Source organism: Rhinoraja longicauda, chromosome 25, assembly GCF_053455715.1.
Source record: "Rhinoraja longicauda isolate Sanriku21f chromosome 25, sRhiLon1.1, whole genome shotgun sequence".
Taxonomy (NCBI): domain Eukaryota; kingdom Metazoa; phylum Chordata; class Chondrichthyes; order Rajiformes; family Arhynchobatidae; genus Rhinoraja; species Rhinoraja longicauda.
The window spans coordinates 8,234,599-8,356,494 of record NC_135977.1 but is presented as its reverse complement, the minus strand read 5'-3'; the positions used below and the strand labels follow the sequence as shown (position 1 = coordinate 8,356,494).

Genomic DNA, 121,896 nt, shown 5'->3' with positions numbered 1-121,896 from the left:
ACTGGAAGGGTAACACCTCGCATTCCACCTGCTCAGTCTGCAACCTATTGGCCAGAACATTGAGTTTTCCAATTCCGGGTCACCCACACTCCGTTGTCCTTCCTCCCACTCCGCACCCTCACCCAGCTTCATGCCCCCTCCCACGAGATTCCCTTTGTCTTGTCACCCACTCTCTATCTCCTCCCCACACTTCCATCTGCCCACCATCACTCCTTATCTAATTCCACATACCACCTTCCTTGCCTATTATATTCCCACATCCTCACCCTCTTGCGTCTCCACGTCTCCTTTTCAGCCTCTGCCTCATCCTTCTCTTCCCCTCACCCTACGCGGCTCTCAACTCTACCTATCACCCACCGGCCGCCCGCTCCCAACTCCACCTTCACCCCTCTCTCCCACCTGACTCCATCTGTCCATCGTATACCTCCACACCTGGTTCCGCCAATTGCCTACCTGCCCCGACCCAACTTATGACCCTGCAAATGGGTGGAGTGACAAAAGCACAAGTGTTCATACAAATATATATTTATTAATATGAAATTCTTTAGTTGCACAGTAGATTGAATATTACATCAACAGTACATTGCAAGGCATTTAGAACATGAAGACTTTAATTTTGAAGCAATGATTTGCAGAGTGTGTGGAAGCATTTCTCAGCATGGTGACGGTTGTTATATGTTTTATAGGTGATTTTGTTCCTGCGTGCTGAAATATTTCACATTATAGATTGGTGGATAGATCAGCTATCCTTTGGCCTCTGAGTGAGAAGCCAATTTGGTTCGTGATCTCGTAGGAATCAGATTCTATCTGGACCACAACGGTTTACAGAACAGACCTATGAACCAAAGTCAGAAGAATGGTCTTGACTCGAAACGTCACCCATTCTTTCTCTCCAGAGATGCTGCCTGTCCCGCTGAGTTACTCCAGCATTTTGTGTTTATAAAAAGGCACAAAGTTGGATATGAAAGAATGTGTCAGATTTAAACAGATTGCAATTTTTCCAAGCTGAGAAGGCAGGAAAGTGGCCAACTGATCCAACTTTTTTGGCTTTATTAATCCGAGATGATCACTCAACTGCGGCTATTAAGAGCGGCACAGCGGTGCAGCAGTAGAGTTGCTGCCTTACAGCACCAGAGACCCGGGTTTGTTCCGGACTGCGGGTGCTGTCTGTATGGGTTTTCCCATGGTGCTCCGGTTTCCTCCCACATTACAAAGACATACAGGTTTGTGGGTTAATTAATTGGCTTCAGTAAAATTGTAAATTGTCCCTAGTGTGTGTAGGATAGCATTAGCATGCAGGGATTGTTGGTCAGCGCACTCAGTAGGCTGAAGGGCCTATTTCCGCGCTGTAACTCTAGACAAAACCTAATGATAGGCAGCATGAAGAAGCAAAGTGAACAATATCAAACATTGAACAAATCGACCCATCTCATTTAAATCAAGCATTAGAAAATAGGAATGCAATGAAAATATAATTAAGTTTTAATTTAGTTCAGTCGAGCGCGAATTAACCACCGCGTAGACGGAACGTGAGGTGGATTTTGGAGTGAGTCTTGATGTTGTAATCGGAGAGCAACCGGCCATCTTGCAGTTCCATGCTCCCAAATACCAGGCGCTGTTGTTCGGGCGTGGCCCCTTCCTGCCGTTGTACTTTATTTCTAAACTCCCGCACGGACTCAGAAGGCAGCACGTCGTAGGTCGTGGTTTTCCCCTTTTCGTTGACGAGGAATATCTGCATGCATTCCTCCTTCCTGATCAGCAGCATGATTGTGGGGTCAGGGGGGAGGTTGTAGTCACACAGCCGGCTGTCGTCCCGAAGCTCCACCTGCTGCCCGTTTTGCACCATCAGGCGCTGTTGGAATCTAGGCACCTGAGTTGCTTGGTGTATTTTCTCCTTGAGAACCGACACCTGGATGGAAGGGTCGACATCCAGTTGCAAAGAGTCGCCAGTCAAAAACTTCAACTGGAGTCTCATCTTGCCAAATCACTGTGGAGAAATGAGAAGAGTTTAGAATCCTTTATATCACTTGGAACCAACAACTCTGCATTAATGCAATCACTTGTTAAATCCACACAGTAACTTAGTTTCGTTTATTGTCCCGTGTACTGGATATTTCACATTACTGGAGTACACGTGATAATAAACTACTTATTACAACGTCCTTTTTACTTTGAGGTGGGAGGAATTATTTCTCCTGTTGAACCTCGGTTAACTTCTTACTAAATCCTTCACAAACGTTTTGGGCCCAAAGGCATTGATGCAATCTTAAAGAAAGCACATCAATGCCTTTACTGCATAGTGACACAGCGGTAGAGTTGCTGCCTTCATGTCAGAGACCCAGGTTCGATCCCGACTACGGGTGATGTTTGTACAGAGTTTGTACATTCTCCCAGTGACCTGCATGGGTTTTCTCCAGGTGCTCCGGTTTCCCGCCATAATACAAAGACATACTGGGTTGTAGGTTAATTGTGAATTGTCCCTGGTGTGTTGGGTAAGATAGTGTGCAGGGATCGCTGGTCGCCGCAGACTCGGTGCGCTGAAGGGCCTGTTCCTGCAGTGTATCTTTAAACTGAAACTAAGATTGGAGAGACTCAGTATGTTGATGAATACCTTCTTGCACGTCTGGAAGTAGGGGTGTGGGGTAGGGAAGAGCTGAAGGTGAGAAAAGACCAGGAGAAATCAGGACCGGCAACAAATGGCCTCAGACAGGATGGTAGGCCCGTTGTTGGCTAGGGAAGATGTGATCTCAAGACGGATACATGGTGGTGAACTGTGAACAGGTTAAACAACTAGGGTGGATGAAAGGGGGAGGGGAATGTGTAGGTCACTTGAAATTTAGAGAATTCCACATTCATACAAAACACTATGCACTATTGACTCTAATTTGATATTTTTGCACAGAAGTTTAATTCAGTCTTTCAATTCCACGATATTAGAAACATCAGCACCCCGTTCTGGCTTTTTCCCCATATCCCTTGATTCCCTTAGTCCCACGAGCTAAATCTAACTCTCTCTTGAACACATCCAGTGAATTGGCCTCCACTGCCTTCGGTGGCAGAGAATTCCCCAGATTCACAACTGTCTGGGTGAGACACCAAGGGCGGCTGAGCTGCAATACTGGGCTTCTGACAGACGAGGTCCCCCGTGAGCTAGGTTTCGTTTAACGCTGCGATTTCGCTGCTTCTCGGGAAACGAGAGCAGGCTTTCATAAGAGTCAAGAATGTTTTATTGTCAAATGTCCCAGATCAAACAATGACATTTTTTCTTGCAGCAGCACAACAGGACTCTGTGAACAATGTAATAAACAAGAACAAGTTAATTGTGTGTGTGTGTTTATATATATATATATATACACACACACACATAAAAACAAAAACCAATAATAGTAAATCCATGGCAATAAAAAAACAAACTGCTGGAGGAACTCGGCTGGTCAGGCAGCATCTGTGAAGGCAGAAGGATGGTCCCAAGCCCGAGAAGTCAACTTCCACAGATGCTGCCCCGCCCGCTGAGTTACTCCAGCACTTTGTGTCTATCTGCGATGTAAACCAGCGTCTGTAGAGCTTTGTTTCTACATTCGAGCCCCTCCAGCAGTCTGCTCTTTGCTCTGGTCTGCGGTCTAGGTGGACAATTTTATATCTCCGCGCCAATCCTCCGCACGTCCGCGGAGAAAGTGTAAATCAGCGGGTCGGGCAGCATCTCTCGAGAAAAGGAATAAATAGGTGAGGTTTCGGGTCGAGACCCTTCTTCAGGCTGGTAATGATTATTCAATGCGCTATTCCAGGGAGATAACGGTCTCCATTGAAGTGGCGCAAACAGGTGTCACAAAACCCATGAACAGAAGAATGTGGGAAGACAAGCAGAGGGAGGCCATTCGGGCCGCTTCACTATCGGGGATATCACGGCTGATGATTTATTTAACCCGCAGATGGACTCAACATGCTGGAGTATCTCAGCGGTACACGCAGCATCTCTCTCTGGAGAGAGGGGATGGGTGAGATTTCGGGTCGAGACCCACCCTTCTTCCTCCACCGCCCTACACTAACCCAGTATCACTTGATCCCAATATTTACCTGCTAAATCTTCACCTCAGCTGGTAACGACATTCCCCACCCGATTCGCAGAATGGTAGTCATTTACTTTTAAATTGCGAATTTGCCAGTGTTCAAAACTTTGAACTTACCAATTGAAGCCGCACAATCCCAGTCGGGAGCGCAAGAAGTCGATGAGAATCTGAGTGCAGAATATTCTGTCTCTTTTCCTGAGCGAATTTGCTCCGCGCCGTCTCTCAGCTCCGCTCTGGGCAAACTCCTCAACCCACTTTGCTCCGCTGGGACACAGGCTTCGATGCACACACCTCTCTCAGCGTCTAGCAAATCCTCTCCGCCCCCTCTGGCCGCTTCCCCTTGGCTTTATCTTCTCTTCCAGTTTCTAAACGTCAGCGCCACTGCCCCTCCCTCCGTGCTCACTGGTTGTGTTGTTCAACAAGCGTCATCTCAGCTGCAGTTTCGTTTCTGGAAAGTTAGCCAGTCTCGGTGATATCTCCTATTTCACTTTCGGATTCGTTTCTGATGCCTGAATCCGAAATACAATAACAACAGCACAGAGAATTGAAGATGACACGTCAGCTATTGACCCACCATGCTGCATGCATTTCTTTGATTCCCTTTGTTGCAATGTAACTGATTAAAAATAACATGAAAATTACCGCTCTTTGGATCTGTGGGAAGGCACTGCAGATGCTGGTTTCAACCGAAGATAGCCACAAAAAGCTAGGATGACTCAGCAGGTCTCACGACATCTTTGGAGATAGGTGACGTTTCGGGTCGATACCCTTCTTCAGACACTGTATTAAGGTTTCAACTGATTGAGAAGCTTTAAGGGTCAGAACTTCCAAGGGTCCCGGGGGATTTGGAGTGAAAATGACACCCATCATGTATCAGGCTTTGTCCTGCCCCTCCACCTATTTTCGTATCATCTGCAAACTTAGCCACAAACACTGATAATTAACGACCCTTAACGTCACCTATCTCCTATTGAAGACTTCACCTATCTCCTATTGAAGACTTCAATCCCCTCGTCCAAATCATTAAAATACAACGTGAAGGGTAGCGGCCCCAGCACCGACCCCTGCGGAACTCCGCTAGTCACTGGCAGACACCAGAAAAAGCCCCCTTTATTGCCACTCATTGTCTTCTGCCATCCAGCCAACATGCTGTCCATGCTAGTATCTGCCCTTTGATACCGTGGGCTCTCATTTTCCTTTTCGCAGCTTAATCTGTGGCACCTTATCAAAGGCTTTCTGAAAATCTTAAGTAAACAACATCTACTGACTCTCCTTTGACTGTCCTGCTATTTACTCCTTCAAAGAATTCCAGCAAATTTGTCAAGCAAGACCTCCCCTTCACAAAGCTATGCTGACTTTGGCCTATTTTATTGTGAACTTCTAAGTACTCCGTATCTGCATCCTTTATAATGGACTCTAGAATCTTACCCACCACTGAAGTCAGACGAACCAGCCTATGGTTCCCACTATTCTGGCTTGCTTCCCTTCTTGTGCAGTGGGGTAATACTGGCAATTTCCCAACCATTTGGGACCACTCCTGACTAGTGATTCTTGAAATGTCGCTGTCAATGCCTCCACAATCTCTCCAGCCACCTCTTTCAGAACCCTAGGATGCATTCCATCTGGTCCAGGTGACTTATCCACCTTCAGCCCTTTCAGCTTCCCAAGCACCTTCTACCTAGTAGTAGCCACTCCACTACCTTCCCACCCCCTGACTCTCTTGAATTTCAGGCACCTTGCTGGTGTCTTCCACTGCGAAGACTGATGCAAAAAAGTTATTCAACTCCTCTGCCATTTCTTTATTCCCCATTATCACTTCTCCTGCATCATTCTCCAGCGGTCCAAATGTCCACTCTTGCCTCTTTCTTGCTCTTTATATAACTGAAGAAACTCTTGCTATCCTTTTTATATTATGTTCCAACTTTTTTTCCACCCTACAACAATCAGTCTGAAAAAGGGCCCAGCCCCGAAATGTCGTCTGTCCGTTCTCTCCGCTGGTGCTGCCCGACCCGCTGAGTCCCACCAGCATCCTTGTGTTTTGAACACTTTCCCACAGCTGCCCAAACTCCTTGCCCCTCACCCCCAGCCAGAGTAACTCAGCAGGACGGGCAACATCTCTGCAGAGAAGAAATGGGTGACGTTTTGGGTCGGGACCCATCTTCAGATTGAGTGTCAGGGGAGAGGGAGTCTAGAGATATGGAAGGGTAGGTGTGAAAACGACAGATCAAAGCAGAGGCAAGTAAGGAAATGTTGAATGGTTCATTGTTAGCTGAGGGGAAGGGGGCAATGTGACGTACAATCATTAATATTTAATCAGCAGGACAGTGGAACTAGTCGGAGAACCACGATGGGAGAGGGACGGAGAGAGAGGGATAGCAAGGGTTACTTGAAGTTAGAGAAATCAATATTCATACCGCTGGGTTGGAAGATGCCCAAGCGAAATATGAGGTGCTTTAGTTTAGTTTAGTTTAGAGATTCAGCACGGAAACAGGGCCTTCGGCCCACCGGATCCGCGCCGACCAGCGATCCCCACATATTAACACTACCCTACACACACTAGGGACAATTTTATTTTACATTTACCAAGCCAATTTACCTACATACCTTTACGTCTTTGGAGTGTTGGAGGAAACCGAAGATCTTGGAGAAAACCCACGCAGTCATGGGAAAAACGTACAAACTCCGTACAGACAGCACCCGTAGTCGGGATCAAACGCGGGTCTCTGGTGCTGCAAGCGCTGTAAGGCAGCAACTCTACCACTGCACCACTGTGCTGCCCTCCTCCAGTGCTGTTCCTCCAATTTACATTGGGCCTCACTCTGACAGTGGAGGAGGCCCAGGACAGAAAGGCCCAGGACTGAAATGCTGCCTGGATTAGCGGAGTATTAGCTAGAAGAAGAGGTTGAATAAGCATGGATTGTTTTCTGTGGAATTTTGGTCAGTGTGGGCAAGTTGGGCCAAAGAGCCTGTATCCATGCTGTAAGACCCTATGACTCTATGTACGTGCTAGGTACAGGACAGATAGTCCAAGATGTTTAGGAAGGAACTGCCTAGTGTAAGAAAATAACTGCAGATGCTGGTACAAATCGAAGGTATTTATTCACAAAATGCTGGAGTAACTCAGCAGGTCAGGCAGAATCTCAGGAGAGAAGGAATGGGTGACGTTTCGGGTCGAGAACCTTCTTCAAACTGAAGAAGGGTCTCGACCCGAAAGGTCACCCATTCCTTCTCTCCTGAGATGCTGCCTGACCTGCTGAGTTTCTCCAGCATTTTGTGAATAATAAGCTGAAATAATAAAGTATATGAGAAGTGTTTAAGTTACTCGAGTGTTAACAAAGATTAAATTGTACCAAACCTTGGTTTAGAGTCTTTTGTTCGACACGTCAGACGATACCCTATTGAATAGGGTCAACATCCCTTACTTGGGAGTGAGAAAGTTGGCAACCCTACTGGTCAGTGCGGAATCAGTGGGCCTTAGGGCCTGCTTCCGTGCTGTATCTCCAATCTAAACTAAACAAAACAATCCCCAGCTTGGCTTTTCTCCTTTCTGATTCTACCTGCAGGTTCCCATTCCCCTGCCAAGCCAGTTAATACTCCCCCAGTAATACGGCCCCAAGCCTCCCACCTCTTTGGCATGCCTAGTGCGGAGCAAAGTACAGGTTTTGTGGCTTACAAACAATGACTAGCACTTGATCAGAGCTGGCTAGCTTTGCCTAAGACCATTGATCAGTCCCCTAGTGTCCCAAATGCACCCCTTCAACCTCACTATCTCCAAATGTTAGAAGATGACCTTCCTCATCCCCCAGCAGCAGATGGTGAGGTTGTAATGATAGAATCAATAGTTAGAAGTTTCTGTAGTGTAGAGGTTATCACGTTTGCCTAACACACAAAAAGGTTCCTAGTTCGAAACCAGGCAGAGACATTCTCGGGGGCAGGGTGCACGGTGGCGCAGCGGTACAGTTGCTGCCAAAGACCCAGGTTCGATTCTGACTACGGGTGCTGTCTGCATGGTATTTGTACATTCTCGCTGTGACCACATGGGTTTTCTCCGGGTGCTCAGTTTTCTTCCCATACTCCAAAGACGTGCAGGTTTTCTTGGTTAATTGGCTTCTGTAAATTGTCCCCAGTGTGTTGGATAGTGGTCAACAAGGTGACCAGTGGTCAGCTCAGACTCTGTGGGCCGAAGGGCCTGCTTCCACACTGCATCGTTTCAGTCTAAAGCAAAACATTTAAAGGAATGCCATAAACAATGAACTGCATTAAATGAAAAACGAACAGGAATATTATTCATGTCACTGCACTGTGTTTAACTGTTAGTTTCTGAATGAACTGTTGCGATTATTTCTAAATCGGGTTTGACATTGTTTCACTAAAAGACAAAAATTGTTACCTATCCATGTTCTCCATGTATCTCTAAAGTCTAAAAGGCTTCCATGTCTGCAATGTGATCTCTCAGGACACTGCACTCACAACAGTAGAGCTGTATTATTGTGCAGCGGTGAATCCCTGATGCTAGCATCGCACCAAGACAGTGTCAATGGGAGCGTTGGGGACTTTGGTGCCACACTTGCAGAGTGAGCAGGGTCTTCAGCTGCCCTTTCTTGTTCCCGTACCAGCACAGTGGCGCAGCGGTAGAGTTGCTGCCTTACAGCGCCAGAGACCCGGGTTTGATCCTGACTATGGGAATTGTCTGTACGGAGTTTGTACGTTCTTCGAGAGACCTGCGTGGGTTTCTCCAGGATCTCCGGTTTCCTCCCACACTTGGAAGACATACAGGTTTGTAGGTTGATTGGCTTGGTATAATTGTAAATTGTCCCTGGTATGTGTAGGGTAGTGTGAGTGTGCGGTGATCGCTGGTCGGCGCGGACTCAGTGGGCCGATGGGCCGGTTTCTGTGCTATATCTCTCAACTAAAAATAAACTAAAGATGAATAAGAAAGGTTGGATATGGACCAAAATGCGGGCAAATGGGACTATCTTAAATGGGGCATTTTGTTGGCATAGACGAGTAGGGTGGGAGGGCCTGTTTCCATGCTGTTTGTATTTATGATACTCTAGTGATGAGAATGGTACAAAGTGGACACCAAATCAGAGTGGTAAGATGGAGCAGGTAAGCAGTGGGTTTCAAGTTTAGACGTCTGTGGGAAGCCACGTATGTCTTTTTATTTAGTTTAGTTTAGTTTAATTTAGTTTAGTATGGTTTTAGTTTAGAGATATAGCGTGGAAGCAGGCCCTTCGGCCCAACGACTCCATGCCGACCAGCACTCACCCAAACACTAATTCTATCCTACACACTAGGGACGATTGAGCCACTGAGTTACTCCGGCACTTTTTTGCTCCAGCATCTGCAGTTTCTTATATCTGCACGTTACTGAAGATCCCGGAAGGGGTGTAAATGAAAGGGAAACGCTATAATTACAGATAGAATTGACCAGCATCAGTGGGTCATGAGTTACTAGAATCAAGAGACACAAGGAACTGCAGATGCTGGAATCTTGAGCAAAATACAAAGTGCTGGGGGAACTAAGCACCTGTCAGGCAGCATCTGTGGAGGGAATGGAAGGACAATGTTTAGGGTCAGGTGATCGCCTGTCCTATTCCCACAGCAGATGATGCCTGACCCGCTGAGTTCCCCCAGCACTCTGTTCAGATACCTGGAGATAGACACAAAATGTTGGAGTAACCCAGCGGGTCAGACAGCATCTCTGAAGAAAAGGAATACGTGACGTTTTCGGTCAAGACCCTTCTGCAGACCAAGAGTCAGGGGAGGGGGAAACGAGAGATACAGAAGGCACGTAGAACAAATGAATGAAAGATATGCAAAAACCTACGATGGTCCATTATTGGCTGCGGGGAAGGGGAACCTGGAGACCCCGTCTGAACAAAGATCCCCGCCCGAAACGCCAGCTATTCATGATCTCCAGATTCTACCTTGGAGTCATAGAGTGATACAGCGTGGAAACAGACCCTTTAGCCCAACTCCCCCACACCAGCCAACATGTCCCTTTGCCTTTTGCCCTTTGGCTGCACTTTCCACCCACAATCCTCATCTTTGGACACCCTGTGCGTAGGGGAGAGGGGAGGGCCGAGGATGTCCTGGTTGGGTTGCTCCTGGGCCTGGCCAAGCTGGCCATCCGCGACTCACGGTGCCAGGCGGAAGAGGGCTCTGCCCGAGCCGGCTGCCTACCCCTTTTCTGGGGTTGCATCCGCGTCCGGGTGGTGTTGGAGAGGGACTACGCGCTGTCCACAGGCACCCTGGAGGAGATCCGGGACCGCTGGGCACCGTGGGGGGTTGAATGCATCCTTGACAAGGAGTGTAACATAGTTGTATAGTAGTTTATTTCGTATATTTTTTTGTCTTGTATTATGGTGGTGGGTTCTGTTTTGTTTTCAGGTATTGTAAATATTATTTTTAATAATTGAATTAATTTTTTTATATTAAAAAAACCATGTCCCAGCTACACTTGTCACCTCACTTAGCCTGAGCTTTATTCCAGTACTTTGTGGTGTTTTTTATTTGTTTAAGGTCAGTACCATTCTTCAGTCTGATTATGGAAAGGGGAAGGAGGGGGGGGGGGGGGGGGTGGAGAAATCGAAATTCACAGCAACGAGTAAATGAAACCGAAAGTCTGTGGTTTTCCACAAACACGGGAAGATGACGTGCTGCAGTTTGCAGTGGTGGACCATTAGCTGAAACTGAACGCCCAGATCAGGGGCGCGTCTAACACTGTGATGCACTGAGATATGTTTATCTTTACGTGTATATTTTTGGAGTCTTTTGAAGGAGGGGCCAGCGACTGCAATATAAGGAGGTCGGTGCCGGAGAGATACTTGACATCTTATCGAGAGTTCATTTTTGGAGCATCAGCGACTTCAGAACCCACGGCGCCCGAGTTGAAGCCAGAAGCTGCTGCCTGCGAGAAACAACCATGGACAACGGCGAAACCCTGTACCGCACAGATGCGAGGAACCTGGACGACTTCACTAAAAGAAACTTGGAGCCGAGCGGGTTTACTGTCGGCATGAAGGAAGCCGTGCACAGAATCTGCCAGTTTTTAAAGAACCAATGTTTCATGAATCAACCCAACATTAATGTGATCAGAGCCGTGAAGGTGAGTCGCTTAGATTTTAACCGCTGCTGACCAACAATTAATTGATTATTTTCAAATGATTATTAATTTGTGAATAGGGGTGTTTTATTGACGCCGGTTGGTACATCCTTACAAAAATGTGGAGGATTTGGTAGAGACTGCTCTGGTGGTATTTTGTGGGCATGGGGAACTGCAGATGCTGGTTTACAAAACAAAAAGACACAAAGTGCTGGAGTAACTCTGATCCGTTTCCTAGCGAAAGAGTCACAAGATTCAGGAGTAGAATTAGGCCATTCGGCCCATCGAGTCCACTCCGCCATTCAATCATGGCTGATCTATCTTTCCCTCTCAACCCCATTGTCCCGACTTCTCCCTGTAACCTCTGACACCCTTCAATGTCGGGAGAATTGATGAAGTTAGATAAAATAGTTTAGAAAATTAGCAAAGTAGATACAATTGGAATCTTCCCGTCCTCTGACATAACTGTTTAAATAGCTAAACCAGCTCCGACCTTTACAAACAAACAAAGTGGTGGAATAACTCATCGGGTCAGGCAGCATCTCTGGAGGACACGGATAGGCGATGTTTCAGGTCGGGACCCATCTTGAGACTGGAGATAAGGTTCTAACTGTACCTGCCCTATCTACGTCTCTCGTAATTGTATATTATAATTATGAGATCAGATCTCCCCCTCAATCTCCAACAGTGCAGAGAAAACAATCCACGTGTACCTCCCACAAACAGACACAGAGTGCTGGGGTAACTCAGTGGGTCAGTCAGTGTCTAAAGAAGGGTCTCGACCCGAAACGTCACCTATTCCTTTTCTCCAGAAGTGCCGCCTGACCTGCTGAGTGACTCCAGCATTTTGTGTCTAACCTGAGTCAAGTTTCAGCCTGGAGCCTGTCCGTTTAAACATCCTACCCACCGTGTGGATCAACCCAGCGGTATGAACGTTGCATTCTCCAATTTTAAGTGACTGTTACTAACACGCCCTTCCCTCCACCCTTGCCCCCTTCCTCCCTTCACAACAGTTCCATAGTTCACCCCATGGTATTCTTGAGATCACACCCTCTCTCGCTAACACTGTGCCTGCCAGGGCCACACTGCTTAAGGTCACAATTTTTATAATATTTAATTGTCAGATGGTGCAGTGAAATGCTTGATTTGCATACAACCCAGTGAAAGCGTGCAGCAGACCACAGCCAGGCAGTACACAAGTATCGCCTCGCCCCTGGCAAAATTACAAAAGACTGGCGGACGTTCCTATATCTACTGCCCCCACCACCTGGCCGCCCCTTCGTTCTCGGCACCTCACCAGCATGTTAAAATGGACTGCAATCATCTAGACAGGGTGCAGCTTTCTGCAAAGGGTTCCCGCTCCTCTTCACGTCCTGGAAAGTCTGCATTTGTGGGCGGCACAGTGATGCAGCTGGCAGAGCTGCTGCCTCATAGGAATCTGCAACTCCATGCATGAGGGACTGCACGTTTATAGCCCAACAGCGGTGGTTGGTGCAGTATCAACAAGACAAGACATAGCGCCAGAGACCCATGTTCGATCTTGACCTTGGGTGCTGTCCGTGCGGAGTTTGCAAGTTCTTCCTGCAACCACCCGAGTTTCCTCCGATTGCACCGGTTTCATCCCACATCCCAAAGATGTGCGGGTTTTGTAGGTTAATCATCCTCTTTAAATTGCCATTAGTGTGTTGGAAGTGGAGGGAGCAAGTGGGATAACATAGAACTAGTATGAACGATGGTCGACATGGAATCGGTGGGCCGAAGGGCCTGTTTTCCATGCGTTATCTTTAAACTAAACTGAAATAAGAAGGCATATGTGTACCTCCTGTGAGCACCAGGCTGGATGGTGATGCCAATCATCGCCTTTGATGCAAAGTATTTCCACTTGGGGAATTTTTGAGGAGTGATTGTTGAACTGCTCTCAAGATTTTCTGGAAAAGAACAAAATTCATAGGGAAAGTGGGAGAGAAAAATTCCACCGTTGATAATTCTGTTCCCAAAGCATCCTTTTGCATACTATTCATTGATTTATTCTATGTACCTTTCCATATCTCTTGATTCCCTCTCCCCTGACTCTCAGTCCGAAGAAGGGTCTCGACCCGAAACGTCACCTGTCCATTTTCTGCACAGATGCTAAGTTACCCGCTAAGTTACTCCAGCTTTTTGTGTCTTGTCTTTGGTGTAAACCAGCATCTGCAGTTCCTTCCTACAGAACGATAAAACAATTCTGAATTATGATGAAGATTGAAAGGAATCACATTTTTTGTATCATCTACCCAGAATGTGTAAGTTTGCAAATATTTTTTAAAATATGATTTATTTTCCTTTCTTTTTTTGTCAGGGTGGATCGTCAGGGAAAGGAACAGCTTTAAGAAATAGTTCAGATGCAGATCTTGTCATTTTCCTCAGTTGCTTCAAAAGTTTCAAGAATCAGAGAGACAACAGGCATAACGTTCTGGACGAAATTCAGAAAATGCTGGAAAAGTGCTCCAAAAGTCTTGCATATGAGATTCATGATATCAAAATCACGATAAGTCAAAGCGAGATCCCACCCAAATCTTTGAGCTTCATATTGCAATCGACAAAGAGTTCAGCGAGGGTGGAATTTGATGTTCTGCCAACCTATGACGCATTAAGTAAGAATTTATAGCAATCTCATGTGACATAGAATTAAAAGTATTATTACACAGAGTCATGCAGCATGGAAACAGGCCCTTCAGCCCAACTGGCTCACACTGACCAAGATGGCCCTCGTCCCGCCAACCTGCATTTGGCCCATATCCCTCTAAACTTTTGCTATCCATGTACTTGTCCAAATATCTTTCAACTAATGTGATAGTGCCTGCCTCAATGATCCCCTCTGGCAGCTCTTGCATCTTAAATGTAAATTTAAATCTTCTGTCAGCCTTCATTGTTCATCTTGAAAGATGGGAAGAGTGAAGCTGGCTTGATTTGGTCCAACCAATGACCCATTGTTAGTTAAGCTGTTGCTGGTGTTCAGTTCCTTGGCATCTGGAATTAACTTTTGATTGGAAGACTTTACAAAATGATATATTTTTTCTTTCCAGGCAGAATGATTTGCACAGCTGGTAGAGCTGCTGCCTCATAGTGCCAGAGACCCGGGTGCAATCCTGACCTCGGGTGCTATCGGTATGGAGTTTGCACGTTCTCCCTGGACCACGTGCGGTTTTCCCGGGTGTTCTGCTTTCCTCCCGCATCTCAAAAATGTGCATGTTTATAGGTTAATTGGCCTCTGTAGTTGCTCCTAGTTTGTAGGGAGTGACTGAGAAAGTGGGATAACATAGAACCATTGTGAACGGCATAGACTCGGTGGGCCGAAGGTCCTTGTTCCATGCAGTATCTTTAAACTAAACTAGGTGACAATTAGGAGGTATTCTCCTTGCATCTAATGACCACAGAAGGTTCATCTTCCAGAGGAAATCTCAGGCTGCAAGCAGAAGTCAATTATCTCCGATATGCCATCGCTCTCCACTGAGACACTGAGCTGATGCTATGGCTGAATCCACACTGACAGAAATCTGCCACCCCCTTCCTCCGCTTTGCTCATAATTCTCATAATTTGATAGTTCTCATAGTTCTCATAATTTGATGCATCAACATGAACTGATTCATGTTTAACATGAATTAGATTATCCTATCATTCACCATAAAAAGCCTACTGATTGGTTGCACCACAGCTTGGTTTGGGAACAGCTCTGCCCAAGACCGCAATAAACTGCAGGGAGTTGTAGATGTAGCCTATTCCACCACGTAGGCCAGAGACACCACCATTGACTTCATCTACACCTCATACTGTCTCAGAAGAACAGCTGACATCATCGAAGACTGGAACCACCCCGGTCATTCCAACTCCCTGTTCCTGTCGGGCAAATAGGTGCCGAAGCTTGAAAGCGTGCAGCGCCAGACTCCACAACGGCTTCATCCCTCTCTGTTATCAGGCTTCCAAACGGCTCTTCCGTAAGCTGGGGTGGTGTCCGATTCACCTCTACCCCTTTATGGACTTTGGAGAACTAATGGGCCACAATGTGGAAAACTGGAATACTGAGAGTGGGAGCAGCACTAGAGTTGCTGCCTTACAACGCCAGAGACCCAGGTTCGATCCTGACCACGGGTGCTGTCTGTATGGAGTTTGTACGTTCTCCCACGTGGGTTTTCCACGGGAGCTCCGGTTTCCTCTCATATTCCAAAGACGGACAGGTTTGTAGGCCATTTGGCTTGGTAAAATTGTAAATTGTCCTTAGTGTTAATAGGATAGTGTTAGTGTGCAGGGATTGTTGGTCGGTGTGGACTCGGTGGGCCGAAAGGCCTGTTTCTGTACTGTATCTCAAAACTAAACTATGTTCTGAACTCTATCTTCCTCTTTGCTCCATCTATTTTACATGAGTTTGACTTGATTGTACTTTTATATATTACTGATTAAACCTAAATCTAGATCATTGCTAACTGGCAGTGAACAAATACCCTTCAAAACCATGGATGGAGAAGTTAGAGGGCAGCTGGTTTTACCATCAGAACCTTTGTGTGACACCCATGTGTAAAACCGACTTAGTCAGCAACTTGGGTTCAATTTACAGATAACCTCTTGGAACGTTGCTTGGCAACTTTCCAAAGGCAAAATACTACCCTGAGTCTGATTAAAATGCAACACAGTAGGGGTTATAGGGAGAAGGCAGGAGAATGGGTTAGGAGTGAGAGATAGATCAGCCATGATTAAATGACGGAATAGACTTGATGGGCCAAATGGCCTAATTCTGCTCCTATTACTTACGATCTTTTAAAAAAAAAAAAATTATTTAAATTTTAACAAAACAAATACATGTATGAACTCATAGTACGCGATGGTACCTACATTATAAATTCAATTATACATTTTAAATTCGATTATACCTGTATTGTTCTGTATTATCTCCCCACCCACAACCCCCCTCCCCCCCACCCCCCAGTTAGAAAAAAGAGGAAAAAGGAGAAGAAAAAGATAAAGAAAAATAATAAAATAAAAAATAAAAAAAGGAAAGAAAGAAAGAAAGAAGAAAGAAGGAAACCTGGAGACAAGAAGGAAACACTTCCGGCTAATTTATTATTAAATTCTTTTTAGGGGTATCAAAACAATCCTAAAATTAAATATTTCCAATTCTTAATCCTAGTTTTAAAGTGAATGGGTTCCCTTACGATCTTATGATTAAATGACGGAGTAGACTTGATGGGCCAAATGGCCTACTTCTGCTCCTATTACTTACGATCTTATGACTGTACATGGCCTGCTTCGTCTTGGATGAGTTCATTGGACAGTTTTTGTTAAAGAATTGTCTTTTGACCATCTCCCGTTAATCATTGAATTTCTTCCAGCACCACAGCACAACTACAGTGCAGCGCATCTCGAATTAATCAATTTTGTAAATGGAAATGCGATCAAGGATGGAGAATTCTCCCCCTGCTTCACTGAACTTCAGAGAGAATTTGTGAAACGGCAACCGCCAAAAGTTAAAGACTTGATTCGCCTGCTGAAATATTGGTACAAGGAGGTGAGTGACGTGAGAACAGGATCATTGTTAATCACTGACACCACGGGAGGATAGAGTCACAGAGTGATACAGCGTGGAAACAGACCTTCGGCCTAACTTTCCCACACTGGCCAACATGTCCCAGCTACAGTCCCACCTGCCTGCGCTTGGTCCACATCCCTCCAAACCTATCCTATCCATGTACCTGTCTAACTGTTTCTTAAACGCTGGGATAGTCCCATTGTCAACTACCTCCTCTGGCAGCTTCTTCCATACACCCAACCACTCTTTGTGTGAAAATGTTACCCCACAGATGCCTATTAAATCTTTTCCCCTTCACCTTGAACCTATGTCCTCTGGTCATCGATTCCCCTAGTCTGGGCAAGAGATTCTGTGCATCTATTCCTCTCATGATTTTATAAACCTCTATAAAATCACCCCTCATCCTCCTGCACTCCAAGGAATAGAGACCCAGCCTACTCAACCTCTGCAGTAGATGTTGGTCCAAAACTAAAATGAGCGCTTGCTTCAATGTCTCAGTTTCCACCTTCTTAGGCACTTGCATTTTGGTGAGAGGGGCATTGTTTGAAGGACATTTGCGCGGCATTTTTTTTTACACTGCCGGGGGTGGTGGTGGAGCCAAATACAATTGACCGATTCTTTATCAGTAAGTGTGTGAGGGGTTATGGGGCGAAGGCAGGAGAATGGGGTTGAGAGGGAAAAATAGATCAGCCATAATTGAATGGCAGAGTAGACCTGATGGGTCGAATGGCCTAATTCTGCCCCGAGAGGGGGTAGTTGAGGCAGGGACTATTACACCATTTAAGAAACATTTAGATAGGTAGATGGGTATGACAGGTGTAGAGGGATATGAATCAAACGCAGGCAGGTGGGACTGGGGCAGATGGGACATATTGGCCAGTATGGACAAATTGGGTCGAAGGGCCTAGAGTAAGACTGACTCTAGAACTTATGAACCATGGTGGCATTTAAGAGACATGGATACGCAGGGAATGGAGGGATAGGATTATGTGCAGTCAGATAAGAATTAGTCTTATCATTATAGCACAGACATTCCAGTGCTGTGCAGTTCCATATTCCATAATATTTGCTTATTAAGATTTGTCACTAATTTTCTCCAGCATGTCAAGCCACGGAAATCAGAGTTGAGAGGTGGAACGCGACTCCCTGCAAAATATGCGGTGGAGCTAATGACCATCTATGCCTGGGAACAAGGTAATCATCAGGAGAGATTTGATACTGCCCAAGGGTTCCGTACGGTCCTGGACTTGATCTGCCGCCATCAGGATGTCTGCATCTACTGGACAGATTACTATGATTGCACAAATCCAACCTTGGCCGGCTTTTTAACCAAGAAGCTCCATGGCAATCGGTAAGACACTGTGGACTATTCCAATTACAGGTGCTCCTCGACTTACCCGCTCCTCCCCCTTCCCCCTCCCCTCAATCGCCCTCAAGCCCCCTTATCCTCCCTCTCCCCCCCCCCCCCCATCTCTCCCTCTCCTTCCCTAGGAGATAGATTTAAACTTTATAATGTGAATAACTTTAAAAATATAACAATTTCAATTAAACTTCTTCCATTACCACCAAAGGGATGACGGTGAGTAAGGTAGGCCTAAAATTGTCGCGCTATCGTGTACCGTTTTGGCTGTAGTTCCGGAAGAAACAAAGGAGAGTTTTAGTATAAAGATGTCTAGAGATACAGCATGGAAACAGGCCCTTAGGCCACCTGGTCGACACTGACCATCAATTCCCTTTTTCACACTAGTTCTATTATCCCACTTTCACATCCACTCCCTGCACATTTGCGGCAATATTTTATAGAGGCCAATTAACCGACAAATCCGCATGACTTAGGAAAGTGGGTCGAAACCAGAGCACCCGGAGGAAACCCACGTGGTCACAGAGAGAGTGTGCAAAGTCCCCTCAGGCAGCGTCCGAGGTCAGGATGGAACCCGGGTCACTGGCGCTGTGAGGCAGCAGCACTACCAGCTGCGCCACCCTGCCGTCCTTAATTGAAATACAAATTTCTGCACAGAATCACGAGATAATCCTATGTAATTGCAGAATTGATATGCAATAACAAATACCATGGCATTCACTGTCATTTTGTCAGCAAACGCCGGCTCAAAGTTAAGTGTTGTTATTTAATTTATTTTTCAGAGCATTAATTCTTGACCCAGCCGATCCAACTGGAAACGTGGCTTCATCAGATGGTTGGAATGTGATGGAGGATGAAGCCAGGAAATGTCTAAGCATGCCTTGTGTCAGTAACGTCCAAGCTTGGGATGTCCAGGTAAAATGGTTTAAAGGAATGATGGTGTTTTGCTGAGGGGGTGACGAGATACCTTTATACTTCACCACTGCCACACTGTAAGGACCAGACCTCCCACCATTGACTCCACCTGCACTTTGCCCTTCTTCGGAAAAGCAGTTGTAAGGGGTTTCTGCGCCGAGCTTTCGCCCGACCTAAGGTCCCCGTGCCTTGCTCTGATCCCTTGACCAGGCCGCGCACACTGGTTCCCCGTGAATGGTTCGACCCACTCACCCCTTACGGTTCTAGACACTGGACTTAGATGCAGGAGCTCTGATAGTGCAGAAAAATTCAACCAGACCAGATTTGAAAACCAGGGTTTAAATGAAAAGGCTTTTATTCAGCACTTGGGACTATTGTCCATGAATACTTATACAGTTCTATAATACATGTCTATAAAACACATATCGAATCACACGAATACTTATAACTATGAATCATAAAACACACAGTTCTATAAGACATATACACGACTGTAAGATGGGGAACGTACGACACATCGCAAAATTGACCAACACACACTCTTTTACACACCCACGTTTATTCAAACCACCCTCCCCTCTACACTAAACTATGTCCAGGATATGTAGGATTTGGAGTACATGCTCACCATGGGGCTATTACTGGGGTTACTGGCTGTTCGTTTTGCAGTATTTCTTCTCGAGTTGCGTGCCTGTTCCTCTTGCATCCGTTCTTCTTGCCTGTCGTTTCTTCCTCCTGCATTCGTTGACTTCCTTCTGACTCTCTTCTTGACTTCAGTTGACTTAACTTTTTCACCCAAAAGTAGTGGCCAGTTATACTATTTCTGACCCGTCCTATCTCCCGCCAGATCTTGGAATCTCTTTGTTCAAAAAGATATGTATGAGTTTTTCTTCTGATCTGCGCTTATGTTCGGGGATACCGGGGATGGCCAGACGGTGTTAATTGGGATTTCGTTGTGAGGTGATGGGTGTTAACTGGTTTCCCATCACCTACCAGGTAGTTTTCTATGGGCTATTGTGCCCCCTCACTGAGATGAACTGTTTAGGTCGGCTTGGGGCATTGTGAGTATGCTGATGTCAGCGCCCCAGTGTCTGGACTCCGACCTGGTTTCGTAGGTTTCTGCATGGCCAATACCCATCCTTTGTTCTGGCCGTGGCTTTGCAGAAACCCTAGAGACTGGGATGTAAGGTTTTTACTTTTTGTGGCTGGTCACGAGGTCCTACGGCCATCTTAGGACCCACGGATTGTGACATCCTTTGTTAATCTGACCGCAGCCTTTCTCCGCTATCAGCCCCAGTCTCTCGTTTAAAATGTCCAAACTGCAGCTCTTTGGTATGGTGTTGCTTTCCAAATGAGGGAAAACTTCTCAAATCTTACACAGTCAACGTAATGAAAGACTTGTCCCACCCCGGTCATTCCATCTTCTCCCTGTTCCCCTCAGGCAGAAGATACAGAAGGTTGAAAGCGCGCACCACCACACTCACGAGCAGATTCTTCCCCTCTGTTATCAGGCTTGTGGACAGTCCTCCCATAAGCTAGAGTACTCTCCCCACCTCCACCCCATTGTAGACTGTCTATGGACTTTGCCAGAGGAGGAGTTGAGGCAGGTACGATCACAACATTTAAAAGACATTTGAAGAATTGAATGGATAGGAAAGGTTTAGAGGAATATGGGCCAAACGCAGGCTGGTGGGACTAGCGTAGATGGGGCATTTTGGTCGGCATGGACAAGTTGGGCTGAAGGGCCTATTTCCATTCTGTATGACTCTATGACTATATTGAATCCTCTGGGCTTTTAATGAATGGTGAATTGAGGCCACATCCATTACCATTGCTCCCTGATCAATCCAGGCGGAAAGGTGCCGTTTACTTTGGCTCCTATTCTGTGCATCTACCCAATCTATTCCTCTCATGATTTTGTGCACGTCTGCAAGATCTCCCCTCATCCTCCTAGCGCTCCAAAGAATGAATCTCGTGTTCCAAGTGCACCCGATGACCCCTAAAAGAATGGGTGTCCACCATCTCACTCTCTTGTTATGTGTCTTGTGCAAAATAACAAGGAACTACATTTTATTTATTGCCATGTTTGCTTGTGATCCACAGCCAGTGAAGACATTTGAAATCAGTGTGACCAGCCTGGATGGTAAATCGTTACGACTAAAGGCCAACATTTATGGCAAGGTCTCTGAAGTCAAACGCAACATTCAGCAAAAATGGACCATTCCAGTCTCCCAGCAACGCCTGATGTTCAATGGCACCATTTTGGATGATGGCAAAACCTTGTTGGATTCCAGCATCTTCTTTGATGCAACGATCCAGCTGCTCACGCTAAACACAATGGATATATTGGTCAATTACAATGGGCGTAATCTGACAATTCAGGTTTCACCAAACGACAAGGTTTCAAGTTTAAAAAATAAAATTGAATCTCTGGAGCGCCTCCAACCAAGTCAGTACTACTTGACCTTTCAATCTCAGCCACTTGAAGATAAACGTACGCTGCAACATTACGGCATTAAGCAGCATTCTACCATCCATGTCAACCTGCGACTGCGTGGTGGCAATGAACTCCAATGTTCCAGCGCAGAGGGTCACAGTCACACAGTCTGAAAATCAATAGCAATGCGAAAGACTTTTAATTAAGTTATCATTGAGAGCAATTATCTGGGTTGAATCGGAATTAACAATCACTGGCGACAGATAAGCGCCAGGCGCTGCTTTTGACAGGCACATGTTCTGTACTGTGTTCTTTCTACTGGAACATTTTCCCACCGCCTGTTCATCCAGGCGATCTTATGTGACCAATATCCGCAAATGGAACTGGGGTGCTTCAGCATGTTCATCCCACATGAGGGGCAGCAGATAAGGTTGTTTGGGCTTTGCAAATTTGTTGGCGACAGATAAGTAGGGACACTCGTGTACTGCCTAGGTTGTGTGCAAAACAAAGCATTTCACTGTACCTGGGTACCCTGCCCTAGATAGGTACTTGTGGCTATCAAGTATCTTTCAACTTGTGGCCATCAAGTATCACTGGGCTTGTACTCGCTGGAATTTAGAAGACTGAGGGGGGATCTTATAGAAACATATAAAATTCTTAAGGGGTTGGAGAGGCTAGATGCGGGAAGATTGTTCCCGATGTTGGGGGAGTCCAGAACCAGGGGTCACAGCTTAAGGATAAGGGGGAAGTCTTTTAGGACCGAGATGAGAAAACATTTCTTCACACAGAGAGTGGTGAGTCTGTGGAATTCTCTGCCACAGAAGGTAGTTGAGGCCAGTTCATTGGCTATATTTAAGAGGGAGTTAGATGTGGCCCTTTTTGCTAAAGGGATCAGGGGGTATGGAGAGAAGGCAGGTACAGGCTACTGAGCTGAATGATCAGCCATGATCATATTGAATGGCGGTGCAGGCTAGAAGGGCCGAATGGCCTACTCCTGCACCTATTTTCTATGTTTCATCTATTCATTCATGCAGTCCCCATGCACATTCCCCACATCCCTCAGACCTAAACAAACATGCTCAATAGTCAGCTCTCTATCTGGACAGTTTAAACTCTATTTACAACCCTCACCTTGTGCACACACTTACAATGTTCAAATGACAACGTGGACGCCCACAGCTACTGAATTTCAAACTCTTTGATAATTAATGCCGATTTTTCGGTGGGCTGCACTCTAAGGATCGTAACAGAATTCACTTGATTGGACTAATTTATTTTTCTGGATACGTTGGAAATCCTCATGAGTACAATGTAGAAGGTGGCAGTAACAAAGAACTGCAGTTGCCGGTTTACCAAACAAAGACACCAAATGCTGGTGCAACTCAGCAGGACAGGCAGCATTTCTGAAGAACATGGATAGGTGACGTTTCGCGTCTTGTCCCTTCTTCAGCCTCTTTATACTGCGTATTTTTACGTTGATTTTATACTTTAGAAGACATTAGCCTTGCCCAGCTGCCAGGAAAGTAGCTCTACTTTAATTCAATTAAATGTCAATCTTTGTGAAATTCTACATGGATAAATAAAAGCTGTAACAATGAAAGATTACTTGGTTCCTTTCTTCAATCAGACTTCTTATATTCATTTGTGTACTTTTATCTGTTATGAGTTACTAGGTGCCGATTACTTGCCCATTGGGATCTGCACTTCCCCTGCAGTAAACATGTAAGGGGGATTCATACATTATGGGAGTTGTGTCAGCTGATCACGTTGGTGGAAGAAGCAGCAAGAGAAGTTGAGAAAAGGGAAACCACTGAGATCACATGTATTGAACTGATAATCACCCAACAATCCCTGTGTACGGTCCACAGGGCTGCATTCTGAACATTGCTCCCAGTTGCTTCCAGGCACAATATAGTTGGGACTGCATGGTGGCGCAGCGGTAGAGTCGCTGCCTGAGACCTGAATTTGATCCTGACTATGGGTGCTGTACGGAGTTTGTACGTTCTCCCCGTGACCGCGTGGGTTTTCTATGGGTGCTCCGGTTTCCTCCCACATTCCAAAGACAGGTGCAGGTTAGTAGGTTCATTGGCTTCTGCAAATTGCCCCTAGTGTGTAAGATGCAAAGGTGGGATAACAGAGCTAGTATACGGGTGATCGTTGGTCGGCACGGATGCAGTGGGCCGAAGGGCCTGTTTCAACACTGTGTTGCTAGAACTAAACCAAAACCTATAAGGAAGGTGGTAACAGCTGTGACTTGCTTGTATGTATTTCGTATCGAGGTAAATGATGTTTTACCTTTTGTCACTATCTGAAAATCAGTCCATTTATTGACATTTTGGCAACGTCTATAAGAGCCAACACAGTTATTTTTACAACTTTTCCACATCACAGTCAAACCATGTAAAACCATCCATTGCACATTCACACAAGCACAGCCAGGTATCCAGGTGAACAGCTACTTAGAGACCATGAGAGGTCATGGGATCTGGAATCCCAAAATCTCTTGGATTAGCTCCCTCCACTGGAGTGGAAAAGGATAACCTCCTCCCCCTTTCCTCCCACGGACAGCTTCTGTCCTGCAAAATTGGTGCTGTGGGCCCCAACTATATTTATTCCCATAAGGACACAAAGCACTGGAATAACTCAGCAGGTCAGGCACCATCTCTGGAGAACATGGATAGGAGATGTTTCGAGTCGAGACTCTTCTGGTCTCATTATTCCCATGGTTTGGGTGTGAACGACCAGATCAACATTGAAGGAATATTCAAGATTGCTCTTGTACTGAGGGGTTTGTAGAACCATCACAGTGGACAGCTGGAAGTCAAAACTATAACATTATTTGAGGCATAGATAGGGTAGACAGTCAAAACTTTTTTTTCCAGGATGAAAATAGGGAAAGATGGAAATCCAGGATGCATTGGTCCTTCTCAGGGTTCATCCTGAGCAACTGTGTAACTAAATAGTCAGAGGCTGAGACATTCAGGACTGTCAGATCAGTGGACGATTCAGAGACAAACATTTTGAGCCACAGCCTCAGAATAAAAGGATGTATCTTTACAAAGGAGATGAGGAGGAATCTCTTTGGTCAGAGGGTGGGGAATCTGGAATTCATTGCCAAAGACGGCAGTGGAGGCCATGTCAATGGATATTTTTATGGTGGAGATTGTCAGATTCTTGAGTCGTAAGGGTGTCAGGGGTTATGGGGAAAAGGCAGGAAAATGGGTTTGAGAGGGAAAGACAGATCAACCTTGATTCAATGGCGAAGTATACTCGATGTGTCAGACTTTAACTTGATGACAGACACAAAATGCTGGAGTAACTCAGCGGGACCAGGCAGCTTCTCAGGAGAGAAGGAATGGATGATGTTTTGGGTCGAGACCCTTCTTCAGACTGACAAACGATTTAACTTGATGACTATGTCTTTGTCCTGCCCCCACCTTTCCTCCAGTTTCTTTTACCCCCCTCCCACCCCACCACAATCAGTTTGAAGAAAGCTCCCGACCTAAAACATCTACCCATGATCTCCAGAGACCCTGACATCCTGAGTTACTCCAGGACTTTGCGATTTTTGAAATCTGCAGGTCATTGTGTCTCCATTTGTGGAGGGAATGTGCAGGAGATGTTTCAGGTCAGGACAGTTCTCTAGGCCGGTAGTAGTAGGGGAGAGAAAACTGGAGGTGGGGGTGGGGGACAAAGTGTGGTAAGTGACAGGTGGATACAGATGAGGGGGGTTTATGAGTGGCATACGGCAGGAGAAAGGCTAGAGAGGAACAGGAGATAGAGGGTGTCAGATAAGGAGAGAAGGTAGAGGGAGGGGTATCGATGGGATGGGACTGGTGGGTGGGGGGAAGGGGACGGGATCATGGGGGAAATAGGTGAACATTGGGAGAAGGGGGCAGTGGAAAAAGAGGGGAGTATCTAAAATTGGAGAATTTAATGTTCATACTGTGTAGGAAGGAACTGCAGAAGCCGCTTTAATAACAAAGATAGATACAAAGTGCTGGAGTAATTCAGCGTCCCAGGCAGCATATCTGGCGAAAACTGATGGGTGAAGTTTCGGGTCGGGACTCTTCTTCAGCCTGGAAGTAGAGGGGTGGGGAGACTGGACGTCGAAAAAGGCCAGAATAAATCAGGGCTGTTAATAGATGACCAAGGACAGGTAAAGTCATGATGGCCCAGACCACCACGTGAATTAACCTCCCATCGATTGACTCCATTTACACTTTACCCTGCCTCGGCAAGGCCAGCTGAATAATCAAGGACTAGTCTCACCCCGGTCACTCCCTCTTCTCCCCTCTCCCATCAGGCAAGTGGTACAGAAGTGTCAAAACGCACACCTCCAGATTCAGGGACAGTTTCTCCACAGCTGTTATCAGACACCAGAAGCATCCTATCACCAACTGTAGGTCCTGACATACCATCTATCTCATTGGAGACCCTATCTTTAATTGGACTTTACTGGACTTTATCTTGCACTAAACATTATTCCCTTTATCCTGTATCTGTATACTGTGGCCAGCTTGATTGTGATCATCGCTAGTGTTTCTGCTGACTGGATAGTATACAACAACAAAGATGTTCCCTGTACCTCGGTAAACATGACAATAAACGAACTAACTAACTGGATGTGGAGGCTGGTGACGACCAGGGGAACTCCATCTTGATCCATCTCGGGGGAGGGGGGAGCAAGAGCAGACAATGGGAGTCAGAGGAGACACGGGTGAGAGATCAGTGTAGGAAACAACTGCAGATGCTGGTTTAAACCGAAGATAGACACAAAGTGCTGGAGTAACTCAGCGGGCCAGGCAGCATCTCTGGGTAGAAGGAATTGGTGGTGTTTAGGGTTGAGACCCTTCTTCGGACAGAGGGATCGATCTACAACAGCTGGGGTGAAGCCACAGTTGCTAAAGAACAGGGTTGCCAAATGTTCCCTATTTGCCAGGACATCCGTATTTTGGGCTAAATTGGTTTGTCCCGTACGAGACCGCCCTTGTCCCGTATTAGGCCCGGGGGGCGCTGTAGGCCAGGACGTTGTGGGCCAGGGCGCTGTAGGCCCGGACGCTGTAGGCCCGGATGCTGTAGACCCTGATACTGTACGCCCGGACAGTGTAGGCCCGGACAGTGTAGGCCCTGACACTGCCGACCTGGACAATGTCGTTCCAGACAGTGTAGGCCCGGACAGTGTAGGCCCGGACAGTGTAGGCCCTGACACTGTTTGCCCGGACAGTGTAGGCCCGGACAGTGTAGGCCCGGACAGTGTTGGCCCGGACAGTGTAGGCCCGGACAGTGTAGGCCCGGACAGTGTAGGTCCGGGCGCTGCCTAACGGAGGTTGCTTAGCAACCCGCCTCCCGGCCTGGGCAGCCGCCATTGGTGGAGTGGGAGCACATGGCCGCTGGCTGGGTGAGGTCGCATGGGGCGTGGGGCAGTGACGTCCCCTTTTCCCTTATATGGGGGTGAGATAGTTGGCAACCCTACTGAAGAAAGAAGACATAGAGCGTGTACATGTACCTGTCCAAATGTTTCTTAAACATTGCGATAGAATCTGTCTCTACTACCTCCTCCGGCAGCTTGTTCTATATGCCCACCATCCTCTGTGTGAAAACATTGCCCCCTCAGGTTCCTATTAAATCTTTCCCCTCTCCATCTTAAACCTATATCCTCTGGTTCTTGATTCCCCTACTCTGGGTAAACGACTCTACAACTACTATATCTATTTATGGTCTCTCCACCTCCATAAGATCCTCATCCTCCTGTGGCGGACCTGTTGGCAAGGATACACGACAGGGGAGACCGAAGTCTGGAAGAGCCGTAGTGGTCGGTGACTCCATAGTCCGAGGGACGGATAGAAGATTCTGTGGCAGCAGGAGGGACTTGAGGATGGTCTGTTGCCTCCCTGGTGCCAGGGTTCAACACATCACAGACCGGCTTCAGAAAATCCTAGCGAGGGAAGGCGATCAACCTGAAGTCGTTGTGCACGTGGGCACGAATGACGTCGGGCGGAAGAGGAAGGAGGTGCTACAGCGGGAGTTTAGAGAGTTGGGAAAAACGCTGAGAAGTAGGACGTCGAAGGTAGTTATCTCTGGACTGCTACCGGTACCTCGTGCTGGTGAGGCCAGGAACAGAGAGATAGAGGGTATGAATTTATGGCTGAGGGACTGGTGCAGAGAGCAGGGATTTAGATTTCTGGACCACTGGGATCTCTTCTGGGCTAGGGGTGACTTGTACAAAAGGGACGGGTTGCATCTTAACAGCAGGGGGACAAACATTCTGGCAGGCAGGTTTGCTAGTGTGACACCTGTGGCTTTAAACTAAGTAGTGGGGGGGAGGGGTTAACAAATTGTGAATATGAAGATGAGGTAAAAGGGAATACAGGAGATATTGCAAAAGACTCTCGGAAGAATGGGAACAGAAGTTCTAGAGCGGAAAAGAAATTAAGGGCAGGGCCAATTGTGAACGATGTGAGAGGGGAGGTAAATACAGAAGTTAAAGTGTTGTACTTAAATGCGCGTAGTATAAAAAATAAAGTGGATGAGCTTGAGGCTCAGTTAGTCATGGGCAAGTATGATGTTGTAGGGATCACTGAGACATGGCTACAAGAGGACCAGGGCTGGGAACTGAATATTCAGGGGTACACAACGTATAGAAAAGACAGACAGGTGGGCAGAGGGGGTGGGGTTGCTCTGATGGTAAGGAATGATATTCATTCCCTTGCAAGGGGTGACATAGAATCAGGAGATGTTGAATCAGTATGGATAGAAATGAGAAATTGTAAGGGTAAAAAGACCCTAATGGGATTTATCTATAGGCCCCCAAACAGTAGCCTCAACTTAGGGTGCAAGTTAAATCAGGAGATAAAATTGGCGTGTCAAAAATGTAATGCTACGGTGGTTATGGGAGATTTCAACATGCAGGTAGACTGGGAAAATCAGGTTGGAAATGGACCCCAGGAAAGAGAGTTTGTAGAGTGCCTTCGAGATGGATTCTTAGAACAGCTTGTACTGGAGCCTACCAGGGAGAAGGCAATTCTGGATTTAGTGTTGTGTAATGATCCTGATCTGATAAGGGGACTAGAGGTAAAAGAGCCATTAGGAGGCAGTGATCACAACATGATAAGTTTTACTCTGCAAATGGAAAGGCAGAAGGGAAAATCGGAAGTGTCGGTATTACAGTATAGCAAAGGGGATTACAGAGGCATGAGGCGGGAGCTGGCCAAAATTGATTGGAAGGAGGCCCTAGCAGGGAAGACGGTAGAACAGCAATGGCAGGTATTCCTGGGAATAATGCAGAGGTTGCAGGATCAATTTATTCCAAAGAGGTGGAAAGACTCTAAGGGGAGTAAGAGACACCTGTGGCTGACAAGGGAAGTCAGGGACAGCATAAAAATTAAGGAGAGGAAGTATAACATAGCAAAGAAGAGTGGGAAGACAGAGGATTGGGACTCTTTTAAAGAGCAACAAAAGTTAACTAAAAAGGCAATACGAGGAGAAAAGATGAGGTACGAGGGTAAACTAGCCAATAATATAAAGGAGGATAGCAAAAGTTTTTTTAGGTACGTGAAGAGGAAAAAAATAGTCAAGGCAAATGTGGGTCCCTTGAAGACAGAAACAGGGGAATTTATTATGGGGAACAAAGAAATGGCAGACGAGTTAAACCGTTACTTTGGATCTGTCTTCACTGAGGAAGATACACACAATCTCCCAAATGTTCTAGGGGCTGGAGAACCTAGGGTGATGGAGGAACTGAAGGAAATCCACATTAGGCAGGAAATGGTTTTGGGTAGACTGATGGGACTGAAGGCTGATAAATCCCCAGGGCCTGATGGTCTGCATCCCAGAGTACTTAAGGAGGTGGCTCTAGAAATAGTGGAAGCATTGGAGATCATTTTTCAATGTTCTATAGATTCAGGATCAGTTCCTGTGGATTGGAGAATAGCAAATGTTATCCCACTTTTTAAGAAAGGAGGGAGAGAGAAAACGGGTAATTATAGACCAGTTAGTCTGACATCAGTGGTGGGGAAAATGCTGGAGTCAATTATAAAAGACGAAATTGCTGAGCATTTGGATAGCAGTAACGGGATCGTTCCGAGTCAGCATGGATTTACGAAGGGGAAATCATGCTTGACAAATCTACTGGAATTTTTTGAGGATGTAACTAGGAAAATTGACAAGGGAGAGTCAGTGGATGTGGTGTACCTCGACTTTCAGAAAGCCTTCGACTAGGTCCCACATAGGAGATTAGTGGGCAAAATTAGGGCACATGGTATTGGGGGTAGGGTACTGACATGGATAGAAAATTGGTTAACAGACAGAAAGCAAAGAGTGGGGATAAATGGGTCCCTTTCGGAATGGCAGGCAGTGACCAGTGGGGTACCGCAAGGTTCGGTGCTGGGACCCCAGCTATTTACGATATACATTAATGACTTAGACGAAGGGATTAAAAGTACCATTAGCAAATTTGCAGATGATACTAAGTTGGGGGGTAGTGTGAATTGTGAGGAAGATGCAATAAGGCTGCAGGGTGACCTGGACAGGTTGTGTGAGTGGGCGGATACATGGCAGATGCAGTTTAATGTAGATAAGTGTGAGGTTATTCACTTTGGAAGTAAGAATAGAAAGGCAGATTATTATCTGAATGGTGTCAAGTTAGGAGGAGGGGGAGTTCAACGAGATCTGGGTGTCCTAGTGCATCAGTCAATGAAAGGAAGCATGCAGGTTCAGCAGGCAGTGAAGAAAGCCAATGGAATGTTGGCCTTCGTAACAAGAGGAGTTGAGTATAGGAGCAAAGAGGTCCTTCTACAGTTGTACCGGGCCCTGGTGAGACCGCACCTGGAGTACTGTGTGCAGTTTTGGTCTCCAAATTTGAGGAAGGATATTCTTGCTATGGAGGGCGTGCAGCGTAGGTTCACTAGATTAATTCCCGGAATGGCGGGACTGTCGTATGTTGAAAGGCTGGAGCGATTGGGCTTGTATACACTGGAATTTAGAAGGATGAGGGGGGATCTTATTGAAACATATAAGATAATTAGGGGATTGGACACATTAGAGGCAGATAACATGTTCCCAATGTTGGGGGAGTCCAGAACAAGGGGCCACAGTTTGAGAATAAGGGGTAGGCCATTTAGAACGGAGATGAGGAAGAACTTTTTCAGTCAGAGGGTGGTGAAGGTGTGGAATTCTCTGCCTCAGAAGGCAGTGGAGGCCAGTTCGTTGGATGCTTTCAAGAGAGAGCTGGATAGAGCTCTTAAGGATAGCGGAGTGAGGGGGTATGGGGAGAAGGCAGGAACGGGGTACTGATTGATAGTGATCAGCCATGATCGCATTGAATGGCGGTGCTGGCTCGAAGGGCTAAATGGCCTACTCCTGCACCTATTGTCTATTGTCTATTGTCTATTGAATACAGTCCTCACCTGCCCAACCTCTCCCTGGAGCTCAGGCCCACAAGCCCTGACAACATCCTCGTAAATCTTCTCTGCACCCTTTCCAGCTTCCAGTCTGCTACTTAAAACTTACTTGTCTTCACTGAAACAGGGCGCCTGTCCAGAGGTGCTGCCTGACCCGCTGCGTTACTCCAGCCCTTTTGCATCTGTTTCTGTAAACAGACAGCACCTGCAGTTCCTTGTGTCCTCACATAAAACCTATTTTCACCATCGGCCAGTTTTGACAAAAACCCCTCTGAATTGTCATCGCTGTTTCTCTTGTTGCAGTTGCCGCCTGGCCTGTCGATTGTTGTCGCTATCTTTTGAGTTCCTGATGTTGATGTTGACTTCGTTATTTTGCATCGTCAGACCAGGAAATAGAAACTCGACACTTAACCCGATAACGGGGAAATGGAAACCAAGCGCTTTCAAACGCTGGCAGGTCAGGCAGGGATAATGTTGACTTTATCTCAAAAGCAGGGAGACTGTTGACTTTATCTGAGAAAACACGTTTGTCCTCCACTCGTCCGAACCTTAGTTAATTTATAGATTAACCACGGGTTCTTAATTTATAATGAATAATGAAAGGATTGTTTTATCTTGTCTGTTTTGTGTTGTTTGACTGTGAACAGGGGGACCTCCGCACTCTGGTCGAAGTTGCACCCTGGGCTTTGAAAGTGATTTTTTTAAAAATGTTTCTTTTCACCATTAATATCAAACAGAACACGGGGGTTCCTGTTTCAGAGACCACCTGGAACCATTCCCTCAGGAGGGACGTGCAGGGAGGAACTACAGATGCTGGTTTACACCGAAGATAGACACGAAATGCTGGAGGAACTCAGCGGGTCAGGCAGCATTTCTGGAGAGAAGGAATGGGTCGGGTCGAGACTGTCTGAAGAAGGGTCTCGACCAGAGACGCCACCCGTTCCTTCGCTCCAGAGATGCTGCCTGACCCGCTGAGTTACTCCAGCTTTTTGTGTCTATCTTCTGTATCACTTATTGATCGGTGGAGGAAACGGTGAGCTGTGAAGACAGACATACATGTTGATCCGTGGGGAGAGAGAGAGAGAGTGGGCTGGATGTTTGGGACAACAAAACACAAAGTGCTGGAGTAACTCAGCAGGTCAAGGAGCATCTCTGGTGAAAAAGGACAGGTGATGTTTCGGGTGGGGTCGGGAGGGTCAAGACCTGAAACGTCACCTATTCCCTTTTCTCTAGAGATGCTGCGTGGTCAGCTGAGTTACTCCAGCACTTTGTGTCTACCTTTGGTATAAAGCAGCACCTGTGGTACTTTGTTTCTACATCATTCTGAAGGAGTCCTGCTGCAAATGGACGCCAGCCTTACAAAGTGGTAACTAGGGCATGTGATTTTGTAAGAAAAGAAGCGGGGCAATTAGTTTTATGTTGAAACAAGGAACTGCAGATGCTGGTTTACATGGAGGGACACAAAGTGCAAGAGTTACTCAGTGGGTCAGGCAGCATCTCTGGAGAACGTGGATAGGTGACGTTTCGGCTCAGCTTCTCTATCCCCCCCCCCCCCCCCTCCTCTTACCCACTCCAACCTCGCCCTCTCTGAACACACACAGCCCTCCACTCACTTCGCGACAATCCCAACACTGTCATTAAACCCTCTGACAAGAGAGGTGCCGTTGTAGTCTGGCAGGCTGACCTCTACTGTGCTGTCATCTGACCGGCACCTTATAAAGCCTTAGCATTACATCCTTGATTTTATATTCTAGCCCTCTCGCAATGAATGTTCCGGTTTCCTCCCACACTCCAAAGACGTACCGGTTTGTAGGTTAATTGGCTTGGTATGATTGTAAATTGTCCCTCGTGTGTGTAGGGCAGTGTAAGTGTACGGGGGTCGCCCTTGGACTCAGTGGGCCGCAGGGCCTGGATCCGCGCTGCATCTCTAAACTAAACTAAACGAAACTAAACTATGACTGTGCTTCCACAGGTGCTGCCCGACCCACTGAGCTCTACCAGTAGCTTGCTTTTGTTTTGTTTACGTCAAAGCCATTCTCTGCCCTTCCACGTTTGTCAGTCGCTGCTGGGCTGCAACTTCTTCTGACTGATGTCAGAGTCCGGAATCGAAACTTAACCAGAAGGAGAAGTGAATAGAAACCAACGACAATTAAAAATAAACTTCCCTGTTGGACTAATTTGCACCAGGAATCCAACCCTGTGCACAGTGGAGGTGAGTTGTCTTTAGTTTGTGGGATTATTTTTCACAAATCTGATGCATAATTTTACAGATAAACACACAATGAACTGCATGAAATGACAAATGAAGAGGAATATTATTTATGTCATTACACCGTGTTTAATGAGCTGTTGCGGTTTGACATTGTTTCACTGAAAGAGGGAACATGTTACCATGTATCCATGTTAAATTAATCTATCTAATATGTTACCATGTATCCATGTTAAATTAACTATCTAATATGTTACCATGTATCCGTGTTCTCCACAGATGCTGCCTGACCTGCTTAATTACTCCAGCACTTTGTGTCTTTTTTTTCTTTAGTAAACCAGCATCTGCAGTTCCTTGCGTTAAAAAAAAAAGGTATATATATATATATTTAGTTCATTGGCGTTGCCTGAATTTGCACCGAGGTGCCGCCTCTCCGGGTCTCTCGCCAGTTCGCTACGTCCGTTCTCAGACCGAGAGAAGGACGAGACGAGGCGAGAGAAGCCGGAGAGAACATCGGCAGAGTGGCCGAGAGTCGCTGCCGACCCCGCCGCCAAAACAACCCCGCAGCGGCTCAAAGTCATTGTTGTTTACTTGTACTAACAGCCCGGTTATTGATAGCGAACTTATCACACGGTTCAAGGGTAGGGTGAAGGGTCTCCACCCGAATCGTCACCCATTCTTTCTCTCCAGAGATGCTGCCTGTCCCGCTGAGTTGCTCCAGCATTTTGTGTCTGCCTGGAACAAATACGGAGATGCATTTATTCGAGGCAACAACGTGTTGAATGCACATCAGCGCACAGAAGCGAAGACTTTAGGTGATGCTGCAGACTGAAGATTGGTTTTTGATTGAAAGGCATAATTTTTAAAATGTAAAAAAACTAACTCTTTTGAAAATGTAGTTTTCTACTCTAAATAACGGGTGGTTTCTCGATAAAGAATGGTTTATTCCATATCTTAGTTTGGTTTAGCAGATAATGGATGTGATGTGTCAAACGTGATGTCTTATTCTGACTGGTGCTGTTCTATTTAGAAAGTGCTAATGCTTTACTGTTTAATTAAAATTGTTTTCCTGTGGTATATTTAGATTTATACCTGCTCTGTTGAGCAGACGCACTCGCTCACCTGGGCTGGCTTGTTAGTTTCTAACGCTACCCTGTGCACTTTCTCTCCTATTTATCTTCATGAGAGGTCGATTGAGTCAGCTGTTTTGTATACGGGGTATCTGAGCTGAGGCTGAGAGAGAGAGAGAGAGAGAGAGAGAGAGACACAGAGACACACACGGAGACGAGCTTCAGGAATCAGCCAAATCACTGGATGGATTTAAGAGAGAGTTAGATAGAACTCTTCTAGAGGCTAGTGGGTGCGCGCTTGAGAGACATCTAAGAGATTTAATGATTAAAACGTGGAAATTAAAAACACTCCCAAGGGAGAGGAGAGAGAGGGAGGGAGGGGAGGGGATTAACCCGGAGAATGAAAATCCACAAGCGCCTGGCGGTCCAACCCTGAACCGCCCTCAAATACGGGACAACCCAATTTAGCCCAAAATACGGGATGTCCCGGCTAATACAGGACAGTTGGCAACCCTATCAGAGAGTGATACAGCGTGGAAACAGGCCCTTCGGCCCAACTTGCGCACACCGGCCAACATGTCCCATCTGCACTAGTCCCACCTGCCCTCATTTGATCCATATCCCTCCAAACCTGTCCTATCCATGTACTTGTATAACTTTGTTAATCGTTGGGATAGTCTCAGCCTAAACTACCTCTTCTGGCAGCTTGTTCCATCCACATACCACCCTCTGTGTGAAAAAGTTACCCCTCAGATTCCACATGAATCTTTTCCCCTATGGCTATGGCCTCTGGTACTTCCTACAGTCCCTTGTCCAGCGCCCACTCCTGCTAGATGAAAGACTTAATAGCAATCTAAGGGGTAACTTTGTCACACAGTGTGACAGTGGTGACAGTGTGACAGTGGTGACAGTGGTGACAGTGGTGACAATGGTGACAGTGGTGACAGTGGTGACAGTGGTGGTGGGTGTATGGAACAAACTGCCGGAGGAGGTAGTGGAGGCAGGGGCTATCACAACATTTAAGAAACATTTAGACAGGTACATGGATAGGACAGGTTTAGAGGGATGTGCTGGCAGGTGGGATTAGTGTAGGTGGGTCATGCTGGTCGGTGTGGACAAATTGGGCTGAGGGGCCTGTTTCCACACTGTATCACTCTGTGACTGGAAACATCGGCAATCCTTTCTCTCCGCAGATGCTGCCTGACCTGTTGAGTTCTTCCAGCACTTTGTGACTCTCACCAGGGCCCTGTACAACTGCAGAAGGACCTCTTTGCTCCTATACTCAACCCCTCTTGTTATGAAGGCCAACATTGCATTGGCTTTCTTTATTGCCTGCAGTACCTGCATGCTTCCTTTCAGTGACTGATGCACTAGGACACCCAGATCTCATTGTATGTCCCCTTTTCCTAACTTGACACCATTCAGATAATACTCTGCCTTCCTATTCTTACCACCAAAGTGGATAACCTCACACTTATCCACATTAAACTGCATCTGCCATGCATCCGCCCACTCACACAACCTGTCCAAGTCACCCTGCAACCTCATAGCATCTTCCTCACAGTTCACACTACCACCCAGCTTGTATCATCTGCAAATTTGCTAATGGTACTTTTAATCCCTTCATCCAAGTCATTAATGTATATTGTAAATAGCTGCGGTCCCAGCACCGAGCCTTGCGGTACCCCACTAGTCACTGCCTGCCATTCTGAAAGGGACCCATTTATCCCCACTCTTTGCTTTCTGTCTGTCAACCAATTTTCTATCCATGTCAGTACCCTACCTCCAATACCATGTGCTCTAATTTTGCCCACTAATCTCCTATGTGTCTTTTATTACAGAAAATAGTTATGGATTCGTTTCAAATACAACCCCATGAACTGGACAAATTTATTTGCTCACATCTCCAACCTGATGAAAGATTTTTGAAACTAGTGGCTGAGACCATTGACAGGATTTGTACGTTCTTAAAGGACCAATGTCCCTATAAAATCAGTAAAGCTGTGAAGGTGAGATGACAGAATTATACACTGAATGGAAATAGGCAGTGGTACAGAAAATAGACACAGAGTGCTGCAGTAACAGGGACAAGCTGCATCACCGGAGAGAAGGAATGCGTGACGTTTTGGGTTGAGACCCTTCTTCAGACTGAGATTCAGGGAAGAGGGAGACATAAATAAGGACGGGTAAGGTGGTAAGTGTAAGGGTGAAAATGAGACATCAAAAGAGATGCAGCTTAAGGAAAATGTAGAATAGCTTTGTCAGTAAGGAGATGGTGACAACAAAGCAAACAGAGATCAAATGTAATCAGGGGGACGGTCGGACTGGTCGGAGAACTGGGAAGGGGGACGGATGGAGAGAGACAGAAAACAATGGTTACTTGAAGTTAGAGAAGACAATACTCATACCGCTGGGGTGTAAGCTGCCCAAGCGAAATATGAGGTGCTGTTCCTCCAATTTGTGCTGGGCCTCACTGACAATGGGGGAGGCCCAGGACAGAAAGGTCAGTGTGGGTATGGGAGGGGGAGTTAAAGTGTTTAGCTACCAGGAGATCAGACGGGGTTTAGGCAGACTGAGTGGGGGTGTTCAGCGAAACGAACGCTTGGTCTCGCCGATATATAGTCCACACCTGGAACAGCAGATACAGCAGATTATGGTACGGAGTGGAACACAAAGAAGGTCTCAAGATCACTGGTGCATGTGTGAGTTCTACAATCTTAACTGAAGACCAGAACTGCTTAAAATGTGTCTTTCTCCCGATTGTGTGGTGGGGGTGAGGAGGGATGAGAGATGAGAGAGAGATCATTGTGATCATTTCACAGTGGCGCAGCTGGTCGAGGTGCTGCCCTGTGGCCACAGGGACCCGGGTTTGATCCTGACCTCGGGTGATGTCTGTGTGTGGAGTTTGCACCTTCACACTGTGACTGCATGGGTTTCCCACGTGTCCCGATTTCCTCCCACGATCCAATGACCTGTGGGTTTGTAGGTTAATTGGCCTCTGTGAATTGCCCCGGATGTGTAGGGAGTGGAACTGGTGTGAACGGGTGATCGATGGTCGGCATGGACTCAGTGGGCAGAAGGGCTGTATCTTTAAACTAAAATTTCATACTCCTGATTTCTCATGCCCAAGAGATGAGGAGGATTTTCTTTAGCCAGAGGGTGGTAAATCTGCGGAATTTATTGTCACAGACAGTTGTGGAGGCCAAATCTTTGAGCATTTTTAAAGCGGAGATTGACAGGTTCGTGATTTGGGTGTCAAGGGTTACAGGGAGAAGGCAGGAGAATTGGGTTGAGAGAAAAAGATATGAGCAGAATTAGGCCATTTGGCCCATCAAGTCTACTCCGTCATTTAATCATGGCTGATCTATCTCTCACTCCTAACCCATTCTCCTGCCTTCTCCCTATAACCCCTACTGTGTTGCATTTTAATCAGACTCAGGGTAGTATTTTGCTTTTGGAAAGTTGCCAAGCAACGTTCCAAAGGGTTATCTGTAAATTTAACCCAAGTTGCTGACTAAGGCGGTTTTACACATGGATGACACACAAAGGTCCTGATTTTTTTTTTCTTTGTTTTTGTTTTCAGGGTGGATCGTTAGGGAAAGGGACAGCTTTAATAAATAGTTCGGACGCAGATCTTGTCATCTTCCTAAGTTGCTTCAAAAGTTTCCAGGATCAGAGAGACAACAGGCATGAAGTTCTGGATGAAATTCAGAAAATGCTGGAAAAGTGCTCCAGAAGTCTTGCATATGACATTCATGATATTGAAATCAAGATAAGACAAAGCAAGATCCCACCCAAATCTATGAGGTTCATATTGCAATCGACAAAGAGTTCCGCGAAGGTGAAATTTGATGTTCTGCCATCCTATGATGCATTAAGTAAGAATTCATAACAATCTCATGTGACATAGAATTAAAAGTATTATTACACAGAGTCATGCAGCATGGAAACAGGCCCTTCAGCCCAACTGGCTCACACTGACCAAGATGGCCCTCATCCCGCCAACCTGCATTTGGCCCATATCCCTCTAAACGTTTGCTATCCATGTACTTGTCCAAATATCTTTCAACTAATGTGATAGTGCCTGCCTCAATTATCCCCTCTGGCAGCTCTTGCATCTTAAATGTAAATTGAAATCTTCTGTCAGCCTCCACTGTTCATCGTGAAAGATGGGAAGAGTGAAGCTGGCTTGATTTGGTCCAACCAATGACCCATTGTTAGTTAAGCTGTTGCTGGTGTTCAGTTCCTTGGTATCTGGAATTAACTTTTGATTGGAAGACTTTACAAAATGATATATTTTTTCTTTCCATGCAGAATGATTTGCACAGCTGGTAGAGCTGCTGCCTCATAGTGCCAGAGACCCGGGTGCAATCCTGACCTCGGGTGCTATCGATATGGAGTTTGCACGTTCTCCCTGGACCGCGTGCGGTTTTCCCAGGTGTTCTGCTTTCCTCCCGCATCTCAAAAATGTGCATGTTTATAGGTTAATTGGCCTCTGTCAGTTGCTCCTAGTTTGTAGGGAGTGACTGAGAAAGTGGGATAACATAGAACCATTGTGAACGGCACAGACTCGGTGGGCCGAAGGTCCTTGTTCCATGCAATATCTTTAAACTAAACTAGGTGACAATTAGGAGGTATTCTCCTTGCATCTAATGACCACAGAAGGTTCATCTTCCAGAGGAAATCTCAGGCTGCAATCAGAAGTCAATTATCTCCGATATGCCATCCCTCTCCACTGAGCTGATGCTATGGCTGAATCCACACTGACCCTCAGCTCCGAAATCTGCCACCCTCTTCCTCTGCTTTGCTCATATTTCTCATAATTTGATAGTTCTCATAATTTGATGCATCAACATGAACTGATTCATGTTTAACATGAATTAGATTATCCTATCATTCACCATAAAAAGCCTACTGATTGGTTGCACCACAGCTTGGTTTGGGAACAGCTCTGCCCAAGACCACAATAAATTGCAGGGAGTTGTAGATGTAGCCTATTCCACCAGAGACCCCACCATTGACTTCATCTACACCTCATGCTGTCTCAGAAGAACAGCTGACATCATCAAAGACTGGAACCACTCCGGTCATTCCAACTCCCTGCTCCTGTCGGGCAAATAGGTGCCGAAGCTTGAAAGCGTGCAGCGCCAGACTCCACAACGGCTTCATCCCTCTGTTATCAGGCTTCCAAACGGCTCTTCCGTAAGCTGGGGTTGTGTCCGATTCACCTCTACCCCGTTATGGACTTTGGAGAACTAATGGGCCACAACGTGGAAAACTGGAATACTGAGAGTGGGCGCAGCACTAGAGTTGCTGCTTTACAACGCCAGAGACCCAGGTTCGATCCTGACCACGGGTGCTGTCTGTATGGAGTTTGTACGTTCTCCCGCGTGGGTTTTCCCCGGCAGCTCCGGTTTCCTCCCATATTCCAAAGACGTACAGGTTTGTAGCCCAATTGGCTTGGTAAAATTGTAAATTGTTCCTAGTGTTAATAGGGTAGTGTTAGTGTGCAGGGATTGTTGGTCGGTGTGGACTCGTTGGGCCGAAAGGCCTGTTTCTGTACTGTGTCTCAAAACTAAACAATGTTCTGAACTCTATCTTCCTCTTTGCTCCATCTATTTTACATGAGTTTGACTTGATTGTACTTTTATATGGTACTGATTAAACCTAAATCTATATCATTGCTATCTGGCAGTGAACAAATACCCTTCAAAACCGTGGATGGAGAAGTTAGAGGGCAGCTGGATCTTATGACTGTACATGGCCTGCTTCGTCTTGGGGCGGGGCAGCTCTGTTGGTAAGGAGTGATATTCACTCCCTTGCAAGGAGTGACATAGAATCAGGAGATGTAGAATCAGTGTGGATAGAGATGAGGAATTGTAAGGGTAAAAAGACCCTAATGGGAGTCATCTACAGGCCCCCAAACAGTAGCATCGACATCGGGTGCAAGTTGAATCAGGAGCTAAAATTGGCATGTCACAAATGTAATGCTACGGTGGTCATGGGAGATTTCAACATGCAGGTAGACTGGGAAAATCAGGTTGGTAATGGACCCCAGGAAAGAGAGTTTGTGGAGTGCCTCCGAGATGGATTCTTAGAACAGCTTGTACTGGAGCCTACCAGGGAGAAGGCAATTCTGGATTTAGTGTTATGTAATGAACCTGACCTGATAAGGGGACTCGAGGTAAATGAGCCATTAGTAGGCAGTGACCACAATATGATAAGTTTTACTCTACAAATTGAGAGGGAGAAGGGAAAATCGGAGGTGTCAGTATTACAGTATAGCAAAGGGGATTACAGAGGCATGAGGCAGGAGCTGGCCAAAATTGACTGGAAGGAGGCCCTAGCAGGGAAGACTGTGGAACAGCAATGGCAGGTATTCCTGGGAATAATGCAGAAGTTGCAGGATCAATTTATCCCAAAGAGGAGGAAAGATTCTAAGGGGAGTAAGAGGCACCCATGGCTGACAAGGGAAGTCAAGGACATCATAAAAATAAAAGGGAAGAAGTATAACATAGCAAAGAATAGTGGGAACCCAGAGGATTGGGACTCTTTTAAAGAGCAACAGAAGATAACTAAAAAGGCAATACGGGGAGAAAAGATGAGGTACGAGGGTAAACTAGCCAATAATATAAAGGAGGATAGTAAAAGCTTTTTTAGGTATGTGAAGAGGAAAAAAATAGTCAAGGCAAATGTGGGTCCCTTGAAGACAGAAGCAGGGGAATTTATTATGGGGAACAAGGAAATGGCAGACGCGTTGAACCGGTACTTTGGATCTGTCTTCACTATGGAGGATACAAACAATCTCCCAGATGTTCTAGTGGCCAGAGATCCTAGGGTGACAGAGGAACTGGAGGAAATCCACATTAGGCAGGAAAAAGTTTTGGGTAGACTGATGGGACTCAAGGCTGATAAATCCCCAGGGCCTGATAGTCTGCATCTCCGGGTGCTTAAGGAGGTGGCTCTAGAAATTGTGGACGCATTAGTGATTATTTTCCAATGTTCTATAGATTCCGGGTCAGTTCCTGTGGATGGGAGGGTAGCTAATGTTATCCCACTTTTCAAGAAAGGAGGGAGAGAGAAAACGGGAAATTATAGACCAGTTAGTCAGACATCAGTGGTGGGGAAGATGCTGGAGTCAATTATAAAAGACGAAATTGCGGAGTATTTGGATAGCAGTAACAGGATCATTCCGAGTCAGCATGGATTTACGAAGGGGAAATCGTGCTTGACTAATCTACTGGAATTTTTTGAGGATGTAACTAGGAAATTTGACAGGGGAGAGCCGGTGGATGTGGTGTACCTCGACTTTCAGAAAGCCTTCGACAAGGTCCCACATAGGAGATTGGTGGGCAAAATTAGAGCACATGGTATTGGAAGTAGGGTACTGACATGGATAGAAAATTGGTTGACAGACAGAAAGCAAAGAGTGGGGATAAATGGGTCTCTTTCAGAATGGCAGGCAGTGACTAGTGGGGTACCGCAAGGCTCAGTGTTGGGACGGCAGCTACTTACAATATACATCAATGACTTGGATGAAGGGATTAAAAGTACCATTAGCAAATTTGCAGATGATACAAAGCTGGGTGGCAGTGTGAACTGTGAGGAAGATGCTATGAGGTTGCAGGGTGACTTGGACAGGTTGTGTGAGTGGGCAGATGCATGGCAGATGCAGTTTAATGTGGATAAGTGTGAGGTTATCCACTTTGGTGGTAAGAATAGGAAGGCAGATTATTATCTGAATGGTGTCAAGTTAGGAAAAGGGGACGTACAACGTGATCTGGGTGTCCTAGTGCATCAGTCACTGAAAGGAAGCATGCAGGTACAGCAGGCAGTGAAGAAAGGCAATGGAATGTTGGCCTTCATAACAAGAGGAGTTGAGTATAGGAGCAAAGAGGTCCTTCTGCAGTTGTACAGGGCCCTAGTGAGACCGCACCTGGAGTACTGTGTGCAGTTTTGGTCTCCAAATTTGAGGAAGGATATTCTTGCTATTGAGGGCGTGCAGCATAGGTTTACTAGGTTGATTCCCGGAATGGCGGGACTGTCATATGTTGAAAGACTGGAGCGACTAGGCTTGTATACACTGGAACTTAGAAGGATGAGAGGGGATCTTATTGAAACCTATAAGATTATTAAGGGGTTGGACACGTTAGAGGCAGGAAACATATTCCCAATGTTGGGGGAGTCCAGAACCAGGGGCCACAGTTTAAGAATAAGGGGTAGGCCATTTAGAACAGAGATGAGGAAAAACTTTTTTAGTCAGAGAGTTGTGAATCTGTGGAATTCTCTGCCTCAGAGGGCAGTGGAGGCCAATTCTCTGAATACATTCTAGAGAGAGCTAGATAGAGCTCTTAAGGATAGCGGAGTCAGTGGGTATGGGGAGAAGGCAGGAACGGGGTACTGATTGAGAATGATCAGCCATGATCACATTGAATGGCGGTGCTGGCTCGAGGGACCGAATGGCCTACTCCTGCACCTATTGTCTATTGTCTATTGGGTTCATTGGACAGATTTTGTTAAAGATTTGTCTTTTGACCATCTCCCGTTAATCATTTAATTTCTTCCAGCACCACTGTACAACTACAGTGCAGCGCATCTCGAATTAATCAATTTTGTAAATGGAAATGCGATCATGGATGGAGAATTCTCCCCCTGCTTCACTGAACTTCAGACAGAATTTGTGAAACGGCAACCATCAAAAGTTAAAGACTTGATTCGCCTAATGAAATATTGGTACAAGTTGGTGAGTGACGTGAGAACAGGATCATTGTTAATCACTGACACCATGGGAGGATAGAGTCACAGAGTGATACAGCGTGGAAACAGACCTTCGGCCTAACGTGCCACACCGGCCATGTCCCAGCTACAGTAGCCTCATCTGCCTGCGCTTGGTCCACATCCCTCCAAACCTGTCCTATCCATGTACCTGTCTAACTGTTTCTTAAACGTTGGGATAGTCCCAGCGTCAACTACCTTCTCTGGCAGCTTCTTCCATACACCCAACCACCCTTTGTGTGAACACTTTACCCCTTAGATTCCTATTAAATCTTTTCCCCTTCACCTTGAACCTATGTCCTCTGGTCTTCGATTCCCCTAGTCTGGGCAAGAGATTCTGTGCATCTATTCCTCTCATGATTATATAAACCTCTATAAAATCACCCCTCATCCTCCTGCACTCCAAGGAATAGAGACCCAGCCTACTCAACCTCTGCAGTAGATGTTGGTCCAAAACTAAAATGAGCGCTTGCTTCAATGTCTCATTTTCCACCTTCTTAGGCACTTGCATTTTGGTGAGAGGGGCATTGTTTGAAGGACATTTGCGCGGCATATTTTTTTACACTGCCGGGGGTGGTGGTGGAGCCAAATACAATTGACCGATTCTTTATCAGTAAGTGTGTGAGGGGTTATGGGGCGAAGGCAGGAGAATGGGGTTGAGAGGGGAAAATAGATCAGCCATAATTGAATGGCAGAGTAGACCTGATGGGCCGAATGGCCTAATTCTGCCCCGAGAGGGGGTAGTTGAGGCAGGGACTATTATACCATTTAAGAAACATTTAGATAGGTAGATGGGTATGACAGGTGTAGAGGGATATGAATCAAACGCAGGCAGGTGGGACTGGTGCAGATGGGACATATTGGCCAGTATGGACATATTGGGTCGAAGGGCCTAGAGTAAGACTGACTCTAGAACTTATGAACCATGGTGGCATTTAAGAGACATGGATACGCAGGGAATGGAGGGATGGGATTATGTGCAGTCAGATAAGAATTGGTCTTATCATTATAGCACGGACATTCCAGTGCTGTGCAGTTCCATATTCCATAATATTTGCTTATTAAGATTTGTCACTAATTTTCTCCAGCATGTCAAGCCACGGAAATCAGAGTTGAGAGGTGGAGCACGACTCCCTGCAAAATATGCGGTGGAGCTAATGACCATCTATGCCTGGGAACAAGGTAATCATCAGGAGAGATTTGATACTGCCCAAGGGTTCCGTACAGTCCTGGACTTGATCTGCCGCCATCAGGATGTCTGCATCTACTGGACAGATTACTATGATGTCACAAATCCAACCTTGGCCGACTTTTTAACCAAGAAGCTCCATGGCAATCGGTAAGACACTGTGGACTATTCCAATTACAGGTGCTCCTCGACTTACCCACTCCTCCCCCTTCCCCCTCCCCTCAATCGCCCTCAAGCCCCCTTATCCTCCCCCCCCCCATCTCTCCCTTTCCTTCCCTAGGAGATAGATTTAAACTTTATAATGTGAATAACTTTAAAAATATAACACTAATTTCAATTAAACTTCTTCCATTACCACCAAAGGGATGACGGTGAGTAAGGTAGGCCTAAAAGTGTCGCGTTATCGTGTACCGTTTTGGCTGTAGTTCCAGAACAAACAAATGAGAGTTTTAGTATAAAGAGGTCTAGAGATACAGCATGGAAACAGGCCCTTTGTCCCACCTGGTCGACACTGACCATCAATTCCCTTTTTCACACTAGTTCTGTTATCCCACTTTCACATCCACTCCCTGCACATTTGTGGCAATATTTTATAGAGGCCAATTAACCGACAAATCCGCATGACTTAGGAAAGTGGGTGGAAACCAGAGCACCCGGAGGAAAACCACGCGGTCACAGAGAGAGTGTGCAAAGTCCCCTCAGGCAGCATCCGAGGTCAGGATGGAACCCGGGTCACTGGCGCTGTGAGGCAGCAGCACTACCAGCTGCGCCACCGTGCCGTCCTTGATTGAAATACTAATTTCTGCACAGAATCACGAGATAATCCTATGTAATTGCAGAATTGATATGCAATAATAACAAATACCATGGCATTCACTGTCATTTTGTCAGCAAATGCCGGCTCAAAGTTAAGTGTTGTTATTTAATTGGTTTTATTTTTCAGAGCATTAATTCTTGACCCAGCCGATCCAACTGGAAACGTGGCTTCATCAGATGGTTGGAATGTGATGCAGAATGTAGCCAGGAAATGTCTAAGCATGCCTTGTGTCAGTAACGTCCAAGCTTGGAATGTCCAGGTAAAATGGTTTAAAGGAATGATGGTGTTTTGCTGAGGGGGTGACGAGATACCTTTATACTTCACCACTGCCACACTGTAAGGACCAGACCTCCCACCATTGACTCCACCTGCACTTTGCCCTTCCTCGGAAAAGCAGTCAACGTAATGAAAGACTTGTCCCACCCCGGTCATTCCTTCTTCTCCCTGTTCCCCTCAGGCAGAAGATACAGAAGGTTGAAAGCGCGCACCACCACACTCACGAGCAGCTTCTTCCCCTCTGTTATCAGGCTTGTGGACAGTCCTCCCATAAGCTAGAGTACTCTCCCCACCTCCACCCCATTGTAGACTGTCTATGGTCTTTGCCGGAGGAGGAGTTGAGGCAGGTACGATCACAACATTTAAAAGACATTTGGAGAATTGAATGGATAGGAAAGGTTTAGAGGAATAAGGGCCAAACACAGGCAGGTGGGACTAGCGTAGATGGAGCATTTTGGTCGGCATGGACAAGTTGGGCTGAAGGGCCTATTTCCATGCTGTATGACTCTATGACTATATTCAATGGTCTGGGCTTTTAATGAATAGTGAATTGAGGCCACATCCATTACCATTGTTCCCTGATCAATCCAGGCGGAAAGGTGCCGTTTACTTTGGCTCCTATTCTGTGCATCTACCCAATCTATTCCTCTCATGATTTTGTGCACATCTGCAAGATCTCCCCTCATCCTCCTGCGCTCCAATGAATAAATCTCGTGTTCCAAGTGCACCCGATGACCCCTAAAAGAATGGGTGTCCACCATCTCACTCTCTTGTTATGTGTCTTGTGCAAAATGACACGGAATGACATTTTATTTATTGCCATGTTTGCTTGTGACCCACAGCCAGTGAAGACATTTGAAATCACTGTGACCAGCCCGGATGGTAAATCGTTACGACTAAAGGACAACATTTATAGCAAGGTCTCTGAAGTCAAACACAACATTCAGGAAAAATGGACCATTCCAGTCTCCCAGCAATGCCTGACATTCAATGGCACCATTTTGGATGATGGCAAAACCTTGTTGGATTCCAGCATCTTCTTTGATGCGACGATCCAGCTGCTCACGCTAATGGATATATTTGTCGATTACAATGAGCGTAATCTGACAATTCAGGTTTCACCAAACGACAAGGTTTCAAGTTTAAAAAATAACATTGAATCTCTAGAGCGCCTCCAACGAAGTCAGTACTACTTGACCTTTCAATCTAAGCCACTTGAAGATAAACAGATGCTGAAAGATTACGGCATTAAGCAGCATTCTACCATCTATGTCAAGCTGCAACTGCGCGGTGGCAATGAACTCCAATGTTCCAGTGCAGAGGGTCACAGTTACACAGTCTGAAAATCAATAGCAATGCGAAAGACTTTTAATTAAGTTATTATCATTGAGAGCAATTATCTGGGTTGAATCGGAATTAACAATCACTGGCGACAGACAAGCGCTGCTTTTGACAGGCACATGTTCTGTACTGTGTTCTTTCTACTGGAACATTTTCCCACCACCTGTTCATCCAGGCGATCTTACGTGACCAATATCCGCAAATGGAACTGGGGTACTTCAGCATGTTCATCCCACATGAGGGGCTGCAGATAAGGTTGTTTGGGCTTTGTAAATTTGTCGGTGACAGATAAGTGGGGACACTCGTGTACTGCCTAGGTTGTGTGCAAAACAAAGCATTTCACTGTACCTAGGTACTCTGCCCTAGATAGGTACTTGTGGCCATCAAGTATCATTCATCCATTCACTCATTCATGCAGTCCCTGTGCACATTCCCCACATCCCTCAGACCTAAACAAACATGCTCAATAGTCAGCTCTCTATCTGGACAGTTTAAACTCTATTTACAACCCTCACCTTGTGCACACACTTACAATGTTCAAATGACAACGTGGACGCCCACAGCTACTGAATTTCAAACTCTTTGATAATTAATGCCGATTTTTCGGTGGGCTGCCCTCTAAGGATCGTAATGGAATTCACTTGATTGGACTAAATTATCTTTCTGGATACGTTGGAAATCCTCATGAGTACAATGTAGAAGGTGGCAGTAACAAGGAATTGCAGATGCCGGTTTACCAAACAAAGACACCAAATGCTGGTGCAACTCAGCAGGACAGGCAGCATTTCTGAAGAACATGGATAGGTGACGTTTCGCGTCTTGTTCCTTCTTCAGACTCTTTATACTGCGTATTTTTACGTTGACTTTATACTTTAGAAGACGGTAGCCTAGCCCAGCTGCCAGGAAAGTAGCTCTACTTTAATTCAATTAAATGTCAATCTTTGTGAAATTCTGCATGGATAAATAAAAGCTGTAACAATGAAAGATTACTTGGTTCCTTTCTTCAATCAGAGTTCTTATATTCATTTGTGTACTTTTATCTGTTATGACTTACTTGGTGCCGATTACTTGCCCATTAGGATCTGCACTTCCCCTGCAGTAAACATGTAAGGGGGATTCATACATTATGGGAGTTGAGTCAGCTGATCACGTTGGTGGAAGAAGCAGCAAGAGAAGTTGAGAACAGGGAAACCACTGAGATTACATGTATTGAACTGATAATCACCCAACAATCCCTGTGTACGGTCCACAGGGCTGCATTCTGAACATTGCTCCCAGTTGCTTCCAGGCACAATATAGTTGGGGCTGCATGGTGGCGCAGCGGTAGAGTCGCTGCCAGAGACCTGAATTTGATCCTGACTACGGGTGCTGTAAGGAGTTTGTACGTTCTCCCCGTGACCGCGTGGGTTTTCTATGGGTGCTCCGGTTTCCTCCCACATTCCAAAGACAGGTGCAGGTTTGTAGGTTTATTGGCTTCTGTAAATTGCCCCTAGTGTGTAAGATGCAAAGGTGGGATAACAGAGCTAGTATACGGGTGATCGTTGGTCGGCGCTGATGCAGTGGGCCGAAGGGCCTGTTTCAACACTGTTGCTAGAACTAAACCAAAACCTATAAGGAAGGTGGTAACAGCTGTGACTTGCTTGTATGTATTTCGTATCGAGGTAAATGCTGTTTTACCTTTTGTCACTATCTGAAAATCAGTCCATTTACTGACATTTTGGCAACGTCTATAAGAGCCAACACAGTTATTTTTACAACCTTTCCACATCACAGTCAAACCATGTAAAACCATCCATTGCACATTCACACAAGCACAGCCAGGTAGCCAGGTGAACAGCTACTTAAAGACCATGAGAGGTCAAGGGATCTGGAATCCCAAAATCGCTTGGATTAGCTCCCTCCACTGGAGTGGAAAAGGATAACCTCCTTCCCCTTTCCTCCCACGGACAGCTTCTGTCCTGCAAAATTGGTGCTGTGGTCCCCAACTATATTTATTCCCATAAGGACACAAAGCACTGGAGTAACTCAGCAGGTCAGGCACCATCTCTGGAGAACATGGATAGGAGATGTTTCGGGTCGAGACTCTTCTGGTCTCATTATTCCCATGGTTTGGGTGTGAACGACCAGATCAACATTGAAGGACTATTCAAGATTGCTCTTGTACTGAGGGGTTTGTAGAACCATCACAGTGGACAGCTGGAAGTCAAAACTATAACATTATTGGAGGCATAGATAGGGTAGACAGTCAAAACCTTTTTTTCCAGGATGAAAATAGGGAAAGATGGAAATCCAGGATGCATTGGTCCTTCTCAGGGTTCATCCTGAGCAACTGTGTAACTAAATAGTCAGAGGCTGAGACAGTGTCAGATCAGTGGACGATTCAGACAAACATTCTGAGCCACAGCCTCAGAATAAAAGGATGTATGTTTACAAAGGAGACGAGGAGGAATCTCTTTAGTCAGAGGGTGGGGAATCTGGAATTCATTGCCAAAGACAGCAGTGGAGGCCAAATCAATGGATATTTTTAAGGTGGAGATTGTCAGATTCTTGAGTAGTAAGGGTGTCAGGGGTTATGGGGAAAAGGCAGGAAAATGGGTTTGAGAGGGAAAGACAGATCAACCTTGATTCAATGGCAGAGTATACTCAATGTGCCAAACTTAAACTTGATGATAGACACAAAATGCTGGAGTAACTCAGCGGGACCAGGCAGCTTCTCAGGAGAGAAGGAATGGGTGATGTTTTGGGTCGAGACCCTTCTTCAGACTGACAAACGCTTTAACTTGATGACTATGCCTTTGTCCAGCCCCCACCTTTCCTCCAGTTTTTTTACCCACCTCCCACCCCACCACAATCAGTTCGAAGAAGGCTCCCGACCTAACACATCTACCCATGATCTCCAGAGACCCTGACATCCTGAGTTACTCCAGCACTTCGCGATTTTTTTAATCTGCATGTCATTGTGTCTCCATTTGTGGAGGGAATGTGCAGGAGATGTTTCAGGCCGGGACAGTTCTCTAGGCCGGTAGTAGTAGGGGAGAGAAAACTGGAGGTGGGGGTGGGGGTGGGGGTCGGGAACAAGGCCCTTCGGCCCACTGACCATGCTGACCAGCACTCACCCAAACACTAATTCTATCCTACACACTATGGACGATTGAGCCACTGAGTTACTAAGGCACTTTTTTGCTCCAGTATCTGCAGTTTCTTATATCTGCAGGTTACTGAAGATCCTGGAAGGGGGGTAAATGAAAGGGAAACGCTATAATTACAGATAGAATTGACTAGCATCAGTTACTAGAATCAAGAGACACAAGGAACTGCAGATGCTGGAATCTTGAGCAAAATACAAAGTGCTGGGGGAACTAAGCACCTGTCAGGCAGCATCTGTGGAGGGAATGGAAGGACAATCTTTAGGGTCAAGTTTAGGGTCTGTCCTATTCCCGCAGCAGATGATGCCTGACCCGCTGAGTTCCCCCAGCACTCTGTTCAGATACCTGGAGATAGACACAAAATGTTGGAGTAACCCAGCGGGTCAGACAGCATCTCTGGCGAAAAGGAATACGTGACGTTTTCGGTCAAGACCCTTCTGCAGACCAAGAGTCAGGGGAGGGGGAAACGAGAGATACAGAAGGCACGTAGAACAAATGAATGAAAGATATGCAAAAAGCTACGATGGTCCGTAGTTGGCTGCGGGGAAGGGGAACCTGGAGACCCCGTCTGAACAAAGATCCCCGCCTGAAACACCATCTCCAGATTCTACCTTAGAGTCATAGAGTGATACAGCGTGGAAACAGACCCTTTGGCCCAACTCCCCCACACCAGCCAACATGTCCCTTTGCCTTTTGCCCTTTGGCTGCACTTTTCACCCACCATCCTCATCTTTGGACACCCTGTGCGTAGGGGAGAGGGGAGGGCCGAGGATGTCCTGGTTGGGTTGCTCCTGGGCCTGGCCAAGCTGGCCATCCGCGACTCACCGCGCCAGGCGGAAGAGGGCTCTGCCCGAGCCGGCTGCCTTCTGGGGTTACATCCGCGCCCGGGTGGTGTTGGAGAGGGACCGCTGGGCACCGCGGAGGGTTGAATGCATCCTTGACAAGGAGTGTAACATAGTTGTATAGTATTGAAGGTATTTATTCACAAAATGCTGGAGTAACTCAGCAGGTCAGGCAGCATCTCGGGAGAGAAGGAATGGGTGACGTTTCGGGTCGAGACCCTTCTTCAGTCTCTCGACCCGAAACGTCACCCATTCCTTCTCTCCTGAGATGCTGCCTGACCTGCTGAGTTACTCCAGCATTTTGTGAATAAATACCTTTGATTTGTACCAGCATCTGCAGTTATTTTCTTATAATAGTTGTATAGTAGTTTATTTAGTATATTTGTTTATCTTGTATTATGGTGGTGGGTTCTGTTTTGTTTTAAGGTATTGTAAATATTATTTTTAATAATTGAATAATTTTTTTTATATTAAAAAAAACATGTCCCCGCTACACTTGTCACCTCACTTAGCCTGAGCTTTATTCCAGTACTTTGTGGTGTTTTTCTGTTTGTTTAAGGTCAGTACCTTTTCTTCAGTCTGATTGTGGAAAGTTGAAGGAGGGGGGGGGGGGAGAAATCGAAATTCACAGCAACGAGTAAATAAAACCGAAAGTCGGAAATCCCGAAGTATTTGGTTTATTTAAAGGGCGAGATTTTGCTCCCGCACTTTGTTTTTTTGGTGAATATTCCAGCATCTGCAGTGCCTTCTGACTCTACAAAAGTTCTGAGTTGTGCTTATCTGATTATTCTGGTTATCACAAAGGGGGAGAAACAAGACAACCTACACTAAGATCTCCATTACCCCAACAGAGAAAGATTTTTTTGATACAGCACTAAATTTCCTGTTTGATAGTACTCACAATGCACCAAAATTGCACACTACAGATCAAAAATGGACTGTTTTTCCACACAAGCATTCATTCCTTTGTCCTCCTGCCTTTTCTCCTGGACCCCATAATCCATGGGACCATCATCTCCTTCAGATACAGCATCTGGACCTCTTGTCCTCGTGTTTCAATCGGGTAGTTTACAACCTAATGCGTACGAACATCGAATTCTCCAATTTTTGGTAACTAATCTACAAACATCATCCACCCTCCCCACTTCTTTCCACCCACCCTTCCCTGTGTCCCACTGGACTCGTACCCATTTCTCCCCTTCCTCAGCCTGACCTGCTGAGTTACTCCAGCATTTTGTGTTTTTTCTTGGTCTTCACATATTTTATCTCAAAGAAGGGAATGATTAATTTTGCCCCCAGCTATTCCTGGCTTGTCTGTCCTCTCTCTTTTTTTTTGCCACCTTAAATCTGCACTCTGAAGGAGACCGGAATTTGTTTTTGATCCTGTGAAGCCCGCTGGGAACTCCCTGAGGCCTGCTTCCTCATTCCTGTTTATCCCTGCAAATGGCTTGTGGATGAATAGCATCTCATGAGAAGATTCTTCAGGGACTCTTGAGCTTCTATTTACCAATTTCATCAGACAATTATATTTGGAGAAATGTACACCCCTTCTGAAATTCAGAATAATCTGTTCTCCACTCTGGCCCTCTGAGAGTAACCCCCCCGCCCAATCTTTTTTAATCAAAATAATCTTTATTCAGAATAAAAAATATATACAAAACAAGAACCGTGCAAAAATCCTTCTGACATTCTCAGAGGCTCTACATACATTCATTTGCATCGTATCGTAATGTTCACAGAAATATCATTATACCTGGCACCCTTGCCACTAATGTAGCCCCATGGGTTGATATCCCTTCCCTCGTTTGAGGGGCATCTCCACCACACCTTGCTCCGTCAATGTCCAGCAGCGGAAGAACCCTATGCTATGGTCCTCCCCCACAGAGCCTTGGTGTTGGCTACACCAAGCTTCAGTGCGTCCCTCAGCAAGTACTCCTGCAGTCTGGAGCGGGTCAGTTGGCAACAGAAACTTTTTTTATATCAAAAAATACTTTATTCAAGTAATAAATATTTACAAAACATCTTCTTTTCAACAACCCCATCCGACATTTCCGGAGGTTACACGTTCAATACGGGTATTCATTTCCAAATTTACACAGAAATTTACACAGAATCCAACAAAAACACTTAACATACTGACTCCAACTGTCGGACACACCTGCCCAGGTGAGAACGGCGATCTGAAGAAGCTGTCACATTCACTTTTCACACAGGCTGAGAGAAGTAGATGAATCCTCTGCTTCAGCGTCCCTGCTCTCAGTCCTGCTCCTCAAGCTTTCTCCCTGGTGAATAGTCCTCTCTCTGACTTTCATTTATTCCTCTCCTGGCCTCAGCATTGCTATCTCCCCTTATCTCCGTTAAACGCTTCTCCTCCACTTACCACCTTTCCTGCAATATCTGAGCAACCGATACCTGACACGTTCTAATGAGCTGACTCTATCACTTCTATTTTTATCATCCAATCAAATCCAAGCTGCGCATGGATTTCAGTCAAAGTCCTCCGAGATGGTGTGGCATTTGGTGAAGCAGAACAATCTATTATGGATTTCAACTGGTTAACGACCAAAAGTATCTTGTGTAGTTAAATGTTCAAATACTGATTGCCAATGTGCCCCTTCAAGCCACCCAGGTTATAAGCACAGTAGCATCATGTTGTTGATTGAGTTTGTATATCTGTATACATCTCCTATAGAAAATAGGTGAAGGAGCTGGCCATTTGGCCCTTCGAGCCAGCACTGCCATTCAATACGATCATGGCTGATCATCCAAAATCAGTACCCCTTTCTGGCTTTTACCCCATATTCCTTAATTCCATTAGCCCCAAGTGCTAAATCTAACTTTCTCTTGAAAACATCCAGTGAATTGGCCTCCACTGCCTTCTGCGGCAGAGAATTGTCAGGTACATTTGCCATATATGCAGGAAGTTGAGAGGTTTGCAATAAGGACTCCCATATAGTGAAAGGGACTTGATGGACTTTAGACTTTAGACATCCAGTGTGGAAACTGACCCTTTGCCCCACCAAGTCCGCACCGACCAGCGATCACCCAGTACGCTATCTATCCTACGCACCAGGGACTATGTACAATTTTTACCGAAGCCAATTAACCTACAAACCTGTACTTCTTTGGAGCGTGGGAGGAAACCGGAGCACCCGGAGGAAACCCAAGCGGTCACAGGAAGAACGTACAAACTCCGTACAGACAGCATCCGTAGTCAGGATCGAACCCGGGTTTCTGGCATTGTAAGTCAGCAACTCTACCACTGTGCTGCCCGCATTGGGCATTGAGGTTGTTATTTTATGGGTTGTATTGGCCCTTTATTGTCTCCAGGGTTTCTGTTCTGATGGGATAAACAAGGGATCAACATCTGAGTAACACCTGCTCCATGCTCTGCTCCCACTGCAATATGAAATATTTTCAGTTCTGTAACTGATGTATATTAATTTTGTTGTCTCTCTTTACTTCAATCTTTAGTATTTAGAGATACAGCGTGGAAACAGACCCTTCGGCCCACCAAGTCCACGTCTGCCTACGATCACCCATACACTACTTCTATATCTCTCCGACTTTCATTTATTCCTCTCCTGGCCTCTCCACCAGCATTGCTATCTCACCTTATCTCCGTTAAATGCTTCCCCTCCACTCTCCACCTTTCCTGCAATGTCTGAGCAACCGATACCTGACACGTTCTAATTAGCTGACTTTATCACCTCTATTTTTATCATCCAATCAAATCCATCCCACTTTTGCATCCACTCCCTACACACTGAGGGCAATTTGCAGAAGCCAATTAACCTACAAACCTGCACGTCTGAGATGTGGAAGGAAACTGGCATACCCGGAGAAAACGCACAGAGAGAATGAACAAACTCCACACAGACAGCACCCTTAGTCAGGAACGAACCTGGATCTCAGGCACTGTGAGGCAGCAGTTCTACCACTGTGCTACTGCATTCACGGATTTTGTTTTCCTCTTTAAATTTCACGCACTTTTGAATTTGTCTCTTTTCCAGAATGCATTCTAGATCAACAGAGTTCTACTGGGTATCTGAATGCTGAGTCAAATTCCACTTAAAGTCATAGAGCTATACAGCATGGAAACAGGCCCTTCACTCCACCTTGTCAATGCCAACCAAACATATGGCCTCTAGTCTTTGACATTTCCACCCTTGGAAAAAGCTTCTGACTGTCTAGCCTATCCATGCCTCTCATAATTTTGTATTTTTCATGTTGCCCCCTCACCTCCGCTCTCCAGAGAAAACAATCTGAGTTTGTCTAACCTCTCCTTATCGCTAATACCCTGTAATTCCGGGAGCACCATGGTAAACCTCTTCTGCACCCTCTCCAAAGCTTCCACATCCTTCCTGCAATGGAGCGACCAGACTGCGCACAACACTCCAAATGTGACCTAACTAAAGTCCTACAAAGCTGCAACATCACCACCAGACTCTTATACTCAATGCCCCAAATGATGAAGGCAAGCATACCGGGTGCCTTCTTTACCACTCTTATCAACATGTGTTGCCACTTTCAGGGAGGTAACACAAGTAGATGCATTATATGTGTTAAAATAATTTTCCATTGAGTTTAAAAATGAATCGATCATTGCACTACTACACTCCTCAGAATCATGGAATGGCAATAGCACAGAAATAGCCCATTCGGTCCTTTGATCTAATATCAATTCTATATGAGAAATCAAGCTAGTCCCATTTTCCAGTGATGAATGAATGAATAAGTTTATTGGCCAAGTATGTGCATATACAAGGAATGTGCCTTGGTGCATCGCTCACAAATGACAACACAAACATACGGTTAACAATTAAGAATAAATTAGAAGATTGGAATTGAACAAGGTAACGAAAGGGTGCTTGGATGTGACAATAGGCATCTCTCATTGACCAGGTGCAGAAGAGGTTCGTGGGAATTGACAAAGTAGGACTAAACGTATCACCACTTGTCTGGGAATGTGTTGAAGGGTGGATGGTAAATGTAAACATGAAATAGTGGAGATAAGGAAGCTTGTTTCTCTCAGCAGTGTGTTACAGTAGACCACCCACGCCCCCTACCACTTGAAGCATAGAAATGTTACTGTAAATGGGGGGCTTATGATTGGCTCGGAAAGGGGATGGTGCCGCGGGGCACCTAAAGATGAGATAGAATAATGTCAAGATGCCCTTGTTTTGTGTTTGACTCATATTAACCATTTGTTGTTGAATAAGATTAACATAAACAAGAAGTATGTTATGACTGATGAAATAATTGGTACCCATGTAGTTGATAGAATATTTTCGTAGAATAGCATCTAACAAAAAAACAAAAGTTGTTTACTGCACAGTTTAGCTGTCGGCTAATTCTGCCGTGAAGTCAGAGAACTGGTGGGCAGTTTACTGCCGCCATCTCTCCTTGATATAATGCAATAAAATCTCGAAGCAAATCTGCAAAGTCTCCGCTTTTCATTCTCCATTAATTTCCCTCTAAATTAATTTCTTCCACAACCTACAAACCCGCACGTCTTTGAGATGCGTGAGGAAATAGGAGCACAGGGAGAATGTGCAAACTCTACACAGACAGTAGCTGAAGTCAGGATCGAACCCAGGTCTCTGGCGCTGTGAGGCAATGGCTCTACCAGCTGCGCCACCATGCCCCCCACCATTTCCCTTTTAGAACAATAGTGTAACATTTGCAATTTTCCAGTTGTTAAACCATCATGCCAACCAACAGAAGTTTGGAAAAGTATGACCAGGGCCTCTGCAATTTCCTCATAGCAACCTCAGATATGTTCCAGTTGGACCAGGTGATTTATCCACTCAATTTGCAGCTGGCCTTCTCGGCCTCTTCTTTAAGAATTATAGCCCTTACACCCTCAGTCTTGGTGCAAGATCTTGACCCAAAACATCGAACACCTCTTTGACTCCACAGAATCTGTTTGTCTTCCATGACGACGGGCAACTCAAAGTTTTAATTTAGTACCTCAATCATGCCCTCTGCCCATTGAACACCCACGTTTTATCCGTAAAGACCATCCTGACCTCTCGTTGCATACCACTTCAATCCGCCTTCCCATTTCCACCCCGACCTCTCTGACCTCCACCCTCTCCACGGCCAGGGTGAAGAAAAACACAAACTGGAAGGGTAACACCTCGCATTCCACCTGCTCAGTCTGCAACCTATTGGCCAGAACATTGAGTTTTCCAATTCCGGGTCACCCACACTCCGTTGTCCTTCCTCCCACTCCGCACCCTCACCCAGCTTCATGCCCCCTCCCACGAGATTCCCTTTGTCTTGTCACCCACTCTCTATCTCCTCCCCACACTTCCATCTGCCCACCATCACTCCTTATCTAATTCCACATACCACCTTCCTTGCCTATTATATTCCCACATCCTCACCCTCTTGCGTCTCCACGTCTCCTTTTCAGCCTCTGCCTCATCCTTCTCTTCCCCTCACCCTACGTGGCTCTCAACTCTACCTATCACCCACCGGCCGCCCGCTCCCAACTCCACCTTCACCCCACTCTCCCACCTGACTCCATCTGTCCATCGTATACCTCCACACCTGGTTCCGCCAATTGCCTACCTGCCCCGACCCAACTTATGACCCTGCAAATGGGTGGAGTGACAAAAGCACAAGTGTTCATACAAATATATATTTATTAATATGAAATTCTTTAGTTGCACAGTAGATTGAATATTACATCAACAGTACATTGCAAGGCATTTAGAACATGAAGACTTTAATTTTGAAGCAATGATTTGCAGAGTGTGTGGAAGCATTTCTCAGCATGGTGACGGTTGTTCTATGTTTTATAGGTGATTTTGTTCCTGCGTGCTGAAATATTTCACATTATAGATTGGTGGATAGATCAGCTATCCTTTGGCCTCTGAGTGAGAAGCCAATTTGGTTCGTGATCTCATAGGAATCAGATTCTATCTGGACCACAACGGTTTACAGAACAGACCTATGAACCAAAGTCAGAAGAATGGTCTTGACTCGAAACGTCACCCATTCTTTCTCTCCAGAGATGCTGCCTGTCCCGCTGAGTTACTCCAGCATTTTGTGTTTATAAAAAGGCACAAAGTTGGATATGAAAGAATGTGTCAGATTTAAACAGATTGCAATTTTTCCAAGCTGAGAAGGCAGGAAAGTGGCCAACTGATCCAACTTTTTTGGCTTTATTAATCCGAGATGATCACTCAACTGCGGCTATTAAGAGCGGCACAGCGGTGCAGCAGTAGAGTTGCTGCCTTACAGCACCAGAGACCCGGGTTTGTTCCGGACTGCGGGTGCTGTCTGTATGGAGTTTGTACGTTCTCCACATGACCTGCATGGGTTTTCCCCTGGTGCTCCGGTTTCCTCCCACATTACAAAGACATACAGGTTTGTGGGTTAATTAATTGGCTTCAGTAAAATTGTAAATTGTCCCTAGTGTGTGTAGGATAGCGTTAGCATGCAGGGATTGTTGGTCAGCACACTCAGTAGGCAGAAGGGCCTATTTCCGCACTGTAACTCTAGACAAAACCTAATGATAGGCAGCATGAAGAAGCAAAGTGAACAATATCAAACATTGAACAAATCGACCCATCTCATTTAAATCAAGCATTAGAAAATAGGAATGCAATGAAAATATAATTAAGTTTTAATTTAGTTCAGTCGAGCGCGAATTAACCACCGCGTAGACGGAACGTGAGGTGGATTTTGGAGTGAGTCTTGATGTTGTAATCGGAGAGCAACCGGCCATCTTGCAGTTCCATGCTCCCAAATACCAGGCGCTGTTGTTCGGGCGTGGCCCCTTCCTGCCGTTGTACTTTATTTCTAAACTCCCGCACGGACTCAGAAGGCAGCACGTCGTAGGTCGTGGTTTTCCCCTTTTCGTTGACGAGGAATATCTGCATGCATTCCTCCTTCCTGATCAGCAGCATGATTGTGGGGTCGGGGGGGAGGTTGTAGTCACACAGCCGGCTGTCGTCCCGAAGCTCCACCTGCTGCCCGTTTTGCACCATCAGGCGCTGTTGGAATCTAGGCACCTGAGTTGCTTGGTGTATTTTCTCCTTGAGGACCGACACCTGGATGGAAGGGTCGACATCCAGTTGCAAAGAGTCGCCAGTCAAAAACTTCAACTGGAGTCTCATCTTGCCAAATCACTGTGGAGAAATGAGAAGAGTTTAGAATCCTTTATATCACTTGGAACCAACAACTCTGCATTAATGCAATCACTTGTTAAATCCACACAGTAACTTAGTTTCGTTTATTGTCCCGTGTACTGGATATTTCACATTACTGGAGTACACGTGATAATAAACTACTTATTACAACGTCCTTTTTACTTTGAGGTGGGAGGAATTATTTCTCCTGTTGAACCTCGGTTAACTTCTTACTAAATCCTTCACAAACGTTTTGGGCCCAAAGGCATTGATGCAATCTTAAAGAAAGCACATCAATGCCTTTACTGCATAGTGACACAGCGGTAGAGTTGCTGCCTTCATGTCAGAGACCCAGGTTCGATCCCGACTACGGGTGATGTTTGTACAGAGTTTGTACATTCTCCCAGTGACCTGCATGGGTTTTCTCCAGGTGCTCCGGTTTCCCGCCATAATACAAAGACGTACTGGGTTGTAGGTTAATTGTGAATTGTCCCTGGTGTGTTGGGTAAGATAGTGTGCAGGGATCGCTGGTCGCCGCAGACTCGGTGCGCTGAAGGGCCTGTTCCTGCAGTGTATCTTTAAACTGAAACTAAGATTGGAGAGACTCAGTATGTTGATGAATACCTTCTTGCACGTCTGGAAGTAGGGGTGTGGGGTAGGGAAGAGCTGAAGGTGAGAAAAGACCAGGAGAAATCAGGACCGGCAACAAATGGCCTCAGACAGGATGGTAGGCCCGTTGTTGGCTAGGGAAGATGTGATCTCAAGACGGATACATGGTGGTGAACTGTGAACAGGTTAAACAACTAGGGTGGATGAAAGGGGGAGGGGAATGTGTAGGTCACTTGAAATTTAGAGAATTCCACATTCATACAAAACACTATGCACTATTGACTCTAATTTGATATTTTTGCACAGAAGTTTAATTCAGTCTTTCAATTCCACGATATTAGAAACATCAGCACCCCGTTCTGGCTTTTTCCCCATATCCCTTGATTCCCTTAGTCCCACGAGCTAAATCTAACTCTCTCTTGAACACATCCAGTGAATTGGCCTCCACTGCCTTCGGTGGCAGAGAATTCCCCAGATTCACAACTGTCTGGGTGAGACACCAAGGGCGGCTGAGCTGCAATACTGGGCTTCTGACAGACGAGGTCCCCCGTGAGCTAGGTTTCGTTTAACGCTGCGATTTCGCTGCTTCTCGGGAAACGAGAGCAGGCTTTCATAAGAGTCAAGAATGTTTTATTGTCAAATGTCCCAGATAAAACAATGACATTTTTTCTTGCAGCAGCACAACAGGACTCTGTGAACAATGTAATAAACAAGAACAAGTTAATTGTGTGTGTGTGTTTATATATATATATACACACACACACATAAAAACAAAAACCAATAATAGTAAATCCATGGCAATAAAAAAACAAACTGCTGGAGGAACTCGGCTGGTCAGGCAGCATCTGTGAAGGCAGAAGGATGGTCCCAAGCCCGAGAAGTCAACTTCCACAGATGCTGCCCCGCCCGCTGAGTTACTCCAGCACTTTGTGTCTATCTGCGATGTAAACCAGCGTCTGTAGATCTTTGTTTCTACATTCGAGCCCCTCCAGCAGTCTGCTCTTTGCTCTGGTCTGCGGTCTAGGTGGACAATTTTAAATCTCCGCGCCAATCCTCCGCACGTCCGCGGAGAAAGTGTAAATCAGCGGGTCGGGCAGCATCTCTCGAGAAAAGGAATAAATAGGTGAGGTTTCGGGTCGAGACCCTTCTTCAGGCTGGTAATGATTATTCAATGCGCTATTCCAGGGAGATAACGGTCTCCATTGAAGTGGCGCAAACAGGTGTCACAAAACCCATGAACAGAAGAATGTGGGAAGACAAGCAGAGGGAGGCCATTCGGGCCGCTTCACTATCGGGGATATCACGGCTGATGATTTATTTAACCCGCAGATGGACTCAACATGCTGGAGTATCTCAGCGGTACACGCAGCATCTCTCTCTGGAGAGAGGGGATGGGTGAGATTTCGGGTCGTGACCCACCCTTCTTCCTCCACCGCCCTACACTAACCCAGTATCACTTGATCCCAATATTTACCTGCTAAATCTTCACCTCAGCTGGTAACGACATTCCCCACCCGATTCGCAGAATGGTAGTCATTTACTTTTAAATTGCGAATTTGCCAGTGTTCAAAACTTTGAACTTACCAATTGAAGCCGCACAATCCCAGTCGGGAGCGCAAGAAGTCGATGAGAATCTGATTGCAGAATATTCTGTCTCTTTTCCTGAGCGAATTTGCTCCGCGCCGTCTCTCAGCTCCGCTCTGGGCAAACTCCTCAACCCACTTTGCTCCGCTGGGACACAGGCTTCGATGCACACACCTCTCTCGGCGTCTAGCAAATCCTCTCCGCCCCCTCTGGCCGCTTCCCCTTGGCTTTATCTTCTCTTCCAGTTTCTAAACGTCAGCGCCACTGCCCCTCCCTCCGTGCTCACTGGTTGTGTTGTTCAACAAGCGTCATCTCAGCTGCAGTTTCGTTTCTGGAAAGTTAGCCGGTGTCGGTGATACCCCCTATTTCACTTTCGGATTCGTTTCTGATGCCTGAATCCGAAATACAATAACAACAGCACAGAGAATTGAAGATGACACGTCAGCTATTGACCCACCATGCTGCATGCATTTCTTTGATTCCCTTTGTTGCAATGTAACTGATTAAAAATAACATGAAAATTACCGCTCTTTGGATCTGTGGGAAGGCACTGCAGATGCTGGTTTCAACCGAAGATAGCCACAAAAAGCTAGGGTGACTCAGCAGGTCTCACGACATCTTTGGAGATAGGTGACGTTTCGGGTCATACCCTTCTTCAGACACTGTATTAAGGTTTCAACTGATTGAGAAGCTTTAAGGGTCAGAACTTCCAAGGGTCCCGGGGGATTTGGAGTGAAAATGACACCCATCATGTATCAGGCTTTGTCCTGCCCCTCCACCTATTTTCGTATCATCTGCAAACTTAGCCACAAATACTGATAATTAACGACCCTTAACGTCACCTATCTCCTATTGAAGACTTCACCTATCTCCTATTGAAGACTTCAATCCCCTCGTCCAAATCATTAAAATACAACGTGAAGGGTAGCGGCCCCAGCACCGACCCCTGCGGAACTCCGCTAGTCACTGGCAGAAACCAGAAAAAGCCCCCTTTATTGCCACTCATTGTCTTCTGCCATCCAGCCAACATGCTGTCCATGCTAGTATCTGCCCTTTGATACCGTGGGCTCTCATTTTCCTTTTTGCAGCTTAATCTGTGGCAACTTATCAAAGGCTTTCTGAAAATCTTAAGTAAACAACATCTACTGACTCTCCTTTGTCTGTCCTGCTATTTACTCCTTCAAAGAATTCCAGCAAATTTGTCAAGCAAGACCTCCCCTTCACAAAGCTATGCTGACTTTGGCCTATTTTATTGTGAACTTCTAAGTACTCCGTATCTGCATCCTTTATAATGGACTCTAGAATCTTACCCACCACTGAAGTCAGACGAACCAGCCTATGGTTCCCACTATTCTGGCTTGCTTCCCTTCTTGTGCAGTGGGGTAATACTGGCAATTTCCCAACCATTTGGGACCACTCCTGACTAGTGATTCTTGAAATGTCGCTGTCAATGCCTCCACAATCTCTCCAGCCACCTCTTTCAGAACCCTAGGATGCATTCCATCTGGTCCAGGTGACTTATCCACCTTCAGCCCTTTCAGCTTCCCAAGCACCTTCTACCTAGTAGTAGCCACTCCACTACCTTCCCACCCCCTGACTCTCTTGAATTTCAGGCACCTTGCTGGTGTCTTCCACTGCGAAGACTGATGCAAAAAAGTTATTCAACTCCTCTGCCATTTCTTTATTCCCCATTATCACTTCTCCTGCATCATTCTCCAGCGGTCCAAACGTCCACTCTTGCCTCTTTCTTGCTCTTTATATAACTGAAGAAACTCTTGCTATCCTTTTTATATTATGTTCCAACTTTTTTTCCACCCTACAACAATCAGTCTGAAAAAGGGCCCAGCCCCGAAATGTCGTCTGTCCGTTCTCTCCGCTGGTGCTGCCCAACCCGCTGAGTCCCACCAGCATCCTTGTGTTTTGAATACTTTCCCACAGCTGCCCAAACTCCTTGCCCCTCACCCCCAGCCGGAGTAACTCAGCAGGACGGGCAACATCTCTGCAGAGAAGAAATGGGTGACGTTTTGGGTCGGGACCCATCTTCAGATTGAGTGTCAGGGGAGAGGGAGTCTAGAGATATGGAAGGGTAGGTGTGAAAACGACAGATCAAAGCAGAGGCAAGTAAGGAAATGTTGAATGGTTCATTGTTAGCTGAGGGGAAGGGGGCAATGTGACGTACAATCAGTAATATTTAATCAGCAGGACAGTGGAACTAGTCGGAGAACCACGATGGGAGAGGGACGGAGAGAGAGGGATAGCAAGGGTTACTTGAAGTTAGAGAAATCAATATTCATACCGCTGGGTTGGAAGATGCCCAAGCGAAATATGAGGTGCTTTAGTTTAGTTTAGTTTAGAGATTCAGCACGGAAACAGGGCCTTCGGCCCACCGGATCCGCGCCGACCAGCGATCCCCACATATTAACACTACCCTACACACACTAGGGACAATTTTATTTTACATTTACCAAGCCAATTTACCTACATACCTTTACGTCTTTGGAGTGTTGGAGGAAACCGAAGATCTTGGAGAAAACCCACGCAGTCATGGGAAAAACGTACAAACTCCGTACAGACAGCACCCGTAGTCGGGATCAAACGCGGGTCTCTGGTGCTGCAAGCGCTGTAAGGCAGCAACTCTACCACTGCACCACTGTGCTGCCCTCCTCCAGTGCTGTTCCTCCAATTTACATTGGGCCTCACTCTGACAGTGGAGGAGGCCCAGGACAGAAAGGCCCAGGACTGAAATGCTGCCTGGATTAGCGGAGTATTAGCTAGAAGAAGAGGTTGAATAAGCATGGATTGTTTTCTGTGGAATTTTGGTCAGTGTGGGCAAGTTGGGCCAAAGAGCCTGTATCCATGCTGTAAGACCCTATGACTCTATGTACGTGCTAGGTACAGGACAGATAGTCCAAGATGTTTAGGAAGGAACTGCCTAGTGTAAGAAAATAACTGCAGATGCTGGTACAAATCGAAGGTATTTATTCACAAAATGCTGGAGTAACTCAGCAGGTCAGGCAGAATCTCAGGAGAGAAGGAATGGGTGACGTTTCGGGTCGAGAACCTTCTTCAAACTGAAGAAGGGTCTCGACCCGAAAGGTCACCCATTCCTTCTCTCCTGAGATACTGCCTGACCTGCTGAGTTTCTCCAGCATTTTGTGAATAATAAGCTGAAATAATAAAGTATATGAGAAGTCATTTGAAGTCAATTGTTTGCATGCATGTTTAAGTTACTCGAGTGTTAACAAAGATTAAATTGTACCAAACCTTGGTTTAGAGTCTTTTGTTCGACACGTCAGACGATACCCTATTGAAGTAATAGGGTCAACATCCCTTACTTGGGAGTGAGAAAGTTGGCAACCCTACTGGTCAGTGCGGAATCAGTGGGCCTTAGGGCCTGCTTCCGTGCTGTATCTCCAATCTAAACTAAACAAAACTATCCCCAGCTTGGCTTTTCTCCTTTCTGATTCTACCTGCAGGTTCCCATTCCCCTGCCAAGCCAGTTAATACTCCCCCAGTAATACGGCCCCAAGCCTCCCACCTCTTTGGCATGCCTAGTGCGGAGCAAAGTACAGGTTTTGTAGCTTACAAACAATGACCAGCACTTGATCAGAGCTGGCTAGCTTTGCCTAAGACCATTGATCAGTCCCCTAGTGTCCCAAATGCACCCCTTCAACCTCACTATCTCCAAATGTTAGAAGATGACCTTCCTAATCCCCCAGCAGCAGATGGTGAGGTTGTAATGATAGAATCAATAGTTAGAAGTTTCTGTAGTGTAGAGGTTACCACATTTGCCTAACACGCAAAAAAGTTCCTAGTTCGAAACCAGGCAGAGACATTCTCGGGGGCAGGGTGCACGGTGGCGCAGCGGTACAGTTGCTGCCAAAGACCCAGGTTCGATTTCTGACTACGGGTGCTGTCTGCATGGTATTTGTACATTCTCGCTGTGACCACATGGGTTTTCTCCGGGTGCTCAGTTTTCTTCCCATACTCCAAAGACGTGCAGGTTTTCTTGGTTAATTGGCTTCTGTAAATTGTCCCCAGTGTGTTGGATAGTGGTCAACAAGGTGACCAGTGGTCAGCTCGGACTCAGTGGGCCGAAGGGCCTGCTTCCACACTGCATCGCTTCAGTCTAAAGCAAAACATTTAAAGGAATGCCATAAACAATGAACTGCATTAAATGAAAAACGAACAGGAATATTAGTCATGTCACTGCACTGTGTTTAACTCTGTTAGTTTCTGAATGAATTGTTGCGATTATTTCTAAATCGGGTTTGACATTGTTTCATTAAAAGACAAAAATTGGTACCTATCCATGTTCTCCATGTATCTCTAAAGTCTAAAGTCTAAAAGGCTTCCATGTCTGCAATGTGATCTCTCAGGACACTGCACTCACAACAGTAGAGCTGTATTATTGTGCAGCGGTGAATCCCTGATGCTAGCATCGCACCAAGAACTGCCCCCTCCATCGACTCCTTTAAGTCCAGGCTGAAAACCTATATCTACTCCCTGGCGTTTGAGGCTCATTGAGGAGGCGCTGTGAACTGTTTGGGTGCTACTGTATGTTTCTTTTTTTTTCTTTTTTTTTTCCTTTTGTTTTCTTCTTTTCTTCCCTTTTTTTTCTTTTTTTTTCTTCTTTTTTTTTTTCTTCCATTGGAACCTAATCAGATGTACAGCACTTTGGTCAACGTGGGTTGTTTTTAAATGTGCTATACAAATAAAAATGACTTGACTTGACTTGACACTTGCAGAATGAGCAGGGTCTTCAGCTGCCCTTTCTTGTTCCCGTACCAGCACAGTGAAGTAGCGGGAGAGTTGCTGCCTTACAGCGCCAGAGACCCGGGTTTGATCCTGACTATGGGAGTTGTCTGTACGGAGTTTGTACGTTCTTCGAGAGACCTGCGTGGGTTTTCTCCAGGATCTCCGGTTTCCTCCCACACTCGAAAGACGTACAGGTTTGTAGGTTGATTGGCTTGGCATAATTGTAAATTGTCCCTGGTGTGTGTAGGGTAGTGTGAGTGTGCGGGGATCGCTGGTCGGCGCGGACTCAGTGGGCCGATGGGCCGGTTTCTGTGCTATATCTCTCAACTAAAAATAAACTAAAGATGAATAAGAAAGGTTGGATATGGACCAAAATGCGGGCAAATGGGACTATCTTAAATGGGGCATTTTGTTGGCATAGACGAGTAGGGTGGGAGGGCCTGTTTCCATGCTGTTTGTATTTATGATACTCTAGTGATGAGAATGGTACAAAGTGGACACCAAATCAGAGTGGTAAGATGGAGCAGGTAAGCAGTGGGTTTCAAGTTTAGACGTCTGTGGGAAGCCACGTATGTCTTTTTATTTAGTTTAGTTTAGTTTAATTTAGTTTAGTATGGTTTTAGTTTAGAGATATAGCGTGGAAGCAGGCCCTTCGGCCCACTGACTCCATGCTGACCAGCACTCACCCAAACACTAATTCTATCCTAGACACTAGGGACGATTGAGCCACTGAGTTACTCCGGCACTTTTTTGCTCCAGCATCGGCAGTTTCTTATATCTGCACGTCACTGAAGATCCCGGAAGGGGTGTAAATGAAAGGGAAACGCTATAATTACAGATAGAATTGATCAGCATCAGTGGGTCATGAGTTACTAGAATCAAGAGACACAAGGAACTGCAGATGCTGGAATCTTGAGCAAAATACAAAGTCCTGGGGGAACTAAGCACCTGTCAGGCAGCATCTGTGGAGGGAATGGAAGGACAATGTTTAGGGTCAGGTGATCGCCTGTCCTATTCCCGCAGCAGATGATGCCTGACCCGCTGAGTTCCCCCAGCACTCTGTTCAGATACCTGGAGATAGACACAAAATGTTGGAGTAACCCAGCGGGTCAGACAGCATCTCTGGAGAAAAGGAATACGTGACGTTTTCGGTCAAGACCCTTCTGCAGACCAAGAGTCAGGGGAGGGGGAAACGAGAGATACAGAAGGCACGTAGAACAAATGAATGAAAGATATGCAAAAAGCTACGATGGTCCATTATTGGCTGCGGGGAAGGGGAAGCTGGAGACCCCGTCTGAACAAAGATCCCCGCCCGAAACGCCAGCTATTCATGATCTCCAGATTCTACCTTGGAGTCATAGAGTGATACAGCGTGGAAACAGGCCCAACTCCCCCACACCAGCCACCATGTCCCTTTGCCTTTTGCCCTTTGGCTGCACTTTTCACCCACAATCCTCATCTTTGGACACCCTGTGCGTAGGGGAGGGCCGAGGATGTCCTGGTTGGGTTGCTCCTGGGCCTGGCCAAGCTGGCCATCCGCGACTCACGGCGCCAGGCGGAAGAGGGCTCTGCCCGAGCCGACTGCCTACCCCTTTTCTGGGGTTGCATCCGCGCCCGGGTGGTGTTGGAGAGAGTCTGCGCGCTGTCCACGGGCACCCTGGAGGAGATCCGGGACCGCTGGGCACCGCGGGGGGTTGAATGCATCCTTGACAAGGAGTGTAACATAGTTGTATAGTAGTTTATTTAGTATATTTGTTTGTCTTGTATTATGGTGGTGGGTTCTGTTTTGATTTAAGGTATTGTAAATACCGCTACACTTGTCACCTCACTTAGCCTGAGCTTTATTCCAGTACTATGTGGTGTTTTTTGTTTGTTTAAGGTTCAGTCTGATTGTGGAAAGGGGAAGGAGGGGGGGGGGGGGGAAGAGAAACCGAAATTCACAGCAACGAGTAAATGAAACCGAAAGTCTGTGGTTTTCCACAAACACGGGAAGATGACGTGCTGCAGTTTGCAGTGGTGGACCACTAGCTGAAGCTGAACGCCCAGATCAGGGGCGCGTCTAACACTGTGATGCACTGAGATATGTTTATCTTTACGCGTATATTTTTGGAGTCTTTTGAAGGAGGGGCCAGCGACTGCAATATAAGGAGGTCGGTGCCGGAGAGATACTTGACATCTTATCGAGAGTTCATTTTTGGAGCATCAGCGACTTCAGAATCCACGGCGCCCGAGTTGAAGCCAGAAGCTGCTGCCTGCGAGAAACAACCATGGACAACGGCGAAACCCTGTACCGCACAGATGCGAGGAACCTGGACGACTTCACTAAAAGAAACTTGGAGCCGAGCGGGTTTACTGTCGGCATGAAGGAAGCCGTGCACAGAATCTGCCAGTTTTTAAAGAACCAATGTTTCATGAATCAACCCAACATTAATGTGCTCAGAGCCGTGAAGGTGAGTCGCTTAGATTTTAACCGCTGCTGACCAACAATTAATTGATTATTTTCAAATGATTATAAATTTGTGAATAGGGGTGTTTTATTGACGCCGGTTGGTAAATCCTTGCAAAAATGTGGAGGATTTGGTAGAGGCTGCTCTGGTGGTATTTTGTGGGCACGAGGAACTGCAGATGCTGGTTTACAAAACAAAAAGACACAAAGTGCTGGAGTAACTCTGATCCGTTTCCTAGCGAAAGAGTCACAAGTTTCAGGAGCAGAATTAGGCCATTCGGCCCATCGAGTCCACTCCGCCATTCAATCATGGCTGATCTATCTTTCCCTCACAATCCCATTGTCCCGACTTCTCCCTGTAACCTCTGACACCCTTCAATGTCGGGAGAATTGATGAAGTTAGATAAAATAGTTTAGAAAATTAGCAAAGTAGATACAATTGGAATCTTCCCGTCCTCTGACATAACTGTTTAAATAGCTAAACCAGCTCCGACCTTTACAAACAAACAAAAACAAAGTGCTGGAATAACTCATCGGGTCAGGCAGCATCTCTGGAGGACATGGATTGGCGATGTTTCAGGTCGGGACCCATCTTGAGACTGGAGATAAGGTTCTGACTGTAACTGCCCTATCTACACCTCTCGTAATTGTATATTACAATTATTAGATCAGTTCTCCCCCTCAATCTCCAACAGTGCAGAGAAAACAATCCATGTGTACCTCCCACAAACAGACACAGAGTGCTGGGGTAACTCAGTGGGTCAGTCAGTGTCTAAAGAAGGGTCTCAACCCGAAACGTCACCTATTCCTTTTCCGCAGAAGTGCCGTTTGACTCGCTGAATGACTCCAGCATTTTGTGTCTAACCTGAGTCAAGTTTCAGCCTGGAGCCTGTCCGTTTAAACATCCTACCCACCGTGTGGATCAACCCAGCGGTATGAACGTTGCATTCTCCAATTTGAAGTGACTGTTACTAACACGCCCTTCCCTCCACCCTTGCCCCCTTCCTCCCTCCACAACTGTTCCAAAGTTCACCCCATGGTATTCTTGAGATCACACCCTCTCTCGCCAACACTGGGCCTGCCAGGGCCACACTGCTTAAGGTCACGATTTAATAATATTTAATTGTCAGACGGTGCAGTGAAATGCTTGATTTGCATACAACCCAGTGAAAGCGTGCAGCAGACCACAGCCAGACAGTACACAAGTATCGCCTCGCCCCAGGCAACATTACAAAAGACTGGCGGACGTTCCTAAATCTACTGCCTCCACCGCCTGGCCGCCCCTTCCATCCCCTTCACCATCAAGCCTGACTTCCTGAAGGTGCTGGGGATCTGGTTCGGGAAGGCTGAGGCGTGTAACAAGAATTGGCTGGAGCGGATAGCCAAGGTGGGGAAGAAGCTGGAGCTGTGGAAGCAGCGCTCCCTCTCCATCACGGGGAAAAACCTGGTCATCAGGTGTGAGGTGCTCTCGGGGCTGCTGTACTTGGCGCAAGTGTGGCCCGTCCCTCCGTCCCACGCCAAGGGGATCACCCGGGCCGTCTTCCGCTTCATCTGGGGGTCGGCGATGGACTGGGTGCAACGAGCCACAATGCACAAGTCGGCAGAAAACGGGGGTAAAAGCGTGCCCAACGTCGCCCTCATTCTGATGGCCACCTTCGTGTGTGGTTGCATCAGGCGGAGCATAGAGCCAAGGCACGTGGGCACCAAATGCCACTACCTGCTGAGGTTCTACCTGTCCCCGGTGTTGCGAAGGATGGGCCTGGCGCAGATGCCACGCAATGTGCCAGTCAGCTGGACATTGCCGAACCATCTGTCGTTTATGGACAGGTTCTTCCGGACCAACACCTTGGACCACAAGTCCATCGGGCAGTGGTCAGCACGGAACGTCCTGCAGGCACTGCGGGGGAATGACTCCATGGATCCTGTGGCGTGGTTCCCAGAACAGACAGCCCAGCTTGTCTGGCAAAATGCCTCATCGCTAGAACTCACCAACAAGCACCAAGACCTGGCTTGGCTGGCGGTGAGGGGAGCCCTCCCAGTCAGATCCTTCCTGCACCGCCGGAACCTCACTACCAGCGCACGCTGCCTCCGGGACGGCTGCTACGGAGAGGAGACGGTGGCCCACCTCTTCACAGAGTGTGGATTTGCCAAGAGAGTCTGGAGAGGTCTGCAGGGGCCCCTGTCACGATTCATTCCGAGCAGCTCCGTCCCAGGGACGCATTCCGAGACGGACATCGAGTGCTGCTGGAAGGTCATCAACTCGGTGAAAGACGCTCTTTGGTCTGCCCGATCCTTGTTGACCTCCCAGCGGAGCGAGCTGTCCGTCAAGGAATGTTGCCGACTGGCCCACTGCAGACTGCAGGAGTACGTGCTGAGGGACGCACTGAAGCTTGGTGCAGCCAACGCCAAGGCCCTGTGGGGGAGGACCACAGTCTAGGGTCCTTCCGCTGCTGGACATGGGGGGGCAGGGTGTGGTGGAGAGAGACGCCCCTCCAAATAAGGGATACTGGGTAAATGTCTAAATGTAAGTAAATGTCTAAGTGAATGTCTATCAAATGTAACCTCCGGAAATGTCGGATGGGCTTGTTTAAAAAATATGTTTTGTGAATGATATTTATTATTTGAATAAATTATTTTTTGATATAAAAAAAAAAGAATCAATAAGACAAGACATAGCGCCAGAGACCCATGTTCGATCTTGACCTTGGGTGCTGTCTGTGCGGAGTTTGCACGTTCTCCCTGCAACCACCCGGGTTTCCTCCAATTGCTCCGGTTTCATCCCACATCCCAAAGCTGTGCGGGTTTTGTAGGTTAATCAGCCTCTTTAAATTGCCCCTAGTGTGTTTGAAGTGGAGGAGCAAGTGGGATAACATAGAACTAGTATGAACGATGGTCGACATGGACTCGGTGGGCCGAAGGGCCTGTTTCCGCGCTGTATCTCTAAATCTAAAAAAAACTTTAAAAAAAATCTTTGGTGTAAACCAGCATCTGCAGTTCCTTCCTACACAACGATAAAACAATTCTGAATTATGATGAAGATTGAAAGGAATTGCATTTTTGTATCATGTTCCCAGTAAGTTTGCAAATATTTAAAAAAATATGATTTATTTTTTCTTTTTGTTGTCAGGGTGGATCGTCAGGGAAAGGAACAGCTTTAAGAAATAGTTCGGACGCAGATCTTGTCATTTTCCTCAGTTGCTTCAAAAGTTTCCAGGACCAGAGAGACAACAGGCATGAAGTTCTGGATGAAATTCAGAAAATGCTGGAAAAGTGCTCCAGAAGTCTTGCATATGACATTCATGATATCAAAATCATGAGTCAAAACGAGATCCCACCCAAATCTATGAGCTTCATATTGCAATCGACAAAGAGTTCAGCGAGGGTGGAATTTGATGTTCTGCCAACCTATGACGCATTAAGTAAGAAGTTATAGCAATCTCATGTGACATAGAATTAAAAGTATTATTACACAGAGTCATGCAGCATGTAAACAGGCCCTTCAGCCCACCTGGCTCACACTGACCAAGATGGCCCTTGTCCCGCCAACCTGCATTTGGCCCATATCCCTCTAAATGTTTGCTATCCATGTACTTGTCCAAATATCTTTCAACTAATGTGATAGTGCCTGCCTCAATGATCCCCTCTGGCAGCTCTTGCATCTTAAATGTAAATTGGAATCTTCTGTCAGCCTTCATTGTTCATCTTGAAAGATGGGAATAGTGAAGCTGGCTTGATTTGGTCCAACCAATGACCCATTGTTAGTTAAGCTGTTGCTGGTGTTCATTTCCGTGGCATCTGAAATTAACTTTTGATTGGAAGACTTTACAAAATGATAGATTTTTTCTATCGAGGCAGAATGATTTGCACAGCTGGTAGAGCTGCTGCCTCATAGTGCCAGAGACCCGGGTGCAATCCTGACCTTGGGTGCTATCGGTATGGAGTTTGCACGTTCTCCCTGGACCGCGTGCGGTTTTCCCGGGTGTTCTGCTTTCCTCTCGCATCTCAAAAATGTGCATGTTTATAGGTTAATTGGCCTCTGTAAGTTGCTCCTAGTTTGTAGGGAGTGACTGAGAAAGTGGGATAACATAGAACTATGTGAACGGCATAGATTCGGTGGGCCGAAGGTCCTTGTTCCATGCAATATCTTTAAACTAAACTAGGTGACAATTAGGAGGTATTCTCCTTGCATCTAATGACTGCAGAAGGTTCATCTTCCGGAGGAAATCTCAGGCTGCAAGCAGAAGTCAATTATCTCCGATATGCCATCCCTCTCCACTGAGACACTGAGCTGATGCTGAATCCACACTGAACCTCAGTTCCGAAATCTGCCACCCCCTTCCTCTGCTTTGCTCACATTTCTCATAATTTGATAGTTCTCATAGTTCTCATAATTTGATGCATCAACGTGAACTGATTCATGTTAACATGAATTAGATTATCCTATCATTCACCATAAAAAGCCTACTGATTGGTTGCATCACAGCTTGGTTTGGGAACAGCTCTGCCCAAGACCGCAATAAATTGCAGGGAGTTGTAAATGTAGCGTATTCCACCACGTAGGCCAGAGACACCACCATTGACTTCATCTACATCTCATGCTGTCTCAGAAGAACAGCTGACATCATCAAAGACTGGAACCACTCTGGTCATTCCAACTCCCTGCTCCTGTCAGACAAATAGGTGCCGAAGCTTGAAAGCGTGCAGCACCAGACTCCACAACGGCTTCATCCCTCTCTGTTATCAGGCTTCTAAACGGTTCTTCCATAAGCTGGGGTGGTGTCCGATTCACCTCTACCCCGTTATGGACTTTGGAGAACTAATGGGCCACAATGTGGAGAACTGGAACACTGAGAGTGGGCGTAGCACTAGAGTTGCTGCCTTACAACGCCAGAGACCCAGGTTCGATCCTGACCACGGGTGCTGTCTGTATGGAGTTTGTACCTTCTCCCGCGTGGGTTTTCCACGGGAGCTCCGATTTCCTCTCATATTCCAAAGACGTACAGGTTTTGTAGGCCATTTGGCTTGGTAAAATTGTAAATTGTCCTTAGTGTTAATAGGATAGTGTTAGTGTGCGGGGATTGTTGTTCGGTGTGGACTTGGTGGGCTGAAAGGCCTGTTTCTGTACTGTATCTCAAAACAAAACTATGTTCTGAACTCTATCTTCCTCTTTGCTCCATCTATTTTACATGAGTTTGACTTGATTGTACTTTTATATAGTACTGATTAAACCTAAATCTATATCATTGTATCTGGCAGTGAACAAATACCCTTCAAAACCGTGGATGGAGGAGTTAGAGGGCAGCTGGTTTTACCATCAGAACCTTTGTGTGTCATCCATGTGTAAAACCGACTTAGTCAGCAACTTGGGTTAAATTTACAGATAACCTCTTGGAACGTTGCTTGGCAACTTTCCAAAGGCAAAATACTACCCTGAGTCTGATTAAAATGCAACACTGTAGGGGTTATAGGGAGAATGCGGTTAGGGGTGAGAGATAGATCAGCCATGATTAAATGACGGAGTAGACTTGATGGGCCAAATGGCCTAATTCTGCTCCTATTACTTACGATCTTATGACTGTACATGGCCTGCTTCGTCTTGGATGAGTTCATTGGACAGTTTTTGTTAAAGAATTGTCTTTTGACCATCTCCCGTTAATCATTTAATTTCTTCCAGCACCACAGTACAACTACAGTGCAGCGCATCTCGAATTAATCAATTTTGTAAATGGAAATGCGATCATGGATGGAGAATTCTCCCCCTGCTTCACTGAACTTCAGAGAGAATTTGTGAAACGGCAACCGCCAAAAGTTAAAGACTTGATTCGCCTGCTGAAATATTGGTACAAGGAGGTGAGTGACGTGAGAACAGGATCATTGTTAATCACTGACACCACAGGAGGATAGAGTCACAGAGTGATACAGTGTGGAAACAGACCTTCGTCCCAACTTGCCCACACCGGCCAACATGTCCCAGCTACAGTCCCACCTGCCTGTGCTTGGTCCACATCCCTCCAAACCTGTCCTATCCATGTACCTGTCTAACTGTTTCTTAAACGCTGGGATAGTCCCATCGTCAACTACCTCCTCTGGCAGCTTCTTCCATACACCCAACCACTCTTTGTGTGAAAATGTTACCCCACAGATGCCTATTAAATCTTTTCCCCTTCACCTTGAACCTATGTCCTCTGGTCTTCGATTCCCCTAGTCTGGGCAAGAGATTCTGTGCATCTATTCCTCTCATGATTTTATACACCTCTATAAAATCACCCCTCATCCTCCTGCACTCCAAGGAATAGAGACCCAGCCTGCTCAACTTCTGCAGTAGATGTTGGTCCAAAACTAAAACGAGCACTTGCTTCAATGTCTCAGTTTCCACCTTCTTAGGTACTTGCATTTTGGTGAGAGGGGCATTGTTTGAAGGACATTTGCGCGGCATATTTTTTTACACTGCCGGGGTTGGTGGTGGAGCCAAATACAATTGACCGATTCTTTATCAGTAAGTGTGTGAGGGGTTATGGGGCGAAGGCAGGAGAATGGGGTTGAGAGGGAAAAATAGATCAGCCATAATTGAATGGCAGAGTAGACCTGATGGGCCGAATGGCCTAATTCTGCCCCGAGAGGGGGTAGTTGAGGCAGGGACTATTATACCATTTAAGAAACATTTAGATAGGTAGATGCGTAGGACAGGTGTAGAGGGATATGAATCAAACGCAGGCAGGTGGGACTGGTGCAGATGGTACATATTGGTCAGTATGGACAAATTGGGTCGAAGGGCCTAGAATAAGACTGACTCTAGAACTTATGAACCATGGTGGCATTTAAGAGACATGGATACGCAGGGAATGGAGGGATAGGATTATGTGCAGTCAGATAAGAATTAGTCTTATCATTATAGCACAGACATTCCAGTGCTGTGCAGTTCCATATTCCATAATATTTGCTTATTAAGATTTGTCACTAATTTTCTCCAGCATGTCAAGCCACGGAAATCAGAGTTGACAGGTGGAGCACGACTCCCTGCAAAATATGCGGTGGAGCTAATGACCATCTATGCCTGGGAACAAGGTAATCATCAGGAGAGATTTGATACTGCCCAAGGGTTCCGTACGGTCCTGGACTTGATCTGCCGCTATCAGGAAGTCTGCATCTACTGGACAGATTACTATGATGTCACAAATCCAACCTTGGCCGGCTTTTTAACCAAGAAGCTCCATGGCAAGCGGTAAGACACTGTGGACTATTCCAATTACAGGTGCTCCTCGACTTACCCGCTCCTCCCCCTTCCCCCTCCCCTCAATCGCCCTCAAGCCCCCTTATCCTCCCTCCCTCCCCCCCCCCATCTCTCCCTCTCCTTCCCTAGGAGATAGATTTAAACTTTATAATGTGAATAACTTTAAAAATATAACAATTTCAATTAAACTTCTTCCATTACCACCAAAGGGATGACGGTGAGTAAGGTAGGCCTACAATTGTCGCGCTATCGTGTACCGTTTTGGCTGTAGTTCCGGAAGAAACAAAGGAGAGTTTTAGTATATAGATGTCTAGAGATACAGCATGGAAACAGACCCTTAGGCCCACCTGGTCGACACTGACCATCAATTCCCTTTTTCACACTAGTTCTGTTATCCCACTTTCGCATCCACTCCCTGCACATTTGCGGCAATATTTTATAGAGACCAATTAACCGACAAATCCGCATGACTTAGGAAAGTGGTCGAAACCAGAGCACCCGGATGAAACCCACGTGGTCACAGAGAGAGTGTGCAAAGTCCCCTCAGGCAGCGTCCGAGGTCAGGATGGAACCCGGGTCACTGGCGCTGTGAGGCAGCAGCACTACCAGCTGCGCCACCCTGCCGTCCTTAATTGAAATACAAATTTCTGCACAGAATCACGAGATAATCCTATGTAATTGCAGAATTGATATGCAATAACAAATACCATGGCATTCACTGTCATTTTGTCAGCAAACGCCGGCTCAAAGTTAAGTGTTGTTATTTAATTTATTTTTCAGAGCATTAATTCTTGACCCAGCCGATCCAACTGGAAACGTGGCTTCATCAGATGGTTGGAATGTGATGGAGGATGAAGCCAGGAAATGTCTAAGCATGCCTTGTGTCAGTAACGTCCAAGCTTGGGATGTCCAGGTAAAATGGTTTAAAGGAATGATGGTGTTTTGCTGAGGGGGTGACGAGATACCTTTATACTTCACCACTGCCACACTGTAAGGACCAGACCTCCCACCATTGACTCCACCTGCACTTTGCCCTTCCTCGGAAAAGCAGTTGTAAGGGGTTTCTGCGCCGAGCTTTCGCCCGGCCTAAGGTCCCCGTGCCTTGCTCTGATCCCTTGACCAGGCCGCGCACACTGGTTCCCCGTGAATGGTTCGACCCACTCACCCCTTACGGTTCTAGACACTGGACTTAGATGCAGGAGCTCTGATAGTGCAGAAAAATTCAACCAGACCAGATTTGAAAACCAGGGTTTAAATGAAAAGGCTTTTATTCAGCACTTGGGACTATTGTCCATGAATACTTATACAGTTCTATAATACACGTCTATAAAACACATATCGAATCACACGAATACTTATAACTATGAATCATAAAACACACAGTTCTATAAGACATATACACGACTGTAAGATGGGGAACGTACGGCACATCGCAAAATTGACCAACACACACTCTTTTACACACCCACGTTTATTCAAACCACCCTCCCCTCTACACTAAACTATGTCCAGGATATGTAGGATTTGGAGTACATGCTCACCATGGGGCTATTACTGGGGTTACTGGCTGTTCGTTTTGCAGTATTTCTTCTCGAGTTGCGTGCCTGTTCCTCTCTCTTGCATCCGTTCTTCTTGCCTGTCGTTTCTTCCTCCTGCATTCGTTGACTTCCTTCTGACTCTCTTCTTGACTTCGGTTGACTTAACTTTTTCACCCAAAAGTAGTGGCCAGTTATACTATTTCTGACCCGTCCTATCTCCTGCCAGATCTTGGAATCTCTTTGTTCAAAAAGATATGTATGAGTTTTTCTTCTGATCTGCGCTTATGTTCGGGGATACCGGGGATGGCCAGACGGTGTTAATTGGGATTTCGTTGTGAGGTGATGGGTGTTAACTGGTTTCCCATCACCTACCAGGTAGTTTTCTATGGGCCATTGTGCCCCCTCACTGAGATGAACTGTTTAGGTCGGCTTGGGGCATTGTGAGTATGCTGATGTCAGCGCCCCAGTGTCTGGACTCCGACCTGGTTTCGTAGGTTTTTGCATGGCCAATACCCATCCTTTGTTCTGGCCGTGGCTTTGCAGAAACCCTAGAGACTGGGTTGTAAGGTTTTTACTTTTTGTGGCTGGTCACGAGGTCCTACGACCATCTTAGGACCCACGGATTGTGACATCCTTTGTTAATCTGACCGCAGCCTTTCTCCGCTATCAGCCCCAGTCTCTCGTTTAAAATGTCCAAACTGCAGCTCTTTGGTATGGTATTGCTTTCCAAATGAGGGAAAACTTCTCAAATCTTACACAGTCAACGTAATGAAAGACTTGTCCCACCCCGGTCATTCCTTCTTTTCCCTGTTCCCCTCAGGCAGAAGATACAGAAGGTTGAAAGCGCGCACCACCACACTCAGGAGCAGATTCTTCCCCTCTGTTATCAGACATGAGGACAGTCATATAACATATATAACATATAACAACTACAGCATGGAAACAGGCCTGTCCGGCCCTACCAGTCCACGCCGACCATTCTCCCTGACCTAGTCTCATCTACCTGCACTCAGACCATAACCCTCCAATCCCCTCCTATCCATATACCTATCCAATTTACTCTTAAATAATAAAATCGAGCCAGCCTCCACCACTTCCTCCGGAAGCCCATTCCATACAGCCACAACCCTCTGAGTAAGCTAGCGTACTCTCCCCACCTCCACCCCATTGTAGACTGTCTATGGACTTTGCCAGAGGAGGAGTTGAGGCAGGTACGATCACAACATTTAAAAGACATTTGGTGAATTGAATGGATAGGAAAGGTTTAGAGGAATATGGGCCAAACGCAGGCTGGTGGGACTAGCGTAGATGGGGCATTTTGGTCGGCATGGACAAGTTGGGCTGAAGGGCCTATTTCCATTCTGTATGACTATGACTATATTGAATCCTCTGGGCTTTTAATGAATGGTGAATTGAGGCCACATCCATTACCATTGTTCCCTGATCAATCCAGGCGGAAAGGTGCCGTTTACTTTGGCTCCTATTCTGTGCATCTACCCAATCTATTCCTCTCATGATTTTGTGCACGTCTGCAAGATCTCCCCTCATCCTCCTAGCGCTCCAAAGAATGAATCTCGTGTTCCAAGTGCACCCGATGAGCCCTAAAAGAATGGGTGTCCACCATCTCACTCTCTTGTTATGTGTCTTGTGCAAAATAACAAAGAACTACATTTTATTTATTGCCATGTTTGCTTGTGATCCACAGCCAGTGAAGACATTTGAAATCACTGTGACCAGCCTGGATGGTAAATCGTTACGACTAAAGGCCAACATTTATGGCAAGGTCTCTGAAGTCAAACGCAACATTCAGCAAAAATGGACCATTCCAGTCTCCCAGCAACGCCTGATGTTCAATGGCACCATTTTGGATGATGGCAAAACCTTGTTGGATTCCAGCATCTTCTTTGATGCAACGATCCAGCTGCTCACGCTAAACACAATGGATATATTGGTCAATTCCAATGGGCGTAATCTGACAATTCAGGTTTCACCAAACGACAAGGTTTCAAGTTTAAAAAATAAAATTGAATCTCTGGAGCGCCTCCAACCAAGTCAGTACTACTTGACCTTTCAATCTCAGCCACTTGAAGATAAACGTACGCTGCAACATTACGGCATTAAGCAGCATTCTACCATCCATGTCAACCTGCGACTGCGTGGTGGCAATGAACTCCAATGTTCCAGCGCAGAGGGTCACAGTTACACAGTCTGAAAATCAATAGCAATGCGAAAGACTTTTAATTAAGTTATCATTGAGAGCAATTATCTGGGTTGAATCGGAATTAACAATCACTGGCGACAGATAAGCGCCGGGCGCTGCTTTTGACAGGCACATGTTCTGTACTGTGTTCTTTCTACTGGAACATTTTCCCACCGCCTGTTCATCCAGGCGATCTTATGTGACCAATATCCGCAAATGGAACTGGGGTGCTTCAGCATGTTCATCCCACATGAGGGGCAGCAGATAAGGTTGTTTGGGCTTTGCAAATTTGTTGGCGACAGATAAGTGGGGACACTTGTGTACTGCCTAGGTTGTGTGCAAAACAAAGCATTTCACTGTACCTGGGTACCCTGCCCTAGATAGGTACTTGTGGCTATCAAGTATCTTTCAACTTGTGGCCATCAAGTATCACTGGGCTTGTACTCGCTGGAATTTAGAAGACTGAGGGGGGATCTTATAGAAACATATAAAATTCTTAAGGGGTTGGAGAGGCTAGATGCGGGAAGATTGTTCCCGATGTTGGGTGAGTCCAGAACCAGAGGTCACAGCTTAAGGATAAGGGGGAAGTCTTTTAGGACCGAGATGAGAAAACATTTCTTCACACAGAGAGTGGTGAGTCTGTGGAATTCTCTGCCACAGAAGGTAGTTGAGGCCAGTTCATTGGCTATATTTAAGAGGGAGTTAGATGTGGCCCTTTTTGCTAAAGGGATCAGGGGGTATGGAGAGAAGGCAGGTACAGGCTACTGAGCTGAATGATCAGCCATGATCATATTGAATGGCGGTGCAGGCTAGAAGGGCCGAATGGCCTACTCCTGCACCTATTTTCTATGTTTCATCTATTCATTCATGCAGTCCCTGTGCACATTCCCCACATCCCTCAGACCTAAACAAACATGCTCAATAGTCAGCTCTCTATCTGGACAGTTTAAACTCTATTTACAACCCTCACCTTATGCACACACTTACAATGTTCAAATGACAACGTGGACGCCCACAGCTACTGAATTTCAAACTCCTTGATAATTAATGCCGATTTTTCGGTGGGCTGCACTCTAAGGATCGTAACGGAATTCACTTGATTGGACTAAATTATTTTTCTGGATACGTTGGAAATCCTCATGAGTACAATGTAGATGGTGGCAGTAACAAGGAACTGCAGATGCCGGTTTACCAAACAAAGACACCAAATGCTGGTGCAACTCAGCAGGACAGGCAGCATTTCTGAAGAACATGGATAGGTGACGTTTCGCGTCTTGTCCCTTCTTCAGCCTCTTTATACTGCGTATTTTTACGTTGATTTTATACTTTAGAAGACATTAGCCTTGCCCAGCTGCCAGGAAAGTAGCTCTACTTTAATTCAATTAAATGTCAATCTTTGTGAAATTCTACATGGATAAATAAAAGCTGTAACAATGAAAGATTACTTGGTTCCTTTCTTCAATCAGAGTTCTTATATTCATTTGTGTACTTTTATCTGTTATGAGTTACTAGGTGCCGATTACTTGCCCATTAGGATCTGCACTTCCCCTGCAGCAAACATGTAAGGGGGATTCATACATTATGGGAGTTGAGTCAGCTGATCACGTTGGTGGAAGAAGCAGCAAGAGAAGTTGAGAACAGGGAAACCACTGAGATCACATGTATTGAACTGATAATCACCCAACAATCCCTGTGTACGGTCCACAGGGCTACATTCTGAACATTGCTCCCAGTTGCTTCCAGGCACAATATAGTTGGGGCTGCATGGTGGCGCAGCGGTAGAGTCGCTGCCTGAGACCTGAATTTGATCCTGACTACGGGTGCTGTACGGAGTTTGTACGTTCTCCCCGTGACCGCGTGGGTTTTCTATGGGTGCTCCGGTTTCCTCCCACATTCCAAAGACAGGTGCAGGTTAGTAGGTTCATTGGCTTCTGTAAATTGCCCCTAGTGTGTAAGATGCAAAGGTGGGATAACAGAGCTAGTATACGGGTGATCGTTGGTCGGCGCGGATGCAGTGGGCCGAAGGGCCTGTTTCAACACTGTGTTGCTAGAACTAAACCAAAACCTATAAGGAAGGTGGTAACAGCTGTGACTTGCTTGTATGTATTTCGTATCGAGGTAAATGATGTTTTACCTTTTGTCACTATCTGAAAATCAGTCCATTTATTGACATTTTGGCAACGTCTATAAGAGCCAACACAGTTATTTTTACAACTTTTCCACATCACAGTCAAACCATGTAAAACCATCCATTGCACATTCACACAAGCACAGCCAGGTAGCCAGGTGAACAGCTACTTAGAGACCATGAGAGGTCATGGGATCTGGAATCCCAAAATCTCTTGGATTAGCTCCCTCCACTGGAGTGGAAAAGGATAACCTCCTTCCCCTTTCCTCCCACGGACAGCTTCTGTCCTGCAAAATTGGTGCTGTGGGCCCCAACTATATTTATTCCCATAAGGACACAAAGCACTGGAATAACTCAGCAGGTCAGGCACCATCTCTGGAGAACATGGATAGGAGATGTTTCGTGTCGAGACTCTTCTGGTCTCATTATTCCCATGGTTTGGGTGTGAACGACCAGATCAACATTGAAGGACTATTCAAGATTGCTCTTGTACTGAGGGGTTTGTAGAACCATCACAGTGGACAGCTGGAAGTCAAAACTATAACATTATTTGAGGCATAGATAGGGTAGACAGTCAAAACTTTTTTTTCCAGGATGAAAATAGGGAAAGATGGAAATCCAGGATGCATTGGTCCTTCTCAGGGTTCATCCTGAGCAACTGTGTAACTAAATAGTCAGAGGCTGAGACATTCAGGACTGTCAGATCAGTGGACGATTCAGAGACAAACATTTTGAGCCACAGCCTCAGAATAAAAGGATGTATCTTTACAAAGGAGACGAGGAGGAATCTCTTTGGTCAGAGGGTGGGGAATCTGGAATTCATTGCCAAAGACGGCAGTGGAGGCCAAGTCAATGGATATTTTTAAGGTGGAGATTGTCAGATTCTTGAGTAGTAAGGGTGTCAGGGGTTATGGGGAAAAGGCAGGAAAATGGGTTTGAGAGGGAAAGACAGATCAACCTTGATTCAATGGCGGAGTATACTCGATGTGCCAAACTTTAACTTGATGACAGACACAAAATGCTGGAGTAACTCAGCGGGACCAGGTAGCTTCTCAGGAGAGAAGGAATGGATGATGTTTTGGGTCGAGACCCTTCTTCAGACTGACAAACGATTTAACTTGATGACTATGTCTTTGTCCTGCCCCCACCTTTCCTCCAGTTTCTTTTACCCCCCTCCCACCCCACCACAATCAGTTTGAAGAAGGCTCCCGACCTAAAACATCTACCCATGATCTCCAGAGACCCTGACATCCTGAGTTACTCCAGGACTTTGCGATTTTTGAAATCTGCAGGTCATTGTGTCTCCATTTGTGGAGGGAATGTGCAGGAGATGTTTCAGGTCAGGACAGTTCTCTAGGCCGGTAGTAGTAGGGGAGAGAAAACTGGAGGTGGGGGTGGGGGACAAAGTGTGGTAAGTGACAGGTGGATACAGATGAGGGGGGTTTATGAGTGGCATACGGCAGGAGAAAGGCTAGAGAGGAACAGGAGATAGAGGGTGTCAGATAAGGAGAGAAGGTAGAGGGAGGGGTATCGATGGGATGGGACTGGTGGGTGGGGGGAAGGGGACGGGATCATGGGGGAAATAGGTGAACATTGGGAGAAGGGGGCAGTGGAAAAAGAGGGGAGTATCTAAAATTGGAGAATTTAATGTTCATACTGTGTAGGAAGGAACTGCAGAAGCCGCTTTAATACCAAAGATAGATACAAAGTGCTGGAGTAATTCAGCGTCCCAGGCAGCATATCTGGAGAAAACGGATGGGTGAAGTTTCGGGTCGGGACTCTTCTTCAGCCTGGAAGTAGAGGGGTGGGGAGACTGGACGTAGAAAAAGGCCAGAATAAATCAGGGCCGTTAATAGATGACCAAAGACGGGTAAAGTCATGATGGCCCAGACCACCACGTGAATTAACCTCCCATCGATTGACTCCGTTTACACTTTCCCCTGCCTCGGCAAGGCCAGCTGAATAATCAAGGACTAGTCTCACCCCGGTCACTCCCTCTTCTCCCCTCTCCCATCAGGCAAGTGGTACAGAAGTGTCAAAACACACACCTCCAGATTCAGGGCCAGTTTCTCCACAGCTGTTATCAGACACCAGAAGCATCCTATCACCAACAGTAGGTCCTGACATACCATCTATCTCATTGGAGACCCTATCTTTAATTGGACTTTACTGGACTTTATCTTGCATTAAACATTATTCCCTTTATCCTGTATCTGTATACTGTGGCCAGCTTGATTGTGATCATCGCTAGTGTTTCTACTGACTGGATAGTATACAACAACAAAGCTGTTCCCTGTACCTCGGTAAACGTGACAATAAACGAACGAACTAACTGGATGTGGAGGCTGGTGAGGACCAGGGGAACTCCATCTTGATCCATCTCGGGGGAGGGGGGAGCAAGAGCAGACAATGGGAGTCAGAGGAGACACGGGTGAGAGATCAGTGTAGGAGGCAACTGCAGATGCTGGTTTAAACCGAAGATAGACACAAAGTGCTGGAGTAACTCAGCGGGCCAGGCAGCATCTCTGGGTAGAAGGAAGAGGTGGCGTTTCGGGTTGAGACCCTTCTTCGGACAGAGGGATCGATCTACAACAGCTGGGGTGAAGCCACAGTTGCTAAAGAACAGGGTTGCCAAATGTTCCCTATTAGCCAGGACATCCATATTTTGGGCTAAATTGGTTTGTCCCGTACGAGACCGCCCTTGTCCCGTATTAGGCCCGGGGGGCGCTGTAGGCCAGGACGTTGTGGGCCAGGGCGCTGTAGGCCCGGACGCTGTAGGCCCGGATGCTGTAGATCCTGATACTGTACGCCCGGACAGTGTAGGCCCGGACAGTGTAGGCCCTGACACTGCCGACCTGGACAATGTCGTTCCAGACAGTGTAGGCCCGGACAGTGTAGGCCCGGACAGTATAGGCCCTGACACTGTTTGCCCGGACAGTGTAGGCCCGGACAGTGTAGGCCCGGACAGTGTAGGCCCGGACAGTGTTGGCCCGGACAGTGTAGGCCCGGACAGTGTAGGTCCGGGCGCTGCCTAACGGAGGTTGCTTAGCAACCCGCCTCCCGGCCTGGGCAGCCGCCATTGGTGGAGTGGGAGCACATGGCCGCTGGCTGGGTGAGGTCACGTGGGGCAGTGACGTCCCCTTTTCCCTTATATGGGGGTGAGATAGTTGGCAACCCTACTGAAGAAAGAAGACATAGAGCGTGTACATGTACCTGTCCAAATGTTTCTTAAACATTGCGATAGAATCTGCCTCTACTACCTACTCCAGCTTGTTCTATATGCCCACCATCCTCTGTGTGAAAACATTGCCCCCTCAGGTTCCTATTAAATCTTTCCCCTCTCCATCTTAAACCTATATCCTCTGGTTCTTGATTCCCCTACTCTGGGTAAAAGACTCTACAACTACTATATCTATTCATGGTCTCTCCACCTCCATAAGATCCTCATCCTCCTGTGCTGCAAGGAATACAGTCCTCACCTGCCCAACCTCTCCCTGGAGCTCAGGCCCACAAGCCCTGACAACATCCTCGTAAATCTTCTCTGCACCCTTTCCAGCTTCCAGTCTGCTACTTAAAACTAACTTGTCTTCACTGAAACAGGGCGCCTGTCCAGAGGTGCTGCCTGACCCGCTGCGTTACTCCAGCCCTTTTGCATCTGTTTCTGTAAACAGACAGCACCTGCAGTTCCTTGTGTCCTCACTTAAAACCTATTTTCACCATCGGCCAGTTTTGACAAAAACCCCTCTGAATTGTCATCGCTGTTTCTCTTGTTGCAGTTGCCGCCTGGCCTGTCGATTGTTGTCGCTATCTTTTGAGTTCCTGATGTTGATGTTGACTTCGTTATTTTGCATCGTCAGACCAGGAAATAGAAACTCGAAACTTAACCCGATAACGGGGAAATGACTGATGTCAGAGTCCGGAATCGAAACTTAACCAGAAGGAGAAGTGAATAGAACCAACGAACATTAAAAATAAACTTCCCTGTTGGACTCATTTGCACCAGGAATCCAAGCCTGCGCACAATGGAGGTGAGTTGTCTATAGTTTGTGGGATTATTTTTCACAAATCTGATGCACAATTTTACAGATAAACACACAATGAACTGCATGAAATGACAAATGAAGAGGAATATTATTTATGTCATTACACCGTGTTCAATGAGCTGTTGCGGTTTGATAATGTTTCACTGAAAGAGGGAACATGTTACCATGTATCCATCTATCTAATATGTTACCATGTATTTGTGTTCTCCACAGATGCTGCCCGACCTGCTGAGTTACTCCAGCACTTTGTGTCTTTTTTTCCCTTTGGTTAAACCAGCATCTGCAGTTCCTTGCGTTAAATGTTTTTTTAAAAAATATATATAAATGATAGATGTTAAAAAACTTTAACTCTTTTGAAAATGTAGGTTTCTACACTACACGATATAACGGGTGGTTTCTCGATAAAGAATGGTTTATTCCATATCTTAGTTTGGTTTAGCAGATAATGGCTGTGATGTGTCAAACGTGATGTCTTATTCTGACTGGTACTGACCTATTTAGAAAGTGCTAATGCTTTACTGTTTAATTAAAATTGTTTTCCTGTGGTATATTTAGAGTTATACCTGCTCTGTTGAGCAGACGCACTCGCTCACCTGAGCTGGCTTGTTAGTTTCTAACGCTACCCTGTGCACTTTCTCTCCTATTTATCTTCATGAAAGGTCGATTGAGTCAGCTGTTTTGTATGCGGGGTATCTGAGCTGAGGCTGGAGAGAGAGAGAGAGAGAGAGAGAGAAGTGGATACAGAAGAGGCGAGTTTCAGGAATCAGCCAAATCACTGGATGGATTTAAGAGAGAGTTAGATAGAGCTTTAGGTTGCTAGTGGAATCAAGGGATATGGGGAGAAGGCAGGTACGGGTTATTGATTGTGGACGATCAGCCATGATCACAATGAATGGCGGTGATGGCTCGAAGGACCGAATGGCCTCCTCCTGCACCTATTTTCTATGTTTCTATCAGGACCGAAGAAGGGGCTGGCGTCCGGCGGGGTTTTACAGGGAGATAAGAGAACCGTGTTATAGCCTTTCAGTGGGAGGAAGCGGCGAGGGAGGGACTTGTGAGGAATCTTGCAGGAGGCGAGATGGACATCGAACGGCAACAGATCTAATGAGGCGGTTGATCAAATGTCAGAGCCGCTACCTGCTGTGACAGTTCGCCAGGTGTTCGCTCTTGCGGGGGGAGGGCTGGCACTCGGGAGATTCCCTGAGCGTCGGTGCCCAGGGAATTTGTGAGCGCTCCGCCTCCGACCGAGCAGGGCTGGGTGGGTGAGCGCTTGAGAGACGCCTAAGAGATTAAAACGTGGAAATTAAAAACACTCCCAAGGGAGAGGAGAGAGAGGGAGGGAGGGGGGGGGGGGGGGAGAATTAACCCGGAGAATGAAAACCCACTAGCGCCTGGCGGTCCAACCCTGAACCGCCCTCAAATACGGGACAACCCAATTTAGCCCAAAATACGGGATGTCCCGGCTAATACGGGACAGTTGGCAACCCTATCAGAGTGATACAGCGTGGAAACAGGCCCATCGGACCAACTTGCGCACACCGACCAACATGTCCCATCTGCACTAGTCCCACCTGCCCCCGTTTGATCCATATCCCTCCAAACCTGTCCTATCCATGTACTTGTCTAACTTTCTTAATCGTTGGGATAGTCTCAGCCTAAACTACTTCTTCTGGCAGCTTGTTCCATCCACATACCACCCTCTGTGTGAAAAAGTTACCCCTCAGATTCCTCATAAATCTTTTCCCCTACGGCTATGGCCTCTGGTATTTCCTACAGTCCCTTGTCCAGCGCCCACTCCCGCCAGATGAAAGACTTAATAGCAATCTAAGGGGTAACTTTGTCACACAGTGTGACAGTGGTGACAGTGTGACAGTGGGGACAGTGGTGACAGTGGTGGTGGGTGTATGGAACAAACTGCCTGAGGAGGTAGTTGAGGCAGGGGCTATCACAACATTTAAGAAACATTTAGGCAGGTACATGGATAGGACAGGTTTAGAGGGATGTGCGCCAAACGCTGGCAGGTGGGATTAGTGTAGGTGGGTCATGCTGGTCGGTGTGGACAAGTTGGGATGAGGGGCCTGTTTCCACACTGTATCACTCTGTGACTGGAAACATCGGCCATCCTTTCTCTCCGCAGATGCTGCCTGAACTGTTGAGTTCTTCCAGCACTTTGTGACCTGCTGTATTCAGACTTGGCATTGACTCTGTATACTGAGTGATCTATTTCCATACCTGAAGGATTTTGTGATTCTCTTCAGAGCTCCTATCGAAGTTAACTTTGCTGAATTCTATCTTTTCTTTTATTACAGAAAAGAGTTATAGATTTGTTTCAAACGCCACCCAGTGAACTGGACACATTTATTTACTCACATCTCCAACCTGATGAAAGATTTTTGAAACAAGTGGCTGAGACCATTGACAAGATTTGTACGTTCTTAAAGGGCCAATGTTTCTATAAAATCAGTAAAGCTGTGAAGGTGAGATGACAGAATTGTATACTGAACGGAAATAGGCAGTGGTACAGAAAATAGACACAGAGTGCTGGAGTAACTCAGGGACAAGCTGCATCTCTGGAGAGAAGGAATGCGTGACGTTTTGGGTTGAGACCCTTCTTCAGACTGAGATTCAGGGGAGAGGGAGATATAAATAAGGAAGGGTAAAGTGGTAAGTGTAAGGGTGAAAATGAGACATCAAAAGAGATGCAGCTTAAGGAAAATGTAGAATAGCTTTGTCAGTTAGGAGATGGTGACAACAAAGCAAACAGAGATCAAATGTAATCAGGGGGACGGTCGGACTGGTCAGAGAACTGGGAAGGGGGAGGGATGGAGAGAGATGGAAAACAATGGTTACTTGAAGTTAGAGAAGACAATACTCATACCGCTGGGGTGTAAGCTGCCCAAGCGAAATATGAGGTGCTGTTCCTCCAATTTGCACTGGGCCTCACCGACAATGGGGGAGGCCCAGGACAGAAAGGTCAGTGTGGGTATGGGAGGGGGAGTTCAAGTGTTTATCGACCAGGAGAACAGGCGGGGTTTAGGCAGACTGAGTGGGGGTGTTCAGCGAAACGAACGCTTGGTCTCCCCGATATATAGGAGTCCACACCTGGAACAGCAGATACAGTAGATTATGGTACGGAGTGGAACACAAAGAAGGTCTCAGGATCACTGGTGCTGCCCTGTGGCCACAGGGACCCGGGTTTGATCCTGACCTCAGGTGATGTCTGTGTGTGGAGTTTGCACCTTCGCACTGTGACTGCATGGGTTTCCCACGTGCCCCGATTTCCTCCCACGATCCAATGACCTGTGGGTTTGTAGGTTAATTGGCCTCTGTGTATTGCCCCGGATGTGTAGGGAGTGGAACTGGTGTGAACGGGTGATCGATGGTTGGCATGGACTCGGTGGGCAGAAGGGCTGTATCTTTAAACTAAAATTTCATACTCCTGATTTCTCATGCCCAAGAGATGAGGGGGATTTTCTTTGGCTAAAGAGGGTGGTAAATCTGCGGAATCTGTGGAGGCCAAATCTTTGGGATTTTTTAAAGCGGAGATTGACAGGTTCAGGGTTAGGGTGTCAGGGTGTCACGGGTTACAGGAAGAAGGCAGGAGAATTGGGTTGAGAGAGAAAGATAGATCAACCATGATTGAACAGCAGAATAGTCTCGATGGGCCGAATGGCTTAATTCTGCTCCTATGACTTATGAACATATGAAGAGTTATGATCACAGCAATCAACCATGGTCATGGTATTCTATGCTTGACAACTAACCCACTGCCTGGATTCATGAGTGGTATTGAGCCTTTTGTGAGATCAAGGCAACTCTAGTAGGCTGAGCCATCTCAAGCACAAGATAAGTTAATAACCCTGTAGTTAATTTAGAGATACAGCGTGGAAAATGGCCCTTCTGCCCTCCGAGTCTACACTGCCCATTGTTCACCCATTCACACTAGTTCTATGTTATTCCACTTTTCCCCCAATTGCTACCCTTATGTATCTGTACACTGTAAATGGTTTGATTGTAATCACGTATTGTCTTTCTGATGACTGGATAGCACACAACAAAAGCTTTTCAATGTTCCTCGGTACACGCCTCAATAAACTAAACTGAAACTGAAACAAATTAGGGGCAATTTTACACCAGCCAAATAACCTACAAACCTGTACATCTTTGGGATTTGGGTGGAAACCGGAGCACCCAGAGGAAACCCACACAGTCACATGGAGATTGTGCAAACTCCACACAGACAGCACCCGAGGTCAGGATCAAACCCAGGTCCCTGGCGTTGTGAGGCAATGGCTCTTGCTGGTGGATGACTGTGCCACTCGCATTTCTAATCCAACAGAAATAGGCCACCAGGCTCATTTAAATGATGGTTTATCAGTATTTGAACCAATAACCTTTGATATATGCAATCAATTATTTGTCATTCTACCAAAGGACCTTACCATACACTCTACCACAAGAGTAGACTCTAGATTTCGACAACTTTTTTGTGAAGAAGTGGTAGAGTTGCTGCCTTACAGCGCCAGAGACCCAGGTTCGATCCTGACTACGGTTGCTGTTTGCATGGAGTTTGTACGTTCTCCCCTTGATCGCGTGGGTTTTCTCTGGGTGCTCCGGTTTCCTCGCACACTCCAAAGACGTACAGGTTTGTAGGTTAATTGACTTTGGTAAAAGATTATAAATTGTCCCTGGTGCGTTGGAAGGGGATCACCGGTTAGCGAGGACTCAGTGGGCCAAAGGGCCTGTTTACGCGCTGCATCTCTAAACTAAACTAAAACTAAAAATCATTTATTTAAAAGATTGTATTGTTGTTTTGCCTCTTCTTTTAGGGTGGCTCCCTTGGAAAAGGAACAGCTGTAAAAAATGGCTCTGATGCAGATATGGTTATCTTTCTCAACTACTTCAAGTGTTTTGAAGACCAAAAGAAAAACCGGGCTGATATTTTGAGCAACATTCGTAAACTGTTTTTGGAATATGAGGAAAACATTGGACATGAGATCAAAATGACACCGCCCAGAATAATTCCCTCTTCTTTTTCTCCTCGTTCCCTGAACCTCCAGTTTAAATCCACAGAATCGTCTGATTTTGTTGAGGTCGATGTTCTCCCTGCATATGATGCCTTAGGTAGGAGGCTTTGAACACATTGAAAATAACCGGTTTAATGGAAAATAAGTTATCCTTTTGATTACATAAGATTTTCACTTATTGCAATGTCTTTCTTGAGTTCAGATTGTCCCAAAGAGTTTCGTTAAAGTGTAGACATCATTATAATGCACGCATCGGAATGGTTCAGAGGAATTATGGGCCAAAAAAACAGGCAAATAGGACTAGCTTAGATGTCAAAATCTAGAGTCTACTTTTGTGGTAGAGTGTACGGTAAGGTCCTTTGGTAGAATGACAAATAATTGATTGCATATATCAAGGGTTATTGGTTCAAATACTGATAAACCATCATTTAAATGATCCTGGTGGCCTATTTCTGTTGGATTAGAATGGCGTTGAGTTGGGATGACCATAGGTCCTGTTTCCATACTGTATGACTCTATGATTCTATACGCATAGCAGTTAATTCTATTGACAACCGCAATATGTCAAATAATCAATTCTTTTTTGTGGTGTGATGGAAGGAAAAATAATTAGTTAGGTAACAGAGGATCAAACAATGGCTTTTCTTAAAATAGGAGCAATGACTCTTGTCCTTTGCTTTTTTGTCGCTGGTCGGTAGTTTAGATTAGTTTAGTTTATTATTGTCACATGTACTGAGGTACGGTGAAAAGTTGTTTTGTTCCATGTTATCCTGTCAGCGGAAAGACCTAAATATGATTACAATCAAGCTATCCACAGTATACAGATACAGAATAAAGGGAATAATGTTTAGTGCGAGGTAAAGTCTGAATTGGAGGACCTCAGATTCGTACGACATTTTCAATAATAGACTGAAATGTCAGTCTAGATTTTCGTGTTTAAGCCTCTAGAGTGGGTCTGGAATGGATGGCCCAGCGGTAGAGTTGCTGCCTTACAGCAGCAGAGATCCGGGTTTGATTCTGACCACGGGTGCCGTCTGTACGGAGTTTCTCCGTTCTCCCTGTGACCGCGTGGGTTTTCTTCCCACTCCAAAGATGTACAGGTTTGTAGGTTAATTGGCTTGGTATAAATGTAAATTTGTCACAAGTTTGTGTAGGATTATATTAATGTGCAGGAATCGCTGATCGATTTCTGCGGACTGATTTCACTATTTCACCTGAACCCGAAGGGTCTGTTTCCGCGCTGTAGCTCCAAACTAAACTAAGAGCTGGAACATTATCTTGCTGAGGTTGTCTGACTATGGATCTCCCTGTGATGTAATTTTTTTTGCCATCTTTGATGCTGTCAAATATGTTGGAAAAAAGTTTAATTAGTTGTCGTAATTGCTTAAGGTTTTGCCAAAAAAAAGTGAGTGATGAGGAAAAACCTTTTGACCCAGAGAGTTGGGAATCTGTGGAATCCACTGGATGTTTTCAAGAGAGAGTTAGATGTAACTCTTAGGGCTTACGGAATCATAGGGATATGGGGAGAAAGCAGGAACGGGGTACAGCCATGATCATATTGAAGGGCCGAATGTCCTACTCCTGCACCTATTTTCTATGTTTCTATGAAATACCATTGATGAATGCCCCCAAGGTTTCCTCATGTTTATATATCATTCTGTCAATGACAAACATCTTATTAAGTTTAATATTACATAAATTGTCAGTATCTAAGCAATAAAATGTCACTTTTTTGTCCTGAAGGTCAACTGACACGGACTCTCGTGAATCATCAGGCCTATGAAGCTCTCATTAAAACTGGAGAACGTGGGGGAGAATTCTCAACATGCTTCACCGAACTTCAGAGAGACTTTATAAAGATCCGACCCACGAAACTGAAAGGCCTCATCCGACTTGTGAAGTATTGGTATTCTGAGTTATATTTGGAGACTGCTGCTGAAATTGTTCTATGATGAGGTGCATGCAGTTATTTAAGTTGAATTGCTTTTGGAAGAACAAGTGCACATCAAATCACATTGTTGTAGTACATTTGGTCAATCAAGTCCATGTCAGATACCAGTAAATTAATCTTGTTGGTCCATACGCCTGCTGTTCCCTATCGCCCTGTAAATGATTCTCTCTCAAGTCCCCATCCAGCCCCACCATGCACTCACCTGATTGTTCCACTATCCCGACACCCTGTTCCATTCCCCCGATCCCCTTCCAACTATCCCTTTCTCCGGCTTCTCGTTTCACTCCTCTTCTCTCCTTATCCTACACCCTTTTGTCTCCTTTTCATTTCTAGCCTTTGTCCATCCATCTGTCAATCAACCCCTCCCCCCACACCCATATCCACCTATCACTTGCCAGACTTTGTCCTGCCCCCTCCTCTTTTCCAGCTTTCTCCTCCTACTCTAACCAGACTGAAAAAGGGCCCTAATACGAAACGTCGTCTATCCGGAGTCCTCCAGATTCAGCTTGGAAACAGGCCCTTCGGCCCACCGAGTCTGCACCGACCAGTGATCATCCGTATACTAGTTCTACCCTACACACTAGGAACAATTTACAGATGCCGGTTAATCTATAAACCTGCGTGTGGGAGGAAACTGGAGCACCCGGAGAAAACCCACACTGTCACAGGGAGAATGTGCAAACTCCGTACAGACAGCATCCATAGTCAAACCCAGGTCTCTGGCGCTGTAAAGTAGCAACTCTACCGCCGCCCCTAAAGTAATCGCCCGAACAGGGACTCGAACCCTGGACCCTCAGATTATAAGTCTGATGCTCTACCGACTGAGCTATCTATCTGGGCCCTGAAGTTATTCAAACAAGGAAGAGACAGTCAATGCCTGAAGGCTCAAATGTTGATTTATTTTATCCGAAAGCATGTCCGTCGCCCGTATAAACCCCAACTGAGAGACGGGGAGTATTTACCACCGAAGTATGCTCTCGAGCTGCTGATCATCTATGCATGGGAGAGCGCTGGGAAGGGAGAAAAGTTCAGCACCGAGGAAGGATTTCGCACCGTTCTAGAACTGATTGTCCGGTACAAACAGCTTTGGATATTTTGGACCACAAACTACAACTTTGACTCTGACTGCATTGGCAGATTTCTGGAAAAAAAACTTCGAGAACCCAAGTAAGTTATGTTGAAACCATACTTGGCCTTTCTGGAATTCTAGAATCAACACAGCACAGTGAAAGGTTGTATGCAATGGGAAGGAACTGCAGATGCTGGTTTATACCAACGATAGACACAAAGTGCTGGAGTAACTCAGCAGGTCAGGCAGCATCTCTGGAGAAAAAGGATAGGTGATGTTCCGGGTCGGGAGAATTTACTGAAGCCACTTAGCCTACAAACCTGTACGCCTTTGGCGTATGGGTGGAAACCGGAGAAATCCCACGCAGGTCATGGGAAGAACGTACAAATTCTGTACAGACAGCACCCGTGGTCACGATCGAACCCAGGACTCTACCACTGCCCACTGATGTCCTCAGTATTTAGTCTAGGGTACAGAAGGTTAGGAGGCAACAAGGAATCGATGAAAGGGTAAGCAGCCTTAAAGGTTTCCCCAAGAGGTAATTCCCAATGGATTTTGTGGTGTGCAGATCGAGCTAGTAAAATTGTTTTTTGGCTGCTGACTATTATGTGTTTGAACCTTTAGGCCAATGATCCTCGACCCCGCAGATCCAACAGGTAACATTGCTGCAGCAGCAAGATGGGATCTGGTGGCAGGAGCGGCCGAGGTCTGTTTACAGCAGAACTGTGTGAAAAATGTCATCCCCTGGGATGTTCAGGTAAAATATCACAGGAAACATGCATGGGAATTGGTTTATTGTTGCCACATGTACTGAGGTCATGGTGAAAAGCTTTTGTTTGCATGCTTTCCAAATTAAATCAGATAACACCATCCATGATTACAATCAAAACCATACACAAATATAACAGGCAGAGAGAGCACAGAGAAAAATACAAAAGTGCAGAATTCTGTAGCATTGCACTTCCAGAGACAAAGTTCAATGCCTGCAATGAGGTGGGTTGGAAGATTAGGACTACACCCTAGCTTATGGGAAGAATGTTTAGGAAGCATTTACCTATGTTTAAGAAACATTTAGACAGGTACATGGATAGGGCAGGTTTAGAGGGATATGGGCCAAATGCAGGGAGGTGGGACTAGTGTAGATAGGGGGTGTTGGCTGATGTGGGCAAGTTAGGCCAAAGGGTCTTATTGTAGACATTGAACTTTGGAAGTGTAATGCCACAGAATTTTGCAGTTTGATATTTTTCTCTTTGCTCTGCCTATCGTACTTGTTTGATTGACACCATGAATGTTCAGAAATCTGATAACAGAGGGGAACAAGCTGGTTCCAAGTCTGGTGGTACATGCTTTCAATTTTTTTCTATCGTCTGCTCGATGGGATTGGGGAGAAGAGGGAATGACTGGGGTGAGAAAGGTCCTTGCGAGACACTATGATGTTAGATTCCTCTCATGATTTTGTACACAAAAGTAGACTGAGTAATATTTTGAGTTTCAGTTTTTAGAGATACAGAATGGAAAAAGGCCATTCAGCCCATCCGAGTCTACGCCGACCATCGTGCACTTCAGTTCTATCTTCTAACCCACTTTCACATCCCCTCCTTACACACTAGTGACAATTTACAGAAGCCAATTAACCTACAAACCCGCACATCTTTGGGACACGGGAGGGAACCGGATCACCCGGTGGAAGACAACACGGTCACAGGGAGAACGTGCAAACTCCACACATGGAGCCCTCGTGGTCAGGATGGAACCCGGGTCTCTGGCGCTGTGAGGCAGCAGCTCCCTGCTGCACCACAGCGCTGCTACCTGTACAGCAAGATTATAGCAGAGCAGAGGGTAACAATGTTTGTGTTTTTACGGCCTGTGAAGAGCGTGTTGGTTTCAGTGGATTGCTTGACCTTTCCTTTGAATGTCAACCCTTTCTACCCCATTAAACATATTAAACAAGAAGTTGCGGAACACACTGGAAAATCAGTGTCCAATATCTGCCTGGAATGGAATGGCAACATACTGCACGATATGAGCACGCTGTCTGATTATGGGATTTTCCATAACGTTACTTTCTTGCTGAAAGAAGACTCCAGTTGGTGCATCTTGCTTTAACAAAGATTTGCGCAAGGAATCGGTATTGGGGCATTGGAGAGGGATGTCAAAATGCCAATCGCAGCAAATCACTGTAAACATTTTAATCTGAAATGTAATTCCTGGTAGTATTTCACTGAAATATCCAACAAATTGAACAGCTGATTTTTGGTGTCAAGTTGATTATTCCTATTTCCGATTGGGAATCTTGTGAGGCAGTGGTGAAACAGAGGCATTCTTCCTGAAGCAGAGAGGATTAAGGGGAGACTTGGTAAAGGGATGCACTTCTGAAAGGATGAAAGTGAACGGGAAGGGGGTTGTTAATCAATGGTACTTTAACGTCACCTGCACCGAGATACAGTGAAATTTATTTTTGTAAACAGATTGGCACAGTGGCGCAGCGGTAGAGTTGCTGTCCTACAGCGCCAGAGTCCCAGGTTCGTTTCTGACCATGGGTGCTGTCTGTACGGAGTTTGTACATTCTCCCTGTGACCACATGTGCCTTCTCCGGGTGATCCGGTTTCCTCCCACACTCCAAAGACGTACAGGTTGGTAGCTTGATTGGCTTTGGTAAAAGAACGTAAATTGTCCCTCGTACGTGGGATAGTGCTAGTGTACGGGGATAGTTGGTCTGTGCAGACTCGGTGGGCTAAAGGGCCTGTTTCCGTGCTGTATCTCTTAACTCTACTTCATGGCAGACCTGACGTACTGTTCTGTAAATTTTTATACCTCTAGTTTCCCTCTCCCCTGACTCTCAGTCTGAAGAAGGGTCCCGACCCGAAACATCACCTATTCGTTTTCTCCAGAGATGCTAGCTAACCCGCAGAGTTGCTCCAGCACTTAGTATCATCTTCGGTACAAACCAGCATCTGCAGTTCCATCCTACGCATATATTCTTCCTCCAACTGGTTAAACCTACTTGTTGACAGTAGGACATTATGAGCGATAGGGCGCCCTCTACTGTTTGCAGTGAAATATCTGAAACCATTTGGAAACAGTAAGGTCCCATAGTGTTGTATAGGAAGGTACTGCAGATGTTGGTTTAAACTGAAGATAGACACTAAAATCTGGAGTAACTCAACGGGACAGGCAGCACCTCTGGAGAGAAGGTCTCGACCCTAAACGTCACCCGTTCTTTCTCTCCAGAGATGCTGCCTGTCCCACTGAGTTACTTCAGCTTTTTGTGTCTATCTTAGGCCCATAGCGTTACAAGTTTATATTTGGCTGAGAGAGTCTATTTCATTGTCAGAGCAGCACAGGAGGTTTCAAAATCAAGTGCCAAGATGTTGAATCTACCCTGCAACGTGAATTCAATTTGACTCTCCCGGGTAAAAAGGATTGCCTCAGGGGAAGTAACATTTTGCCTGAAACTGAATATTGAATTTCTTGGTTCAAATATCATTTACGGATAACATTGAACTGGGTGAGGAGGAGGTGGAGGAGGGGGTGGAGGGGAGGACGGGGGAGGAGGAGGAGGAGGGGGGAGGAGGAGGGGGGGAGTGCACTCCATTCCCACCTCAACCCCCCTCCATTCCCACCTCAACCCCCCTCCATTCCCACCTCAACCCCCCTCCATTCCCACCTCAACCCCCCTCCATTCCCACCTCAACCCCCCGTTAAAACTCCCCCAAACCTCTCCTGCATTAACTGAAATTGTGTTTGGGATTTTTTTCAGAACCCCCTCACGCACTCCATTCCCCCCTCAATCCCCCTTAAAACCCCCCAAACCTGTGCTGCATTAACTTAAATTATTTTCAGGTTTTTGTAAGAGCCCCACTCCATCCACACCCCCTCAACCCCACTTATCATCCCCCGCCACAACCCACCTCAACCCTCCTTATCCTCCCCTCACCCACTCCATTCCCCTCAGCCCCCTTATCCCCCCCTCCCCCACTCTCCATTCACCCAATTCATCCACCCTGAGCCCCCTTTAAAACTCCCCCAAACCTCCACTGCATTGGTCTAACACCCTCCCCGTACTCAGCCACTCCATACCCACCTCAACCCCCCCTCACTCAGGCACTCCATTCCCACCTCAACCCCCCCCCCCATAAAACTCCCCCAAACCTCTCCTGCATTAACTGAAATTGTGTTTAGAATTTTTTTCAGAGCCCCGCTCACGCACTCCATTCCCCCCTCAATCCCCCTTAACTCCCCCAAACCTGTGCTGCATTAATTTAAATTGGCTTCAGGCTTTTTTAAGAGCCCCACTCACCCACTCCATCCACACCCCCTCAACTCCTTATCATCCCCCCCCACAACCCACCCCCTTATCCTCTTCTCACCCACTCCATCCCCCAGCCCCATTATCCCCCCTCTCTTCCACCCTCCATTCACCCAATTCATCCCCCCTGAACCCTCTTTGAAACTCCCCCAAACCTCTACTGCATTGGTCTAACACTCAGCCACTCCATCCCCCCCACGTTCCCGGGTGGGGGCAGGGGAGGGGCAAGTGGGGGTGGCTAGGGGGGATGGGGTGGGTTAGTAGGGGGAGGAGGGGGGATTGAGTGGGGGTTTGAGGGTGCTAAAATACAAGAGAGGCTTTGGGTCTAGGCCTCACTCAATCATACCCTCTCCCCTTCCCTGCCCCCCCTCTACGAGGAATGGGCCCAACGGGTTCACTTGGTCTAGTTAAAAATAAACTTCCCTGTTGGACTCATTTGCACCAGGAATCCAAGCCTGCGCACAGTGGAGGTGAGTTGTCTTTAGTTTGTGGGATTATTTTTCACAAATCTGATGCATAATTTTACAGATAAACACACAATGAACTGCATGAAATGACAAATGAAGAGGAATATTATTTATGTCATTACACCGTGTTTAATGAGCTGTTGCGGTATGACATTGTTTCACAGAAAGAGTCAAGTCAAGTCAAGTCAATTTTATTTGTATAGCACATTTAAAAACAACCCACGTTGACCAAAGTGCTGCACATCTCATATCATATCATATCATATATATACAGCCGGAAACAGGCCTTTTCGGCCCTCCAAGTCCGTGCCGCCCAGTGATCCCCGTACATTAACACTATCCTACACCCACTAGGGACAATTTTTACATTTACCCAGCCAATTAACCTACATACCTGTACGTCTTTGGAGTGTGGGAGGAAACCGAAGATCTCGGAGAAAACCCACGCAGGTCACGGGGAGAACGTACAAACTCCTTACAGTGCAGCACCCGTAGTCAGGATCGAACCTGAGTCTCCGGCGCTGCATTCGCTGTAAAGCAGCAACTCTACCGCTGCGCTACCGTGCCGCCATCTGATTAGGAAAAAAAAGAAACATACAGTGGCAGGAACATGTTACCATGTATCCATGTTAAATTAATCTATCTAATATCTTACCATGTATCCATGTTCTCCCCAGATGCTGCCTGACCTGCTGAGTTACTCCAGCACTTTGTGTCTTTTTTTCCTTTGGTTAAACCAGCATCTGCAGTTCCTTGCGTTAAAATATATATATATATTCAGTTCATTGGCGTTGCCTGAATTTGCACCGAGGTGCCGCCACTCCGGGTCTCTCGCCAATTCGCTACGTCCGTTCTCAGACCGAGAGAAGGACTAGACGAGGCGAGAGAAGCCGGAGAGAGCATCGGCAGAGTGGCGGAGAGTCGCTGCCGACCCCGCAGCCAAAACAACCCCGCAGCGGCTCAAAGTCCTATTTCCATGCTGTATGACTATGACTATATTCAATCCTCTGGGTTTTTAATGAATGGTGAATTGAGGCCACATCCATTACCATTGTTCCCTGATCAATCCAGACGGAAAGGTGCCGTTTAGTTTGGCTCCTATTCTGTGCATCTACCCAATCTATTCCTCTCATGATTTTGTGCACGTCTGCAAGATCTCCCCTCATCCTCCTAGCGCTCCAAAGAATAAATCTCGTGTTCCAAGTGCACCCGATGACCCCTAAAAGAATGGGTGTCCACCATCTCACTTTCATGTTATGTGTCTTGTGCAAAATGACAAGGAACTACATTTTATTTATTGCCATGTTTGCTTGTGATCCACAGCCAGTGAAGACATTTGAAATCACTGTGACCAGCCTGGATGGTAAATCGTTACAACTAAAGGCCAACATTTATGACAAGGTCTCTGAAGTCAAACGCAACATTCAGCAAGAATGGACCATTCCAGTCTCCCAGCAACGCCTGATATTCAATGGCACCATTTTGGATGATGGCAAAACCTTGTTGGATTCCAGCATCTTCTTTGATGCAACGATCCAGCTGCTCACGCTAAACACAATGGATATATTGGTCGATTACAATGGGCGTAATCTGACAATTCAGGTTTCACCAAACGACAAGGTTTCAAGTTTAAAAAATAAAATTGAATCTCTGGAGCGCCTCCAACCAAGTCAGTACTACTTGACCTTTCAATCTCAGCCACTTGAAGATGAACAAACGCTGCAACATTATGGCATTAAGCAGCTTTCTACCATCTATGTCAACCTGCGATTGGTTAGTCAGGTTAGTAGCTTGATTGGCTTTGGTAAAAGAACGTAAATTGTCCCTCGTACGTGGGATAGTGCTAGTGTACGGGGATAGTTGGTCTGTGCAGACTCGGTGGGCTAAAGGGCCTGTTTCCGTGCTGTATCTCTTAACTCTACTTCATGGCAGACCTGACGTACTGTTCTGTAAATTTTTATACCTCTAGTTTCCCTCTCCCCTGACTCTCAGTCTGAAGAAGGGTCCCGACCCGAAACATCACCTATTCGTTTTCTCCAGAGATGCTAGCTAACCCGCAGAGTTGCTCCAGCACTTAGTATCATCTTCGGTAGAAACCAGCATCTGCAGTTCCATCCTACACATATATTCTTCCTTCAACTGGTTAAACCTACTTGTTGACAGTAGGACATTATGAGTGATAGGGCGCCCTCTACTGTTTGCAGTGAAATATCTGAAACCATTTGGAAACAGTAAGGTCCCATAGTGTTGTGTAGGAAGGTACTGCAGATGTTGGTTTAAACTGAAGATAGACACTAAAATCTGGAGTAACTCAACAGGACAGGCAGCACCTCTGGAGAGAAGGTCTCGACCCTAAACGTCACCCGTTCCTTCTCTCCAGAGATGCTGCCTGTCCCACTGAGTTACTTCAGCTTTTTGTGTCTATCTTAGGCCCATAGCGTTACAAGTTTATATTTGGCTGAGAGAGTCTATTTCATTGTCAGAGCAGCACAGGAGGTTTCAAAATCAAGTGCCAGGATGTTGAATCTACCCTGCAACGTGAATTCAATTTGACTCTCCCGGGTAAAAAGGATTGCCTCAGGGGAAGTAACATTTTGCCTGAAACTGAATATTGAATTTCTTGGTTCAAATATCATTTACGGATAACATTGAACTGGGTGAGGAGGAGGAGGAGGAGGAGGGGGTGGAGGGGAGGACGGGGGAGGAGGAGGGGGGAGTGCACTCCATTCCCACCTCAACCCCCCTCCATTCCCACCTCAACCCCCCTCCATTCCCCCCTCAATCCCCCTTAAAACCCCCCAATCCTGTGCTGCATTAACTTAAATTGTTTTCAGGTTTTTGTAAGAGCCCCACTCCATCCACACCCCCTCAACCCCACTTATCATCCCCCGCCACAACCCACCTCAACCCTCCTTATCCTCCCCTCACCCACTCCATTCCCCTCAGCCCCCTTATCCCCCCCTCCCCCACTCTCCATTCACCCAATTCATCCACCCTGAGCCCCCTTTAAAACTCCCCCAAACCTCCACTGCATTGGTCTAACACCCTCCCCGTACTCATCCACTCCATTCCCACCTCAACCCCCCCTCACTCACGCACTCCATTCCCCCCTCAATTCCCCCAAACCTGTGCTGCATTAATTTAAATTGGCTTCAGGCTTTTTTATGAGCCCCACTCACCCACTCCATCCACACCCCCTCAACTCCTTATCACCCCCCCCCCACAACCCACCCCCTTTTCCTCTTCTCACCCACTCCATCCCCCAGCCCCATTATCCCCCCTCTCTTCCACCCTCCATTCACCCAATTCATCCCCCCTGAACCCCCTTTGAAACTCCCCCAAACCTCTACTGCATTGGTCTAACACTCAGCCACTCCATCCCCCCACGTTCCCGGGTGGGGGCAGGGGAGGGGCAAGTGGGGTGGCTAGGGGGGATGGAGTGGGTTTGTAGGGGGAGGAGGGGGGGATAAGGGGGGATTGAGTGGAGGGTTGAGGGTGCTAAAATACAAGAGAGGCTTTGGGTCTAGGCCTCACTCAATCATACCCTCTCCCCTTTCCTGCCCCCCCTCTACGAGGAATGGGCCCAACGAGTCCACTTGGTCTAGTTAAAAATAAACTTCCCTGTTGGACTCATTTGCACCAGGAATCCAAGCCTGCGCACAGTGGAGGTGAGTTGTCTTTAGTTTGTGGGATCACAAATCTGATGCATAATTTTACAGATAAACACACAATGAACTGCATGAAATGACAAATGAAGAGGAATATTATTTATGTCATTACACCGTGTTTAATGAGCTGTTGCGGTTTGACATTGTTTCACTGAAAGAGGGAACATGTTACCATGTATCCATGTTAAATGAATCTATCTAATATGTTACCATGTATCCATGTTCTCCACAGATGCTGCCTGACCTGCTGAGTTACTCCAGCACTTTGTGTCTTTTTTTCCTTTGGTTAAACCAGTATCTGCAGTTCCTTGCGTTAAAATATATATATATATTCAGTTCATTGGCGTTGCCTGAATTTGCACCGAGGTGCCGCCTCTCCGGGTCTCTCGCCAATTCGCTGCGTCCGTTCTCAGACCGAGAGAAGGACTAGACGAGGCGAGAGAAGCCGGAGAGAGCATCGGCAGAGTGGCGGAGAGTCGCTGCCGACCCCGCCGCCAAAACAACCCCGCAGCGGCTCAAAGTCCTATTTCCATGCTGTATGACTCTATGACTATATTCAATCCTCTGGGTTTTTAATGAATAGTGAATTGAGGCCACATCCATTACCATTGTTCCCTGATCAATCCAGGTGGAAAGGTGCCGTTTAGTTTGGCTCCTATTCTGTGCATCTACCCAATCTATTCCTCTCATGATTTTGTGCACGTCTGCAAGATCTCCCCTCATCCTCCTAGCGCTCCAAAGAATAAATCTCGTGTTCCAAGTGCACCCGATGACCCCCTAAAAGAATGGGTGTCCACCATCTCACTTTCATGTTATGTGTCTTGTGCAAAATGACAAGGAACTACATTTTATTTATTGCCATGTTTGCTTGTGATCCACAGCCAGTGAAGACATTTGAAATCACTGTGAGCAGCCAGGATGGTAAATCGTTACAACTAAAGGCTTCAAGTTACGACAAGGTTTCAAGTTTAAAAAATAAAATTGAGGAATCTCTGGAGCGCCTCCAACCAAGGCAGTACCACTTGACCTTTCGATCTCAGCCACTTGAAGATGAACGTACGCTGCAACATTACGACATTAAGCAGGATTCTACCATCCATGTCAACCTGCGACTGCGTGGTGGCAATGAACTCCAATGTTCCAGTGCAGAGGGTCACAGTTACACAGTCTGAAAGTCTTTCGCATTGCTATTGATTTTCAATTAAGTTATTATTGAGAGCAATTATCTGGGTTGAATCGGAATTAGCAATCACTGGCGACAGACAAGCGCTGCTTTTGACAGGCACATGTTCTGTACTGTGTTCTTTCTACTGGAACATTTTCCCACCGCCTGTTAATCCAGGCGATCTTATGTGACCAATATCCGTAAATGGAACTGGGGTGCTTCAGCATTTTCATCCCACATGAAGGGCAGCAGATAAGGTTGTTTGGGCTTTGTAAATTTGTCGGTGACAGATAAGTAGGGACACTCGTCTACTGCCTAGGTTGTGTGCAAAACAAAGCATTTCACTGTATCTAGGTACCCTGCCCTAGATAGGGACTTGTGGCCATCAAGTATCATTCATCCATTCACTCATTCATGCAGTCCCCGTGCACATTCCCCACATCCCTCAGACCTAAACAAACATGCTCAATAGTCAGCTCTCTATCTGGACAGTTTAAACTCAATTTACAACCCTCACCTTGTGCACACACTTACAATGTTCAAATGACAACGTGGACGCCCACAGCTACTGAATTTCAAACTCTTTGATAATTAATGCCCATTTTTCGGTGGACTGCACTCTAAGGATCGTAACGGAATTCACTTGATTGGACTAAATTATCTTTCTAGATACGTTGAAAATCTTCATGAGTACAATGTAGAAGGTGGCAGTAACAAGGAACTGCAGATGCCGGTTTGCCAAACAAAGACACCAAATGCTGGTGCAACTCAGCAGGACAGGCAGCATTTCTGAAGAACATGGATAGGTGACGTTTCGCGTCTTGTCCCTTCTTCAGCCTCTTTATACTGCGTATTTTTACGTTGACTTTATACTTTAGAAGACGGTAGCCTTGCCCAGCTGCCAGGAAAGTAGCTCTACTTTAATTCAATTAAATGTCAATCTTTGTGAAATTCTACATGGATAAATAAAAGCTGTAACAATGAAAGATTACTTGGTTCCTTTCTTCAATCAGAGTTCTTATATTCATTTGTGTACTTTTATCTGTTATGAGTTACTTGGTGCCGATTACTTGCCCATTAGGATCTGCACTTCCCCTGCAGTGAACATGTAAGGGGGATTCATACATTATGGGAGTTGAGTCAGCTGATCACGTTGGTGGAACAAGAAGCAAGAGAAGTTGAGAACAGGGAAACCACTGAGATCACATGTATTGAACTGATAATCACCCAACAATCCCTGTGTACGGTCCACAGGGCTGCATTCTGAACATTGCTCCCAGTTGCTTCCAGGCACAATATAGTTGGGGCTGCATGGTGGCGCAGCGGTAGAGTCGCTGCCAGAGACCTGAATTTGATCCTGACTACGGGTGCTGTACGGAGTTTGTATGTTCTCCCCGTGACCGCATGGGTTTTCTATGGGTGCTCCGGTTTCCTCCCACATTCCAAAGACAGGTGCAGGTTTGTAGGTTCATTGGCTTCTGTAAATTGCTCCTAGTGTGTAAGATGCAAAGGTGGGATAACAGAGCTAGTATACGGGTGATCGTTGGTCGGCGCGGATGCAGTGGGCCGAAGGGCCTGTTTCAACACTGTGTTGCTAGAACTAAACCAAAACCTATAAGGAAGGTGGTAACAGCTGTGACTTGCTTGTATGTATTTCGTATCGAGGTAAATGCTGTTTTACCTTTTGTCACTATCTGAAAATCAGTCCATTTATTGACATTTTGGCAACGTCTATAAGAGCCAACACAGTTATTTTTACAACTTTTCCACATTACAGTAAAACCATGTAAAACCATCCATTGCACATTCACACAAGCACAGCCAGGTAGCCAGGTGAACAGCTACTTAGAGACCATGAGAGGTCAAGGGATCTGGAATCCCAAAATCGCTTGGATTAGCTCCCTCATATTGAAGCAGACAGACTGGAGTGGAAAAGGATAACCTCCTCCCCCTTTCCTCCCACGGACAGCTTCTGTCCTGCAAAATTGGTGCTGTGGGCCCCAACTATATTTATTCCCATAAGGACACAAAGCACTGGAATAACTCAGCAGGTCAGGCACCATCTCTGGCGAACATGGATAGGAGATGTTTCGGGTCGAGACTCTTCTGGTCTCATTATTCCCATGGTTTGGGTGTGAACGACCAGATCAACATTGAAGGACTATTCAAGATTGCTCTTGTACTGAGGGGTTTGTAGAACCATCACAGTGGACAGCTGGAAGTCAAAACTATAACATTATTGGAGACATAGATAGGGTAGACAGTCAAAACCTTTTTTTCCAGGGTGAAAATAGGGAAAGATGGAAATCCAGGATGCATTGGTCCTTCTCAGGGTTCATCCTGAGCAACTGTGTAACTAAATAGTCACAGGCTGAGACAGTGTCAGATCAGTGGACGATTCAGACAAACATTCTGAGCCACAGCCTCAGAATAAAAGGATGTATCTTTACAAAGGAGACGAGGAGGAATCTCTTTAGTCAGAGGGTGGGGAATCTGGAATTCATTGCCAAAGATGGCAGTGGAGGCCAAATCAATGGATATTTTTAAGGTGGAGATTGTCAGATTCTTGAGTAGTAAGGGTGTCAGGGGTTATGGGGAAAAGGCAGGAAAATGGGTTTGAGAGGGAAAGACAGATCAACCTTGATTCAATGGTGGAGTGTACTCAATGTGCCAAACTTTAACTTGATGATAGACACAAAATGCTGGAGTAACTCAGCGGGACCAGGCAGCTTCTCAGGAGAGAAGGAATGGGTGATGTTTTGGGTCGAGACCCTTCCTCAGACTGACAAACGCTTTAACTTGATGACTATGCCTTTGTCCAGCCCCCACCTTTCCTCCAGTTTTTTTACCCCCCTCCCACCCCACCACAATCAGTTCGAAGAAGGCTCCCGACCTAACACATCTACCCATGATCTCCAGAGACCCTGACATCCTGAGTTACTTCAGCACTTCGCGATTTTTTTAATCTGCATGTCATTGTGTCTCCATTTGTGGAGGGAATGTGCAGGAGATGTTTCAGGCCGGGACAGTTCTCTAGGCCGGTAGTAGTAGGGGAGAGAAAACTGGAGGTGGGGGTGGGGGTGGGGGTCGGGAACAAGGCCCTTCGGCCCACTGACCATGCTGACCAGCACTCACCCAAACACTAATTCTACCCTACACACTAGGGACGATTGAGCCACTGAGTTACTAAGGCACTTTTTTGCTCCAGTATTTGCAGTTTCTTATATCTGCAGGTTACTGAAGATCCTGGAAGGGGGGTAAATGAAAGGGAAACGCTATAATTACAGATAGAATTGACTAGCATCAGTTACTAGAATCAAGAGACACAAGGAACTGCAGATGCTGGAATCTTGAGCAAAATACAAAGTGCTGGGGGAACTAAGCACCTGTCAGGCAGCATCTGTGGAGGGAATGGAAGGACAATCTTTAGGGTCAAGTTTAGGGCCTGTCCTATTCCCGCAGCAGATGATGCCTGACCCGCTGAGTTCCCCCAGCACTCTGTTCAGATACCTGGAGATAGACACAAAATGTTGGAGTAACCCAGTGGGTCAGACAGCATCTCTGGAGAAAAGGAATACGTGACGTTTTCAGTCAAGACCCTTCTGCAGACCAAGAGTCAGGGGAGGGGGAAACGAGAGATACAGAAGGCACGTAGAACAAATGAATGAAAGATATGCAAAAACCTACGATGGTCCGTTGTTGGCTGCGGGGAAGGGGAACCTGGAGACCCCGTCTAAACAAAGATCCCCGCCCGAAACGCTAGCTATTCATGATCTCCAGATTCTACCTTAGAGTCAGAGTGATACAGCGTGGAAACAGACCCTTTAGCCCAACTCCCCCACACCAGCCAACATGTCCCTTTGCCTTTTGCCCTTTGGCTGCACTTTTCACCCACCATCCTCATCTTTGGACACCCTGTGCGTAGGGGAGAGGGGAGGGCCGAGGATGTCCTGGTTGGGTTGCTCCTGGGCCTGGCCAAGCTGGCCATCCGCGACCCACCGCGCCAGGCGGAAGAGGGCTCTGCCCGAGCCGGCTGCCTTCTGGGGTTACATCCGCGCCCGGGTGGTGTTGGAGAGGGACCGCTGGGCACCGCGGAGGGTTGAATGCATCCTTGACAAGGAGTGTAACATAGTTGTATAGTATTGAAGGTATTTATTCACAAAATGCTGGAGTAACTCAGCAGGTCAGGCAGCATCTCGGGAGAGAAGGAATGGGTGACGTTTCGGGTCGAGACCCTTCTTCAGTCTCTCGACCCGAAACGTCACCCATTCCTTCTCTCCTGAGATGCTGCCTGACCTGCTGAGTTACTCCAGCATTTTGTGAATAAATACCTTTGATTTGTACCAGCATCTGCAGTTATTTTCTTATAATAGTTGTATAGTAGTTTATTTAGTATATTTGTTTATCTTGTATTATGGTGGTGGGTTCTGTTTTGTTTTAAGGTATTGTAAATATTATTTTTAATAATTGAATAATTTTTTTAATATTAAAAAAAACATGTCCCCGCTACACTTGTCACCTCACTTAGCCTGAGCTTTATTCCAGTACTTTGTGGTGTTTTTCTGTTTGTTTAAGGTCAGTACCTTTTCTTCAGTCTGATTGTGGAAAGTTGAAGGGGGGGGGGGGGGGGGGGGAGAAATCGAAATTCACAGCAACGAGTAAATAAAACCGAAAGTCGGAAATCCCGAAGTATTTGGTTTATTTAAAGGGCGAGATTTTGCTCCCGCACTTTGTTTTTTTGGTGAATATTCCAGCATCTGCAGTGCCTTCTGACTCTACAAAAGTTCTGAGTTGTGCTTATCTGATTATTCTGGTTATCACAAAGGGGGAGAAACAAGACAACCTACACTAAGATCTCCATTACCCCAACAGAGAAAGATTTTTTTGATACAGCACTAAATTTCCTGTTTGATAGTACTCACAATGCACCAAAATTGCACACTACAGATCAAAAATGGACTGTTTTTCCACACAAGCATTCATTCCTTTGTCCTCCTGCCTTTTCTCCTGGACCCCATAATCCATGGGACCATCATCTCCTTCAGATACAGCATCTGGATCTCTTGTCCTCGTGTTTCAATCGGGTAGTTTACAACCTAATGCGTACGAACATCGAATTCTCCAATTTTTGGTAACTAATCTACAAACATCATCCACCCTCCCCACTTCTTTCCACCCACCCTTCCCTGTGTCCCACTGGACTCGTACCCATTTCTCCCCTTCCTCAGCCTGACCTGCTGAGTTACTCCAGCATTTTGTGTTTTTTCTTGGTCTTCACATATTTTATCTCAAAGAAGGGAATGATTAATTTTGCCCCCAGCTAATCCTGGCTTGTCTGTCCTCTCTCTTTTTTTTTGCCACCTTAAATCTGCACTCTGAAGGAGACCGGAATTTGTTTTTGATCCTGTGAAGCCCGCTGGGAACTCCCTGAGGCCTGCTTCCTCATTCCTGTTTATCCCTGCAAATGGCTTGTGGATGAATGGCATCTCATGAGAAGATTCTCCAGGGACTCTTGAGCTTCTATTTACCAATTTCATCAGACAATTATATTTGGAGAAATGTACACCCCTTCTGAAATTCAGAATAATCTGTTCTCCACTCTGGCCCTCTGAGAGTAACCCCCCCACCCCCGCCCAATCTTTTTTAATCAAAATAATCTTTATTCAGAATAAAAAATATATACAAAACAAGAACCGTGCAAAAATCCTTCTGACATTCTCAGAGGCTCTACATACATTCATTTGCATCGTATCGTAATGTTCACAGAAATATCATTATACCTGGCACCCTTGCCACTAATGTAGCCCCATGGGTTGTTATCCCTTCCCTCGTTTGAAGGGCATCACCACCACATCTTGCCCCATCAATGTCCAGCAGCGGAAGAACCCTATGCTGTGGTCCTCCCCCACAGAGCCTTGGTGTTGGCTACACCAAGCTTCAATGCGTCCCTCAGCAAGTACTCCTGCAGTCTGGAGCGGGTCAGTTGGCAACAGAAACTTTTTTTATATCAAAAAATACTTTATTCAACTAATAAATATTTACAAAACATCTTCTTTTCAACAACCCCATCCGACATTTCCGGAGGTTACACGTTCAATACGGGTATTCATTTCCAAATTTACACATAAATTTACACAGAATCCAACAAAAACACTAAACATACTCACTCCAACTGTCGGACACACCTGCCCAGGTGAGAACGGCGATCTGCAGAAGCCTTTCACATTCACTTTTCACACAGGCTGAGAGAAGTAGATGAATCCTCTGCTTCAGCGTCCCTGCTCTCAGTCCTGCTCCTCAAGCTTTCTCCCTGGTGAAAAGTCCTCTCTCTGACTTTCATTTATTCCTCTCCTGGCCTCTCCACCAGCATTGCTATCTCACCTTATCTCCGTTAAACGCTCCCCCTCCACTCACCACCTTTCCTGCAATATCTGAGCAACCGATACCTGACACGTTCTAATTAGCTGACTCTATCACCTCTATTTTTATCATCCAATCAAATCCAAGCTGCGCATGGATTTCAGTCAAAGTCCTCCGAGATGGTGTGGCATTTGGTGAAGCAGAACAATCTATTATGGATTTCAACTGGTTAACGACCAAAAGTATCTTGTGTAGTTAAATGTTCAAAAACTGATTGCCAATGTGCCCCTTCAAGACACCCAGGTTATAAGCACAGTAGCATCATGATGTTGATTGAGTTTGTATATCTGTATACATCTCCTATAGAAAATAGGTGAAGGAGCTGGCCATTTGGCCCTTCGAGCCAGCACTGCCATTCAATACGATCATGGCTGATCATCCAAAATCAGTACCCCTTTCTGGCTTTTACCCCATATTCCTTAATTCCATTAGCCCCAAGTGCTAAATCTAACTTTCTCTTGAAAACATCCAGTGAATTGGCCTCCACTGCCTTCTGCGGCAGAGAATTGTCAGGTACATTTGCCATATATGCAGGAAGTTGAGAGGTTTGCAATAAGGACTCCCATATAGTGAAAGGGACTTGATGGACTTTAGACTTTAGACATCCAGTGTGGAAACTGACCCTTTGCCCCACCAAGTCCGCACCGACCAGCGATCACCCAGTACGCTAGCTATCCTACACACCAGGGACTATGTACAATTTTTACCGAAGCCAATTAACCTACAAACCTGTACTTCTTTGGAGCGTGGGAGGAAACCGGAGCACCCGGAGGAAACCCAAGCGGTCACAGGAAGAACGTACAAACTCCGTACAGACAGCATCCGTAGTCAGGATCGAACCCGGGTTTCTGGCATTGTAAGTCAGCAACTCTACCACTGTGCTGCCCGCATTGGGCATTGAGGTTGTTATTTTATGGGTTGTATTGGCCCTTTATTGTCTCCAGGGTTTCTGTTCTGATGGGATAAACAAGGGATCAACATCTGAGTAACACCTGCTCCATGCTCTGCTCCCACTGCAATATGAAATATTTTCAGTTCTGTAACTGATGTATATTAATTTTGTTGTCTCTCTTTACTTCAATCTTTAGTATTTAGAGATACAGCGTGGAAACAGACCCTTCGGCCCACCAAGTCCACGTCTGCCTACGATCACCCATACACTACTTCTATATCTCTCCGACTTTCATTTATTCCTCTCCTGGCCTCTCCACCAGCATTGCTATCTCACCTTATCTCCGTTAAATGCTTCCCCTCCACTCTCCACCTTTCCTGCAATGTCTGAGCAACCGATACCTGACACGTTCTAATTAGCTGACTTTATCACCTCTATTTTTATCATCCAATCAAATCCATCCCACTTTTGCATCCACTCCCTACACACTGGGGGCAATTTGCAGAAGCCAATTAACCTACAAACCTGCACGTCTGCGATGTGGAAGGAAACTGGCATACCCGGAGAAAACGCACAGAGAGAATGAACAAACTCCACACAGACAGCACCCTTAGTCAGGAACGAACCTGGATCTCAGGCACTGTGAGGCAGCAGTTCTACCACTGTGCTACTGCATTCACGGATTTTGTTTTCCTCTTTAAATTTCACGCACTTTTGAATTTGTCTCTTTTCCAGAATGCGTTCTAGATCAACAGAGTTCTACTGGGTATCTGAATGCTGAGTCAAATTCCACTTAAAGTCATAGAGCTATACAGCATGGAAACAGGCCCTTCACTCCACCTTGTCAATGCCAACCAAACATATGGCCTCTAGTCTTTGACATTTCCACCCTTGGAAAAAGCTTCTGACTGTCTAGCCTATCCATGCCTCTCATAATTTTGTATTTTTCATGTTGCCCCCTCACCTCCGCTCTCCAGAGAAAACAATCTGAGTTTGTCTAACCTCTCCTTATCGCTAATACCCTGTAATTCCGGGAGCACCATGGTAAACCTCTTCTGCACCCTCTCCAAAGCTTCCACATCCTTCCTGCAATGGAGCGACCAGACTGCGCACAACACTCCAAATGTGACCTAACTAAAGTCCTACAAAGCTGCAACATCACCACCAGACTCTTATACTCAATGCCCCAAATGATGAAGGCAAGCATACCGGGTGCCTTCTTTACCACTCTTATCAACATGTGTTGCCACTTTCAGGGAGGTAACACAAGTAGATGCATTATATGTGTTAAAATAATTTTCCATTGAGTTTAAAAATGAATCGATCATTGCACTACTACACTCCTCAGAATCATGGAATGGCAATAGCACAGAAATAGCCCATTCGGTCCTTTGATCTAATATCAATTCTATATGAGAAATCAAGCTAGTCCCATTTTCCAGTGATGAATGAATGAATAAGTTTATTGGCCAAGTATGTGCATATACAAGGAATGTGCCTTGGTGCATCGCTCACAAATGACAACACAAACATACGGTTAACAATTAAGAATAAATTAGAAGATTGGAATTGAACAAGGTAACGAAAGGGTGCTTGGATGTGACAATAGGCATCTCTCATTGACCAGGTGCAGAAGAGGTTCGTGGGAATTGACAAAGTAGGATTAAACGTATCACCACTTGTCTGGGAATGTGTTGAAGGGTGGATGGTAAATGTAAACATGAAATAGTGGAGATAAGGAAGCTTGTTTCTCTCAGCAATGTGTTACAGTAGACCACTCATGCCCCCTACCACTTGAAGCATAGAAATGTTACTGTAAATGGGGGGCTTATGATTGGCTCGGAGAGGGGATGGTGCCGCGGGGCACCTAAAGATGAGATAGAATAATGTCAAGATGCCCTTGTTTTGTGTTTGACTCATATTAACCATTTGTTGTTGAATAAGATTAACATAAACAAGAAGTATGTTATGACTGATGAAATAATTGGTACCCATGTAGTTGATAGAATATTTTCGTAGAAAAGCATCTAACAAAAAAACAAAAGTTGTTTACTGCACAGTTTAGCTGTCGGCTAATTCTGCCGTGAAGTCAGAGAACTGGTGGGCAGTTTACTGCCGCCATCTCTCCTTGATATAATGCAATAAAATCTCGAAGCAAATCTGCAAAGTCTCCGCTTTTCATTCTCCATTAATTTCCCTCTAAATTAATTTCTTCCACAACCTACAAACCCGCACGTCTTTGAGATGCGTGAGGAAATAGGAGCACAGGGAGAATGTGCAAACTCTACACAGACAGTAGCTGAAGTCAGGATCGAACCCAGGTCTCTGGCGCTGTGAGGCAATGGCTCTACCAGCTGCGCCACCGTGCCCCCCACCATTTCCCTTTTAGAACAATAGTGTAACATTTGCAATTTTCCAGTTGTTAAACCATCATGCCAACCAACAGAAGTTTGGAAAAGTATGACCAGGGCCTCTGCAATTTCCTCATAGCAACCTCAGATATGTTCCAGTTGGACCAGGTGATTTATCCACTCAATTTGCAGCTGGCCTTCTCGGCCTCTTCTTTAAGAATTATAGCCCTTACACCCTCAGTCTTGGTGCAAGGTCTTGACCCAAAACATCGAACACCTCTTTGACTCCACAGAATCTGTTTGTCTTCCATGACGACGGGCAACTCAAAGTTTTAATTTAGTACCTCAATCATGCCCTCTGCCCATTGAACACCCACGTTTTATCCGTAAAGACCATCCTGACCTCTCGTTGCATACCACTTCAATCCGCCTTCCCATTTCCACCCCGACCTCTCTGACCTCCACCCTCTCCACGGCCAGGGTGAAGAAAAACACAAACTGGAAGGGTAACACCTCGCATTCCACCTGCTCAGTCTGCAACCTATTGGCCAGAACATTGAGTTTTCCAATTCCGGGTCACCCACACTCCGTTGTCCTTCCTCCCACTCCGCACCCTCACCCAGCTTCATGCCCCCTCCCACGAGATTCCCTTTGTCTTGTCACCCACTCTCTATCTCCTCCCCACACTTCCATCTGCCCACCATCACTCCTTATCTAATTCCACATACCACCTTCCTTGCCTATTATATTCCCACATCCTCACCCTCTTGCGTCTCCACGTCTCCTTTTCAGCCTCTGCCTCATCCTTCTCTTCCCCTCACCCTACGCGGCTCTCAACTCTACCTATCACCCACCGGCCGCCCGCTCCCAACTCCACCTTCACCCCTCTCTCCCACCTGACTCCATCTGTCCATCGTATACCTCCACACCTGGTTCCGCCAATTGCCTACCTGCCCCGACCCAACTTATGACCCTGCAAATGGGTGGAGTGACAAAAGCACAAGTGTTCATACAAATATATATTTATTAATATGAAATTCTTTAGTTGCACAGTAGATTGAATATTACATCAACAGTACATTGCAAGGCATTTAGAACATGAAGACTTTAATTTTGAAGCAATGATTTGCAGAGTGCGTGGAAGCATTTCTCAGCATGGTGACGGTTGTTCTATGTTTTATAGGTGATTTTGTTCCTGCGTGCTGAAATATTTCACATTATAGATTGGTGGATAGATCAGCTATCCTTTGGCCTCTGAGTGAGAAGCCAATTTGGTTCGTGATCTCATAGGAATCAGATTCTATCTGGACCACAACGGTTTACAGAACAGACCTATGAACCAAAGTCAGAAGAATGGTCTTGACTCGAAACGTCACCCATTCTTTCTCTCCAGAGATGCTGCCTGTCCCGCTGAGTTACTCCAGCATTTTGTGTTTATAAAAAGGCACAAAGTTGGATATGAAAGAATGTGTCAGATTTAAACAGATTGCAATTTTTCCAAGCTGAGAAGGCAGGAAAGTGGCCAACTGATCCAACCTTTTTGGCTTTATTAATCCGAGATGATCACTCAACTGCGGCTATTAAGAGCGGCACAGCGGTGCAGCAGTAGAGTTGCTGCCTTACAGCACCAGAGACCCGGGTTTGTTCCGGACTGCGGGTGCTGTCTGTATGGGTTTTCCCCTGGTGCTCCGGTTTCCTCCCACATTACAAAGACATACAGGTTTGTGGGTTAATTAATTGGCTTCAGTAAAATTGTAAATTGTCCCTAGTGTGTGTAGGATAGCGTTAGCATGCAGGGATTGTTGGTCAGCACACTCAGTAGGCTGAAGGGCCTATTTCCGCGCTGTAACTCTAGACAAAACCTAATGATAGGCAGCATGAAGAAGCAAAGTGAACAATATCAAACATTGAACAAATCGACCCATCTCATTTAAATCAAGCATTAGAAAATAGGAATGCAATGAAAATATAATTAAGTTTTAATTTAGTTCAGTCGAGCGCGAATTAACCACCGCGTAGACGGAACGTGAGGTGGATTTTGGAGTGAGTCTTGATGTTGTAATCGGAGAGCAACCGGCCATCTTGCAGTTCCATGCTCCCAAATACCAGGCGCTGTTGTTCGGGCGTGGCCCCTTCCTGCCGTTGTACTTTATTTCTAAACTCCCGCACGGACTCAGAAGGCAGCACGTCGTAGGTCGTGGTTTTCCCCTTTTCGTTGACGAGGAATATCTGCATGCATTCCTCCTTCCTGATCAGCAGCATGATTGTGGGGTCGGGGGGGAGGTTGTAGTCACACAGCCGGCTGTCGTCCCGAAGCTCCACCTGCTGCCCGTTTTGCACCATCAGGCGCTGTTGGAATCTAGGCACCTGAGTTGCTTGGTGTATTTTCTCCTTGAGAACCGACACCTGGATGGAAGGGTCGACATCCAGTTGCAAAGAGTCGCCAGTCAAAAACTTCAACTGGAGTCTCATCTTGCCAAATCACTGTGGAGAAATGAGAAGAGTTTAGAATCCTTTATATCACTTGGAACCAACAACTCTGCATTAATGCAATCACTTGTTAAATCCACACAGTAACTTAGTTTCGTTTATTGTCCCGTGTACTGGATATTTCACATTACTGGAGTACACGTGATAATAAACTACTTATTACAACGTCCTTTTTACTTTGAGGTGGGAGGAATTATTTCTCCTGTTGAACCTCGGTTAACTTCTTACTAAATCCTTCACAAACGTTTTGGGCCCAAAGGCATTGATGCAATCTTAAAGAAAGCACATCAATGCCTTTACTGCATAGTGACACAGCGGTAGAGTTGCTGCCTTCATGTCAGAGACCCAGGTTCGATCCCGACTACGGGTGATGTTTGTACAGAGTTTGTACATTCTCCCAGTGACCTGCATGGGTTTTCTCCAGGTGCTCCGGTTTCCCGCCATAATACAAAGACGTACTGGGTTGTAGGTTAATTGTGAATTGTCCCTGGTGTGTTGGGTAAGATAGTGTGCAGGGATCGCTGGTCGCCGCAGACTCGGTGCGCTGAAGGGCCTGTTCCTGCAGTGTATCTTTAAACTGAAACTAAGATTGGAGAGACTCAGTATGTTGATGAATACCTTCTTGCACGTCTGGAAGTAGGGGTGTGGGGTAGGGAAGAGCTGAAGGTGAGAAAAGACCAGGAGAAATCAGGACCGGCAACAAATGGCCTCAGACAGGATGGTAGGCCCGTTGTTGGCTAGGGAAGATGTGATCTCAAGACGGATACATGGTGGTGAACTGTGAACAGGTTAAACAACTAGGGTGGATGAAAGGGGGAGGGGAATGTGTAGGTCACCTGAAATTTAGAGAATTCCACATTCATACAAAACACTATGCACTATTGACTCTAATTTGATATTTTTGCACAGAAGTTTAATTCAGTCTTTCAATTCCACGATATTAGAAACATCAGCACCCCGTTCTGGCTTTTTCCCCATATCCCTTGATTCCCTTAGTCCCACGAGCTAAATCTAACTCTCTCTTGAACACATCCAGTGAATTGGCCTCCACTGCCTTCGGTGGCAGAGAATTCCCCAGATTCACAACTGTCTGGGTGAGACACCAAGGGCGGCTGAGCTGCAATACTGGGCTTCTGACAGACGAGGTCCCCCGTGAGCTAGGTTTCGTTTAACGCTGCGATTTCGCTGCTTCTCGGGAAACGAGAGCAGGCTTTCATAAGAGTCAAGAATGTTTTATTGTCAAATGTCCCAGATCAAACAATGACATTTTTTCTTGCAGCAGCACAACAGGACTCTGTGAACAATGTAATAAACAAGAACAAGTTAATTGTGTGTGTGTGTTTATATATATATATACACACACACACATAAAAACAAAAACCAATAATAGTAAATCCATGGCAATAAAAAAACAAACTGCTGGAGGAATTCGGCTGGTCAGGCAGCATCTGTGAAGGCAGAAGGATGGTCCCAAGCCCGAGAAGTCAACTTCCACAGATGCTGCCCCGCCCGCTGAGTTACTCCAGCACTTTGTGTCTATCTGCGATGTAAACCAGCGTCTGTAGATCTTTGTTTCTACATTCGAGCCCCTCCAGCAGTCTGCTCTTTGCTCTGGTCTGCGGTCTAGGTGGACAATTTTATATCTCCGCGCCAATCCTCCGCACGTCCGCGGAGAAAGTGTAAATCAGCGGGTCGGGCAGCATCTCTCGAGAAAAGGAATAAATAGGTGAGGTTTCGGGTCGAGACCCTTCTTCAGGCTGGTAATGATTATTCAATGCGCTATTCCAGGGAGATAACGGTCTCCATTGAAGTGGCGCAAACAGGTGTCACAAAACCCATGAACAGAAGAATGTGGGAAGACAAGCAGAGGGAGGCCATTCGGGCCGCTTCACTATCGGGGATATCACGGCTGATGATTTATTTAACCCGCAGATGGACTCAACATGCTGGAGTATCTCAGCGGTACACGCAGCATCTCTCTCTGGAGAGAGGGGATGGGTGAGATTTCGGGTCGAGACCCACCCTTCTTCCTCCACCGCCCTACACTAACCCAGTATCACTTGATCCCAATATTTACCTGCTAAATCTTCACCTCAGCTGGTAACGACATTCCCCACCCGATTCGCAGAATGGTAGTCATTTACTTTTAAATTGCGAATTTGCCAGTGTTCAAAACTTTGAACTTACCAATTGAAGCCGCACAATCCCAGTCGGGAGCGCAAGAAGTCGATGAGAATCTGATTGCAGAATATTCTGTCTCTTTTCCTGAGCGAATTTGCTCCGCGCCGTCTCTCAGCTCCGCTCTGGGCAAACTCCTCAACCCACTTTGCTCCGCTGGGACACAGGCTTCGATGCACACACCTCTCTCAGCGTCTAGCAAATCCTCTCCGCCCCCTCTGGCCGCTTCCCCTTGGCTTTATCTTCTCTTCCAGTTTCTAAACGTCAGCGCCACTGCCCCTCCCTCCGTGCTCACTGGTTGTGTTGTTCAACAAGCGTCATCTCAGCTGCAGTTTCGTTTCTGGAAAGTTAGCCAGTCTCGGTGATACCCCTATTTCACTTTCGGATTCGTTTCTGATGCCTGAATCCGAAATACAATAACAACAGCACAGGGAATTGAAGATGACACGTCAGCTATTGACTCACCATGCTGCATGCATTTCTTTGATTCCCTTTGTTGCAATGTAACTGATTAAAAATAACATGAAAATTACCGCTCTTTGGATCTGTGGGAAGGCACTGCAGATGCTGGTTTCAACCGAAGATAGCCACAAAAAGCTAGGGTGACTCAACAGGTCTCACGACATCTTTGGAGATAGGTGACGTTTCGGGTCGAGACCCTTCTTCAGACACTGTATTAAGGTTTCAACTGATTGAGATGCTTTAAGGACCAGAACTTCCAAGGGTCCCAGGGGATTTGGAGTGAAAATGACACCCATCATGTATCAGGCTTTGTCCTGCCCCTCCTTAACGTCACCTATCTCCTATTGAAGACTTCACCTATCTCCTATTTAAGACTTCAATCCCCTCGTCCAAATCATTAAAATACAACGTGAAGGGTAACGGCCCCAGCACCGACCCCTGCGGAACTCCGCTAGTCACTGGCAGAAACCAGAAAAAGCCCCCTTTATTGCCACTCATTGTCTTCTGCCATCCAGCCAACATGCTGTCCATGCTAGTATCTGCCCTTTGATACCGTGGGCTCTCATTTTCCTTTTCACAGCTTAATCTGTGGCAACTTATCAAAGGCTTTCTGAAAATCTTAAGTAAACAACATCTACTGACTCTCCTTTGTCTGTCCTGCTATTTACTCCTTCAAAGAATTCCAGCAAATTTGTCAAGCAAGACCTCCCCTTCACAAAGCTATGCTGACTTTGGCCTATTTTATTGTGAACTTCTAAGTACTCCGTATCTGCATCCTTTATAATGGACTCTAGAATCTTACCCACCACCGAAGTCAGACGAACCAGCCTATGGTTCCCACTATTCTGGCTTGCTTCCCTTCTTGTGCAGTGGGGTAATACTGGCAATTTCCCAATCATTTGGGACCACTCCTGACTAGTGATTCTTGAAATGTCGCTGTCAATGCCTCCACAATCTCTCCAGCCACCTCTTACAGAACCCTAGGATGCATTCCATCTGGTCCAGGTGACTTATCCACCTTCAGCCCTTTCAGCTTCCAAAGCACCTTCTACCTAGTAATAGCCACTCCACTAACTTCCCACCCCCTGTCTCTCTTGAATTTCAGGCACATTGCTGGTGTCTTCCACTGCGAAGACTGATGCAAAAAAGTTATTCAACTCCTCTGCCATTTCTTTATTCCCCATTATCACTTCTCCTGCATCATTCTCCAGCGGTCCAAATGTCCACTCTTGCCTCTTTCTTGCTCTTTATATAACTGAAGAAACTCTTGCTATCCTTTTTATATTATGTTCCAACTTTTTTTCCACCCTACAACAATCAGTCTGAAAAAGGGCCCAGCCCCGAAATGTCGTCTGTCCGTTCTCTCCGCTGGTGCTGCCCGACCCGCTGAGTCCCACCAGCATCCTTGTGTTTTGAACACTTTCCCACAGCTGCCCAAACTCCTTGCCCCTCACCCCCAGCCAGAGTAACTCAGCAGGATGGGCAACATCTCTGCAGAGAAGAAATGGGTGACGTTTTGGGTCGGGACCCATCTTCAGATTGAGTGTCAGGGGAGAGGGAGTCTAGAGATATGGAAGGGAGGTGTGAAAACGACAGATCAAAGCAGAGGCGAGTAAGGAAATGTTGAATGGTTCATTGTTAGCTGAGGGTAAGGGGGCAATGTGACGTACAATCAGTAATATTTAATCAGCAGGACAGTGGAACTAGTCGGAGAACCACGATGGGAGAGGGACGGAGAGAGAGGGATAGCAAGGGTTACTTGAAGTTAGAGAAATCAATATTCATACCGCTGGGTTGGAAGATGCCCAAGCGAAATATGAGGTGCTTTATTTTAGTTTAGTTTAGAGATTCAGCACGGAAACAGGGCCTTCGGCCCACCGGATCCGCGCCGACCAGCGATCCCCACATATTAACACTACCCTACACACACTAGGGACAATTTTATTTTACATTTACCAAGCCAATTTACCTACATGCCTTTACGTCTTTGGAGTGTTGGAGGAAACCGAAGATCTTGGAGAAAACCCACGCAGTCACGGGAAAAACGTACAAACTCCGTACAGACAGCACCCGTAGTCGGGATCAAACGCAGGTCTCTGGTGCTGCAAGCGCTGTAAGGCAGCAACTCTACCGCTGCACCACTGTGCTGCCCTCCTCCAGTGCTGTTCCTCCAATTTACATTGGGCCTCACTCTGACAGTGGAGGAGGCCCAGGACAGAAAGGCCCAGGACCAAAATGCTGCCTGGATTAGCGGAGTATTAGCTAGAAGAAGAGGTTGGATAAGCATGGATTGTTTTCTGTGGAATGTTGGTCAGTGTGGGCAAGTTGGGCCAAAGAGCCTGTATCCATGCTGTAAGACCCTATGACTCTATGTACGTGCTAGGTACAGGACAGATAGTCCAAGATGTTTAGGAAGGAACTGCAGATGCTGGTTTACATCAAAGATAGACATAAAATGCTGGAGTAACACAGCAGGTCAGGCAGCATCTCTGGATGAAAGGAATAGGTGACATTTCGGGAAGAAGGGTCTCGATAGCGGTAAAGTTGTTGCCTTTCAGCGTCAGAGATCCAAGTTCGATCCTGAATATGGGTGCTTGTCTGTACGGAGTTTGTATGTTCTCCCCGTGACCTGCATGGGTTTTCTCCATGATCTTCGGTTTCCTCTCACTCTCAAAAGATGTACAGATTTGTACATTAATTGGCTTGGTGTAAATGTAAAATTGTTCCTAGTGTGTGTATGATAGTGTTAATGTGCAGGGATCGCTGGTCAGCAGGGTTGCCAACTGTCCCGTATTAGCCGGGACATCCCGTATATTGGGCTAAATTGGTTTGTCCCGTACCGGACCGCCCTTGTCCCGTATTAGGCCCGGGGGGGTCGCTGTAGCCCTGAATACTGTATGCCCGGAAACTGTAGGCCCGGACACTATAGTTCCAGACACTGTAGGCCCAGGGGCCGCTGTAGGCCAAACAGTGTAGGCACGGAAGGCCCGGGTGCCGCCTAACGGAGGTTGCGTAGCAACCCGCCTCCCGGCCCGGGCGGCCGCCATTGGTGGAGCGGGAGCACATGGCCGCTGGTTGGGTGAAGTCACCTTTTGTCCCTGTAGCCTGGGAATGGATGTCAAGTATCCCGACAGGCTTTGGGAGGATGTTACCAGCTAGAGACAGACAGAGCGAAAAGCTGGAGCCAGGAGACAAGGGAGCACAGTGAAAACGGTCACATCATTGACATCTGGTGGGAGCAGAAGGTACCTTCACGGCCAGGCAGTACGGCCTTGAGAAGATAAGGTGCCTGGAACGGACATATTGCAAAATAACTCTATAATGAGAAGGAGGTTTGAACAAGCAACATAAATAAGAACTCCCGAGCCTGATAAGGAATGAAGATGTGTTTTGTTTATTCAGCCCTTGGAGGAGTGACAGCTTGAAATGATTGACTGTAAAGCCATGAGAGCCTTGGGTTAGAACAAAGGCTTCCCTTCGAAGATGGAAGGAAAATTAGTGTAAAAGAAGGGCGGTTCGAGACTTCAGCAGCGACAACCCAGGAACAACCATCGCAACGGTAGCGCAGCGGTAGAGTTGCTGCTTTACAGCGAATGCAGCGCCGGAGACTCAGGTTCGATCCTGACTACGGGTGCTGCACTGTAAGGAGTTTGTACGTTCTCCCCGTGACCTGCGTGGGTTTTCTCCGAGATCTTCGGTTTCCTCCCACACTCCAAAGATGTACAGGTATGTAGGTTAATTGGCTGGGTAAATGTAAAAATTGTACCTAGTGGGTGTAGGATAGTGTTAATGTACGGGGATCACTGGGCGGCACGGACTTGGAGGGCCGAAAAGGCCTGTTTCCGGCTGTAGATATATGATATGATATGATAAGAAGAAGGGACCCTGAGTTCAAAGCTCAGAGAAGATTACCCCCTACCAACAGCGTGAATCTGGCCAATTCATTCATACGGGTAATATCTGACTCCAAGTCATGAGTTTTGTGATTTAGTTTAAGAAGTGATAAGCTGAAATAATAAGTGTAAGAAAATAACTGCAGATGCTGGTACAAATCGAAGGTATTTATTCACAAAATGCTGGAGTAACTCAGCAGGTCGGGCAGCATCTCAGGAGAGAAGGAATGGCATTTTATCGGGATACATCACAGCTTGGTTTGGGAAAAGCTCCATCCAAGACCGCAAGAAATTGCAGAGAATTATGGACGCAGCCCAGACCATCACACAAACCAACATCCCTTCCACTGACTCCATCT

At 46.2% G+C, this 121,896-nt stretch overlaps 7 protein-coding genes across 8 annotated transcripts; 4 read left to right on the top strand and 3 right to left on the bottom strand.

Moving 5' to 3' along the window:
* Positions 1–551: 551 nt before the first annotated feature.
* LOC144606095 (uncharacterized) lies at positions 552–4,410 on the bottom strand. The gene is made up of 2 exons (XM_078421901.1): positions 4,185–4,410; positions 552–1,987 (listed from the first exon to the last, which is right to left on the bottom strand). Exon 2 carries the CDS (start codon positions 1,973–1,975, stop codon positions 1,508–1,510), a length of 468 nt encoding a protein of 155 aa, XP_078278027.1. The 5' UTR covers positions 1,976–1,987; positions 4,185–4,410; the 3' UTR covers positions 552–1,507.
* A 6,305-nt stretch (positions 4,411–10,715) lies between these two features.
* LOC144606088 (2'-5'-oligoadenylate synthase 1-like) lies at positions 10,716–47,495 on the top strand. 2 transcript variants are annotated; one of them, XR_013548912.1, is made up of 7 exons: positions 10,716–11,178; positions 13,514–13,808; positions 16,540–16,715; positions 17,837–18,087; positions 18,879–19,011; positions 21,115–21,878; positions 46,782–47,495. XR_013548912.1 is itself a non-coding variant. In XM_078421891.1 (6 exons), exons 1-6 carry the CDS (start codon positions 10,996–10,998, stop codon positions 21,619–21,621), a joined length of 1,545 nt encoding a protein of 514 aa, XP_078278017.1. In that variant the 5' UTR covers positions 10,716–10,995; the 3' UTR covers positions 21,622–22,323. The 2 variants fall into 2 exon arrangements, 1 of the variants encoding a protein (XP_078278017.1); XM_078421891.1 differs by lacking the exon at positions 46,782–47,495 and having other exon boundaries at positions 21,115–22,323.
* On the top strand, positions 33,004–46,528 carry LOC144606058 (2'-5'-oligoadenylate synthase 1-like). Its single transcript, XM_078421846.1, has 8 exons — positions 33,004–33,061; positions 33,392–33,430; positions 35,970–36,137; positions 37,712–38,006; positions 42,696–42,871; positions 43,992–44,242; positions 45,036–45,168; positions 46,028–46,528. The coding sequence occupies exons 3-8, from the start codon at positions 35,979–35,981 to the stop codon at positions 46,526–46,528; spliced, it is 1,515 nt and encodes a 504-aa protein (XP_078277972.1). The 5' UTR covers positions 33,004–33,061; positions 33,392–33,430; positions 35,970–35,978.
* A 9,670-nt stretch (positions 47,496–57,165) lies between the features above and the next one.
* LOC144606098 (uncharacterized) lies at positions 57,166–61,061 on the bottom strand. The gene is made up of 2 exons (XM_078421904.1): positions 60,852–61,061; positions 57,166–58,658 (listed from the first exon to the last, which is right to left on the bottom strand). The coding sequence occupies exon 2, from the start codon at positions 58,644–58,646 to the stop codon at positions 58,179–58,181; it is 468 nt and encodes a 155-aa protein (XP_078278030.1). The 5' UTR covers positions 58,647–58,658; positions 60,852–61,061; the 3' UTR covers positions 57,166–58,178.
* Positions 61,062–67,701: 6,640 nt separating this feature from the next.
* LOC144606057 (2'-5'-oligoadenylate synthase-like protein 2) lies at positions 67,702–103,818 on the top strand. The gene is made up of 11 exons (XM_078421845.1): positions 67,702–68,059; positions 71,183–71,474; positions 73,730–73,905; positions 75,027–75,277; positions 76,067–76,199; positions 78,530–79,030; positions 80,732–80,802; positions 92,933–93,340; positions 93,867–93,999; positions 99,342–99,800; positions 102,568–103,818. Exons 1-11 carry the CDS (start codon positions 67,877–67,879, stop codon positions 102,856–102,858), a joined length of 2,898 nt encoding a protein of 965 aa, XP_078277971.1. The 5' UTR covers positions 67,702–67,876; the 3' UTR covers positions 102,859–103,818.
* Positions 85,079–93,036, top strand: LOC144606092 (2'-5'-oligoadenylate synthase 1-like). The gene is made up of 4 exons (XM_078421897.1): positions 85,079–85,180; positions 87,505–87,672; positions 90,025–90,319; positions 91,966–93,036. The coding sequence occupies exons 1-4, from the start codon at positions 85,175–85,177 to the stop codon at positions 92,172–92,174; spliced, it is 678 nt and encodes a 225-aa protein (XP_078278023.1). The 5' UTR covers positions 85,079–85,174; the 3' UTR covers positions 92,175–93,036.
* Positions 103,819–113,566: 9,748 nt separating the features above from the next.
* On the bottom strand, positions 113,567–117,406 carry LOC144606097 (uncharacterized). Its single transcript, XM_078421903.1, has 2 exons — positions 117,192–117,406; positions 113,567–114,998 (listed from the first exon to the last, which is right to left on the bottom strand). Exon 2 carries the CDS (start codon positions 114,984–114,986, stop codon positions 114,519–114,521), a length of 468 nt encoding a protein of 155 aa, XP_078278029.1. The 5' UTR covers positions 114,987–114,998; positions 117,192–117,406; the 3' UTR covers positions 113,567–114,518.
* Positions 117,407–121,896: the final 4,490 nt, after the last annotated feature.

Bases quoted from the DNA above. Each gene is read 5' to 3' on its own strand.
- LOC144606095 (XM_078421901.1), bottom strand. From the start codon at position 1,975: ATGAGACTCCAGTTGAAGTTTTTGACTGGCGACTCTTTGCAACTGGAT.
- LOC144606088 (XM_078421891.1), top strand. From the start codon at position 10,996: ATGGACAACGGCGAAACCCTGTACCGCACAGATGCGAGGAACCTGGAC. The intron at 11,179-13,513 runs GTGAGTCGCTTA...TTTTTTTGTCAG, and splicing joins ATGTGATCAGAGCCGTGAAG to GGTGGATCGTCAGGGAAAGG. The intron at 16,716-17,836 runs GTGAGTGACGTG...AATTTTCTCCAG, and splicing joins TGAAATATTGGTACAAGGAG to CATGTCAAGCCACGGAAATC.
- LOC144606058 (XM_078421846.1), top strand. From the start codon at position 35,979: ATGGATTCGTTTCAAATACAACCCCATGAACTGGACAAATTTATTTGC. The intron at 42,872-43,991 runs GTGAGTGACGTG...AATTTTCTCCAG, and splicing joins TGAAATATTGGTACAAGTTG to CATGTCAAGCCACGGAAATC. The intron at 44,243-45,035 runs GTAAGACACTGT...TTTATTTTTCAG, and splicing joins AAGAAGCTCCATGGCAATCG to AGCATTAATTCTTGACCCAG.
- LOC144606098 (XM_078421904.1), bottom strand. From the start codon at position 58,646: ATGAGACTCCAGTTGAAGTTTTTGACTGGCGACTCTTTGCAACTGGAT.
- LOC144606057 (XM_078421845.1), top strand. From the start codon at position 67,877: ATGGACAACGGCGAAACCCTGTACCGCACAGATGCGAGGAACCTGGAC. The intron at 80,803-92,932 runs GTAGAGTCGCTG...CCGCCCCTAAAG, and splicing joins GGCTGCATGGTGGCGCAGCG to TAATCGCCCGAACAGGGACT. The intron at 94,000-99,341 runs GTAAAATATCAC...TGTGATCCACAG, and splicing joins TCATCCCCTGGGATGTTCAG to CCAGTGAAGACATTTGAAAT.
- LOC144606092 (XM_078421897.1), top strand. The intron at 87,673-90,024 runs GTGAGATGACAG...CTCTTCTTTTAG, and splicing joins AAATCAGTAAAGCTGTGAAG to GGTGGCTCCCTTGGAAAAGG. The intron at 90,320-91,965 runs GTAGGAGGCTTT...TTTGTCCTGAAG, and splicing joins CCCTGCATATGATGCCTTAG to GTCAACTGACACGGACTCTC.
- LOC144606097 (XM_078421903.1), bottom strand. From the start codon at position 114,986: ATGAGACTCCAGTTGAAGTTTTTGACTGGCGACTCTTTGCAACTGGAT.